Genomic DNA, 126437 nt, shown 5'->3' on the forward strand with positions numbered 1-126437 from the left:
GAGATGTTAGCCTCTGAGGACAGGGAAAAAAGATGAAATAGAGATGGGTTGTTAAGAAGTAAGGCACAAGGGGCACCTGGGTGACTCCGTGGGTTAAGCATCAGACTCTTGATTTCAGCTTAGGTCATGATCTCACGGTTCCCAGGTTTGAACCCTGTGTCGGGCTCTGTGCTGATGGCTCGGAGCCTGCCTGGGATTCTCTCTCTTTCTCTCTCCCTTTCTCTGCCCCTCCCTTTCTTTCTCTTTCTCTCAAAATAAATAACTTAAGAAAAAAGTGAAGCCTAAGCAGAGCTCCTGTAGGATGAACTTAGTCTTCTAAGTATGAGGCAAATCATTTTCAGAGAACGAAGAGATTCAGTTTCTGGGAAACAGAACAGCAAAAATTACTGAAATTTTTTGCAAAAAAAAAAAAAAAAAAATCTGGAATTCTCCTGGCACTGCAAAGAATGTGATACTGATTCAATTAGGGAATAATACTCACCAAATAATGGAAAGACCCGGTTAAGTTGAGCTGCAAGAAATTTCAGCGGAATGAAATGACCTTTTCCAGTGTGTTCATAAGTAGCACTAGGTGGTATGAAAGCAGAAACAAATTTGAGTTGGTGCTGTGGTTCTCTTTCCCCCAAAGGAGTAATCAGGGTAAAATAAGTAAATCAGGGTAACGAATCAGGGTAAAATATGTGCCTATTTTAGAATCAGCCAGCTTTTCACTAAAGCTGTTGGGGGTTATACCTATAGTGGAAACAGAGCAAAATCAAAATAAGAAGGAAACACATTTCTGGTTTATGCACACCTGAGCCGACGTGACAGATTCTAGAGGAGTAAAGCCACTAACATACACCAAGCAAAATGGAAAATGGAGTTACTCCTGAGAGGATCCACATTTTTAAAAAAGCACATTATTTGCTAGAGGGGAGGTGGGGAGGGGATGGGCGAAATAAGGTAAAGGGGATTAAGTGGTACAAACTTCGAGTCATAAAATAAGTAAGTCATGGAAATGAAAAGTGCAGATCGGGAATATAGCTGGAAATACTGCAATCATGTTGTATTGTGGCAGATGGTAACTATGCTTATCGGGGTGACTACTGAGACTACAGGCTTGTGAGCTCACTGTGTTGTATACCTGAAGCTAATATAACATTGTATATCAGTGATACTTTGATAATTAAGGAAGAGTAATGTTTTTTAAAAGCACATTTGAGGGAGAACATTTTTCTTCTATTACTCTATACTGAATTACGCCAATAAGTTACATTCATCAGAAAATGGCTAACTAGTTTTTAGCCATCTTCTTTATTAGCCATGTAATAGGGTCTAATGCCTGCAAAGTGACTTTAAAAGTATTTGAGGAATTCAAGATGTAAGAGAAAGGATAAAGCAGAAGCAAGGCTTTTCAAAATACCCAAAAGTTCCTTACTATATTTTATAGGTTCATTTACTTGAAGATTAATTAAATACAGGGGTATTTTTTTTAGTAAAAAAAAAAATGAGAAGTTCGTCTCTTCACTTTGAGAATAATGAATATTAATATTCCACATGGAAAGTATGAGCCAAAATCGAGTATTTAACCAAGCATATAAGCAAAATAAATGGCACGGGTCATTAATGAAGACATTCACGTCACATCGTCAGAAGGTTTCTTTTGGAAGGAAAAATGAGAAGAAAACAGGCAGATGCGGAGGCCAGAAGACAAGCACAAAATAACTTAAAGGGATGTGGGAGAAAATTAATACCATAAAAGGGCTAAGATGTTCTATATTATATTTTCCAAAGCTTGCTCCATGCGCTATATTTGTGGTTGAACTGCATTTGAACCTGCAGTTCACTCCATGTTCTTAGGTTTTCAACATTTTACTCCTAAGCCTGCTCTCAGCTGAAGAGAAAAATGTATCCCCCGGGGCGCGGACCGGAGATAAGAGAACCTCTTTTATTTTTCATTAATTTCACGATTGTCAGTCTGAAACTTGCAAAGAAGGCTGAACCATCTCTATCTTGCCTTCACAGCCACAGGGTTCGCTCTTCAACCTCTTTCTCTGGTGTTTTGAGATGGAGGTGGGTGTGGGGAAGGTGGAGAGGGAAACAGAGACGGGAGCCCCCTCCCCCATCCCCACCCCCGCAGAAAGGGCAGAAGGCCCTTCTTGGCTAATGAGCTAAGGTGATAGGGCACAGCAGAGAGAGGAGGCAGAGGCAGGCAGGTTTGCCCTGTGCGCAGGGCTGTCTACACCTGGGACCTTGCCAAGGCCACGGATTCCAGGAAACTGTAATCAAAGGAAGGCAAAGAGGAAGCCGATAAGTCTAAAGTTCCCGCAGAGCGAAGGGTTAGATCAACAGTTTTTCCTGTCAACATTTCAGATATTTCTGGGGTGAGGCGTTGCTTTTTTAACATCGAGGTAAAAGATTTTTTTTGAAGAAGTTCATCTCTGAATCTGTATAAGCACTTTCAGGTGTGAACTCTTTTATGGGGGGGGGGGGGCACCTAAATGCCCCCTCCCTGAAGGTTATTAGCGCTCATCACGATTTTGCTTTTGCTTCCTACTTTCCTGGGAAAGTCTCCCAAGGCTGGATGTGGACAGAGGTGCTTGAACACTTCAGGGAAGCTTTTAGATGTGTGTATTTCTTTTAACTTGAATCCACTAACTTTCATATGTTTCCAATCATTTTGCTGGCCACTATTGGCATTATCATTTTATTTTCCACGCATTTTTCCCCCTCCTTTTTTGTTAATGTCTTCTCTCTGTCGGGAACACTTCATGTTCAATCTTTCAGGCCGGGAGGGTGCAAGGCAAAGGAAAGTGGACATTTAACAACTTTTCTCCTAGTCAGTGTAAGTGACCGGTCATCCATCTACTCACTTTTACAATTTAAAATAAGTAGCTGTCACAACATGTGTTGGCAAGGATGTGGAGAAAGCAGAACCTTCTTGCACGGTTGGTGGGGATGCAAACTGGTGCAGCCACTGTGGAAAACAGTACGGAGGTGCCTCAAAAAAATTAAAAATAGAGCCACCGTATGATCCAGGAATCGCACTACTGGGTGCTTACCTCCAAAAAATAAAAACAGTCATTCAAAGAGATATATTCACCTCTTCGTTTATAGCAGCATTACAATAGCCAAATTTACAATAGCCAAATTATGGAAGTAGTCCAAGCATTCATCAATAGATAAATGGATAAAGATGTGGTATATTATATAATATATTATATTATGTTATATTATTCAGCCATAAAACAGAACAAGATCTTGTCATTTGCAACAACGTGGATAGAGGTAGAGAGTATAATGCTCAGTAAGTGAGTCAGAGAAAGACAAACACCATATGATTTCACTCATATGTGGAATTTAAGAAACAAAACAGAAGAGTAAGGGAAAAAGAGAGAGAGAGGCAAGCCAAGAAACAGACTCCTTTTAAAAAAAAATGTTTTTATTTGTTTTTGAGAGACAGAGTATGAGTCAGGGAGGGGCAGAGAGGGAGGGAGAAACAGAATCTGAAGCAGGCTCCAGGCTCTGAGCTGTCAGCACAGAGCCCGACCTGGGGCTCGAACTCACAAACCGCGAGATCATGACCTGAGCCGAACCCACTGAGCCACCCAGGCACCCCTCGGAGCCACCCAGGCGCCCCTGAAATAAACTCTTAACTATAGAGAACAAATTGATAGTTACCAGAGGGGAGGTGGGTGGGGGATGGGGGAAATAGGTGATAGGGACTAAGGAGGGCACTTGTGATAAGTACCGGGTGATGTAAGGAAGTGTTGAATCATTATATTGTATACTTGAAACTAATGTAACACTCTATGTTAAATATACTGGAATGAAATGAAATGAAATGAAATGAAATGAAATGAAATGAAATGAAATGAAAATAGCAGTAATACCACCTTTTAAATAATGGAAACAGAATAAGGACCACAAAGAGAGTGTTTTAGAATTAAGCAAGGTATTGATACAAGAAGAATAGAAATAGTTCCAGTGATCCTAGATTAGGATATCGATTTCAGTAGCTTCAGACAGCTCTCAGCGACCTCCCTGACAGCTCAGGCTAAGAGGAAACCCCAGTGACCCTCACTGGTAGGTGTATAAGCCATGGAGCTTATAGAAGGAGGTATAACACCTGGTGTAAGGGGAAAACTATCCCTAACATGGTGTTATCGCAAGAATCTTAATGAAAGAGATACTGAAAAGTAAAACCAAAGTTATTACTAGCAGTTTTACTAAAGATCAGAAACACTCTACATTTGGGCTTTTCTTATATTAATCCCATAATGAAAACTAAGTAGTAATAATGTGAGATTACAGTTGTGTGACATTATTTCTAGGAGATTTAGGGGAACACAAGCCAACGATGTAGCTTTTTGGAGATTTGTGATGAAATTGAAATTAGTAGCATTTGATGGGCAAGAGAAATTAGTAATATCTGATTTTTATGGTCCTCTTTCCAGACAATGCACAGGTATACAGAATTATGGATATGATTTTAAATGAATGCTGGACTCCCTAAAAGCTGCCCATTAACCCCGGGCAGTGAGCTGTTGGATCTTCAGTCAGAGCCAAACCTTTTTTTTTTTCCCCAAATAGATGCTCTTTTGTGTAAGGATCCATTTGGCACCATTTAAATGCCTCAAAAAAGTGCTGAGTTGAAGCAAGAACTTAGGAAATACACCCTTCTGGCTTTAGGGTGCTCTTAAGCTCTGCTCTACCTGAAATAGTCAGTATGATACCTCCTGTTTTGACTAAGTGTTAACAATAGGGCCTTCTTGTATTCTCTAAGGTGTCCCTGTTTAATTAACAAATTATAAAATCACTCTACTTCTGATACCTTCTGGAAAACATTATTTAATAAAATATAAGCAATCAAGGGGTGCCTGGGTGGCTCAGTGGGTTGAGTATCTGACTCGATTTTGGCTCAGGTCATGATCTCATGGTTCGTGACTTTGAGTCCCCTGTCAGGCTCTGTGCTGACAGCTTGGAGCCTGCTTGGGATTCTCTCTCCCTCCCTCTCTCTCTCTCTGCTCCTTCTCCACTCACACTCGTGTACTCTGTCTCTCAAAAATAAATAGACTTTAAAGAAGAGTAAAATAAAAGAACATATAAGCAAACAAGAGATGACACAACCAGAAAAGCTCCAAAATACTGACACCATGACTCTAAGACTGGCAATGGATCCAGGAAAGCATAGAATGAAAGCAAAATGACCCGAGAAATCGTGGGTTTGAGACAGTATAAAAAAAGCATATCTTGACATATGAAAATACTTTACCAAAACTTGTCACAGAAGGAAAGGGGCAAAGATGTCAGTGATGCTAAATTCTTTACTGTCATGGCAAACAGTCACGTAAAATAGTATAAAATTAAGACGTGGAGCTGACTTGTTTTCAAATCTTCTGATAACTTATCTTGGTTTTGTGACTGTAATGGATCCTTTAAAAATGAATATTCTTTAGTGAAGAAATCCTTTTCTAAAGTTCAACAATGCCATCACTTTCCCTTTGTTTTCTTTTGTCAAATTCAAGTAAAATCAACTACAGTATTTGTTTTTGTCTTTATAATATCTGTATGAATAACTTGGATGTGACGATCTTAGTCCTATGAAAACATCTGCATCCGTATTTATTTATATATGCTGTGCACAGAGAAGGGTGTCTGGAACGATAGTCACTTAGGTCAAACACAAAGGGGCTTGGGTTAATTTTTATGCCAATCTTTATACTTTCCTAATGGCTTGAGTTTTTATAATGCACTTGTGTCATTTTTATAAGAATAATAAAATAATAAAAAGAATGTCAACTCCAGGGTCAAAGCTTAAATTGGGATTAGGTAATAAAATCAGCCCTAAAAGGAAAAATCAAGCGGAGCTCAAATTACTTTCTGAAAATTCCTTAAGTAACCGATAAAAAATGGGAATCAAGGCTGTGTATAGAATACAGTCTCGTATTGTAACCAATTAGTAATTGGAACTAGAACTAATGTTACAAATGAATACAGTTTTGCAAAGTATAAAATGAAAGTATAACACAAAATGAAAATATTTACGGTATCTTTAGTTGCATTATTCCAAGAATACCATTTTATTTTGTCAACTGTTTGTAGCTGAACATATATCAGTTACATGCTTATATGATGCAACTTAACTGAAGCCCTTGACTTCTGCTCCATTATTTAAAAAAATAGTAAAAAAATAAAAATAAAAAAGGCCTGGAAAAAAATTCTGAAGCCAAGATTTAGCATGAATTTGTTTCCATTTTAAGGTAATCTAACTATATTTTCCAGATATTTTAATGTAATTCAGGCTCATGTCTCTGCCTTGGTTGCATTAGCCAAAATACGAATTCAGAAAGAACTAAATGGGACCATACGGTATTAGCCATCTTCTGCTGAGAAGCATCAGTGAAAGAGATAATTTGGGGGACAAATGGAGCGAACCATCCCCTGGGTCCTGTGTTGCCCATTTGTGACTGGACTAGGAAATCAACTTATAATTTTTGGCCTCCCACCTGCCCCCTCTGTTCTCTGCACTTGACTATGTATGTTTTGTGCAGACTTAGCCTGTCTGATGTGGTATCAGGAATTTCTGTGGTTCTCCATGGTACAGAATAAAGGCCAGACACTGAATGCTGACCTCATTCGTGCCAACTTTAGCCCCATGAAACAGGTCCCTAGCCCCACCAAACTCGGCCCCAGTCCCCAAGCCAGAGCCCACAATCCTCAACTTTGCTACCTCCATGACTTTGTTTAACTGCTTCTTCCAGCAATAACTCTTTAAACTGAGGACAGTATCTTCCCCATGCTGGAGGTCATTGGGCACGCCAAGCCTTAGCTTTCCTTAGTAATGAAGAACAACATAGCAAGTACTCGTTCAATTCAAAGGCAAAATTTGTAAGTGCTGTGATAGATGGAGACCCACAGCGGCCTGCTGTAGGGAGGCAAGGAAGAATTTTGACCAAAAGTCAGTCAAATGGGCTGTGGAACAGGTAGAAAGGAATATGACCTATTCAAGTGTTTAATATTACTGTAGTAAGTTGAGAGGAACGCGTTGAAGTCGATCACAAAGACTGGTTAGAGAAACTATGCAAGGAGCAGTCTGTTCAATACAGGTGGGCAGTCCTTGAGAACGCAATGGTTGGCTCTTCAAAGTGTGTTGACACCTTCCCACCTTGGCCCTGACCCCAGACTTCCTGTCATTAGAAGCTGGCCATGCCTCAGATGCTGGATAGTGATATGCCAGAAGGTACTGGCAGCCAGCACCTTCTCTGCCCGCAGAACTGTATCAGCCACCGCTAAGGCACTGGGTTGTGAGGGGCGTCAGGCAGAGAGAGGGCAATGAAAAAAGTAATGAGACATGTCTTGATCAGATTGAGACCTGAGTATGAGGTGAGGACCTTATCTTGGAGACGGAATCAGATCCAGGAATGAGCCAGATGGGACACTTCATAATTTTCCTATATTAAAACATCTTGATCTCTTTCTTCTGGAAGAAATACAAACTGGTTCTGCTTGCACTGAAGGAGACAGGACACTTCAGTGATAATAAAAACAGTAACACACATGGAAACACCCATGAATAGATAAAGCATAATGCTGCCATTCAACGGACTATTACTCAGCAAAAAAAAAAAAAAAAAAAAGTGGGGCATATGGGTGGCTCAGTCAGTTAGGCATCTGAGGGGGTGTAGTTCAGTGGTAGAGCATTTGACTGCAGTTAGGCATCTGACTTCGGCTCAGGTCATGATCTCATGGTTTGTGAGTTCGAGCCCCCTGTTAGGCTCTGTGCTCACAGCTCAGAGCCTGGAGCGTGCTTTGGATTCTGTGTCTCCCTCTCTCTCTGCCCCACCCCCAGTCATACTCTCTTTCTCTCTCTCTCTCTCTCAAAAATAAATAAACTCTAAAAAAAAAAAAAAAAGTACTACCATTGCTTGTGCCAACATGGATAACACACAGAATCATTATGCTGAATGAAGCCAAACACAAAAGAGTCCATTACTGCCTGCTTCCAGTGGTAGAAAATCCTCACTAGGCTGTAGGGCTTAAAAATCAAATCAGGGGTTGCCTGGAGGGGGAAGGAAGAATAAGGGGTATATGGAATCTGTGGGGGTTCTGTATCTGTTTTTAAGTTTATTTATTTATTTTTGAGAGAGAGAGAGAGAGAGAGAGAAAGCATGAGCTAGCAGAGGGACAGCGGCCAGAGGGAGAAGAAGAGAGAAGATCCCAAGCAGGCTCTACACCGTCAGCACAGAGCCCGATGTGGGGCTCAAACCCACAAACAGCAAGATCATGACCTGGGCTGAAATCAGGAGTCAGATGTTCAACTGACTGAGCCACCCAGGCACCCCAAAGATCTTCTTCCTTTATCTTGATTATGGTGGTCATGTAACAGGTATATAAAACTGTGAAAACTCACTGAATCTCACATATTTAATGAATGCAGTTTCTTGTTTGTCTATCATTCCTCAGCATAGCCGGTTAAAAACCTCTCACACAGACCTAGTTTAGGCGAGTATTTTGCATTGCCGAGCTCATGGCATGCAGTCGGCTCCAAGTCAGCAGTACACATTGTCAGAGGAAATTGCAGAATCAAATAATGGATTTTACAGTGACTTGTGCCAGGCACTAGAGACTATTGTTAAGTCATCTAGATTCTAAACCCTTTAATTTGTCTCCTGAGAAATTCCTGAAAAAAGAAAAAAATAAACACCATTGAAGAAAACGGGAAAAAGAAAAAGGGACTGGAGAGAATTACAAACTGTTTCACTGAGTTTTGTTTCTTTTTTTTTTTTTTCCAGGACATCAAATTTTTTTTTTTTTTTGCCAGAGACAATGCACCAGGTGGCAACCCCATTCACATACAATTTCATCCAGAGAAGTCCAATTCTAGATTGCCAGGCCCTAGCCCTGGGGCAGAGATGAATAGTTTGAAAGCCAAGGCTATCCCTCTGTGCCCATGTGCATGGCATCTGGTCTGTTTGAAACATTACTGACACCAGTTTCTCATCTTTCGGCAAGAGTAACTTCAAAGTCCTTTAGTATGTGAGTGAGTGTGTGTGTGTGTGTGTGTGTGTGTGTGTGTGTGTGTGTGAACCTGTGCACAAAAGACACAGGTCAGGTCAGTCACTTTCCTCAGTTGATGTCAGGGATATCCAAAGGTTCCCTTTGCCTCACACTATCTCATTCCTTTACATTTTCCTTGGCTTTGTCCTTGCCTCCCCTCCAACCTACCGTTATCTTCTTTAAGCTCATTCCCCTCAAGAGGAAAGAGAGAGAGAGTGTGCTGAGACCTTTGGTTCTAGAAGGGTCACAAGTACAATTAGTGATCTGCTACCAGGGAGCAGAAGCAGCCTCCCATATTTGCGCACTGGGAAGCAGCAGTTTGCTGGGTTTATCTGCTGTCATGGAAGCAGTTGGCCTATTCCTTTTGAGAAGGTCATTTCATTGGGGCTGTGTCAAAGCAACAATATCAAAATGCAAAAGATGTCTTTTTATTACCAAATATGTATGTAAATGAAATGCCTGCCTTTTTCCTCCAAGTGACATGCTTCACACACTACTTGGACATGAAACCAAAAATGCAGAAAGTGTAATTGTCCTTTTTTTTTAAGGGTGCATCATAACATCCCTACATCAAAACAGCCATATATCTTGGGCTCATTTGGGGACTTCCATTAACCCGAGTCGAGTCAGAAAGGAATCAAGGAAGCCAGGGGTGAGAACATCTTGAAAAAAGAAACCATCCCTGTTGGTCTAAACCATGACTTTGATGAGTACAGTAGAAAAAGGTGCCCCCCCCGCCCCGGGATGAGCACTGGGTGTTGTATGGAAACCAATTTGACAATAAATTTCATATTAAAAAAAAGAAAAGAAAAGAAAAAGGTGCCTGAGCTTAAGACGCTTTCAACCCATCTAGTTGCGATCATTAATCTCTAATGATTTTTGTAAAGATGCAAAATTAAAAAGTGATGCCATGAGAGGGATACACATGATAATCCTTCCCATCTCAGGACTTGGCCTTGGGCCTTTCTCAGGTCCCACATATAGATCAACAATATGTTGATGCATACTGTATGTCTCAGAGTGTGACTGGTAACGAGCACAGTATGGCCAGTCTGTAAGTATCTGCATTGAATCAGATTGTTTCCAACTTCACAAACCCAGTAAAGCAACAAGGTTCTAAATGTTGATACTGGCACCAGGGTGGCACAGTCGGTTAAGTGTCCGACTTCGGCTCAAGTCATGATCTCACGGCTTTTGAGTTTGAGCCCCACACTGGGCTCTGTGCTGACAGCTCAGGGCCTGGAGCCTGCTTCAGGTTCTGTGTCTCCCTCTCTCTCTGCCCCTCCCCTGCTTGCTCTCTCTCTCTCTCTCTCAAATATAAACATTAAAAAATTTAAAAAAATATATTGATACTGAAGTTGCGTTGTGAGCGGGAAGAACGTAGCCACACCTACTAAAAGCACAGCTTGGGCTTCTGGAAGGTTGAGACCTACCCTAAGTGGAAATGCATCTGGAGGAATGGGCTGTCTGTGATTCAGTGTAGCCCAGATGTTGTTGCTCAGGAAGAATCTTCCGGTTACAGGCCATGTGCCAGGCACCATGCTAGGTACAGAACTTGGGATGAGTTGGGATGATCATACTTAACTCCCCACCTTTACTTGGGAAATATTTTTTTCACTTTTTCCAAAGCTCTTTCTCTGGTAAAGTAGGTCAGGTGGACAGATCCCTATGTGGCACGCACAGAGCCCACACCGTGTGGGGTTAGTCAAGACGCAGGGACAGGGTGACGAAGGTACCCACTGAGTGGAGGAAGCATTTCTTAACCTCTCCACCCACTGATATATTTAAACTCAACCTGTAAGTTCTGAAAACTACACTCCAGATTGGGGAATCTCTCTAGGATCCTGTGCTTTTTGTGGCCCTGTAAAATTCTTGGATGGATTGGTTCCTGGATGTTTGACCCACACTAATGGCCACATTGTTCTGGGGATTCCCACAGGTGACCCAAATAGATGTTGGTGGCTGGGGTGAGTTACCCTGTGCTCAGGCATGGAGTGTGGGTGCCAGGGGTCCATGCACACAACTGTCACACAACTATGTGCGGCCCTTCATGGGTCTTTCACGACTCAGTCTGTCCCCATTATAGCAACTCACCCAGACTGCCCCCCCAGAACTACCTCCCTGCTGCCTCATACTCGGGATCTCAGACTGTAAACTGTTGGATCAATGACCACGCCACCCAATAGACAGGCATGTTCTACCTGACCAGCACAATGTTCTCAAAAGTTTTAAATGTGACATCTTTAGGTGGGACTTTGTGTACATAATGCCACAGACTCTACCGCTCCCCATTGCCCTAAAGGCAGCCTGACCATCCCTGAAAGCACCAGAGCTTATGGCTCTGAGGAGCTATTTCCTGCACACTCTCCCCAGTGAGAGGTATTTGCCTTATATCTCATTTCTAAGAAATCAGCTGCACTGGTGGCTAATTGACATTAATGTGCCAGGGGCTGAAGAGGGTTTGTGAACAATCTAGAAAACGTTTGCCTTTTAGCTGGGATGTACTGCAGAGTCAGCGCTTTGAGTCAAAGGAGTGAATCTCAGACTGTGGAATTAAAAACTTGTCAGGGGGCGCCTGGGTGGCCCAGTCGGTCGAGAATCTGACTCCTGGTTTCACCTCAGGTCATGATCTCACAGTTTGTGAGTACGAGCCCCGCATCAGCCCTTTCCCCACTTGCTCTCGCTCAAAAATAAATAAACATTAAAAGAAAAATAAAAACTCGCCAGGTATCATAGAGGTGTTTTAGAAAAAGGGGGTACAGTGACGATGAACAGATGGTCATACTCAAAATTCCCTGCTTTCTTTGAATATAAGCACTGAGTCAAGTACAATGGAACTTGGTGACGGGAGTCTTGAAGTACGCCGTTAGGTCTTAAGAAGCTCCTATTTGGGGCGCCTGGGTGGCTCGTCGGTTAAGCGTCCGACTTCGGCTCAGGTCATGATCTCACAGTCTGTGGGTTCGAGCCCCGCATCGGGCTCTGTGCTGACAGCTCAGAGCCTGGAGCCTGCTTCCAATTCTGTGTCTCCCTCTCTCTCTGGCCCTCCCCTGCTCATGTTCTGTCTCTCTCTGTCGCAAAAATAAATAAAAACATAAAAAAAAAAAAAAAAAAAAAAAGAAGCTCCTATTTTAAGAGGTGAGCCTGGTGTCCAAGGCTGCATGGTAACCATGGGTACAGTAACTGTGCTGGGGGCCCACTCCTGATGGCTGGCTGCCAAAACAAGGGTCTGAGGGACTGTGCAGCTCTTTGGATGGCTATCATTCCATTGACAGTGTTCCTCTCTCTGCATGACAAAATTCAACATAAAGAAGTTGGGGCTTTGCTGCTGTTTTAAATTTTCCACACTCCTGATTCCTTCCATTAGGGCCAAATAATTGAAATGTCTGTGGTAAGTGCACAAGGCATATCACAGAAGGCAGAAAGTTTGGATGGGAAAATAAGAGGGAAAGATTTTCTCCTCTGTACTTGAGGAGAAAAGAAGAAAATCTCTTTTAGAAATCCTTGTGAATATCCCAGGGGCACCTGGGTGGCTCAGTTGGTTGAGGGTCTGAATATGACTCAGGTCATGATCTCACAGTTAAGGAGTCCAAGCCCCACATTGGGCTCTCTGCTGACAGCTCAGAGCCTGGAGTCTACTTCAGATTCTGTGTCTCCCTCTCTCTCTCTCTGACCCTCCCCTACCCATGTTCTGTCTGTTTGTCTCTCTCTCAAAAATAAACAAACAGCAAAAAAGCAAACGAACAAACATTAAGCAAAAGAGAAATCTCTGTGAATATTCCAGTATCGGAAATATCTGACCAAGTAGCAGCTAATAATTACCCAGCACTTTTAAGCGCCAAGATTTGTACTAACCACTTAACATGCTTTAACGGGCAAGAATTCTCATTATAATCCTCTGGGAAAGACTCAGTGCCCTTATTTTGCAAAGCAGGAAACTGAGGCACAGAGCATTTAGGCAAGTAGTAAAGCTTGTGTTCACTGAGACAGTAGGTCTTCTGCCACGGCCACTATGTAGGGGCAGGAAGGAACTGACTGGGAATGATTTGTTAGACATCATCGCAGGTCCTTGGCAAAAGATCTTTCATTTTAACCCCTCACAGGGGAGGGACTAAGGCTGAGGAAGTTTAGTAATGTGCTCAAAGATTTGTGATTTTCTTGCCCACCTATTATCTGATTCCAGATATGATTCCAGCTGCTTCTAGAAACACGGTGGAGGTGAGGACACCAATGGTCAGAGGACACCAATGGTCAATGGACATGGAGAATGTCCACAGAGTCAGTCATTGGGTAAGATTTGAGAGAAACCAGCAAAATTCCTAGGTCTGTTCTCTTGACTACCTCAAATGTTCATTCCCTTGGGATGAACAGCGCCTTCCCAGCAAATCCTCTTTCAAAATGCAAACAGTCCCCTGGAGGAGATTTTCCTGGGAAGGATCTTATCAGAATCTCCCAACCCTCTTCCAACAATATCAAGAGGTGGGGGGTGGGGGGTGGGGGGGTGGGGGTGTTACTAGCTACTAGGCGGGAGGGTGCACAAGGTGCTAAAAAGGAAAACAAGATCAGAATATGAGACCAGGTCACCAGAGACTCGTTTCCCAAAGTCAGAATTTTGCCTGTGGTCATTTAAAGCATAATTTCAACAAGCTTGACTAGTCTGGATGTGTATAATTAAGTTTCCATTCCCCCCAGGCACGTCATACACATGCAGACGAAGTATAAATAGCATTTTCATACATAGGAGTAACTGCGTAGCTCAGTCTCAAACCTCAACAATCATAGTTTGATTGTCTAGAAACCACTGGTATTTCACATTTACTTCTGGTGTTTTCAAACAAGTCTACCCAAATGTCACATCTGGAAGGATCGTTGTTTGAAATTGAATTGTTTTTGGAAATTACTGGATGCCACGTTAAGGAATTTTCCAATCCAGCCTGTGTATTGGCCAACTATTAGAGTCTGTTACTCATGATTTGGAGTTTTGTTTTGCTCCTCGGAACGATAAGAAAGCCTTGGCCAATCATTTGGAAATGCTGTTAATATTCAAATATCTTCGTGTACCTGATTTTTAAATAACAACCCACTGTTGGGGTGCCTGGTGGCTCAGTCAATTAAGTGTCCCATTTCAGCTCAGGTTATGATCTCAACGTTCATGAGTTCAAGCCCCACATTGGGCTTTGTGCTGACAGCTCAGAGTCTGGAGCCTGCTTCTTATTCTGTGTTTCCCTCTCTCTCTGCCCCTCCCCCACTTGCACTCTCTTTTTCTCTCTCAAAAAACATTAAAAAATACAAAAAAACTACTGGTATTTTGAATATATGCTTGGAATTTTAGTTACAAATGTAAGTCAAAGAACAAATTCCACATTTCAGGAATCTCTGCTCCTGAAAGGAATACAGTTTCTTGGTAGAAGGTTTTGTTTTTTGTTTTTTTAAATTCTCACATTTGAGATAAAACTGCTTTTCTCCCTGATTCTTTAGAAGGTTAGAAGGTGAGGTGTATAATCAAGTATCTTGCCAAATTCTTGTTAAGAATGATTTTCCTGGAAGGGGTGCCTGGGTATCTCAGTAGGTTAAGTGTCCAACTCTTGATTTCAGCTCAGGTCACAATCTCATGGTTCGGGAGATTGAGTCCTATGTCAGGCTCTGCCCTGACAGCACAGAGCCTGCTTGGGATTCTCTCTCTCCCCCTCTCTCTCTGCCCATCCCCCACTCTCTCTCTCTCTCTCAAAATAAATAATAAATAAACATTAAAAAAAGAATGACTTTCCTTGAAGAAAATGGATGGAGGATGTCCCTGGTGTTTGGTTCTTGTGCTTCTCGTTTTGGCATGAGGCCTGACCCTTGTGGTCAGATGGCTTTCAGGTCATAGGGAAAATGAAGCTTGAAGGGAGCAATGGGGGCAAGACAGGAAAAACCCACAAACTAAGACAGCCATTCAGTTTTTCCAGCATTTACAGTTAGAGAGAAAAAGAAGCCAAGCATAGATACTATTTGACCTGGTATTCAGAAGTGGGGTTTTTTCCAATGCCTGATTGGTCTTCAGCTTATATGCTAAAGGGCCCCCAGCTCTAAGGGAGGGCCAAAGAAGAACATTAGAATATTGATGTATTGAAATATTGGAAACTTATTGAATTCCTGGGTGTATTAGGCCCTTCCTCAATTCATAGGACATTTCTTCACGTAAGACAACCTCATAGAGGTAAAAATTTGAAAGAGAAATGAACATAAGCAGGAGGTGAATTACAAAATATAAAGGGAAAGCAAGAGATAGAGTCCTATGGTGCACCTGGGTGGCTCAGTCAGTTAAGCGTCTGACTTTGGCTCAGGTCATGATCTCATAGTGCATGAATTCTAGCCCCACCGCGGGCTCTGTGCTGACATCTCAGAGCCTGAAGCCTGCTTCAGATTCTGCATCTCCCTCTCTCTCTGTCCCTCCCCCACTCACACGCTGTCTCTCTTTCTCCCCCTCAAAAAATAAATAAACATAAAAAAAGAGAGACAGACAGAGAGAGTCCTAAGTCAGACCCTCTTGAAACTCCACCTATTCAGAAGTCTCAACCGTAGGACGCTTAGCAGTAAGATTCTGTTCACAGGACAATCGCCTCTGTTTCAATAATGACTTCTTCCAGGTTGCATTGGACCGCCTGAGTGACGTTCTAAGAATCTTGGGAAAGATCCTAGCTGTTGAGCTTAGAATTTGGATTTCTAAGCACTACGTACATCCATCCTGTCATCACGCAGAGACTTACGAAGTATTTACGACTAGAAACTATGGGTGTCTGTTTGGAGCTGGAAGCAGATTGATGGTAGCAAGAGGTAGAAGTAAGCATATGAAGATGTGCAAAATTATTTAAGTTGGATTAATTCTTTTGGACTGTGGCATGTTGTAGCTTTGTTCATTTGTAGGCCTACGTAACATTAGAATTTCTCATGTGTGATACTCTCCTCTCACAGACTTTACAGTTAATATTTTTGTTTCTAGAGGAGCAGAAAGCCACATACTGGGACACCAAACACAGTGACTATCTAATTTTGTTTTGGTCTTTGGGCTGCAGGAGAGGTAGCTCTGTCGTGGTCTCTCCCATCACGTATATAATTGTAATTTGAAGCTTACCTTAAAAAATAGTCATGTTAGCCTGTAATTTGTACAGATGAGCATAGCTTTTCACATTTTTGTATTAGGAAGTGATACATCAATTTTACCGGTGATGCTGTGGCTTCAAAATTTGTCACTTTCCCCTCACCCCCCACTCAATACACACATAGTCCACCCATGCAGTATACACACACAAGGATTCATGAGGCCTGGTTTCTAGAACCAAGAGGGCAGAAGAAGACTGGTCTGGTTACCTTACAGTTGTGCTTTGTACACCTGAGAGCCATGGGATCCTAGAGCGGTTCTCTGATATGCAGGCATGGTTGGCACCAAGAAAAGATGAAGAAATGGCACATGGGGGGTTGGACATCAGTAGTCCAGCTGTGAACATCATCAGGGGGCAGTTTGTGAGGTCAACACTGGATTTCGTGACATCAGTACAGCTGAGGAGGTGAACTAGGGCTGCTGGAAAGGCTTATAAGGGTACTAATCCCCAGAAGGATCCCACTGAATGTTTTATCTACTGCCTGCCAAGACTTCCAAGTCATTCTTGTGTTTGGGAATCATAGAGGCAAATGGTGCCAGGAGCCTTAGTCTTTTTAAAAAACATTTTTTTTAAGTTGATTTGCTTTTGAGAGAGAGAGACAGAGACAGAGACAGAGCATGAACAGGGGAGGGGCAGGGAGAGGAGGAGACACAGAATACAAAGCAGTGGGCTCTGAGCTGTCAGCACAGAGCCCAACGTGGGGCTTGAACTCACAAACTTTGAGATCATGACCTGAGCCAAAGACAGATGCTCTACTGAATGAGCCATCCCGGTGTCCCTCCAGGAGCCTTAGTCTTGATTTTAGAAACTCAGTCTAGCTCAAGGCATGAAGAGACAAAGGACTAAGCAGACTCTTCAAATTAACCTTTTTCTCCCTATGCCTCGCTTTCCTATCTGATAGACTTGATTAGCTTGGCTGGTACTTTGTAAAAAAAAAAGTATGAGATATAAGTGAACAGACTGTAGTTACCTCAGTTTCCCACCAGCAGTCTACACACTTGCTTTATCCACACTCAACCTCCTTCGGACATTCACAGGTGCCTCCTCCTGAAACCCTGCCCTCCCAGTGGGCTCTGGGATCCCACCCACTGCTGTGGGTTTCTCCTCCAGGCTTTCCACTCGTCCCTGTCCCCTCTCCTGTTTCTTCAGCCTCCCTCGCTCCATGGGATCATAACTCTAAACATTCAAATATGGTCTGGACACTTTCATCTTTAAGGAAACCTCTCTTAGCCCAACATCTCTATTTCTACTCCACGCATTATTTCTCTCCTGGTCTTCAGAGCCAAACTTCTCAACACACATCCTGCTGTTACTGGTTCTAGGTGGTTTTGCCTTCAACACCTTTGGCAAGCATGTTTGCTACGTGGCTAACTGGCCACTAGGCAATCTCACCTTAAAAGATAAAATAACAAAAAATACAAGATGGACAGTAAAAAGGGCATGAGGAGACATAAAAACATAATTAAATTATTAATTTCTTCCTTCATTAAGAGAGGTAACAGTTTGGGGCCCCTGGTTGCCTCAGTCTGTTAAACATCTGACTCTTGATGTCAGCTTAGATCATGATCTCACAGTTGGTGAGTTCGAGCCCTACATCTTGGGATTCTGTCTCTCTCTTCCTCTCCCTCTGCTCCTCCCTCACTCGTGCTCTCTCTCTCAAAATAAATAAACTTAGAAAAAAGAGACGTATCAGTTTTCCAAATACTAGAATGCATATTTGAAAGTGAGCTTTGCACTGCATTGTGAAAGCCTTCTACTCTGTTCATTCTTGGCATATTGTCACGTCTGTCGATAGACATTCCAAAGTTCTATGGGAAATGTGTAAGAAATGCTAATGCTGTAATTCATTTGTTAGTGGGCTTTGTTACCAATGTCACTGTTATCATTTTCTCGTGTGGTATAGTATAGTATAGTATGCAATCCGCCTTCACACTCTCTTTTTTCCCCCTTCAAGTAAGTTTTATCAGCCTATTTTCTTTCAAGTCTACATATGGTGTTGTTGTTCACTATTTTAAGACAACATCTATTCGTCAGTGTGTAGAGCTTTATGGGGACTAGCTAAGATTTATATAATATAAAATTTGGAAATTTGTCAATGGAGAAATGAAACCAAACTGTCAGCCAGTTATTTTATCTTTTACAGCCAAATTGCCGTACAGCCAATTAGTTATGCGGTGAAAACGTTTGCGGCGAAATGCTTTGGGACAGCGATGTCTATGGTGGAGATGTTCACAGTAGGAACACCAGACATGATCTTCATCATCCACACACTCTGGAATCCTCACCACTACTCCGGATATGTTCTTGCCAAGGTTATAAGACTCAGTCCACACTGCCAAATCGAATAGTTATTTTTTGGCCCTCATCCTGCTCCACCTTTCAGCATCCCGCCCTGCTTTCCACACGCTTGTTCGTGACATTTTCTGTAGTGTCTCCAGCCTCTCATTCTCCAGTTCCTTTTCCTTTAGTGCCTCAATGATTTAATGCCTCAGGGCTCGGCCTGGCATCTCCTTTCCCAACTCTGTATTCATTCCTATGACCTTAAATATATATTAAAAATGCGCAAATATAGATCCAGTCCAACCTTCTCTTTTGAGATCCTGACTTCTATATTCAGCCTGACTTACCCACTTAGATATGTCACAAGCACTTTGAATTTGCCGTGTCCGGAAAGGAACCATTGGTCTTAACTTCTAAGAGCCTACCCTGTCTCAGGTCTTCCCATCTTAGAAAATGGCACCAGAGCACTTGCCCAAGCTAGAAATTTGGGAGCCGTGCTTGACCCCTCCTCAGACCTCCACATCCTAACTACCACCAAATTCTGTGCATATACCTTATCTCTGTCTTTGCTACCAAATGCCTTGGCCAAGTTTTCATCTGCTCTCAGCTGGATCCCTGCAAGAGCCCCACAACTGATGACACGTGTCTCCTGGATAGCTGCAGGGACTATGGTGTTTCTACAGCTCATCTTGTGTGCCTGTCACCCCCCTCATTGAGCTCTGGCCACACTACCTTCGGCCAGAATGTCTCCTCCTCTTATTACTCCCTTCTCCTCACATCTTTCCTCCTGGCCAATTCTTTCTTACAGGTCATGGTCTCAGCTGAAATGTCGCTTCCTCCCTGAGGTTTTCTCTAACCGAGATTCTGAATGTCCACTTCCTGTCATTATTCACTGGTATAGCACAATTTGCAGCTGTATATTTATTTATATTTATTTCCTATCACTTCCTCTGTAAGAATAAAAACTCCATGAGATCAAGAACTGTGTCTTTTTTATGACTAGATATTTAATACTTAGTCCCATGTCTAACAATATATATTTGCTGAATGAACACACTTCTGTCCACTTTGTCTTACTCAGCAGTCCTAGCCTGGCAGGGTAGCCACACCCAAGTTGTATCCCACACATTCCACGCCTCTTAGACTTGAAAAGATAGGGTCTTCACAATTAGGTCTGGCTCTGACACCCACTACCAAACCCACTGTGTAACTTTGGTCAGGTTGTTTAACTTCAGTCTCCCCAGATAGAAAGTCGAAAATAGTATCTGTCTTATGGTTATATTGTGGAATATTAAGCTCTGATCACGAATATATAGTACTGATCATCAAGGGTACTCAATAAAAAGTTGGTTTCCTTTCTTCCATGCCTTCTTACAAACTCCAAACCCAATAGATACAAATGTGCACACTCTTTTGAGAACGTGTGTCCTGCCCTTCTGAGTCTTTCTGATTGTGATATTCCCACTGAGAGTCTTCCCTTTAGAGAATGGGAAAGTTAGCCATGGAACAGCACTTATGATATTTAAATCACATATATAATTGTAGCTCTCAATAACTGGGGTTTGTATTCTAAGGGCACTTTCTCAAATGTATGTGGAGGTAACACAAAAAGAATAGCATTTTTCACAGCATAGACACTGTACTTTAAAAGAAAACACCAGATGGCAGCACCAGATGCTAGAGATGGGTCTGATGGGATTTTTAGCTCAAATCTAAGCATCTCTGATGCCAAAGGTAGCTTAACACTACAGAGAGAATGATTTATAGAAATAGATGATTTCCTAAAGAAAAACATGCCTATTTTGTTATATGGTATAGGATTTTCACATCCTATGAGCAAAATTCTAAGAAAATAACTCCAAGCATTATCTACCTAATAAAAGGTAATGAGACAAAGGCTTCATTTTGGTTTGTAGTTACATTTAATAAACTGCCGATCTGTGTTCCCATTAGCCAGAAAAGGCCTGCAGTTGAAGAACAAAATACTATCAGCTTCTAGAAAAGGGCAACATTTTTTCCAAATATTAAATGCAAGCATTAAAATTTATTCATTCATATGAAAGTAAGGATCAATAATGAGCTCTATTACTGTACCCCTCAGCATCGCTTAGGAAAGTGCTTGCTAGGAGAGACAATAGACTTACTAAATAGACTAAAATTCAATAGATTAAATGCCAATACTAACATTCAAACCGATAATCTATCTGTTTCCATCTTATGCATCCAAATTTCATCCAGGCTTCTCACCACTTTTAAAGTCCTGCTAAAGTAGACACTGCTCATGCAGGCTTTCCCCTGTTTTTGGAGGAAAGAAAGAAAGTGTGATCCTGCTCATGGTACCATGTAAACTGTGGATGCAGCAACCCCAGGTCAGTTCCACCTTTGAAATAAAAATCCCCATCAGGGTTTTATTTCTCTTACATCCTGCTTAGTCTCCTTCCCAGCTTGCCTGTGAGATCAGAAAGGGTAAATTCAGGCCTGTCTTCTGGAAGAGACAATGGACAATTCCAGCCCATACTGTGGTTTCGTGGGCGAGGCGGAGCTAAAGCAAACTGCCCATGGAAGTCTTGGAGAGGAACTCGTCTCAGCGGCCTTTATTTGCGTTTAGATTTGATTGAAGGGTAACAGGAACCCCTGTGTCATAAGAGAACTGAGCCAGTCTATGTTGAAGGAACATTCCGAGCACAGGGTAATTCACTCTGCCAGAGAAACGGTCACTGTTGCCCAACTGGAACGAATGGTTTTCCCAGCACTACGATCAAGGTTCTGAAAAGATTTTTCCTCACCTGAATTCACTACGAGATTGAGCCCCCTGAGAGCCTCAGGCAAGATCGCGGATTCTGATCTGAAGTCGGCTCAAGGATTCTAGAGGAAAACGGCTTTGATTGACAAGAGAAGAAGAGAAACACACATCTGAATTGTGAAAAGAACGGGCCTGTGTCGTGTCGTAGCCAAAAGTCGGCTGTCACAGGCAGATGAAATCCTGAAATCGAACAGTGCACAAAGCAGTGATCTTTATGGGAAATGGATTATGTCCCATAACATCTCAACTTTAAATGATACAAGGAAGCTGTACTATCTAAATTTTAAATGACACAGAGAAAGAAAAACAGCAATAGAACAGGATCAAATCATAACCCAAAGAGAAAACCACACTACCCGGGAGAGGTTTCCTGTTGAAAGCACTGTGGAATGGCAAATATCTCTTCTAGGGAAGAAGTAAAGTCCAATGCTCCAAGAGATCTTACGCCTCTCTGAAGCCTACCCATTTTCTCCATTTTAATTAATGCAAGCTTGCTTTAAGTCTGGCAGCTAAAGGGACCCTATGTTGGATGACCTCCCCATGCCCTCCACTAACGCCTGTGTGGTCCCCGAATGGGCCAGCACACATCTGACAGCAATGGGTGCCAGTTTTTCACTGACACGCGCCTTCTCAGGTCTGGGAGCCGGGTGGGTTACGCTGTGACAGAGCCACATCCTCCAGATGCCCTTGTTCTGACGGACTCCCCCTACTTTGATCTAAATGCACGAGTCACTGAGGGCCATCGCTGACCTCTCCTTCTGACATCTCCCCTCCAGATGACTGGGTGAGTCAGGAGGTGTCTTCCTGTGAAGCCGTGGGCCCAGGCCAGCCTCGTTTAGCAGTCGTGACTGACTGAGAACACGCTGTGCTCAGCCTGTTGGCACAGAGTATGTGTTACAACAAGCAGAGGATTCCTGACCACACTCTTCCCTATCTTGAGATCTGTACTGAGACCACGGGAAGCAAATGCATACAATCAGGAAACAGGGCTGCAAATCAGAGAGCTCATGGACTTTCTGAGTTGTGGCCCTGAAACACAGATTCTTGTGTTCTCTGAATCCAGACCCCACACGTTCTGGAAGGAAAGCAACAGCTAGAAGATGGGAAAAACAGATCATGTTTATGAGACCAGCCTGCAGCCCATGCCACACTTAAAGAGTTTGGGTTTTGATTTCGGCACAGAAACTAGCCTTTCTTTCTTCAATGTTCACTGGAAAACTTGCTCGGCATCTCTTAGTCTGACTCTTTGGCTTTAGAATCATTGTCTTGGAATCTTGTAAACCAGTAAGTTTCTAATAATTTCATTTTAAACATGAAAGTTATGGAAAAGTACTAGAAGTTTGCCAATATAATGCAATAAAAAAAAAAGTAAGCAAGAAAAGTTGCATTAAAAATAAAGGCTGCCTTCTCCACTCCCCTGCCCCCCAATCCTTCTGGTTGAATCCTTTACGATAGCTTGGGTAACCTCAGTTTCCCCAAACAGTCCATTTAAAGAGTCCCTGCAGGGGCACCTGGCTGGTTCGGTCAGTAAAGAATGTGACTTTTGATCTCAAGGTCATGAGTTCTAGTCCAAATCTGGGTGTGGAGTCTACTTGAAAAAAAAAAAAAAATCCTTGCAGAGGTGGGATGTTTTAATTTTTTTTTTTTAACGTTTATTTATTTTTGAGACAGAGAGAGACAGAGCATGAACAGGAGGGGCAGAGAGAGAGGGAGACACAGAACTGGAAGCAGGCTCCAGGCTCTGAGCCATCAGCCCAGAGCCCGATGCGGGGCTCGAACTCACGGACCGCGAGATCGTGACCTGAGCTGAAGTCGGCCGCTTAACCAACTGAACCACCCAGGCGCCCCAAGGTGGGGTGTTTTAGTACCAAGCCATGTAGAGAAAATTTTGACCACTTCCTACTTCTCATGATTTGAGATTCTGCAAGGTATGACACAGAACAGTATACCCACTCCTGGGCTTAAGGGCAGCACATGGACCATGCTGGGTGGGGGGCCACACACATTCTTCCCCAATTCCGGTTGACACTGACACTTCAGGTAAACAATACTTCACCATAGAGGTTGGGGGCCCATGGGCTCATGCTTATTCCCAGTTGCCCAAGTGGGGAGCAGAGCCTGGTATCCAACCCAAATGCAGGGTACAGAGCATCAATGGGAGCTAAACCCTTCCCAGAACCATGAACCCACACCTCGTTGCTTTGGAGACTCCCCTGGAGTTAATCTCCTAGATATTATAATCGTGTAAGTGTTCAAAGAAAAACATGCTGTATTTGAAGAGCACGTCTATTTCTGCAAGTGCTCCAGTGTTTAATTGTTGCTAAAGTCATTTGGGGCTTTTGACACAGATTCTATTTTAGCAAGATAAACTCAGCATAACCCCGCATTGCCAAAAATGAATTCCTAAGGTAGATGACTAAAATAAACCGGTCATAAATATGGGCCGTTGGAATGGGGATTATATCTCTGCAATGTAGACACAGCATTAATGACTCATTTTCAAATAACAGTCTCTCCCAAGGATTCTTGGGATGAGGAATCAGGGAAGAAAGACATCCATCTCTCTTTCTTTAGGCAGAGCGGAAAAGGACTATAACCCCACCAGGCGGGGATGTTCTCGCATCTACTTGGCCATCAGAGATACAGCCCGTGGGGTCGGACGGGCTGCACGGAGGCAGAAATAAGTCACGGAAAGAAAACATCCGGGGCGCCTGGGTGGCTCAGTCGGTTGAGCGTCCGACTTCGGCTCAGGTCATGATCTCACGGTCCGTGAGTTCGAGCCCCGCGTCGGGCTCTGTGCTGACCGCCCAGAGCCTGGAGCCTGTTTCGGATTCTGTGTCTCCCTCTCTCTCTGCCCCTCCCCTGTTCATGCTCTGTCTCTCTCTGTCTCAAAAATAAATAAATGTTAAAAAAAAATTAAAAAAAAAAAAAAGAAAACATCCTACGAGTGGGGCATCCTGGGGATCGTTTTCTCTCCTTCCCCTGGAGGCAGAATATACCCCCAGGTCCACTCAATGCATCTCATGTGGCATGAGTTACCTTATCAGTCACAGTGGGCACTGCCATGTTCCTTTGCTGCTTGGAATTTGTGGACTCTTTCAGGCCACCTTTCCTCCCTAAGGTCAAATTCTGAATTTTTGGTGCACTTGGTTGAACCCTACAGCTTCTCTGGTGTACCAGAAGGCGGTCTGGGGCAAAGGTCCGGCCGCAATTTGCACAGGGCACCAGCTGAGCTTGACTTGGCTCCTCTTGGTTGGACTGTCCAGTTGGAAGGGGCTGAGGCTTCCGTGGGAGTGGTCGGCGGAGCTCCCTGGGGAGCCGGTCGTTTTGTATTTGCCACTTTTCTAGGCATTTGGGCTCATGAATAGGAAGGGACAAAGTGCCAAATTCCCTGCCACAAATGTAGCAGATGAGAGTCTTTGGTCGGGCTGGGATGCCACCAGCAGCTTTCCTGGCACTAGTCAGATCATCAAAACGGTTGGGGTTTGGTGCTCTGGGCCCCTCATCCTTCGGCTTGCAGCTCCTCTGGTGAACAAGATGACGATCTGGCAAGAATGTGCGGCCACAGGATTCACAGGGCAGCAGCTGAGCCTGGGAACTTTGAAACGCTGCTTCGTTCACGGCCTGAAGATTGTAGGACCCACTGTCCCTGAGAGGCTGTGGTTTGGAGGGTTCTGGCCTCCGCAGGTGTTTGGGCAACTTGCTGTTTTCAATACGCCACTTCTCCAAGCACTGGGGTTCATGAATGGCAATTGATTGGGAGCCAAATTCTCGGCCACAGATATAGCACACCCGGAATCCAGGCCTGCGGGATGGTATCACAGGGGGGCTGTGCGGACTTTCTGACATAATTCTCCTACTGGACCGTTTTGAGAGTATCACTGTTCCAGGTCTTGTCAGAGGTCCTATCTTTATTTTTCCAGCAGGATTGACATGCTCTGTTTCTGGCAAAAGGCTGGAATGGGAGTCACTACATAGAACGGCTTGGCCGATAAGGAAGGTGGGTTCTTTAGAATGGTGGAAAGTCTGTTGCAATTTGTTGGAAACCCTTTTTTTCTTTCCTGTTTCCATTAACAAGCAAGTCTTTCTCTATGCTCTGATTTCATGCCAGACCCCTTTTGGGATCCTGGTTACAGCGAAGGTTAGTCAGGTTAGCTGTCCTGGGGTTCCACATTGTTGCCAATACCTTAGCCCCAAAGACGGTGACTCAGAGCTTCATTGCAGGGCAGCAGTCTGGAATGCTGGAAAGTCCTCATTAAACCTCAGATGCTTCCAAGATCTGGGGGGAAAACATAAATCAAGAAGTTATTACACACACACACACACACACACACACACACACACACACACATACACAAACACACATCCCCCTTAGATTGTAAGGTGACAAAGAACAGTAATTTTTTTTTTTTTTTTGGACCTAGTATCCTCTTTGGCTAGCAGAGTAACTGGCAGATAAGATTTGTTCAATAAATTTTGAAATAAATTTGAAGAAAATTTCCATTATGAATTTTACTGTATCAAGAAGTGTTCTGTCCAAAGAAAGATCAACAGTTACAGTGTATCACAGACACACAGGGCACACACCCACAGGGGCATGGTGGTGAGACCACGGAAGATAGAACCAGCAACCATGACAATGAGATTAATGAGGCTGTGGGTAATGTAAAAAGACTTTCTTCCACTCCCTTAGGGATTCACAGCTTTTTAGTGCCATGGATCCTTTTGATAGTTCTCTGAAGCCTATGAACCTCTTCTCAGAATAATCATTCTAAAAGCCAAAAATAAAATTCTTACTATTACCAGTGAAACTAATTTTGGTGAAATAATTTATCAAATATTTTTGGTCATGATATATGTTATGTTCGAGACATAGTAATATGCCAGGCTTAATGAGTGCTCATGAGCCTAAGGTCGAGAGCTCCCGCCAAAGTAGTTCAACAGTGAATATTATGAGGATTATCAGGAAAGCCCCCAGAGTGGGCAAACTTCTTATAACCTACCAGGTTTCCACTTTTCTTTATTGTGGGAATGGAATATGGATAAATTGTGGCCATGTAGGTCAAGCCAAGAATGCCACCCAGGCCTTTACCCTTCCTGGTAAAATCTCTGTAGATCTCCCCTGCGATGGACAGGTTGAAATTTTGCTTGATGTTCTTTTTATAGCTATTGAACCCATTTCCTTGTATTATCCCTATCTCTATCGTATCTATATCTATACAGATGGATAATATGGATAATAAAGATTAGATAATACAGATAATATACAATTAGATAAATATCTATTTATATATTATAGTTACATATAATATATTATTATATGTAATATATAATAACCATAATATGGAAGATAGATAATACAGATAATATCTATTATTATATATAAATATACTTTATATTTATACATTATACTATATATTACATTATATGTATAATTTATTTTTTTAAATTATTTTAAATTTAATTTAAATTATTTTCATTATCAATATTAATCATTAATTTATTGTTACAAATAACTGTATATGATTATATGATATATTATAATAGATGTTATCTATCTGTCTTCCAAATAATTTTTATAAAAACATGGCTCATGATTTTCCCAAACATCACGGGCAAAAGGCTAAAGAATTTTTACCTTGGGGAAAAGTATGAGTCAGTTTCACCCAGGGGGAAGATTACTGTCTAAACCCCAGGAAAGATTGCCGTCGGAAGTCTTAGGGCCTTCTGCATTTCTGGAAGGGTGACTCAGGTCTGGCTCTGTGGGTATTACCCACTCCCAACCATGAAGAAAGCAGCAGCTGATCTGAGGCTGGACCCTGTAGACATAGCAGAAGCCTGGGTCTGCACAGCACAAGGACAGCCTTCTGATCATGTCAAAACACTGGTTGGGCATTGCATTTGCTACGGGACAAAAAAAGCTGGGAGACCTATGCCTAGTTCCTGTATTTTGGTGCCAAGGAAGGTCTGAATCTTTGCACTTAAGACTATCGGATTGGTTCTGGCACAGAAAACGAAGCTATCTGTCATTTGGACAGATCCTCAGACAGTGATATTAACACGTGACAAAAGAATGTGTTGGCCCCAGAGTAGCCAGCACAGAAAATGAACCTCAGAGAAACAAAATATGTCACCTGATTGGCACCATCCAAAAAAGAAAGTGGATCTAAAAAAACACAAGGAATAGGGGCGTCTGGGTGGCTTAGTTGGTCGAGCGTCCAACTTTGGCTCAGGTCCTGATCTCTCAGGTCATGATTTCTCATTTCAAGAACTCGAGCCCCGAGTTGGGCTCTGTCCTGACAGCTCAGAGCCTGGAGTCTGCTTTGGATTCTGTGTCTCTTTCTCTCTCTGTCCCTTCCCCACTCATGTTCTCTCCCTCTCTCTCTCTCTTTCAAAAATAAATAAAAATTTTTTAAAAATTAAGAAAAACCCACAAGGCATCTAGTACAATTATTTCATTAGGTTTTTATCGGCTCATGGGGGAAATCACCCCAAACCATTGCTTCGGTTGGTTCCAGTATCTTGTTGGACCAGTATCCAGGTCCTTGACAACAAGGACCCCTTGTTTTCATTTTCCATTTTCCTTCATACCTGGAAGTTGGAGGCAACAAAAGGACTTAAGGAGGCAGGAAAAATCAATGCAATTAAATAACCTTACTCACCCTAAACTTGCTCACAATCTCTATCTTTTCTTTCTCTCTCTCTCCCTCCCCCCCACCCCCCACACAGCTCCCAGCCAATCAGAATACTGGGAAGGCCCCATAACTTGCCTCAACAATTCCCGTCTCTTTATGATCAGGTAAAAGAACTAATACTGAACACCAACTAGGCATCAGATAGTGCACTAATTTTTATACACATAATTTCAATCAATTCTCAAATGAGGCAGGTATTGTTTCAGTTTTATAAACTGAAGACCCTGTGACTCAGAAAAGGCAAGTAACTTGCCCAAGACAGTCAGTGTTGAAGTGACAGAACTGGGGACCAACGCCAGCTCCCTTTGGCTCCAGGAGTCGGCTCTTTCCATGATTCACTCTGCTGAACATTCCACCCACTGAGCTTCTTCCCTGTTTTAATGTACAATTCATATGTCTCATGGGAAGGTAACTAAGCTTTCACCAGGCTTTATGTTGCCCTTTAGGAGAAGGAAGAGAGAAAAGGGAGGAGGTGAAGCCTTGGAGATGGAAAAAGCAGGAGAGAGAGACTGGGGATACTGGGGACAGTACTTTTCCTGAACCAACAGGGGTCATTTTATTTTGCTGGAACTGGCTTTCTCGATGACATTTTCCCCCTGCATGATATGCAATACGGATCTTTTTCCTAATCTCACCAACATCCCTGAGAGAAATCCACATTACCACACAGGCGTGGGGATGGGGGAGGGGTAGTTGGGGGACAGTGAGTGCAGGGGGAAAGCAAAGGCTGCCCCAAGAGGCCAGAGGTGTTCTCTTTGCAGCCACTTCACCATTTTGATTAGGGATGGATCTTCCTGCAAGTGGACATGTTTGCACTGGAGATACTTTGGAGCAAACATGAGAGCATCATCAAACTCCTAATTGTATCTTTCTCTTTTTTTCTTTTCTTTTTTTTTTTTACCATCTCTTTCCTCCCTCAATGTCCTCCTGAAATTTCTGTCTTATTGCGATTAAAGGTATCAAAAAAGGAAAGAGGAGGTAGCTGGAAGCCAGTGAAATTTTGGGGACTGGTGGGGTCAAATGGAGAAACTTAGGAAGTTTCCGTCAGTGATTCTGACAAGGTGTAGCATGGCCATATGCTCTCCCCTATATGTTAGTTGTAAGGGCCAAATGAGTGGAAAATACTAAATGCATATTCTTGAATCATTTAAGAAATTGGCTTGCCATGCAGTCACATCATAAAGCAATGTTGCTAGTTTATAAAGAGAACTACTTTGCAAAGCCAGCCAGCTTTACCCCAAGCAGCCGTGGAGAAATGTTCACTCCAGTTGGTCTGAATTATTCATTTTGACCATATTTGCACATAGGATATTCAAGGAATGCCTTGGAAGGCATCACATTTTATCGATATGATGCCATTTTTCCATGCCCTTTGGGGTTCACAGGAAGGGAGGGACACACTGACAAAGATGAATATAATAACCATGGAAATCCAAACCTATCTTGGCATAAGAAGGTGTTTCCCTATAAAAGAGGGGAAAGAGCACAACCCAAGAATTAAATCTTTTTTTTAAAAGTGTAGTCTTTTGAAACAAAATAAATATAAGTGATGCATAACCCCTTCCCTGTTAGTATAGAATCCAAATTCTTTAAATGTACAAACGAATAAATAAGAAAGATGGAGTTGAGCTGATTCTGGCTCTGAGCAAAATTGTAAAATAGAGGAGGTTTGTCTTTAATATCTTCCATCCACCTCATTCAGCAGGCTCCATTCTTCCCTGCCTGGTGCCCTAAAATGCTTGCCAGTCTTCCTTCCTTTGGAAATCTAGCTTTAAAAAAGGGAGCCGATAGACTTATTCACACCAAGGCTTATGACTGATGCGATAATATCCCTCCCACAGTCTGGCAAAGATGACTATTTCCCCACCAGGAGTTATTCTGCCCAACTTCCTCAAATTAAGAGAGCCCCCATTCTTAGCTGAGCACATGATTTCCCAGGTAAGTCTGCAGGTCCCTTTCCAGTATTGTGTAAGACTTGTAAGAACACTTTCTGAAAGGAAGAGACACAACCTTCTCCTCTTCCCTTCCTTCATACTGATGCTTAAAACACAGAGGTGATGGCTGGAGCACTAGCAGCCATTTTGGACCAGACTACATCCACGTGACCCTTGACATGACAGAGCACGGACATGTATGGACTTGAGTTCCTGGTAAAGGTGGAGCCACCATAAAACTCTCGAGTGTCACCCTTGGTCTTTATTTACATAAGAGAAATAAATGTCTACTTTTATTGTAGCCACTTTTAAATAGTTTTCTACTTGCATGAAATCTATAATTAAAGCCTAATTCTAATGATACAGTTTTATTTTATTTTATTTTATTTTTTTTTTTTATTATGAAATTTATTGTCAAATTGGCTTCCATACAACACCCAGTGCTCATCCCAACAGGTGCCCTCAATACCCATCACCCACTCACCCCTCCCTCCCACCCCCCATAAACCCTCAGTTTGTTCTCAGTTTTTAGGAGTCTCTTATGTTTTGGCTCCCTCCCTCTCTAACCATTTTTTTTCCTTCCCCTCCCCCATGGTATTCTGTTAAATTTCTCGGGATCCACATAGGAGTGAAAACATGGAATCTGTCCTTCTCTTGTATGACTTATTTCACTTAGCATAACACTCTCCAGTTCCATCCATGTTGCTACAAAAGGCCATATTTCATTCTTTCTCATTGCCCCGCAGTATTCCATTGTGTATATAAACCACAATTTCTTTATCCATTCATCTCTGGATGGACATTTAGGCTCTTTCCATAATTTGGCTATTGTTGAGAATGCTGCTATAAACATTGGGGTACAAGTGCCCCTATGCATCAGTACTCCTGTATCCCTTGGGTAAATTCCTAGCAGTGCTACTGCTGGGTCATAGGGTAGGTCTATTTTTAATTTTTTGAGGAACCTCCACACTGTTTTCCAGAGAGGCTGCACCAGTTTGCATTCCCACCAACAGTGCAAGAGGGTTTTCGTTTCTCCACATCCTCTCCAGCATCTATAGTCTCCTGTTTTGTTCATTTTAGCCACTCTGACTGGCATGAGGTGATATCTGAGTGTGGTTTTGATTTGTATTTCCCTTTTTTTTAAATTATGAAATTTATTGATACAGTTGTATTTTAATAGCTGTCTTTGGCCTAGCACAAAATGAATTCTAACAGCAATATTTTAACTTTAGGATCTTCTTTTTTGATGAGAGAATTTTTTTTTTGAGAGAGAGCACATGTTTGGGGCCAAAACTGACTTATTAAATATATACTTTTTCCTGAAAATCAGAAATAAAAAAATTGAAAGTGTAAACATGAACCAATGGTTCTGAAGAAATTGGTTCACAATCCCCCTTTCCTAGAATTATTTTTTTGGGAACAAATTTGAATCACATATTTTGCTTCAGGAAAATAAAAACTTATTTTTTCCATGAGCTTTCAAAGGAACAAGAAGGCCATTGTTTTTTGTTGTTGTTGTTATTGTTTTTTTTTAAAGGTTTATTTTTGAGAGAGACAGAGCTCAAGCAGGGGAGGGGCAGAGAGAACTGGAGACACAGAATCCAAAGCAGGCTCTAGACTCTGAGCTGTCAGCACAGAGCCCAAGCCGGGGCTCGAACTCACGAACCATGAGATGACCTGAACCGAAGTTGGATGCCCAGCTGACTGAGACACCCAGGCGTCCCTCTGTATCTCCTCCTTGAAGATCCAATTTTCAGCTCCATAAGGCACTTCTTCAAAGTTTCTAGGTTTTGATAACCCAAACCTCTTCCTTTGATACTTCAGCCCTAGGAATAGTAGCTGTTGCCTCCTTCATTTAGTAGCATTCTCTTTTTACCCTGCTGGTTACTACCTATAACAACTTCATTCCTGGTTAACAATCTTTTTATGAAATTCTAGTTAAATAAGTGGTATGGTTTCTGTCTCCTGACTGATATAACAACCCTTAGAATATAAGTAATAAAAATCTGTGATATTCAGGCTGCACATTACCTCAGGATTGCAGCCAATATAAACTCAAATGAGTTCTTTCATAGCATCTCAGAAAATCATACGGTATGTATCTTAACATCCAATCCTCAACTCATTCAGACCACTGAAAACCTATTTTTGTAATGGTTCCACCATCATTGTGCTTCAAGAGCTAGAACATGTTTGCTTTTCCATTTGTGACAAACAGAATTAAACCAAAAGAAGAAATTCGCCATTTAGGCATTTTTCTTCATTTTATATGATAATCTTCAGCAGCTGACTGCCCGGCCATAAGGCCAGCACTGCCACATAGGGAGTCGCGTTACAGTGACCCCACTCATAGATGAAAGACGACCAGCTGACTCGGATTCTCTGCACTTCCTTCTGTGTAGCATCTGGGCCAGTAGCACATGCAGTCCCCAATAATTCTCATGTGAATGACAAAAGATTCTAAGGTGAGAGCCACTGGGAACTGGGGGTGGACTGTTTTGGGAATGACAGAAGCAGCACCAGAAAGGTGAAAAATGAAACCACTTTCAGAAAAGCTATTTAGCCTGAGGTTTATAGGGCTTTAAGGCAATCTGGCTGTCCACGTGGGCATTTCCAGTCTGATTTTGAATAGTTAATGAAAATTTACCCTTCCTTGTCTTTCCTTCACTGTGAAGCATTTTCAACCAAGAAGTAAGTTTCTTCACCTTCATTCAGTCTAATTATCAGGTGTAGACATAATAGTCTATGGTGTTGGGAAAGCTATGCAAACAGAAAATGGGAGAAATACACTCTTTACACTTCTAAGTAGAGCCTTTGGTAAGGACATTTTATGTTGTTAAGGCTCATAATATCACCCTATGAAGGCTATTGTTAGATTGAGCCTGTAATTTTCACTCTATATTGAGTTTCCAAATCACAGAGTACTCGAGTCACAAATGCCACACAGGTATGACCATGTAATTGTAGTATTGTCATTTGGAGTGGTAGAGAACTGGTTATGGAAACCATCAGTCTCATCACATTAGAATCCTATCATGTATAGAAATTCAAAGGGTAGGCAAAAAAAAAAGGGGGGGGAGGGGGAGTTAGGCTGTGGAATAATAAACAAATATACAAACCATCTTTTCTGAAATTTGGAGTATTTCTATTCTATTCCAAATAGCTCTTTATCAAGACTTTAAAAAAGGGTTGATAGGCCAAATCCAGTCCACAGATAAGTTCCTTTTGGCCTGCTTAGAGTTAAAAATGTTTGAATTGGGTGCAATTGTTTTAAAATTGGGAGATGTCACACAAATCAGGATTTTGGTTTCCTTTGAGAAAGTGGAAGATCTGGCCATACAGAGTCTACATTCCAATGTGGCAACAACCAATATAAACATATGGAATAAAGGCCATGCCTATAGGTCAGACAGCTAGTTTTCACTCTTCCAAAGTTTCTCATCAGCCCCTTGATTTATTTACTTGCAGTTCATTCTTGATTCTCAAAGGCATTTGACTTCCTGACCATTTGTGATCCTTGCTGTAAAATGTCCCTTTCCCCTGTTTTCCTCCTCAACTAAATGTTTGAAAATCCCTTCAAGGAGCACTTGTTCTCAGTCAACTGGGAATCCAGTTGAAGTCTCCTCTATAGGAGATATTTCCTAAAAACATGACATATTTATTGGTAAAAATTCAGAAACGAAGCTTTGTAATGACAGCAGAGAGAGGCGGAAAGATTTATTTCTAAGAGAGAAGAGAATATCCAAAGGGAAAAGAAAGAACCAGTGACCTGAGGAGGAATTTTCAAACATTATTGGAGGGTCATAGGAAATGATGCATCTACTTTCAGAGAGAAAAAAAAAAATCAAGCAGCCAGTGTTTAGATCAGCCACAGGAGAGATGATAGAAGAAGAAAAAGAAAGAAAGAAAGAAAGAAAGAAAGAAAGAAAGAAAGAAAGAAAGAGAAAGAAAGAAAGAAAGAAAGAAAGAAAGAAAGAAAGAAAAACACAAACAGGCAATAAATGTGTTTGGAGACCATCTGAACTTTTTGGAGGCATTCCCATAATTATTCAGTTACCATTGATATAATAAGAGCTACTCTTCTGCTTAAGCCAACGATTCTTGATTTACCGTTAAATGATTCCTCAGATGAAGAATGTTGGATGGCTTCAGTTATTAATCTAAAGAAAGAATCAGTCAAAAGAACATCAACAAGCCATTAACAATATATTGCTGGATTTCCAAGATTTGGGCTGGAAATATGTCCTAAGAGAATTATGCTTCCTTGTGCGGATTACAGAATCTGGCACACTTTTTCTTTCTGACAAACTGGCCTTTTTGTCAAGTACCACCTATAAATTAGTTTGAACTGAAAATGTTTAAGAATGGCATGGCAATTCCTTCTCAACCTAGAATGAGATATCAGATATCCATCAAGGGTCTCAAGTTGATGTATTATGATAAAACAGTGGGGGAAACGACAGATACCATTTTATTATTTAAAAATTGCAACTAGATGCTCATGTCATGTTGCCCCTGTCATGTGATATGTTTGCACAGAGTTCCCACTGTCTTCATGTACATGATTTATTGTCTCGGTGTGCTACCTCAGTGTGGTATTTTCGGCCCACACTTACAAGCCACAGAGTGGTAGTATCAGAAGGGTAGTCGCTGGATTCAGTGGGTCCAGGTGGAAATAAGCACAAAGAAGAACACAGCTGGCTTTGAAGGGAGGTACTTGGCCAGGGGAGATTGGCCGAGGAGAGATGGGCTTCACTATATCCTGGAGGAACCTTTTCTTAACCACATCACCCATTGACCAGACAACAGGCAACAGCCTTAGCACCACCCACCTCCGGGAGGTCGGCGCCTCCCAGAGCCTGGCTGACACTTAAATTGATCGTCATTACCATTCATTGAAGACATCAACACCCTTTGTCAATGCTCTCTCCACCCAAAGCTATTTCTGAGGAAAGTCCCTGGGAAGAATGTCAAAAACAGGGCCGAGCCCAGGAGGCAGGCTGGGTTTCTGCTGTGTGTGTCATGAATGTGCCTCTATTTTCTGATATGCTCAGCATGACTTCCCTGGTGATGCCTCTGGAGACCCAGGGATTTATGTACAAGCTCAAGGCTGTTTCTGAACGTGGGCTCTTTGTTGCTGTTCCCCCCGCATTTCCCATCCTCCTATGTAAATAAGTCATCAAAAAGCTATTGTTGGTCAATTTGACATCTCTGACTCACGAACAAAGCACTCTTTCACAGGCCAGATGGTTTGAGATCCCTGATGGTTCAGCCCTTCATACAACAACCTTTCATTGCTCAGGAATCTTACATGGGATATCCCCTGTTGAAGGAAACCACTAGAAGGCGTCTCCTGGTGTCTAAGAGGAACTTGTCCATCCTCTCTGTTCCCAGAGCCCAGGCCAATCATGAAATGTGGTGACAGCTCTTTATTTGCAAACCTTCTTAGCTTGTAGTTTACTTTTGTTGGTGGTTTAAAATTTACTGAAAGCCTCCTTCCACCCACACCCAGTAGTAACTATCAGACAGTAAGAAGGTCAGTGTATCAACTGCTTTATTTTGTTTTCCTTTAGTGAACAAAAAGAAGACCATTGAAGATCAGAAATATCAGCATATTTGATTAGAAGAGTTCAATTTAGGGGCACCTGTGATGAGGGAGCATAAGGCAAGCTGAGGGCAAAGCACAAGCTATCACCTTCCCCTGCCCCCACTCCCTGTGAGATATCTGTGATATTTCTCAAGCACTCCTGGCTGCCCAAGAACAAAGGAAAGGAAAGAAAACAAATGGTTAAACTGATAGAGATCACAGTTATGCAGGACACGAGTCTCCATGAGTTTACCAATGTCTTAATGAATTACAAGAAAAAGGCAACCTTATCAATAGCCTAATCTCCAGAAACCTGTAGATTCAGTTTCCTGGAGCCCTAATGTCATCCTCCCCTCTGTAGTGATGTGGGGAACAAAGGCAAGAAGGAAATGGCAGGTAAAATTAAATTTCTTTATAACATGCAGCCCACTGACAAATACTTGAGGCAAATACAAAGTAGAATATTTCTCCAAGAACCCCCTACTGTCATAATGTAAATGCCTTACTAGAGGGAAAACAACCTTAGCTTGACAATATCAAGCGCTCAGGTATCTTAGGAGTCATCTTTAGCATATCAAAGTCCCACTGGGGGCCTCCCTTTTGCCTTTATCTCCCCCAGCTCCATAGCATATCACCAGTCTATCTTCACCACCGCAGGGCAGCTCCTTCCGCTCACAGGTCCTGTCCCCGTGCTTTAATAAAATCACCTTTTTGCACCAAAGATGTCTCAAGAATTCTTTATCGGCCATCGGTTCTGGATTCCCACCATTCCAAAATCTCATTACCTGGGTGGCTCAGTCAGTTAAGCATCTGACTCTTGACTTCGGCTCAGGTAATGATCTCACAGGTTCATGAGATCAAGCCCTGCTTCGGGCTCTGCACTGACAGCATGCAGCCTGCTTGGGATTCTCTCTCTGTCTCTCTGTCTCTCTCTCTCTCTCAAAATAAAGAAACAAACATTTAAAGAAAAAAGTAAAAAGAAGAGTTCAATTTAAAGTCAACTCTGTGGATGTTGATTTTTCCTCTTTCTTGTGTTTTCAACAAGCTCTTTCCCCACCTTCTGTGCTTTCTTACTTTTCTTTCATTCCTTCCACTGTCTGTCTGTCTCCACGTTAAGTCTGGAAGAAAAATCCAACACAATAAAGAGAAGGTGCTGTTGGGTAGGGTGTCCCATGGTTGACGCCACTGCTAATTTGCTCTGGAGACATGACTCAATGCTTACCACTACAAGATTGTGGCTTATATTTTCATTCTATTATATTCTGGAGAAAGCAGGATTAGAAATGATAAGCCCGATATAATCAGACAAGTCCTCAAAAGTGGAAATCCTTTCCCTTAAAGAGTTTGGACAACCAAAGAAGAAAGCACCCCTTCTGGCCAAGGTTGACTTCAAGCCGGGAAAAAGAAGCTATGTGGCCAAAGAATGTGTGTGGTCTCTAGAAGCTGGGAGACCAAGGAGACACAAGGCCTCCAAAAAGGGCTCCCCAAAATGAACACAGCTTGGCAACACTTGTTGGACTTCTGACATATGGAACTATGAGATAGTGAATGTGGGTTGTTTTAGCCTGCTAATTTTATTGTATTTTGCTACAGCAGTAACAGAAAACTAAAGCACCACAACAGAAAGAGATCAGCATTGTGAATGCAGACTTCTGCAAAAATGTTGCTCCCCCTAATTTTGCCTGCACCATGACCCAGAACCTTAATAGTCAGTTCAGAGTCACCCAGCTCTAGTCTCCACTGGAAACAGCCCTGGGGGGATTCCATCCCAGGGGCCACGATAAGATGCCCCAGGTGGCCCTCTAGAATGAGAATTATAAAACAATTCACTCTATGGTAACAAAGGCATAAATATTCACATAACATTAGACAGCAGAGTCCAGTGTCTCTTTGTACCTCTGGTGAGGACCCTCAACCAGTGTGACTGGTTGTGAAATAATCTTACCAGATTTGGCATTCTCTACAGCTTTCCTGTCCACATGCCAAGCTTGTTCTCCCCTTTCCTCTTTGACTGTATTCTTTGTCTTGGCCTCCGCATGTTTTTATATCAGGTAGAGTCTTTACTGACTGTTTTCTTCAGCTCAAATGGAGCTGACTGGCTCCATTTCTTGTTAAGGGAGTGCTGTGTACATGATAAGGGTTCCCTTCTCTCTTTTTAATGGTGTTGTCAGGACCACAACCAGTCTTCTCAAATAATTGGACCTTTCCTAGGTGGAAAGGTCACTACCGGTTTGGATTCTGAGCCGAAAAGCCATTTCTGTTTTGCACAGTGATTTCCTATTGTGAATTGTAGGGTATCAGATTATGCCACATTGGCATATGGATTATTTTGAGGTGAAGGCAACTGGGAAGAAGCAGATATAAGGGAAGCAATCTGCCCTCCCTCTATTTGCCTTAAAGCAGGACATAAATTTGTAAAGATGTCTCTCTTTTCCAAACCAGGAAGGGCAGAACTCATCAAAGACAACTCTAGACTCTTGTCAGCTTAGAGGCCAGCGTCAAGAGTAAGATATGTAACGTCACTAAATAACCTGTATCTTCCATTAGTTTCCCCCATATATTTACCTTCCTATAGTTTGTTGCCTCTAAAAGCCTAAATCCCTTTTTCTTTGTCTTGTCACTTCACCACAAATTTATCATTCTTTTTTAAGTTTCTTTATAGATTTCAAACTCTGACCAGCCGGAGAGTTACTCATCACTGAGTCTTCTCGTGTGGATGTGGAATGTGCATGTTAATATACTTTGTTTTTATCTTGTTAACCTATCTTTTGTCAGTGTATTTTGCAGTCCCTGTCACCGAGCCAAAAAGGTAGAGAAACTTTTTCCTCCCCTACAGAGCCCTAGCTCAAAAAGGATTCCCCAACATGCTGCACCAATGACACTTTCTGTGTAACCCCATTAAATGGCATCAATAGTTCATGGCCATTATGGGTTAGCCATTTAAAACCCAGTGTATATGTACTACATAAACATGAGAAAAGCAAAAACAAAATTTGGAATATACTATACAAACAGCCCAAGAACATTGGAGATACTGCCTGTGAAAGGAACAGCTTTGAATCCAAATGACAGCCCTGCCTTAGTTTAAAGCTAGGTTCTCTTTTCTGCTTATTATGGATCTTTGATAAGAAATACAATTGCTGAGAAGTCTGTTTTGCTTGCTGTTTGCTACGAGCATTGTGAGGCCTTTCCTGAATGTAACCCGCTGTGTAGTAGAATGGGCTGTAAAACTTCCTAAATGTAGTCTGATATGTAATGGAATGAGTGATTGTATATAACTAACCGGCATTTCTCACTTCTGTAAACCTGCTTGCTTAGCACATTCCTCACCTACCCCCTTCCCCCTTTCTTCCTCCCGCCACAAGTAACGGACAAAGCCTTCCTGCCAAAGGACAAAGGACGCCCAATTAGAGAACAATAAATGTCCTTACTTTAAAATCAACTAATCAGGCCCCTCATAATTTGAAACCTCCCCTGTGCTATTTGTCTCTGTCTATAAAAACGCTATACCAACCCTAATCGTGGCCTCTTGCGTCACCGGCGACGAGTGCGCAGAGGACCAGGTTCGAACCTGCAATAAACGACCCTTGCCACTTGGCTTTGACTTACGACTCTAGTGGTCTTTTGTGGGAGGTTTTGAAACTTCAGGCATTACACCTGTAGTGCTCAGAAAAAAAGAGGTAGATTTGATTTTAATACAGAGGTGAGACTATTTTGTCAATAATTGAGTCACATTTGGAACTTCTCTACTGGTAGAAGAGGGTCACACCAGGAAAAGCACTGCAGTAACATGATGTAGTCACCCAAAATATGGGACATCCCCTCATGTTTTCTGGGCTGTGTGCTCCTTACAAAGAAGACCTACTCAGTAAATTAGCCTCAGAGGTGTTGCTTAACGCAGTGGTGAACAACCGTTGCTCTGCTTTATCCTTGTGTCCCCAGACCTTAGTTGTGGCCATATAATCTGCTGCTGAACCAGGTCTCCCTCAGTCTACATTGATGTGATTGACTATTTGAATCTAATTGTAGAAGTTTACATTTTCCTAGGTGCATTTCACCCCATTTGGTTTGATCACATTGTGATCCTTTAAAATGTATTTTGTTATCTCGATATTAAGAATTAATGTTAATGTTAGGTCTGAAGATGACATGATGATTATATATATTTTTTTTAATTTTTTATTTTTGTTAAAAAAATTTTTTTAATGTTTATTTATTCTTGAGACAGAGAGAGACAGAGCATGAACGGGGGAGGGTCAGAGAGAGGGAGACAAAGAATCTGAAGCAGGCTCCAGGCTCTGAGCTGTCAGCCAGAGCCCGACACGGGGCTCAAACTCACTAGGCAGCCCTGATGATTTTATTATTAACTGCTATTTCTATTAAGATAATTACAGATTCACAGGCAGTTTTAAGAAATAATACAGAGATCCCTCCTGCCCTTGTCCAGTTTCTCCCAATGGTAATACTGTACAAAATTATACTATAATATCTCAACCAGAATATTGATATCGATACAATCCACTTTTATCTGTGTTCATCAACTACATGTGTGTAGATTAAGCTCTATACAATTTTACCACCTATGAACATATGTACCTACAGCCAAGATACTGAACAGTTCCAACATTACATATGATCTCTCCTGTTACCAATTTATATCCACCTCTCTCTCTCCCACCATTCCCTCCAAGTCCCCATCTCTTACTCCTAGACATCACTAATCTGTCCTCCATTTCTATAATTTTTCATTTAAAAATGTTCTATAAACAGGATCAAGTCCAAGTGCCTGAGTGGCTCAGCCGGTTAAACATCCAACTTCAGCCAAGGTCATGATCTCAGGTTTGTGAGTTCAAGCCCCATGTTGGGCTCTGTGCTGACAGCTCAGAGCCTGGAACTTGCTTTAGATTCTGTGTTTCCCTCTCTCTCTGACCCTCCTCTGCTTGCACTCTGTCTCTCTCTCTCTCTCTCTCTCTCTCTCTCTCTCAAAAATAAACAAACATTAGAATTTCTTTTTTTTTTCTTTTTTTTTTTAGAATGGGATCATGCTGAATGGAACCTTTTGGGGTTGGCTTTTTTCTCTCAGGGCAATTCCCTGCAGATCTATCTAAGTTGCTGTAGGTATCAATAATTAGCTGCTTTTAATGACTGAGTATGATTCTATGGTATGTAGGTACCATAATTTGTTTTACCTGTTCAAGAACATTTGGGGTCATTATAGTTTGCCTATTACAAATAAAGTTACTATGAACATTTGTGCATAAAATAACAATGTCATTTGAGCTGGCTCTTGAAAGAAGGAGAGGATTTAGATAGGAAGGGAAGACAGAAAGACATTTCCAGCTGACAAAGACAGAGGCATATGCAAAGGTGTAGGAATCTAAAAGAGTACGATGTGCTTGAAGAATTGTGGGACTTTGGTTTGCGGCAGGAAGGACAGGCATATGTATGGCACGTGTGAAGATTTCTGGAGGAAGCGTTTGAGTGTGTGTATGCCTATAAGCAGACGGGTATGTAATTAGGTGTGAGGAGATGTGTGTGTGTATGGGTGAGTGGGTACATGAGTGTGAGTGTGTAGATGAATATTAGCTGGTGGGGGTGTGAAGATGGGTGTCAGCAGATGGGTGGGATTGTATGTGGGTGGGAACGTGGCATGTGAGTGCAGGAACGTGGAGAGCTGATAGTGAGTGTGTGTATATGAGTGTGTAGATAGATATGAGTGAATGAGTGTGGGTTTGTACATGGGTATGAGTGAACGGATGTGGGTGTATGGATAAAGGAATGGATAGGTATGATGTGAGTGTAGAGACATATGTGAGTGTGTGAACGGATATGAATTGCTAAGTGTGGTATGTATATGAGAGCACATGTGCATTTAGATGAGTATGAGTGGTTGGGAAGTGTGGATAGGTGTGAATGGATGGGTGTGTGTAAATGGTTGTGTATACATGAGTTGGTAAATTAGTGTGTGTGTGTGTGTGTGTGTGTGTGTGTGTGTGTGTGCAGATGGGTAGTAAGACGTGGGTGAAAAGGCAGAGGGGAAAAATAATCAATAACAGATTTAAGTAACAGGAAAGGTAATTTGAAAGCAAATTATGAAAAGCACTATAGCTAATTTCAGGAAATCTGATTGCCTTATAGGAAATGAGAACCCTTTATAGATTTTCTTATAACACATGCAACACATGATTGAAAAAAGATCTTGAATAACGAAATCTGGAGAATATCAACACTTCATATCTAAGGACTACCCAAAGGAAGTTCTTTAGTTTCCTAAAAGGATTCATCGCAGAATTTTCTCTAAAGGCAAACATGTAGTAGGAAAATAGATCGCTTTGATTTACAGAATGTGATGTGCACCTAACATTTGAGACTATGTGTAATACACAAAGCCAGTTTTGTAGGTTTCCTCCAATTCTCAAAAAATCTGTTTAATGTTGTTTCAAATAGTTTCCTCCATGTCCCACCTTATGTTACTATGTAGCTTACATATGTCTAAATATTTCTGTTAAAAATCCTGACAAATACTTCTGGACAAGAAAGCAAATTTTTGCTATAGAATTTTGCTGCATTTAGACAGAAATTAAAAAAATGAAGGAATCAGGACACCTGGGTGGCTCAGTTGGTTAAACATCTGACTCTTGGTTTCAGCTCAGGTCATGATCTCACAGTTTGTGAGTTCAGCTCTGTGTTGGGATTCTCTCTCTCTCCCTCTCTCTGCCCCTCCCCTGCTTGTGCTCTCTCTCTCTCAAAATAAATAAATAAACGTTAAAAAAATGAAAAAAAAACTATTTCAAAGAGCATCTTTCTTTGGGGTGTTATACCAGTTCACATTCACCCTTCTGTGTGGCCTGGGATCTGGTCATTTAGATCTTAATTTTGCCACTATCACATCTGTGGAAAAAACTTCAAGCTAACTGTGAAATCCACTGGTAAGGTCTTATTTGCTGAACAAAAGCAGAAAAAGTAGCTTATAGCAAAGACTCAAGTAATACTCTGTTAGTCTCCACTCCAAAGTACTTTCTATGTACCCCTCCTATAAATTCAGACCCAGTTGAAATCTAGCTCCAAAATGCTTATCAGTTGTGGAATCTTGGGATATGTAACTTCTCAGTGTCTCAGCTACATCTTATGTTTAGTGGGATAATAACACCTTCCATAGTTATCGTGAGGATTAAAAGTAAGATAAAATGCTTAGCATGAAGTGTGGTAGATGGTAAGTATGTTATCATAATTGTCACCATATGGCTTTAATGCCTGTCTTCTTCTCCATATTTTCATAAACTCAGCATGTGAGAAAATGTAATTAGGAGACTAACTATAGATTTTTGAAATCATTCTCCTTTCACTAAGATATTCTGAGGGATTCCAAAGTTTCTATTCTTCGGCCAACTCAAATCATATTGTGTTCACATTTTATTCAAAGACCTTCCAACCTACAATCCTGCAAAGGAAAGCAATACTGAAAAGTCAATATAGGAGCACATTCTCTCCCATTATCAGATCAAATCAGTATGAAATATGTGACTCGACTCCCCATCCCCAATCAGGGCAGATTGGAACAGAGCTGGGTGCTGGCCAAAAAGCTGCCAATCTGTAAGCACACTGACAAGTCTATGAAATGGTGTGGTATGAAAAGAAGAACGCATCCAATCACATTCCCCTCTTGGGGAAAATAACAGTAATGGTTGCTAAAGCAGAGAGGTCAGTGAGAGAGAGTGACATATCACAACAAATTAATGATACCTAAGAGGAAGGCAGAATAAAGGGGACAGGGGTGACTGTGGGTGGAAGAGAGTAGAGTTGGGAACAGGCTGATGACAGGACACTCGGAGCTGACAGTGCTACGTGGGCACAGAAGACACGTGACGTTCTTTAGTCTTTACATCTTACTCTACGTTTAGAGAATATCTGTGCTCCTGGAACGTCATGGTATTCCTATCAGATACAAGAAGAAGCTTGGGCCGCCATGTCCCAAATTAGAAGCGAAAACTACATTCAGACGTTATCCCTGTCAATCATGTCAGGTATGAAAGGAAGCAGTCACCTCACAGGTGGAAAAGCGATGACAAGGTCTGGTTTGCTGAGCCCGACTGTGGACAGGCCTCTCTCTCCACCTTTCTTAAAAAGAGAAGCAGGCTGTGGTCTCTAGTTCTCCTCAGACTTTTCAACAATTCAAGAAAGAGACCAGATGAACATCGAGCTGAACACCCAATGGGGAAATATCACTCTACTCAGCAGAAATCAAAAGAGCTTGGTTGAGAAGTTCCTTCGATTTTCCTCTAGAATTCTGAAACTTTATGAAAAATTGCCTACTAATTATTTTGGTGTCTGGGCCAGAAAACAGATTCTACTCAAGTCTCTGGCTAGTAAGTCCCCTGGAACAGGTAGGTCTTGTGCTTCCTGCGGCCTAGTTGTTAGATTCTTCTGTATTTCCAAGCACATGTGTCCTTCTAATAAATGCACCACTGTCTCAGGCACTTGGATGTGGTAAGAAGGCCTGCCTGGACCTGGATTTATTTAATAATTCATTCAGCACAGAATGCTGCCTCTGGCAGTAGACTCCAGAACAGATATTTTGTGACATAATTTTTGTGTTCCCATCACCACCACCACCAATAACACATTATTCATTAGAGATATTTCAAAATAGCCCTACCCTTCCAGCCATGAATTAGGCTAATTTTTACTGTATGTTTACTTTGATTATGTATGGTTAAGATTTTATGTCAGTGGTACCTGGGTGGCTCAGTTGGTTAAGTGTCTGACTCTAGATTTCAGCTCAGGTCACAATCTCAGTTTTGTGAGTTCGAGCCCCACGGCAGGCTCTGTGCGAACAGTGCTGAGTCTGCTCTGTTGGAATTCTCTTTCTCGCTCACTCTCTCTCTGCCCCTCCCTTGCTTGAGCTCTGTGTCTCTCAAAATAAGTAAATTAAAAAAAAAAAAGATTTAACATCGCTGAACATAAAGAAAATCCTACTCCCCTCAGTCACTTAAAGAAAAAGACGCATATCTTTTTATCAAAGTAAGAAGTCTGGAGGTCATCGGAGGCTCAACAAGACCGCTGATGGTCTTGGCTTTTCCCTCAAGGACAAAACTATTGCACTAGTCCTACAGTATTATTTAAATCATGTCATTCTCCTCTCTTCCTACAGAATGGATAGACCAAGCATAGGGTCCCTAGTCCTAGGGTCTAGGAGAGCTCTTTCCCTATATGGGTTTTCTGTGATGGCTGTGGTTACCCCAGCTCCCAGGAGAACTCCATCAGAGAACTCCATCAGCTTCCGTCCATGGGAGACCATTAAGAGACATCACGAAGATCCTCTTAGTCTCTCCTCTTTTCCCTTTCCTGACTTTGCATGCCCAGAAGTGCTCTCCAGAAAGGCTATTCCACTAAAAAGACAAATTAGGCAAATTTGTCATGTGCCTTCTAAGCTTTTTATCTAAAAAGCTTTTCCCTTTTTCTCTGTCTTGAGAACTATGTTGTTACCCTGGATCTCAGGATGGGCAAGTGCAGCTGGGATGTACTTAGCCAAATCCCCATTTGCTTTCAGTGAGCTTTGGCAATTTCTCAGTGCTTTACTTACCGCCCACCCCCCCCCCCCACCACTGTTCTTCCTAGAAGCTTCCATTTAAATGTTTTAAGTTGGTTTTCATTTATTTGTTCATTCCATAGTGTTCCTAGTTTTCTGACTTTTCAAATACTAAGATCTTATAGACCACATTTATACAAAAAGATAGAACAGGCTGACTTATCTCAAGATGCTATGGAGTCAATATTTGAAGATGCAGAGATTTAGAACCTGTCCTGTGTACATCATGCAGAATAATGACGATTTTAGGCTATAAATCTTGGTCCTTTTTGGTTAGTTATAAAATTCCAGTTATAAAATTAATATTGAAATAGATGCCATCACATTAAAGATAATTAAATTGTTGATGAATCACAAAAGACCTTATTTTATTTAGGAAAGCAATGGACAGTGTCCAGTTAAGTAATTTTAGCTGGAACAGTATTCCAATGCTACTTATCAATAAGCTTCTCCTGGGAGTCTCTGTTGAAAATTTATTTGGAAATTTCTTGTTCCCCAGAAATATGGTAATAGCTAAAATAATTAAACTCCACTTGACATAGTATTTGACATAGGAAACAGGCTATGAAGAGGAAAATATGGTTTTAATTTTTGTTGATCAAAATGTCATGTGTTTCATATATAGGATGGTTCGCTTGGAACTGAGTAGGTAAAGCAATCCAAGATTTATCTTACTCTAATGTTGCATAATCATTTGGTATTTTTGAGGGAAAATGCCATGAAATGATTCAAGTAATGTAAACATTAATTTCTTATTACACATTTATGATTTTCAAATGATCCATAATGTAAATAGTTTTTCACAAATTAAATATACATATTTCTGTCCTTCCAATGAATATATATACTTGCTTAGCAAGAGGTTGGAATTTTATTAGCTATATTTATTATCACGTCACTGAGCACTGTGCTTCCAAATGCTCACACACAAGAACATAGACACACACACACACACACACACACGCACACACATCTCTACACATATTCTTTCTAGGTCAGAGAATATATTGAGAGTCACTGTCAGAATCTTCACTTAGCAATGAATCCATGCCAGGATCCATCTAACACTTATTTGGTAATGATATGCTGGACTGTAATCAGGTCAGATGGTACTAATAAGGACAATTATTGGCTGGAAATTGAATTCTGACTCCATCTCCAATTGTTTATTTCTTCTCCCATCCTCATTACTTCTCAGTTTGTTCTTTGTTCATTTCACAGTAATTCTACTAAAATAACCTTTGATTGTATCTTTTGCATTGGAGGAAGTCCCAGTGGTGGGGAGTTCAGGCTGAAATGATCACAAGGGTGTTTTCCTTTGCCCCAGCTTTCCAACTAGGTTCTCGATCTTAGTGTGGACTTGTGTGGGCTATAAGGGGTCGGGGAGAAGAGAGCAAGAGGAAGGGTAAAAGGCACGACCTTAGTAGACACTAGAACAACATTTAGCATTTCTTTATTCCCCGTATGATCGTCTAATAATGATTTGGCAGAAAAATAAACATCGTTTCCCACTCTGCTCATCTTCTTACACTTCCTGCTCACTTTCTCGCCTCCTATTGTCTCTCTCTGCCTTTTGCATCTTCATGCACCTCCTTTCCTACATTCTTTTACACCAGTGTCACATCAAAGTTCTACCCCTTGGATACTGGATAACCCCTTGTGAGATTATATTAATTCACATGGAAACATTTCCACATCTCTCGTCGATATGGCTAGGTATTAAGTTCACTGCCAGACAGGTGAACAGATGTGCCTCAGTGGCAATGGGTCAGTAGTTGGTGAACAGCGGTAGTTGGTGAACAACCACCCTGTGCTTCTATTTTTCAGAACAGTCATATCCGACTCCTTAAATCACAAAACAGATCCTAAACCTCTCTAGATTGAATGTTCCATGGTTGTCCCACTACTCTCAAGACAAATTCCAAACTCTTGGCCACGAAGACGCTCTGTGACCTGGTTGTTCTTGAAGTCTCTGATTGGTCTCTCTTTACTCTCTCCTGCCAGTGCTGGCTTTATCCATGCTCACCTTTCAGGTGCTCAAAGGATCCAAACTCCTTCTCAATCCAGGGTAGGTTAGGGGAGGGATTGGAAAGGGGCATTGCACATCCTCGTGCAAATGTCTGGAATCTTCCCCCAGTTCTTTGTAAAGTTTTCTCACATTTTCTCTATTTACATATTGTCAATTCAAAGAGATCCTTCCTGAGGCACTTGGGTGGCTCAGTCAGGTAAGCATCAACTTCGGCTCAGGTCATTTGTTCAAGCCCCACATCGGGCTCTCTGCTGTCAGTGCAGAGCCTGCTTCAGATCCTCTGTTCCCCTCTCTCTGCCCCTGCCTTGCTCGCATGCTGTCTTTCTCTTTTAAAAATAAATAAACTTAAAAGAAAAACAGGGGCGCCTGGGTGGCTCAGTTGGTTAAGCGTCTAACTTTGGCTTAGGGCATGAACTTGTGATTCGGGAGTTCAAGCCCTGCATTGGGCTCTGGGCTGACAGCTCAGAGCCTGGAGCCTGCTTCAGATTCTGTGTCTCCCTCTCTCTCTGCCCCTCCCTCACTCATCCTCTGTCTCTCTCTCTCTCTCTCTCTCTCTCTCTCTCTCTCAAATATAAATAAACATTTTTTAAAATTTAAGTAAAAACAAAACAAAAAAACAAAGAGATCCTTCCTGACTACACCTTTTCCAATAATTTTTCTCTTTCTCAAACACACATACTGACACACACACGCACACCCCCCCTACATGCAGAGATACACATGAGCACATACATGCATATACATACACACAGAATACACACGCATGCACACATGTACCTCTGCCCCCATTTTCGACACAGATACCACCATAGTGACATTGTTCTTTATTTTCTTCACAGCACTTACTATATTTTTGTCTTATTTACTTGTATAGTATTTGTCTCCTTCACTTGAATGTAAACTCCAAGACATTAGGGACTTGTTTTCTCCCTACACAGTTATATTCCTAGCGCTAGGCATGTAGTAGGTGCCAACCAAATAAACTGAATGCTGAACGAGCTGAATGAAATTAGCTTGATTTTATATTAAAACTTTAAAATAAAATTTTAAACAGAAACAAACCTATTTAAATAGAGGGGTGAAAATACAATTAACAGGAACTTTGGAAAGGAAGGGCTAACAGCCAGCTTTGTGGTATTCTCTCAAGTCTTGGAGATACCTGGGCCTCTAAACCTTGTTCCTTGTAATCCTCAAGGAATTAGGAATTGGTATTCTAGCTTTAGAAGTATAACTCTACCGAATCCAAGGGAAATGAGAATCCAGCCAAGGACTATGTGCTGGACCAAGCCCTCATGGCAAAGACTATTTCTTAACTAATGAGCAACAACATCGATGGCTCGGATCTTCCCCCAAGAATGGAGATAGACAGATACATAGATAGATAGATAGATAGATAGATAGATAGATAGATAGAGCTGATATATGACTAGCAAGATCAGGCACTGGGTGCTGTATGATTAGGCAGAAAGCTGAAGAAAGATCTGACAATTTGGCTTTCCTGAGCTGAGCTCATTTATATGTGGTCTCTCTTGATCACATGCATTCTGAGTGCAGATGACTTTCAAACTTTAATTATTCTCCTTGGAAGTCATATTTCTTTAGAAGAGAACTACAGACTATGGGGCACTCAGAGGAAGAAAAGTTCCAAAGCCAACTGTTTAAAAGCCAGAGGCCTTTAAAGGCCAATGTATGAAATTGGAAGGTATTTCATCAGAAATGAAGATTAGACAAGGGTCAGAAAACTACAGCTCACTAGCCAAATTTGGCCAGCTGTCTACTTCTTTTTGTAAATAAGGGTTTACTGGACCAGAGTCATGCTTATTCATTTACGTGTTTAACTTTGGCTCTGTTTGCCCCACAACTGCAGAGCATATGGCCTAAAAGGCCTAAATTATTTACTATCTGGGCATTTAATAGGAAAAGTTTGAGCACTCCTGAATTAGAGCATACAAATGAGACTCCATTTTATTTTAACAGTGAAACATCCAACCATGAATCAGTGTGAATTCACAAAAGAGCACTCAGTGCAGCCAGAACTCTACCAAGTTCTGCTTGTGTAGGACTGCATCAGACTCCTTGTAGCATCTTCTCTCAAAAAAACCTCTCGCCCACACTGCACTCTGGACGTTCTATTTGCAGCTTGCCATTGCTTTCCACCTCTCAAGAGCTTGCTTCCCGTACATTCTCCCTCCCTGCTGCCCCAACATGGTGTGTGTTATGTGTAGTGCCATACTTGTACGCTATGATATGTAGGAAATGCTGCTGTGTTTTTAAGACTCCACAGGAGGGTCGCCTGGGTGGATCAGTTGGTTGGGTGACCGACTTCGGCTCAGGTCATGATCTCACAGCTTGTGAGTTCGAGCCCCACGTTGGGCTCTGTGCTGACAGCTCGGAACCTGGAGCCTGCTTTGGATTCTGTGTCTCCCTCTCTCTGTCCGTCCCCTGCTCACACACTGTCTCTCTCTGACTCTCATGAAAATAAACATTAAAAAAAAAAAAGACTCCACAGGAATCATCACCTGCTTCCTCAGGAAGGGTGTTCTGGAACTGTTTGCATTCTTCACTACTTACAGTTTTGTTTTGTTTTGCTTTGTTTTTTAGAATTGCATATATTCTTGAAAATCTTTCATTCACCAGAGAAGCTGGGGAAATTATTTAGATGATATTACATAGAGCTGTATTAAGGTCCAGTCTGCAAAGAAATCTCTCTTAGAAATCATATATGAAATTCTAATTCTAAAATAAGCTGAAAAATGCAAATGACGGAAATGAGAGCTTACAATCTGAGGCTCAGAGGAATGGATATATTTTGACAGTGACAGCACATCTGGAAAACCTGAGGAAATGATGTACCTTTGTAAACACTTGAGTGTTGATACTTTTCTGTCAATTCATAGGAATGTATGAAGACATTTAATCTGATGTTTATTTCACCAAAGATTTTTTTCTCTGTAATTATAATTATAAATATGCTGTTAAATAGGCAATAGAGTGGAGATTATAAATAATACTTCCTTGCAAAACTTATGAACTTATGAAATATTCTCCTTCCATCTTTTCTTGTCCAAAACAGTGCCTGGAATATAGTAGACACTCAACAAATTATTGAATGAATGAATGAAAATTAAGGTCATGTATCATTTGGTATAAATGCATTGGAAAAAAAATCTATATTTGTCTGGGATTATCATTCTTGAATACATTTCTGACTATATATTTTTTTTTCTTAAAGAATCACTTAAAATCAGATTATTTCCAAGGGAAACATTTCTACAGCATGCAAGAAAAAAATGTCTAACCTAATTCAAACTCCTGCGCATAGTTCCACTGGCAAGAAGTCATGGAAGGACACCACTTGTATATTTGTTTTTAGTATGTGCTGCACTGCTTATAAGCCAAGAGGAGCTGGCTTATTAAAAATTAACAATGCCAATAAAGACAGATAAATGGGCTCATGTAACAGAAGAGAGTCGATAAATATATGGTTGGTTCACATATGCAGTCAATTGATTTTTGACAAAGATGCTAAGGCAATTTATGGAGGGAGGAAAATCTTTTAAACAAAAGGTGGTGGAATATTTGGATACATGTCAGGGAAAAGCTAATATCAGCTCTTTACTTTCACCACACATGAAACTTAAATCAAAATGGCTCAGAGAACTAAATATAAAAATTATAATATATAAAACGTACAAGTATAAAAGCTATAAAGCTTCTAGAAGAAAGGAATTAGGAGAATATCTTCATGACCTCGATAGATACAAAGATTTCTTAGACAAAACATAGAAGAGCACTGAACTTAAAAGAAAAAGCATTCAAAATTTTCTTTCATATAAATTAGAAACTTCTGCTCTTTAAAAACCACCATTAAGAAAGTTAAAAGCCAAGCTACAGATTGGAAAGAAATGTTTATGAGACATATATTTGAAAAGGATTTATATCACATATATATGATATATATACACACATGTACATAATATATGTACATGTATCTATGAACAAATTTCAAACAACCCAATTTTTAAAAATGGGCGAAAGCTTTGAACAAACTCTGCACAACAGAAAAAGTATAAACAGTCCATACGCTCATGAAATAAAATTCAACATCATTAACTGTCAGTCATTAGCAAAATGCAAACTAAAACCAGAAATACTACACAATAGGATGGCTAAAATTAGAAAGGTTGCTAACACTAAGTGTTAGTGTTAGTGGTATACAGAAATACCAGAACTCCCTTACATGCTTGGGAGGGCTTGTGAAATACATAAAGACTCTGGAGAACAGTTTGGCAGAATCTCACAAAGTTGAGCCTACACCCACTTACTGACATGGACATTTGTCCCTAAATAATTACCCAAGAGAAGTGAAAACATATGTCCACAAAAGACATGTACAAATGTTTAAAGCAGCTTCTGCTCTTAATGGTGAAAAATTTAAGAAACCACACAAGTGTATGTCGACAGGTAAGCAAGTAAACAAATTATGGAATATTCACACAGCAGAGTATTACCCTGCAATATTACCCTATAATATTACCCTAAAATATTACATGAAACCCTAGAACGGGCAAAGCTGATCTGCAAGTGGCAGAAAATAGATTGGTGATTGCTCGCAGGTAGACAGATGGGTGGGTGGAGACTGCACTACAAACATTAATGGACGTGTTCTCATACTGATATAATTGGTGGGTGGATGGATGTAATCATTTGTCACAACTCCTCAAACTGTGTACTTAAAATGTGCACATATTACTGGATGTGAGTTACACATTGGTAAAGATGGTATAAACAAGAAAGGAAGTCTCTAAAAGGAACAAAGAATGTGAACTTAATAAAAGCAAAATACCAGTCTCCAATCAAGCTCACGTAAAAATGCTCAGCTTCATTAGTCGGGGAAACGCAAATGATAACCATAGCGACATATCATTTCCCCATTATAAAGTTAAACATACATCTACCTTCAATTTCTATCCTAGGTCTGAACCTAAGAAACAGGAGAATATGTCTACCAAAACACTTGTGCGAGAATGGATATAAGCAACTTTAGTTATAGGAAACCCAAGCTAGAAATAAGCCAAATATTAACGAATAGGAGAATAGGTAAACAAATGCGGAATAATCCTATAATGTATTAACACTCCCCTATAAAAAGAATTGAACCAGTAATACACATAGAAATATGGGATGATCTCGAAAACATTCCGCTGAGTCAAAGAAGTTAGATTCAAGAATACACTCTGTGTGAGTCTATTCATATGAAGTTCATGGATAGCCAATCATTCTCTAATGATAGATATCAGAACATGGGTGCTCACAGAAAGATGATTGACTGGAAAGGATATGAAGAAACTTTCTGAGGATAGAAATGTCCTATTTCTTGATTAAGGTGATGGTTTACATGGTTTTATATATATATATATATATATATATATATATATATATATATATATATATATATATTTGTTGAACCCACTGGCTTTGAAACTTGAATTTAAGAACTTAAGATTAGTTACATTTCTCCATGTACATTTCATCTCAATAAAAAAATCTGCCAAATCATTTGAGTAACTATAGCCTTTATCACCCCTTTTTCTTTCAAGGATAATTTGGTTAATACACATACAATCCTAGATTAACATAAAATGTATTTTTTCTACCTTTCTTTGAAGAAAATTATTTTTAAATAATTACAGGTTTAAATACTATTATTGCTTCCAATGGAATTTGGTTCTCTTTTAGCCACTAAAATCCGTAATCCATAGCCAGCATCATCCAATAAAGTAAAATGATATTTGTTATTTTGTGTAGCAGTACTTGTCTTTTTTATTCAATCATTAATTATTTTATTTTAGATTCCTTTTCTCTAGTGAGAAAGTATTTGCTTTTTCACTAGAGAATAACAGTGAGTATAACAGTGAGTATAACAGTGAGACAGAAGTGGAGATCAGGATTACCTAAAATAAGAATCTATTATTAGTTGAAAGGGGTGGTTGGAGACTGATTTGTTAGACAACAGAGAAAAAGCATGCCTTCCCAGAGAGAGCCTCACCTTGTAATATTCGTTTTCACCTTTCTACTGTGGCTTTTAGCACGGCCAGCTGAGCCCCTCAGGGAGGGGGCTGGTGGAAACGGGCAGAATTAGCTCCAGGATTCACATTCCCTCTTGCAAGAATTCTTACAGTGTGTGCGGCTGCTTGAAAGGGGAGCCCCAGCCTTTGTCGCCTAGAGGTATCCTGGCAACCTGTCAACAAAAGGGATACGACTGAGTTCTCTAGTAACGGATTGGAAAGATCCACAACAAGGGGTGAAGGAACTTGGAAAACCAACAGTAAAATAGGTATGGATTTCAGCTTTCTTTTAAGGTGACTCCAGGAACTTTACCAATGGACTAAGCATCCAACAAGGAGAGAGGTGCATGAATTGAAGTCACAAGGCTCTTCTTAGAGTGGGAATGGAGTGGAAACTTTTTTTTTCCAAGGAGGAAGAAACAAAATTTACTGATTATCTTACTGATCTTTTCTAAGGTCTTTAAAAAGCATCATGTATACTGAGGAAGCTTGGGCTCTTAAAGACAGAGATGGATATTCTCCAAATATGGCTTTCAAAGAGTACATGTAGAAGGACATATAAGATGTAGAAGTTATGGGTAGTTTATTTTCTAATGTGTCCTAAGTTATAGCGAACAACTTTATTTTTTTAATGTTTATTTATTTTTGAGAGAGAGAGAGAGAGAGAGAGAGAGAGAGAGAGAGAGAGAACGAGTGAGGGAGGGCAGAGAGAGAGAGGGAGAGAGAGAATCCCAAGCAGACTTCATGCTGTGAGTGCAGAGCCCAACACTGGGCTCGAACTCACAAACCGTGAGATCGTGACCTGAACTGAAATCAAGAGTTAGACACTTAACCAGCTGAGTTACCCAGATGCCACTATAGCAAACAACTTTAAAAACATTTTAGAATGTATCTGAAATAATTATTTGTTTAAGCCCCGTATTTAAAAATACTCTGAGACATTAAGCTAATTGTGGTACATTCCTATGATGAAATAGTCTGTACGCACTAAAGCTCAGGAGGTAAAACAGTTTATAAACACAGGAAAAGGCTGCTGTATATTTTTGAAAAGAGAAGCTGAAAAACAGAAGAAATACTACAATCTCATCAAACTCTGTGCATGTGTGTGCACAATCACATGCTTGACTCAAAGAACAGACACCCTAAATGTTAACTGTAGTAGTTACTGGATAATGATGTTGGAAATATTCTGCTAAACGTTCCTTAAGAGTAGGAGTTGGGGGGAAAACCCTAACCTCTAAGATTCTAAAACGCTCTCCCTTACCCCCAGATAACTGAAATAAAATATATAGGTAATTCACAGGACTGTGAATTCTGTTGAAGTGACTTCATACCACATCTAAAGACCCTGCTGGATAATGCAGTCCCACATTCTAACATCTATAATGCTCTAAAGATGAATATATATATATTCATATATATGTATCTACACACACACACACACACACACATATATATATATATATATATATATACACACACACACACACACACACACATACTCTACAGAGATTTAATGCTATTTCAATTATACTATCACATAAAATAATTCCAACTGGGATGTTTTTCTTCTGAAACCTTTCATAAAATGCCACAGATAAGTGATAAAGCATGCCTAAAAGGACTTAAGAGCTGCTCTAAGAGTGAGAGAAAGAAAACTTCGTTTTACTAATTTATTGAAAGTTTATTTACTTATTTTGAGACAGAGCATGGAGGAGGGACAGAGAGAGAGGGAGACAGAGGATCCCAAGCAGACTCCAGGCTGTCAGTGCAGAGCCCAACCCAGGGCTCCATCTCATGAACTGTAAGATCAAGACCTGAGCTGAAACCAAGAGTCAGTTGCTTACCTGACTGAGCCACCCAGATGCCCCAAGAAAACTTGGTTTTACATTGGCTGTTTCCTAATTTGTAGGTCCCTAGTTAACCTATTTTGTACTTTACTCAAACTCCATGTTTTCCCGGCCCTATTGTGAGCTCAATGAGATATTTCTAAAGAAATTGCCCAATAAATAAACACCGTCCCAAATGCACACACAGGATCCCATTCAGTGGCCAGGTGTTTGGGCCAGATGGCAGGAGAACAGATGGGAAACGCTGGCCTAGGGCAGGACAGCCCCGGGAAAACGTGGAGAGCAGATACTGCCATGCTTAAATAGGGCAAAGAGTTCTTGATCTGGACTGGAGACACTGCTCTCCCGAGGACCGGAGACAACAGCTTCCCCAGCAGTGGGCACATGTGTTAGCTGGGCAGCTAACAGCGTTCACAGCCCTCTCTTCCCCGGTGGGGTTGTGAGCTGCTAGCTGCTTTTCTGTATTTATCAGAGCTGCTCCTGAAACTGGCCTCGGAGGAGACTTTGTTTTCTTGCAAATTCTGGACCCATTTGAAATTCATGGGTTTATAGTTTCAGCTTAAACCGAACTTCCTGGTGTTCAAATCTATTTCATCTTGGCAAAACAGGCCTTCCCAGTCTCTCTGTCTCTCTCTTTCTCTGCCTTTTAAAGGGACCAACACTTTTAAGCAGCTTACACTTCAACAACAACAACAACAACAAAACCAAGCTCAAAGGGCATCTTGGACATCAAATAGCTCTTACAACACAACCTTTTGATGACTAGAGTGTAAATGAAGCAGAAACATATGGATTCCATTTGCCATAAATCACCCATGGTCCTTAAAAAAAAAAAAAATCAAGGGAGAATGTACTCAGCACGACGTAGTCTGTTTGCTCGAACCTAAAACATCTGAAGAATACTTGGAGGCTGATGAATCCAAAATATTTACTCATCCCTTTTTATAACATCAGGGAGGAAAGCCCTTGATTCGTGGCAACAGCTAAAGTGCTCACATGTGCAGAGTGGACAAAGAGCACCGAGCGTAAGCTTCAAGGTAACTGGGTTTATTTTCTTTTCCCTCTCCAGATACTCAACTCAACATCAGATCAAAGACATTGAAGCCCTTACTTACACAGGCTTAGTGTGGCTTGGTATTGTGTGAGTTCTTCTCACCTTAAACAGTTGAGAGTTATTTCAAACTATTTGCTGTCGAGTCATGTTGGTGTCACCGTAGGATGACGCCAGGCTCCACCCATAATCTAGATCTGACCCCTTGTGGCAACAGCCCCACCACAAGGAATTCTGGCTTATGTTCCCTTCATAAAATCACAGCTGTTGTGCCTGCACAAGCCCCTGGTGTTTTCATTAAAGGAATAAATCATGGGTGATTTTTATGGAGCAGAAATATCGCTCCTTGCCGGCATCTCTGATGGTCCTGATGTCCCTTTGTTGATACAAAGTCCCAGTCTTACTCTGAAAGCTACCTATAATGCTTGAATACTTCATTCTTGGAACTGGACAGGGGGGCTACATTATGCATGCAAGATTTTTTTTTTTTTTTTTAATGACAGCAGCAGGAGCTCAAACGGGACATTTGTGAAGTTTAGCAAAATAGGGCCACTGGGTATCTTGTTCTTTTCTATCCAGTCATTGTTGACTTTCTGCCTAACTCAAAAATAGCACATGCCCCTCATCTCAAACCCTTCAACAACCCCACAAGGTAAATCACTGGTTTCCTTGTTTTACAGGTGAGGAAAAGGGTTTAGAAGCTTTAAGTGACTTGCCCTTAGCTGCAGGCTAATCCAAAACAAACCTGAGAATGAAATTGTATGTCTTTCTGGTGCTCGATGATTCCTTTTCCACTGCCTCCTTCAAGACCTGGCGGCCAGAAAGCCATAGAGTATAGGCTGACCTCAAAAGGCAGAGTCGCTTTCCAAGATATGCCTACTGTCACCAGAAAAGACTCTGTGTAAGTTAAGTTTTACATACTGCATTGACTTTGAAAAGGTCTACATTTAAACATTTGCAGAAAGCATCCTGTGGTAGATTAGAAAGAAAGGGTGGGGGATGTGCTTTAAATATAGACTTTTAAAACTAAAAAAAAAAAAAAAAAAAAAAAAAAAAGTGTATTTGACGCACCAGAGTCTTGCCCAACACATCTTAAATTCCTGAGGACTCTTTGCCCCCGACGGTGTTGCTTACCCTTGTTTTCATTATTGTTCTCTCTCCAAGTCATTATATATATATTTTTTTTCGCTAATTACCCCCCAAGTAGGAAATTTTAATACCACAGATAAACTTTATGTCTGATTATGTATTATGGCCCCTTGGTAGACCATAAACCAATATATTATCTAAAATTATGTCACCCCCAAAGCCAATTTATACCGCCTCTGTGGAATGCATGCCTGAGGGACATACATCCAAGGAAATGACAGTGTTGGCCTCTGGTAATCTATGGTCAAGCTGATACACAGAAAAAGAGACCAAGAGGACACAGAAACCATGGAAACCTTCCCAAACTTCCAAAACAAAAAGCACAGCAAATCATCCTTCAACTGTGTTCAAGAGAAAAGTGGATTTGTTTGTGAAGGTCAACGAGGGTATGGTATTTTCTGTGCACTTGAGCGGTTTATCATAGAACCAGAACTCTTGGAGCTGAAGTGGGCTTTAAAATAGCCTTCAGTTCTGCCAACTGTCTTCAGGCAAAAATACATAATTGGTCTGACTTTTTTAAATGGATGAGGCAGAGGACATTAACTTATTTATTTATGTGTCACAGATTTCAAACTCAGACTCCGAGAATAAAAAAAAAAAGGTCCAAGGACTCTCTTGCTTTATCCTTGGCATAATAAAAAACATTTCCAGGGGTGGAGAGAAGGCTTTCTTTCTTTTGATCTCCCTTCCTATGGACGGGGGATTTTTTTTCAGTACTCTATCTAAGTGTCACTGATAGTAAAATATTTTGGGTATACTGTGTTGTAAATCCTCCTCTTGTAGACGCCTGAGATGCTAGGTTTTAAATATATGCTGTGAATCGGGACAACTCTTCACAAATTCTGGCTCTCCAAGCTATTCTGGCACATCTGTTCATCTTGCTTCTTTTCCTCTTTTTCAACACCCACTAAACTCAGCCAAACGCAGAACATGTACATAGCAGGTTCCCAGCAAATTTTTACCCACTAAGCTGGGCACCCACCTTTTGTGTTGCTGAAAATGACGATGTGGCTTGCTTAAAGATAATGCAAAGTTACAAGATGTTAAGACCAGGTTAATCCTTAAAGTTTTCTACTTACTGTACTATAAACATTTTGAAATAATTTTGCCTCTCTTTTCAGAGAGTGGGCAGAGGTCCAATGCCTTATGGCATGCAAGCAATAAATGTTTAATAAATACTTAATCACCAGTTTATTGCCCACAGATTTCCAAAGCTGGTTTAAATTAGAGTGTTCATGGCTGATAACAGTCTAATATTTTACCTTTCCATGGGCATTTTATGAAGGGCATTTTAGTCTCTTAATTGAAAACAGTAAGTTATAAAGGGGATTCCCTCTTATTCTTTCCATAGATGTCAGAGAGAGAGAGAAGTGTTTCTTCCCTGGTAGTTGGCTTCCCTGGTTTAGTCCTATCTCTCCAGCACCTTTGATTTCTTCCATTCTACTGTCTTCTTCCCCTCAGACTTCAGAGAGGTAATAAGCCATGCATGCACACTCTTCTTGATAAAGAGTGGTCCAAGTCAATACCTCCCTTCTCATAGCATCCTTCCGTTTTTATGCCTTCATGGCCAATCATTTGGTTTCTATCCCTTTCTCTCCCTGAAGCATCTTCTTAGCACATCATCAGTGGCATCCCAATGAACTCGTCTAAGGGTTTTTCCACTTTCCGTCACCCTCAATCACATTGACGTATTTAACATGGTCACCTTCCCACCCGTTAGAAATTCTCTCCTCTTAACCACCCTACTGATTACAAAAAAAAGTACACATTCCTCAGACTAACTTTAAGACGTGATGAATATAAATATAATCCAGTAAAGAGGTGAAGAACCCAAAGCCTCACTCAGAGCCCACAGTTCCTGGTGTGAGGTTGTGGGTCACCACCCTGGATGAGTCGAGAGAGACATGGTAGCCAGGCAGCTGGCATAAGGAACACTATATTCTGAGACCTAGAAAGAAAGAAGAGACGTACCTCTTGTTGTGTGCCACATCTTGTGCCTGGTAATAGTTGTCCCTCTGCTATGATAGGATGCAGTTTTCTGTCCCTCTTCACTCCTCGATTTCCTGCAGATCTGTGCTAAGACAGAAACTTGGGTAGAATGATAATTCATGAAAGCTTTATCAAGGAATAGGTCAATGTCAGGAAGACCAACTTTGTTTGCCCTGCAGAGGCTCATCACGGTACAGGCAGACCATCCCTTCAGACCAACCCCTTAGCTTTCAGAGTACAGCAGACCATGTCCCCCGTACCCTTGCAAGGTACATAATGAAGATAGATTGAGGGTACAATGTAAGGGGCACCAGGAAAAGACAACATTGTCCAGACACCAACCCTAGTCTGGCTATATAAACCAAAATAAAACTTGAGAGAAAACTCACTCTCTGAATCGGTACTTCTCAATGGGGGATGATTCCTCCTGGTACCTCAGGGACATTTGGCAATGTCCAGAGTGATTCTGGGTTGTCACATATGGGGTTGTGGGAGTGCTACTGGCATCTAGTGGGTAGAGACCAGGGATGCAGCTGAACATATCCTACAAAGCACAATGCAGCCCTCCACAGTAAGGAATCATCTGGTGTGAATGGTCAGTAGGGCCAAGGTTGAGCCTTGTGCACTAAACAATCTGCATGCTCAAATAAGAATGCTTTCTTTGCAGAAGGCCAGGTCCATGGGCTCTTTTCAGACTCGTGGTGCATAACTAAGGGATTACATTACAAAAGAAGCAGCAGGCACAGAAAGCCTCAGGAGCTTAGTAATATTTCTGCAACCAATAAATGAAGCCACCTTGGAAATGTGAACACAGCCCCTGCCCGTCTGACTTCTTTCCCACATCACCTACCCAAGCAGCGAGGCAGCAGACATTGTGTTGTATGTGACTGAGTATAAAATCACTTCTGCACTGTAAAATTTAGTCTGTTACAGGAAGTGCAAGGATAGGGAGCTGAGATGGGTCTTCTGCCATGAAAGGTGTAATGGAATTACAGTGGGCAGGAATACAGCTAGGAGCTGTCAAGTGTGCGCAAGTGTGTACTTTGAGATACAGGGCCAGAGCCTGGGGACAGGAAAATCTTAAGACAAGTTCAACTGGGCTGGTCAAGGGCAGCCATACCAAAGTTCACTCTTAGATGAAGTACAGACTGTCGGCTGAGGCTCTTGAAGGGTGATGATCCCAGGGAGGTGAACATGGTTGTAACCAAGTTTTACCTTTGAATGTGACCTGTTTGTTACATCCTGTAAGGCTTCAGCCACTATGCTTTTCCTGTCCCCACAGCCTGCACTCCAACTTCTCCCTCTCCTCCCTAATCCTCCTTCTCAGGGCAGCTACTCAAACACAACCATTGAATTAAAAAAAATTTTTTTTAATGTTTATTTATTTTAAGAGAGAGAGGGAGGGAGACAGGACATGGGTGGGGGAGGGGCAGAGAGAGAGGGAGACACAGAATCCAAAGCAGGTTCCAGGCTTTCAGCTGTCAGCACAGAGCCCGACACGCACCTCGAACTCACGAACTGTGAGATCATGACCTGAGCCAAAGTCAGACGCTTAACCAACTGAGCCACCCAGGTGCTCCCTCACAACCATTGAATTTTGAACTTTTTAGCTAGTGAGGTACTGCCTGGAGTTCGTACTGTTAACAATGTAGTATCTCTCCAATATCAGACTCAAAATGGATACGTTTATGTTCTATAGTTGTGGAGTCCCTGCTTTAACAGGCATTAGCCATGTCTATTGTCTAAATTTTATCCCTCTTCATTTTCAAAAAATCGTCTAAGATTAGAGGGAGAAAACGACCCATCGCGTTTAATGTAAAGCCAAGAAGAATATGGTCTTTCTTTGCTAACTCTGCCTTTTGCTACTACATTCATTTTTTCAATGAGCAATACATATGTATGTATGTAAACATGTACACACACACATAGGCAGTATGTATAGGTTCTCTTGAGTAGGAGATGCATATATATGAAAAATGAAAGAATATGCATGAAATAATAAATTTTTTTCCCACTTCTGACTCACCAGGTTCCCACTCCAAGACCTACCCCAGAAGCTACCTCTATTACTAGTTTCTTGTGCATCCTTCCAGAAAGCCTGTGCAAGGACAGACATATACATATGTGTGAATACTGCCTCATGCCCTACAGGCTGGTGCCCTTCCCATTCCTCTTTATGGCCATCTCAGCTTCTATTGCTCAAGATGAGCCGTGACAAAACAGATGACACATTTGTGCTGTGGAAGGAAAACTCCGTGACTCAGATAGACACAAATTGTTCCATACACCTTTCATCCTCATTACCAGGTAACTTTGCCAAGGTCAAGTGGTGACATTCTGATTTACCACTAAGCAGACTGGACACAACTCACATTTGACGAGAATCTGAAACTCAAATACCAAAAAGAAAAAAAAATATATTTTCTTAAGGCTTCCCAATTTCGTAACTGAACTTGCTTTCCTTTTGCTTTGTTGAAAATATTATTTTCCTTTCAGTTCAATGGGCACAGTCTATCTGAAAGAAAAAAAACAGGACTCCCCCCAAGTCCCCAGTTACTCACTAAATCCATTATATTTAAGACCCAGTTTCACCATATTCTTGAATTCTCCATTTAGCATCTCCAACAAAGAGGACCAAGAAACCCCATTGTTTTTGCTAGCCAGATCGGGCTGAGCCAAATCCAGGTTCCAGGTACCAAATGCAAATTTGGCTCTCTATGCCTTTACCATTTACAAGGATCTGTATTCAGATAAATCAGGGATACATTTCTCTTGGCTCTTATGGAGACCCTTTTAAATAGTGACTTCAGCCCTCCTAAGGTTTTTTTGTACGGGTTGCCTAAAAGTGGACAATTTTCACAAGTTTGCTTTGGCACTGATGGCACTAATTTTTATTGAAACTCACAGTTGTTTTAGTGGGCACATTAGTCTGCCAGCAGATCTCTGTAGGGGCCTCCCAGCCAATTCGATGAGAACTATGTGCACTTAAAACATGCCAAATGTTGTAAGAAGTGACACGTCCTCCAACTCTTTGATTGCCTGCATACGACCACTGGTTCATTTGTGCTTTTGTTTTAAGGACACTCTGTTGAGTGTGTCTGCAGCATTTGTGATATCAAACAGTTATTTCTATATTGAAGTTTACTCTGGTTTTTCCCTGCAGAAAAACCTGGTTCACCGTCTTTTGGTCTGGAGTTAGACTCCACGTACTCTGTTGTATCAAAAAGGTAAGGCCACAGAAAAAAGAAGTTCATTGGGAGCATACATTTTCCATTGAGTTAAACAAATAAAGATTTGGTTGGAAGGAGATCAGAAGGTAGCCTGAAACTATTCTCAAAATGCCCTTTAAGTCACCAGTGGGAAAGAGTGATGATGTAGGAGGCTTCAAATAAACATACAGAGGTATTTTGAGACAAAAAAGACATCTGTTATTTTTATGCTGATATAGGTAAATCATCACATAATCACCAGGAAGTCAAAGTGAAATTGGCTTAGATTGCCATCTACAAGGTACTTGCCCCAACACTGAGAAGTCTCCCCACATTTTTCCTTTATTTTCCGTTTTTTTCTATATTCCATTTTATCCTCGTGTTTTCTTACTTTGTGTCATTGGAAAGTTTTTTAGAATTTTACTTTATGAGGGGCACCTGGGTGGCTCAGTTGGTTAAGTGACTGACTTTGGCTCAGATCATGATCTTGTGGTTCATGAGTTCAAGCCCCACATACAGCTCTGTGCTGACAGCTTAGAGCCTGGAGCCTGCTTTGGATTCTCTTTCTCTCTCTGTCTCTCTCTGTCTCTCTCTGTCCTCCCCCACTTTTGCTCCCTCTCTCTCTTAAAAGTAAATAAATAAACATTTAAAAAATTAAAAAAAAAAAGAATTTTACTTTATGAAACAGTTAAGAAGGCTTAGCTTATTAATGGCTCGACCTTAAAATAGCAAAATTTTCATTTTTAAAATTAGACCCAAATCCTCAAAGGCAGTTACTTCATCTTTATAAATAATGTTCTTAGTAAATTTTCACTAAGGCCAGAAAACCAATGCAAAGTGGAAAAAAAGATGTCTGTGAAAATAGATTTTTGTTAGCTGCTCTGGTGAAAAAATATTTTATACCAACTGAAAAAAAAAACCAGGTACTTTTACAATTTTCACCTTCCCTGCAATTATACAAGCTCTAATGTTTTTCCTTTGAATTCTCCTGGGTTACTCAGCACTCTTAAACCTCAAGATCGTAAAAACAAGAAACCTTTCCAAAATCACATGGGTAAAGTCTCAACCTGCTGTTAAAAATACTGCTGATGGGCCAGTGCTTCATTCTGTGGAAAGGTTTCATAGTCTGTGTGATCACAGAGAGCCTCAGGGAGCAGCAAGGAACTGTGGGGAGCATGGCGTTCTGTACTACCCTGTCCTTGGAGAAATACCATGGCAGCTCTCGGAAGGTGTCCCAAGATTTCCTACCTCATTTGCTCTTTCCTATTTCTTTTTTAAATGTTTATCTATTTTAAGAGAGACAAAGGGCACACACATGTGAGTGGGGAGGGGGGAGGGTAGAGAAAGAAGGAGAGAGAACCCCAAGCAGCCTCACTGCTCAGCATGGAGCCCAACAGGAGATTGATCCAAACACTGAGGGATCATGACCCGAGCAGATATCAAGAGTTGGATTCTTAACCAGCTGAGCCACCCAGGCACCCCTGCTCTTTCCTATTTCTTAAAAAAAAAAAAAAAGAAAGAAAAGAAAAAAGAAAAAAAGAAAAAAATGATTACTATCCCATCCTCCCTTCCACGTGGGGAAAGTCATGTCATCAAGCTCTGGCTAAAAAGAAGTAAGAAAAAGTTCATTAGAGCAGGGCTTCTCAAGCTTGACTGTGTACACAAATCACCTGAGGATCCTAATATACAGAATCTGAATCAGTAATCAGGATTGGGCTCGGGGCATTGCATTTTAATTAGTTGCTGGCTGAAGGATGAAGCTATGACCTGAAGACCACAATTTGAGTAGTAAGGAATTAGAGGGCTTTTGGCAAAGATTTTCTTCCTTGATTTTGACAGAAGTGCTCAAGGATAAAGCTGCTTCCTGTGCTTCCTCCAGCTTCCTGGTTTTGAATAGGATTTTAGAAGGATGTGAGTGTGGGGCTGTGTCAGCTATCTTGTATTGACGAGGAATGGAAGCCAATGCCGAGAACAGCCAAGGAGAAGGACAGAAGGCATCCAGGAATTTGATGATGTCATTATGTCGCTGAAGTTAACTAATTTTGGAACTTCCTACCTCTAGACTTCTTATTTTACTGGTATAATAAATATCATGATGGTTTAAGTCATCGTTTGTCAGGCTGTCTGTTAATTGCAACCAAACAGTTCTTATTTATTATATGAATGAAGGTGATCCATTCAGGACTGGGTTTTGATCAATCAGCCTAGAGGCAGATCCCATCTTTTATAGTTCGTGGCCTGCAGAGAGTCACTGGGCCTGGGAAATGGGAATTCTATGGGTGCAAGTCTTCTAGGAGTAGAGAACACTCAGGTGCTTCCAGAAAGAAAATTTACCCTGCAGATTGTAGCAACTTGGTTTCTATCCCCTGGCACAGAAGTAGGGAATAGGGGAATGTACAGATAACAAAAGGTGCTGAAGTGTTTCTTCCACTGTCTTACTCTTCTAATGAAACTACTGTGAGGAATGAGAGCATCGGTTGTTTCCCATGGTTGGGCTCAGAAAGTGAAGTTAGCTGTTGAAGTTCATTGGCTCTCAAAGGCATCTTTTGATGTTACAATCTGAAGATATGGGTTGAAGGATTATGGTAAGCTAACTAATGTGTCTTCTTTTGGAAAAGCCTCACACTTGCTTCTCTAATACTGAATAAACTGTGTGTGTGTGTGTGTGTGTGTGTGTGTGTGTGTGCAACTTTGTCAACAATGCATTTTAATTTCTTTGGTTTACCTTAAGGATCTTTCACCCCAAAGAACTCTGATCTTTCCTGTTCCCCTCAAATCTGTGGTAGCTTGTTTTTCACTGACTGAAGTTTTTCATTGTAGTAGTCAGGTTACAAACTTATCTTCTGTGAAAACAAAAGAACAGTAGGTACACTTAGATAGAAAATTATTTGTCTCATTTAACAGTCTGCGTGAAAATAATCCAAAACAGAGAAGCAGTTTTAGTGTCAAAGACTCAAGCTTCTTGTATCCTGTTGCCCAGTCATGATGGGGTTTCTGCCTCATGGTCTGAAGTGGCTGCTCCAGTTCCCCTCATTATATCTCTGATCCAACCAGCTGCAAGGGGAAAATAAAAAATAGAAGACATGTTCCTCCCATTAAAAGCCATGTAAGCCTTTAAAGACCATTTGCCAGGTGAAACTCAAATTTTACTACTAAATAGAGAAATGAAGAATGCACTTGGGGACAGGCAGTCTCTGCCACACGCACTGGTCAACTGGCTCAGAGGGGTTGTGCCTGTCCTTCCACAAGAGAGATTTAAAAAAAAAAAACAGCCCCAGATATTGTCCTTTTAGATGCATTGGTTTATTTGGACTACCACCAGTGCCAGAATAGAGGTAAAGATGATTCACAGCATAGCCCCCTTTCTGTCTGTCACTCTGGTCTAGCTACCATGACCTCATATCTGTACTAAGAGACAGTACTATAATGAAAAAAAAAAATGAATAAAAACTAATACAAGTGAGATTTTTGGGATTCCATGGCATTTCTATATCGATGCTAAAAGCATCCATAACAATGAGAAGGGGAATTTGTATTAATTGCAACACTAAGAGGTTTGGTTTGGTGCCATTGTCCTTTACATGTGGCAGTGCATTTGGCTCAGCAATTGCAGTATGGTGCACTTCTAACGTGCACTTTTGAAAGAGCTGCTTCTTTGTTTATTGTCATTGCCACAGTGATCTGGAGCAAAAGAGATGATCAAAGATGGCACACTGAAGTCAAAAGATTTGGCTGCAAAACACAGTAAGAGTTTCCTGAGAACTTTCAGGACTACTTTGGAAGAATGTGATGGATGCTGGCTTTTCCACATAACAAGGGGAGTGTAGAAAGAAAAATCCTGATTTGTAATTGTCCATTTTCATTCTTGCTTTGACTATTACAAGAATGTATTCTTCATTCAAAAATCCTCACAATTCCACATCTCCCAATGATGGCTAAATCTGTATGGTTCAAGCCCATTTGATCCCATCTTCCACCGGTTAATGCTTCCATGATAGAGACATACATTACTCTCACTCCATTTTCATTGGCCAGAGTAAGTCATCATAAGTCACAAGAGGATAGGGAATGAAAGAACTACAACATATCCAGAAGGAAGAGAACCAGAATAGTCAAATGACTGCCATAGTACAGTGGATTGCAAGTATCGTATGATACGACTGGAAATATTAATCATGATCATGGCTGTAGCCAACTTGAAGCTAAATTACTCCACCTAATTTTGGTGCCAGCAATGAGGTGGGAAACAAAGGCAAAAGAAACATGTCCTTGCTACTTACAGCTCATTGATGAGTCTTTGAAACAGGAGAGTGACCTTCCTCTAGGAACTCAGCTGTTTTGATGTTAATACTTTGCTAAAGGCAAAAAGCAATCTTAGCTTAACATTACCCCAACCTCCAGGATCCTGTAACTCTCTTTTAATATACAGAAATTCCTTTGGGAACCTCCTTTATCTCTACCCACCAAGATATATGTTGGCAATCATCCTTCAAGTATATGGCCCACTGATAAACATCTGAAAGGTCTCATGGCTAAGGTTTTATTAGACAGTAATAAACGACATTTTCCAAACAATAGCTAGCTCCCTCAAGGTCCCGGAAACCCTGCTCCCAAAATTCCTTAGAGACTTACGTTATCTCTAATCTCCCAATCTAAAGTATATAATCAGTCACCTGTCATGACGTCAATGCAGCTCTTTATGACAATGGGTCCCGTCCCTGTGCTTTCATAATACCACCTTTTTGCACTGAAGACACCTCAAGAATTCTTTCTTGACCGTTAGCTCCAAACCCCAACATTCCACATCAGTAAGTCATTAATCACTACTCTGCCCAGCTAGTGCAGCTCTTCATGACTCCCTAAGATACAGCTGAGGCATGACCTAAGAGTATAAAGAAAACCATGATTCTATTGATCCACATTATATTGAGAAATTAGCCATGCAGCAAAAAAGGTCTCACATTGATGTTTTAAAAGAAGTTACATTTCCAAGGTATTTTCTACTTTCCTCTAGAATGGCTATGCCGGACAGGGCTGGGATTAGGAAAATTTGTGAGTAGGGTATGATTTGGAACTATTTCATCATCATTTTGGGGTTAAAATCTGTCCACTCTCCACCCCTGCTTCCCAAGTCTTCCAGAAGTCTAATACCCACACCTGAGCTTTCACATTCCAAAGGGAAACCCTTATTAGGGACTGTTTCTGTCTCAAAAGTCACAATCAAAATTTAACTCTACTGTGACCTATTCTTTAAGGACACAACTCTTTGAAAAAAGAATTTATTATAAAGTGTTCACAGCTGAAAGGAATAGAAATATGAAATCCTTTCCTCTAATAAATTTACAAATTAATAAAGGCTTTCAATATTTTAAGCCAAAGGAGAAAGAAACAAGAGGAATTTCAGTCTTCAGAAAAAGAATTATGGGAGTTCTCTTTGAACAGATCTTCCCTTGGGAGTTTCCCTCAAATCACTCCATAGACCTTGAAATGATCATTAAAAACATAAATAATATCTTTTAAAATTCTTCTGCTGTTACAATAACCTAACTGATACCATCTGATGCTGGCAAGGATGCAGTTTAACTGACTTCTAATTCATTGCCTTATATTAGAACAGGGATACTTTTGTGGGAAAGAAAGCTTGGATTATCAACTCAATAGATAAATCAAGGATTAAATCCAATTATTGATGACCGTTAAAACAAATGCAAAAGAAATGTTCAAATATTCCTACATGCAATCCCCTCTCCAGGCACACTATTTTCCTTTCCTTTTTTTATCTACCACATGTACTCCTTGCCTAATGTTCTTTCATGTGCCATTATCTCTGCCTGAAGTACATTTACCCTCTTTCCTTATACCACCTTAGGTTTTTGTTATTTCCTTATTTATGATTTATATAAATGTTATATCTTCTAAGAAGCCTTACAAGACTTTGGGATTAGGGGATGAGCCCTATCTATGTATTTCCATACGACATCTATTTCCCCATTCAAAGTACTGGCCAGTCTGTAGACTGGTCCGTAATCACCTATACTAAAGAAAGCTTCATCAAGATAGGAATGGTGCCTCCCATGGTCGTTGTCAGCCTTCTTGGTATGTCAGGAATACTACTTGACGGAGTGCTCAAAAGGACACATTGAGTAAAATTAATTAATATATTTCACATTTTAGAAAATTGTCTCTTCCCAATATTCTAACTGGCTGTACTGTATCCTTGCCTGATGTTAGGGTTCTAAAATTTAACTATCTCAATAAAGTACTAATAGATATGGATAGATTTACTCTACTAGACATGGATCTGGGCAGATAGATAGACTGTCTATAAACAGATAAATAATTCCACTGTTAGGTTAAACAAAATATGTAAAAAGGCTGTAAGCATAAAGACGTTCCTAGGAGTCTTCTTTATCAGACTAAAATATTAGATGTATTCCAAATGCTCATCATTAGGGGATTATTTAAATAAATTATAGTGTGAACAGCTGAATAGAATAATACGTAGCCAATTGAAATGATGGCTATGAAAAAAAGAGGGCTGAGAAGACTCACAACATGGAAAAGCCATCTAATAAAATGTTAACTAATTACAAAGTAAGATACTAAACTGTACCAACATCATTATTTTAACTGTGAAACATGCATGTAAAAAGAAATAAATTAAGGATTGCATTAGAATGGTTTGGCTGTGGGTTATTTTCTTCTTTAGCCCACATTTGAAATTCATGCGCTTATGTTACTTTTCTAATTAAAGCATGTACTAAAGGTATTTGTGATTTTAAACGCCAATTATTATGTATTGTGGGTGACGAAATAACGTAACGGTTATAGTTGAAAGTTTAAAAGTTAAGGTGCTAAGACTGCAAGCTACTATTGACTGGATAAAAGTAGACAATTTACTTAATGTGACAATTTTTTTTTTAATTTTTAAAATGTTTATTTCTTTTTGAGAGAGAGAGAGAAATAGAGTGTGAGCGAGGAAGGGGCAGAGAGAGAGGGAGACACGGAATCCAAAGCAGGCTCCAGGCTCTGCGCTAATAGGGCAGAGCCTGACGGGGTGGGGCTTGAACTCACAAACCATGAGATCATGACCTTATCCGAAGTCAGACACTTAACCCACTGAGCCACCCAGGCGCCCCTTAATGTGATACATTAATAGAAAATAAATTATTAGTCTAATAACAAAGGTTCCTTTTGCAGAACTCTTTTTCCGAGACAGAATGAAGACAATTGCATTACTTCCCCAGTGAGAACGAAAACATACCAGGAAGGTGGCAATTTGGAGTCACGAGAGGAAAATGCTTGGGCATGTGTCTTCAGAAACAGAAATGGCATGTTTTCATGTGAAACACCTGAACAATTGGGTGCCAAAAAAAGCAGAAGAGATGTAAAGGTAGAACAAGCAAATAACTAAACAAGGGAGTGTTTCAGAAAGGAAATACCATGCCAGGCCTTGGCTCAAAAGCACAAGTCTTTCTGTGCAGGGAAGGGTTCACAACATCTATTAAATGCACAGTCAATCACAAAAACAAAATCCATCTGTTTAAGATTAACATTTGTAGTAAACATTAAGGAAGGAATGTAGAAGGCAAATACATATTGTGAAACAAAATCTACACTCCTGGAACAAGTAATACTTCCTTTAAAACAATTGCAGTGCTCCAAAACTGATTCTTTATACAAAAAGAAATAACAATTAGATGCAGGACAGTACATTAGCAGGGCCATATTCAGTATTTCAGAGGAAAGAAGATTAAGCCCTAAATCAAGCACATGTTCCCATTGTATCAAATGCCAAACCTCCTTAAATGCAACTGACAAAAGAAAAACATATATACCTGGAGTGTATCTGAAAAATTAGAAATACAAATCGTATATTTTAAAACCATGGCTTAGACCTATTAAATTATTTGGCTACTCTAAGAAGTTATTTATCAAGGACTTCAACACAGAATCATGATTTACTAATTTATATTTGGACAATGGCATTGAATAAATGTAGAGGCATATATTTTAAAAGATGTATTTGAGAGAGCGAGGCTGGCGCAAACAGAATAATAAAGGCCTAATTGAGGGTTGTTTTTTTTCTCATTTTTAAAATATTTTTATGGCTAAGTTTCATGCACAGGGACACATACCATACCAGATATTTAGCAAGTGGAAAGAAAAAAAAATTCCTGTTTTTTTATATTCCTGTTTTTAAACTATTGCTGTTTTTAAATATCTTTGCTGAGAAACATATTTTAATAAGTCTGTCCAGTTCTGAAAAAGTGGCCTCTTCGTCAATAATGAATGGTCTGGAGCTGTGCTGTCCAATATACCATGTGTAGCTACTAAATGTAAATATAAATTAATTAAAATTAAATGTGACATTTTATTCATTTTAAGTACTCAATAGACACATGTGGCTACCATATTGCATAGCTCAGGTTATAGAAATTTTCCATCACAGAAAGTTCTACCGGATAGCACTGGTCTGGGGTGAGTTTGAGACAGGAACTACATGACAGGATCTTGGCTTTGGGGCCAGTAAAACTTTAAAGAAGGGGTAATGAGATCTAAAAGGAGAGGGGGTGAAAGCAGCACTGTGGAGGGGAGTTCAGGTCTTTATTTTAGAAACGAGGGCCTGTTGGTTATAGAAATGTCTAGGGTAGGTTTATAAACACAGATACCTACCATTCACTGTGAAGGGCTCCACGCTGCTGCACCCATATGTGTGTTCCAAATCTTTGGGAAATTCTCCTCTACACACAGCCTTGGGTCAGTGGTATTTAGGAAAGCAAAAGCCAGGGTCCATACACTGCAAGTCAGATGAGAAGAGATTAAAACTTCAGTAGAAGTAGGAATTTGAGATCAGAGGTAATCAGATCTCTGATCAGAGACAGAGATAAAGATCAGAGATCATCCCCCTCCTTATTCCAACCTGCCCCCAAGTAAGAATCTCCCAGAGAGGTTTACATCAATTATCATTTAAAGTTTATTTATGTTTTCGAGAGAGAGAGAGCACGTGCATAAGCAGGGGAGAGAGAGAGAGAGAGAGGGAGAGAGAGAATCCCAAGCAGGCTCTGAGCTGTCCGCACAGAGCCCAATGTGACGCTTGATCCCACAAACCATGAGATCATGACCTGAGCAGATATCAAGAGTCCGTTGCTCAACCGACTGAGTGACCCAGGTCCCCCTACATCAATTATCATTTAAACTAATCAAAGGATAGCTGATTCCAGAGTTATTTTGATTCATCAAGACTATGGTTATACATGCACGAAAAAAATTATAAATTACTATTCCTTTGTCTTTATTTTTCTGGAGACAATAAACACTTTATTAGCCATTAAGATGGGTAAAGAACCCAAATGTACTCTCTTCTGTTTATCCAGCTCAGAAAAGGCTTAAGTTAAAAAGAGCTAAAGATAATGTTTTTGAGGGGGAAATTCCTTGATTGCCAATGAGAGATTGATTTTTGGAAACTTCTTCTTAGCCTTGTTTTATCTCTGTCTGCTCTTTGCTACCAGTTTCAGAAATGTTCAGAATAGAAAGGGCCTTCCTGCAGAGCCTCCTTTTTGAGGGAGATGTTCTAATTCAGAAATAAGGCTTACGTCATGAGGTTTCTGGGCTGTCAATACCAGAAAGGGCTTTTGCTTTTTGGTTGGGTTCAAGTGTGACTATTCTTTTTTTTTTTTTTTTTCCCAAAAACCAATAGCATCCACCATATTAAACAGGAATTTCATGTTTATTTGTGGATTTTTTTTAAAGCCTTTTGGTCAGCCCTGCAAATAATACAGGCTTCCAAAATTAAAGGAATACCAAAATAACTATGGCATTTCCTCAGTTGAACATAGAATGGTTTCTTCAGAGCAGATTTGCTGCATAAACACTGAGCACTTTCCCTCCAGTAACATCTGTGAACAAGTTTACCACTTGGGACAATGAAGGACTAATAACCACGTCCAGACATGGGTAGGCACAGGTGCTCCAACATGTACCTCCATTCTAGTTCCAACAGGTGGGCGATTTCTGAAGAAGCCCTTTAGACTTGGGTCATACTGTGTGGTTGGCCAGGGAGAAGGGCCGTCCACTGGCAAGGTTGCCAGCAGCAGCATCTAAAGTGACTGACTTTTTACTGGCAGAGTGCACTCCCTGAACATATTGACTCTCGGAACAGAGAACATCAGCCCAACAATTTATTAAAAGCAATTGTGTGTTTCCTAGGCCCAGCCAAACATTTGGTGCATGTTATACAATCCTCCAAGACCAAATTTCGGGCCCACTTCTTTCAAGAAAAGCTGCCCCAAACAGCCCAGATGATGATGAACCTCAGATTTCTCATGGCAACCATGGTCTGGAATGTTCCTGGGACATTTAACCATGTAGTGCCTTAGGAGAAGTACCTCTTCCATCTGTAAAGAACAGTTATTCTAAATTTGTATTCTACTTAATTTCTCTCATTGAAAACTTTTGCTTCTTAGCTGTAGCTACATTTCCCACTCTTTGATGACAGAGATGGCATTTTACACTTATTTGTGAGTTTGTCTAATAATAGCCAGCAGGATAGATTATACTTAATTGGCCTTAATATATTTTTGTTGATTTGAAAACAGAGTTTTAAAATGGCAATTTAGAAAAAAGCATAAACTCTTAGCCCGTTATACACTTTGGGTAGCAAGATGACATTCGTCTAGCACTCTAGTAGGACAGAGGAAAAGAAATTAATTTCATTTTTTAAAATGATTGTTTATTTATTTTGAGAGAGACAGAGAACATGAGCAGTGGAGGGGCAGAGAGGGAGAAAGAGAATCCTTAGTAGGCTCTGTGCCATCAGCATGGTGCTCAACATAGGGCTCGATCCCACAAACCATGAGATCATGACCTGAGCTGAAATCAAGAGGTGGATGCTTAACAAATTGAGTTATTCAGGTGCCCCAAGAAATTAATTTAATTTTTATTAAAATTGAGAAGTTGCTGGGTATGTAAAGGAAGACAGAACAGTAATGCATGTATCAGAAGTTTCAGACTAATCATCTGAGGTACTAGCTGGAGGAAGCCTACTGAAGCAATCAGTACTTGAACACCTTCTACCTAGCTTTATCACTAATCACCATGCTAGGGGCACTTGGGTGGCTCAGTTTGTTAAGTGTCTGACTCTTGATTTTGGCTCAGGTCATGATCTCATGGTTCCATTCCTGAGATTGAGTCTCACCTTGGGGTTCTGTGCTGTCAGCTGACAAAGCTGGAGCCTGCTTGGGATTCTCTCTCTCTCTCTCTCTCTCTCTCTTTCTACCCCTCTCCTGCTCACTCTCTCTCACTTGAAAATAAATAAATAAACTTAAAAAAAAAAACCAGTTAATCACCAACTTATAAATGAGACCCTCTTCTCTTGCTTTCTAATATCCGGTATTAGAGGTTGATCATTTTGTAATAGCCTGTTAAAATATTTTTGCTATTTATAATTTTTGATTGTTTATCCATTATCAAATTTTGAGTGTTCCTTATATATTTTGGCTATAAGCCCTTTATCAGATAAATGATTTACAAGTATTTTCCCCAGTCTCTGACTTGTCTTAATTCTCTTAAAAGTGTCTTTTGAAAAAGCTTTAAATTTTTAAAATTCTAATATAAATTCCAGTCAGTTAACATACTATAATATTAGTTTCAGGTGTACAAATTCAGCGATCCAATCCTTACCTACAACACGGGATGCTCATCACTACAAGTGGTCTCCTTAATCCCCATCACCTATTTAACCCATCCCCCCCCCCCACCTCCCCTCTGGGTACCATCAGTTTGTTCTCTACAGTCGAGAGTCTGTTTCTTTCTCTCTCTCTCTCTCTCTCTCTCTCTCTCTCTCTCCTTCCCGATGATCCTTTGTTTTGTTTCTGAAATTGCACATATGAGTGAAATAATATGGTATTTGTCTTTGACTGACTTATTTTTCTTAGCATAATACTCTCTAGCTCCAACCACATTGTTGCAAATGGCAAGATTCCATTCTTTTTTTTTTTTTTTTTGGCTGAGTAATATTCCATTGTGTGTGTGTGTGTTTGTGTGTGTGTATGTTTACTACAACTTTATCCATTCATCAGTTGATGGACATTTGGGCTGTTTCCATAATTTGGCTACTGTAGATAAAGGTTTTTAATTTTGATAGAGTCAAATTTATCAATTTTTTTGTGTGTATGAATCCTGCTTTTGGTGTTGTATCTAAAATAACTTTGCCTAAATCAAGGTCAAAAAATGTTTCCCCTGTGTTTTCTTCTGGAAAATTTATAGTTCTAGAGTGTACATTTGAGTTCATTTTTGTATGTGGTGTGAAATATACATTGAAATTTATTTGTTTGCATATGGATAGCCATTTGTTCAAGTGCCATCTGTTGAGAAGATAATTTGAATTGTGTTTGTATCATTTTGAAAACCAACTGACCATAAGTGTGTGGGCTTGTTTCTGGACCATCTACTCTGTTCCACTGATTAGTTTATCTATATTTAAATCAATACCATATTGCCTTGTTTTCTGGAGCTTTATAAATGTTCGAATTGGGTAGTGTTGGTCTCCTGATTTGGTTCCTCTTTTTCAAAAGTGTTGTGGCTGACTCTTTCATTTCCATATGAATTTCCATATGAACAACTTCTCAGTTTCTACAAAACCACCTGCTGGGATATTTTTGTTGTTGTTTTGTTTTTTAGATTCAGTGCAACTATACATTAATTGGGGCGAATTAACATCTTTATAGTATCTTAACATCTCCTGAGCTGTGAACAAGCAGTATCTCTCTGTTAATTTAATTCTTCTTGAATTTCAACACCATTTTATAGTTTTCAGGACTTATAGTATCTACAGAAACAGGAAATGATACTGTTTTTAATTTTGATCATTGATGGATTATTGCTAGCATAAAGAAATACAATTGATTTCTGTATATCAATTCAATATTCTGCAGCTGTGTTAAACTTGTTTATTATTTCTATAAACTTTTTTTTGTAGATTCCAAGAGGTTTTTTGCAAAGATAATCATGTCATCTGTGAATACCATTTTATTTCTTCCTTTTCATATTGGATGCCTTTATTTGTCTTGGCCTGTTGAACTGGCTAGATCCTCTAGTATAATGGTGAATAGATGTGGGGACAGTAGACTTCCTCGTTTTGTCCCTTGTCCTTGGGGAAACATTCAATATTTCCCCATTAAGCGAGATGTAAGCTGTAGTTTGTTTGTTTGTTCTTCTGTAAATCTCCTTTCTTAGGTTGAAGAAGTTCCCTTGTATATCTGGTCCATTGAGAGTTTTGAGTATTTTTTATTTAGTTTTAATCAGGAATGGATATTGGATTTTTCAAATGACTTTTCTGCATCTATTCAGTTGCTCCTACATTATTTGTTTTGTAGTCACAAATTTTTGGTTGTTTTCAATATCTCTCTCCGTGCTTTAGAGTTAAGTATTTTTATGTTTCCAATTTTCACTCCTTTTTTTCTGCTTATTACTTATAACCTTTTGTTTTGTTATTTTACTGGTTTCTTTCAGATTTATAGTATACACCTTTTACTTATCACATTCCACTATCAAGTGTTCTTAGACAATTTTATGTATAGTTTAAAAACCTTAGAATAATACATTTCATTTCTCCCCCTGTGGTCGTTATACTATTGTTTTCATACATTTTTCTTACACATCTATTACTCTTTAAATAGTTATTCATTCATTCATTCATTCATTCATTCAGACAGAGTAATAACACATGAGCAGGGGAAGGGCACAGAGACAAAGAATCCCAAGCAGACTCTGTGCTATCAGCACAGAGCCTGAGGCAGGGCTCTATCTCATGAACTGTGAGATCATGACCTGACCCCAAATCAAGAGTTAGATACCTAACTGACTGAGGCACTTAGGTGCCAAAACAGTCATTATCTTTTAAAGATATTTAAATAATTTTTAAAAATATTACATACTTGCCTCTATATAATTGTACCTTTTCTGGTGTTCTTCTTTTATATATATCCATATTTCCAGCACTATTATTTTCTTTCTTAGGGTCTTGCTGTAAATTTTTATATTATACGGGTCTCTTGGTGATGAATTCTTTCAGCATTTGTACCTTTTAGACAGTTTTTATTTTACCTTCGTTTTTGAAAACTATCGTGACTGGGTATAGAATTCTAAACTAACACATTTTTTTTTTTTTCTTCCAAAACCTCAAAGATGTTCTATTGTCATCTCACTTGTATTGTTTCATTAAGAAATGTGTAATTCTGGTCTTTGTTCCTAGTTAGGTAATGTTTCTTTTCTTTCTCTGGCTCTCAAAACAATTTTTTATCACAAATTTTGTGCCACTTATGGGGCTCCTGGGCGGCTTAATCAGTTAAGCATCTGACTTCGGCTCAGGTCATGACCTCGCAGTCCATGAGTTCGAGCCCTGCATTGGGCTCTGTGCTGACAGCTCAGGGAATGCAGCCTGCTTCCGATTCTATGTCTCCACCTATCTCTGCCCCTGTCCCACTGTCTCTCTCTCAGAAGTAAATAAACATTAAAAAAAATTTTTTTTAAATGCTGTTGCTCAGAGTTGAGTCTAAAAGCAAATTCTTTTGAGTCTTTTGTGAAATAACAGCATTGAGATCCAGACCTTGTTGAAATAGAGTTTTTAAAAGTAAATCCTAGGGGCGCCTGGGTGGCGCAGTCGGTTAAGCGTCCGACTTCAGCCAGGTCACGATCTCGCGGTCCGTGAGTTCGAGCCCCGCATCAGGCTCTGGGCTGATGGCTCGGAGCCTGGAGCCTGTTTCTGATTCTGTGTCTCCCTCTCTCTCTGCCCCTCCCCAGTTCATGCTCTGTCTCTCTCTGTCCCAAAAATAAAATAAAAAACGTTGAAAAAAAAAAATTAAAAAAAAAAAGTAAATCCTAAACTTCCCTTTATATATAAAGAACAAAATGTGAAGGTCTGAGCATATTTATTGTAAACCATAGTAAAGCGAAGGATGAAGAATGGTGTGAGGGAAGGCTCAAACCAACAGAATAAAGGAGAGATTCTTCCAGTTTGTATGCATCAGAGCCAAGAAAGGTCGAATTGGGTAAGGGGTCATGGCCAAGTATTCCAGCTTACCTCTTAGGGTCAGTGTTCCTGGGCTGAAGTGGAAAGATATCAAACAGGTCATGGGATGATTCAAGAGCTGATAGTCTCTGTCCACAAAACCCGTCAGAGAGAATACATTCCTTAGCAAAGCCCCACATCGAGTTTGGTGAGAGAGTAACAGCGAAGGCTGAGGGAAGGACCTTGAGCTGACTCACAGAATCCTGCACCCTGCCATATTGGGTGCAGAAGGCAGGCAAACACTCTGGAGTTTCCCGGTGGGACACTCATGAACAAGACACACAGACCCAGGAGACTGTGGAACGGGGGTCACTGTAAATAAAGACAATGGCTACATCCATGATCACTGGCGTATGCATGCCAGCAGAACACCACAGCACTAGTACAGACAAGACCCACTCCAACTCAGCAGACACCACACACTTTCCCAGGAACAAGGCAAGATGAGGGCATCTGAGCAAAAGCTGGTGAGAAAGACTGCCCTCCTCCGGTGTTCAAAGGCTGCTTTAGCTTCCCCTTATATCCAGATGCCAGTGTGGGCAGAAAGAAAGGAAGCACAAAATCTTGAAAGCGAAAGTTAACCCTGATTAACATTTTTGAATTTTAAGAGAATAACGTGCCTTTAATTGGCAAGTGCCATTATTTTTCTGGCATCAGCAGGAATAGGGTTGCCAAGGCAAGAAGAGAATTTTAAAGAAAAAAGAAACCACATTTGGTGTAGATTTGAGTCTTGGTGTGTACTTTTTAACCCCTCCCCTCACTGTATTGTACATTCCTAAGTGTTAGCAATCACCTCTGGGGCAGAACTCTCTGGAGAAGTCTGGTCCCTTAGGGTGATGCAGATTCCTCCAATCTCCTGAAGTCAGAGCCTAGAGCCAGATCCTGGAGCACCAGGGCCACTCCCCTCTCTGAGCAACTCATACTGCTGCCCAGTGCACAACAAGAACCTCCTGAAACAGGTAAACACAGATCATAGCGCCTTGTTGGATCAGTTTCCCTTTTTCTTGCACTTTCTCCCACACAGGAGAGGATGAAACATTAGACTCTTGTTCGGACTCCTCTTCAAACACGAATAGTGTACACGGGAGACACAACGTTTATATGCGTCTCTAGTCCCTTCTGTTAGTCTTATAAACAGTTCTATATAGAACATTTATGACTATAACAAAACTCATACTTTTAACTTCTAGTTGGTTCTGTCACATACAGTAGAAATCCTGATGTAATCTGAATTGATAGTTGGTTATTAACTTAAAAATTCAGTTCAAGCACTTATTCACAAAAAATTGGGCTTATCTTTAACTTTATTTTTCAATTTAAAAATAGACATTTATTCACTATTATGCAAATGCATACACATTTATACACAATCTTTTGATGTGTAGCCATTAGGTCAAATGATTGAATACATGCTGTTTTTTTTAAATAAACCTCTTCATCATGCATTACCTATAGTTTCTAATTTTTATTTCTTTAACGTTGAGAGTTTGAAGATTGCTTGTAAAGCAATCTGACTGTACAATCTTTCTCCCCTATCCCAATTTTTTACACTAATTGTCCACATGTAATGCAAATGCAGTTTTTAGTGACTCCCCTCCATCAAGTGTTTTAAAAGCTTTCAACTTAATTTTCTTGGGAACAACTATCTTATTTTATTAACTTATATAGTAACTTATAAGTTAAAGTTGTAAATACATCTTCCATCAATTTTACTAATTTATGTAATAATTTATAAAAGTTGTAAATACAGCTGACAAAAACAGACTGGAGAAAGAATACAGCTGTTATATACAGGTAGGCATTTACCTCAACTGGTAAGAGCTTGATAGCCTGGAGAAGAGCCTGATGTCCATGAACATTCAGCAAAAGCTGTGAGCACCAGTAAGGATGCTTTCCAGAGAGGAAGGTAAAATATTGGTTAGCATGGCAAGTGGATGAAGTAGTCATAAGCTAATAAAGTTTCTTACAAAACCATTCTTGGCAAATTTATATTGCATTACATAAGCAATTTTTTTTTTCTTTTCTTTCCTTTGTTTTACAGTGCCTACCAGCAGCATCTTTTATCAACAAAGTCAACTGAGCTTGGGAACCTGGGTAGCTCAGTTTGCTAAACATCAAACTCTTGATTTCAGCTCAGGTCAAGATCTCACCATTGTGAGATTGAGCTCTGCATTGGGCTCTGTGTTGGGCCCCGTGCTGGGCATGGAGCCTATTTAAGATGTTCTCTCTCTACAAAAAAAAAAAAAAAGGAAAGGAAAGGAAAGGAAAGGAAAGGAAAGGAAAGGAAGGGAAAGGTAAGGAAAGGGAAGGAAAGGAAAGGAAAGGAAAGGAAAGGAAAGGAAAGGAAAGGGAAGGGAAGGGAAGGCAAGGGAAGGGAAGGGAAGGGAAGAGAAGGAAGGGAAGGGAAGGAAGGGAAGGGAAGGAGGCAGGGCAGGGCAGGGAGGAAGGAAGGAAGAGAGGGAGGGAAGAAAAGAAAAAAAAGAAAAGAAAAGAAAAGAGAAGAAAAGCTAGCACTCTTTATACAATCCTCCTGTGAATTTTTTTATTATTACCTCTATAATCTATTTCTGGTCTTCTCACATTGAAGTAAAAAGTTCCTTTTTTTTTTTTTTTGTAATGTACATAGGAAGCTCTTAGCCAGGCTTTCTAGTTATCTCCAACCTGCTTTTCTGGGACTTGCCTTCTTTTCCTGCCACAGTTTGTTCCACATTTCTATCTACTCCCTGGATCAGTTCTGTATCATCTTCTAAACTTGAGCAGGTTTTCAAAATATTTACAAGCAGTGAGGCAATCAGATCATGGAAGTGCCTAATGCTAGGAACAGGGTCATGCAGGTTCTCAATGGGGCTACATTCTAACCTTTTAGTTACTGGATCATGGGAGATCCAAGAGCCCGATGTAGCAGAACATAGGAGGTTTAGAAATGCAGCTAGTCTCCTGTAAGTATCTTAATATTTTACCAGGTATGGCCAAACTTATGTCTGCTGACTGAACATAAGCTAACAAACTATAGCATTATCTTACAATTCTAAGGCATTTTCACTGTGTGTTTACATAAGCACGCAAATACATACACACACCAACATCACTTCCCAAAATTGTTTCTTTTGACAAATTATAACAACAGGAGTTTTTTTAAAAACACGTCAGTGTGGCTGTTTTAGTAGACAAAAATAATTATGTTAGGATTTTCCTTCACAGAGGTCAAATATTAACAATTTTACCCTAAAAGTTGTGGTAACTGGAAAATATTCTTACTTCTGATGGAAAGCTTTATTAAAATTGAAGTGCTTTCATTTGGGTTTAATAATGTGGATCTAGTGAAATCATCAATATATCCTAAATTCAGTGATACAAATTAGAGGGGAAAAAAAGAGCAAGGAGAACTTTAAAATTTCTTGGGGTACCTGGGTGGCTCAGCCTATTAAGTGTCTGACTTCGGTTCAGGTCATGATCTCACAGTTCCTGAGTTTGAGCTCCGTTTTGGGCTCTCAACTGACAGCACAGTGCCTAGAGCCTGCTTTGGATTCTGTGTCTCCCTCTCTCTCTACCTCTCTCCTGCTCGCATTCTCTCTCTCTCAAAAATAAAATAAAAAACGTTAAAAAAAATTTCTCCCTGCTTGAGTAGAAGTAAGAGCTGGTCATACCAAAAATGTAATAGTACCTTTTAGGGTGAAATCCCATTCTTGCTCATGCTTTGCTTTGACTAGAAATATTAAGTTCATGACAATCATCTATCCTTTCTGGCATATTTTATATTTTTCATTAACAAGTACGTTTGTTCTGAAGAATGTGTAGATAAAGTGATATGCACTCACGAATTGCTTTCAAAATAATCCAGGGGCAGAGTGCGGGGTCTCCAGATGAAGTGAGATTGGTATGTTTGGTAAGTGCTGAAGCTGGATGGTGGGTGCCTGAGAGTTCATCCTATTATTCTCTCTACTTTTATTGATGTTTAAAATTTTCCATAATAGAAAGATTTTTTTCTCTTCCATTTTCTGGTTTTAACTTTAGGCATAATTATACTTACGCTTCTAATTCATTTTCTTAAAATGGAAAAGAAAAGACCATTGGAACAGTATGTGTTCAGTTAAAATAAAATCCATCTTAAAATAATGAGTCCTTTCCCATAACCATACCCATCATTATTTGTAATTTACTTATGGTAGTCATTTTTATGGTGACTGAAAAAATTATCTTGGGCTTATTATCACAGAACTAACAAAATTTAGACTATTTCTTTAAAAAATTTTTTTTAATGTTTGTTTATTTTGAGAGAGAGTGATAGCATGAGCAGGGGAGGGGCAGGGAGAGAGGGAGACACAGAATCTGAAGCAGGCTCCAGGCTCTGAGCTGTCAGCACAGAGCCCAATGCAGGTCTCAAACTCACAAACTGTGAGATCATGACCTGAGCCAAGGTTGGACACTCAACCAACTGAGCCACCCAGGCGCCCCTAGAGTATTTCTGTTCATAAATTCATTAAACAAACATTAATGGAGGACCTCCTTTGTACCAGTAACAGTGCGGTGGGCACTAGGGTTATCTGTGGTAAATGAACAGATACATTTTCAGAATCTTAGTGTGAGAAACAAACATTTATCCAATCTGTGCTGGATTTTATCTATTTTCCTGTTTGGAAGAACAAGGTGTACAGAATGCCTTCTTAAAATTTTCCCCAAATTTTGCTTTCTAATAGGAAATACACTTTTTATAACATTAACATATTTTTACATTACTTCAAAATTAATTTTCAAGAATAGCTTCTCATCACAGTGGGATAAACTGATAAGATAAATTAATCAGCTTCTGGAATTGGTCAGCAAAATACTAACTGTAGAATGGTACAGTATAAAAACATTAACAACTTGGGGAGGAAGCTATTGTCAGGTCAGGGATTTGATTTTACCCCACTTACAAACTAACAAATGAGCCTGTTATATTTCATGAGCGCTGGCTGAAGACTTGAGATCCTGAATCAGAAACACAGGACGCTATGACTCATTGCACAGCAAGCAGCATGAGGTTCAGCATATTTACACTGGCTCCCTTGTCCCCACGTCCCCCCAGTATGACCCAATATGCTCACTGGATTCAATGCATACAGTGGGTCTGCATCACAGCCAAAGAACAGTGAACTTGGAGAACCCACTACTTTGTTTTAACAAACAGGAAGCGAGCCTGTTCTTTGTCTGGGGGAATACACTTACCTCATCCTTTCAGAAGAGATTGGAAGTTCAATTCTATCCTAGACTAGAGTGTAGACTACAGACCCTGGTATGTATGCTAAACTCTGTGATCAAAAATTGTGTTTTCCTGTTGAGATACGAGATACCGTAATTCAATCATGGTTTTTAAACAGGCTTATGAAGATAGGGTTTTGCAGTTATAGATCTCACGTGATTTCATGCCAAAAACTAGGTAAAATGAGTAAAATTCAGCTGATTTCACAGATACTGAAGATTAACACACAAGGGCATTGGAATGCCCCCCTCACTGCACCCCCCCCCCCACCGGGGTTTGAAGCTCCTGAGGCTTATTATACAAAGGTGGTGGTATCAGCGACAGTGGGGAAGGTGTTCAGTGCCCAAGGCTGGCTTCCTGTTCCACCTGTCACTCTTGTCACGTACAAATAGGCCATATGCGGGATGCTCTCCGATTGATGGTGAAGTCATGAGAAAAAGAGAAGAGATTAGCAGGTAACAAACGAAAATATTACCCTACCACAAACAGCTAAGCAAACACCGCCTGATGATCAAAAGGGTGAGGACGTGGAACGGAATGAGGTCACCTACCTTCAGGTTTCTTTCCTCACATAGGAAGCCTGGCATGGAGTACCTGTGCGGAGGCACCTCATGCTGCCTAGCAAAGCAGAATCTAGAAATAAGCTCCTGAACATTACTCTCACTGACCAGGAGAGGGCACCTAGCACTAATGAATGAAAAAATCCTGTCCACAACAGATTCCTCGTGGACTCTACTACCTGTACTTTACAAATCAATTTATTTCATGTGTCCGTTGCAAACGCCTTTCGATCTCAGGATAATTGCAGTCACACCTTCTTCTTGATGACAGTCCTGTGCGATATAATGTACCAGGTGGCCGAGATAACTGATTTTCCTGTACAGGGCACAGAAAGAAGTCCTTATGAGTACAAAATAATTTCAGAGGGAAGAATTTATTTGTATTGACAATTTCCCCAAAAAATGAACACATTAGACAAATTAAAATGTATTTAAGCAATCTTTCAGAAGAGGGAGAACATACTTATTAAAACCTTCCTGTACCGAAGCACTTCTGATTCATTCTCCCTCCCATTTCTTACACACACATATGTGGCTTGGTTTAGACTGTGAGTTCAAAGAATTCACCTCTAAACACGTTAAAACAGGGGAATTCATATTCTACCATAAAACAAAATGTGACACTATATTTGTACCACCCTTTCCCATGCCAAAAAGAAAGAAAGAAAGAAAGAAAGAAAGAAAGAAAGAAAGAAAGAAAGAAAGAAACTTGAATTCTATGTATTTCCTTTTAGGTCTAGCACAGACATAAACAACAATAAATTGGCCAACCATATTCTTCAGGCATATAATTTTCTTTCTTCCCAAAGTGGACACTCCCTGGGAAAATACAAATAACTTCTAATTGCAAAGCCCTTCAACACAAAAAAAGTAGGCCACCTTGACCAGAGCACAAAATAATCTTTTCCAAGAGCACTTGAATGAGCGCCTCATTATCCAAGGAAAAAATACATACCAAGATTTTTTACTACTTTATTTTGTTTCGTTTTCAAATACTTTTTATAGCCATGGAAAAAAAAACATATTGATGAATCGATTTTTCCAAAACAAAACCATGATGTCTTTTAATTTTAGCCTGAAAGTAGCTCCCCATCTCCAGCATTTGAGAAATAATAACACTGTGGCAGAGTGTGGCTGAAAGACTTGCTCAGGGACACACAATGTATCCAACTCTGGGGGTAATATTTCCACACACCAAGCACTGATTTCATATTATAAAATTACCTAGAAATTCCCAACTATTTGTGTCCTACTGGATATAAAGAAATCTCTGTAATCCAAAGTCGTGATGGATTAATTTACATTATAGCAACTGGAACCAACTTCAGTTTAGGAACCTAATTATTTAACACTCAAAGAAAGTACATTTGGCTCTTGGTTGACAATTATCTTCCCTGTTATTAATGATAATAAACAATGCCCTAAAGGAGTGGCTGCTATGTGTCACTGTCCCCTCAATTATCTTCCAAAGTAGTTTTTATTGTGTCCATTTTATAGAAGACAAGACTGAAAGGCTCAGAGATGTTAAGTAACTGTCCCATAGTACACAGCAATTAGCAGCAGAGGCAGAAATGGCACCAGCTGTGTCTGACTTCTCGACATTGCTGTCTGTCTCCAGTACCCCTCACTTCTCCTTAACTGCATAAATTATTCTATGAAATTGAACCATAGATGCCATTTTCTATTAATCGCATCAGTACCTGCTTTCCTAATTCCTAATTTTTTCAGTTTAGGGCAGAAAGAGATTGCAAAGCAAATTACCTGTATAGGGCACCTCATAAAAATCCAGAAAGGACTATGAATTCTTATGATAAAAAGTATACTTGTATTACTAGTTTGAGTACAAAATACCACAATATCCATTTTCTGAGAGATCTTGTTATTACTATTAAGGCAGTTTTGCCTACTTATTTATTTATTTCACTTTTAAGCACAGGTAAAACTCTTGTTGTTAGTTACAGCCCTGATGATCTAATAATCAAGTTCTTGAAACAACAATGCACATTTACCTGTGATCAAATACAAATTTCAGGAGGTTTCAGCAGATCCTCTCAAAAATCTGTCCATGAGCTTATGCTTGGAGAACCATACAAGTGTTTAAATTGCTTTTCTATGCTTTCATCAAGTTCAAACTAGGTGACATTATCCGCTTTAGCAAACCCAGGGCCTATTTTTAAAGTATTAGGTACATAAAATCTCAGAAGTGCATACAATCCTTTCCAACAGTTGCCATCTTCCCAAGAGCCACGAGTGTCAAAACAACAGGCAAGGTTTTTCATGTGGTTACTGGCTGCCCGAGTCACTCCTTGGCAGGAGTGTTCAAGACCAGCTGAGCCTTGGGGAAAATACTCAGAAGATGAAAAGACAAAAGATAGAATTCTGGGGCTTCAAGCCATGTCAGACTAGCCCCCCCGCCCCCGGCCCCGGCTCCTTCCCTCTCCCACGGGTTATGGCAATCAGAGCCCAGCCCTTACCAGGTATCTGGAGGAAGTGTCTGTAAGCGGCCTCTCTGTGGTTAGAGAGCTGGTGTGTCCAAGCAGATGCAGGAGAGAGGCTTTTCCTGCATGTCTCCGGAGCTCTTTATGGACATGGAGGAAGTGGTGGGCTCCTAGCCAGGGCTGGCCTGAGGGCGGCTTAGCCGTGGGGAAGGATGGGATCTGGCATTCCCTCTCACCAGGCTGTCCACCTGTTTTCCTCACACAAGCTACTCCAAGAAAGGGAATTCACCACCTTCTGTTCTGCTGTGCTCACTCCAGCTCTGCCCTCTACCTTGGGTTTGCCCCTGGGATGGAAACAAGGGAGACAGCCAGCTGTGGGGTAGGCCCCCTAGGAGGACTGAGCCCAGGCCCCGGGTCACCAGAGTGGCAGATAAACCGGTAGCTTGAAAGGCCGGGGTGTAAGGGCAATTTGTTTCTCATCATATATTCCTTGAATATTGAATATATTGAATATTGAATATAGTGAATATTGAATATTCCTTGAATATTCTTTTGAATTTTTTAGCATGTGCGTGATTTACTTCTTTTCCTTTAAAGTGGCCAAACACCTCTCTATAAAGTCTCATGTCTACTAGTCTAGACAGACAACTTAACCTTGGATCTGTACAATGATGATAAAACCCTAAGTTAGAACGTGCTCACCATTTTTAAAAGGGGCAAAGCTTACATATATTAGTTATGAGTGGCTTGTGATAGGTTTTCAGGCACTAGGATGGTGTGTGGTATACATGGGGCAATAGCTTCCTGGATGACACAACAGTTGCTTTCCCTTCTTCTGGCAATCATATCCACATATTCCTTTGGAGAACTACCATCTTCCCAATTCTCAAGCCCTGTGTTTTGAGTGGACTTCATGTTCGCTACTGGAGGCTGACAATTAGACCTGGCCAATCAGAGCTTTGCATGCCCCAGTCATACTGAGACAGAAAGCAACAAATTTGGCAAGATGGTCCTCAACGTACCATGAATAGTACCCCCCCTTCCTGCCCAGACCACACATACATTGGGCACTGGTGGGAAGACATTTCCTCTTCTATGTAGACCCCAACTCACAAGAAGTTGAGCTCCATCTAGCACCAGAAGCACCGTCTTCAATAAGCCATTTCTTTCTTCTACCAGGCCAGATCCTTCTGTGCAATGAGGTTCCTGGTGAGTTCTCTAAATCTTGTGAGCATCAGCACATTTCTTTACATCTTTAGTAAAATTTTCAGGGTTTGGAAGTGCAAAGCATTTGTTTCTAAGGTGTGGCTTTGTCACTGGCACCCTCTGGTATCTGAGATTAGATTCTACTTATGGTGGTGTACATAGGATGGGTCACGAGGCAAATTAGCATCCCCAGGAAGGGTGACTACATCAGCAAAGGTCATGACAGGCTTTTAAAGCACTGAAAGACTAGTACACTAGGTAGAAGGAGCTGTACCTGCTGTCATGGGAAGGTCAGGGGCTTTAGTTTGGGATATTAGAAACTTACTCTTCCCAAACAATGTATTTTTTAAATTTTTTTTAATGTTTATTTATTTTTGGAAGAGAGACAGAGAGAGCACAAACAGGGGAGGGGCAGAGAGCAAGGAGACACAGAATCTGAAGCAGGCTCCAGGTTCTGGGCTGTCAGCACAGAGCCTGACATAGGGCTTGAACCCACGAACCGTGAGGTCATGACCTGAGCTGAAGTAGGATGCTTAACCAACTGAGCCAGCCAGCCACCTCTCAAACGATGGATTTTAACATAAGAAATCTGGCAAGTCTTTGAATTCAACCTATGGAGTAATTTGACAGGCTGTAGGGTCAGACTCTGTGATTGATTTCTGTACCAACAACCACAAAAAGAAAATTTGTTTAAGGCTAAAAAAATCCCTGGCTCTCTAGCCATACTGAGTGGAAAATTTAAAGCCCTCAATTTCTCATTTCTTTAATCTCGCCAGTGCACTTTTCAGTAGCCAGTTTAACCCCTATTCCTCATGTCATACTGTGCCATGGCCCTTATCACTCGGTTATGAAAGCTGTATTCTCTGTAGGTGCTTTATTCCAGGTGCTGTGGATTATTATTATTCCATCATTTCATGGTTAAGTCAGTCCTCATTTCCATGAACCCCAAATTGGCTAAATATCTAACCTATTGCCTCCACTGCTATTGTCAATCAGGATACAGTCAGAGATAACAGAAAACTCTCCATTTTAAGCAGGATGTAACTTAAAGCAGGGAGTTCGGTCTTTATAAAATCCTTGAAAGAGATGGAGAATTGGATGCTAGCCTGGCCTCCAGCAATAATTTCAGAATGATTCTGTAACACTGGCTCGCCAAAGGCGCCGTTACCTAGACCACATTTAGAAAAGCTGGGAATCTGGAAGCCGTCCCTGGAGCTTTTGCTCTGGGAACACGTACCTTAGCAGCAGTCCAGGGATCTGGAAAGTATTGTCGGCTCCAGAGCCATCTTGCCCCTCCTGGGCTCTCTACTAGCCCTAGACCCATAAAGCTACAGAATCGATCCCGTGACCACATCATCACTCTTGCCAGCAAACTCAGCAGAAACGGAAAAGGGAGAAACCCTGCCTTGCCCCAGTGTCGGGTTTTGTGCAGCCCATCTGACTGCAGAGGCAAATTCTCTAACCCCAGCTTCAGGGGGCTCTGATAGGTGTAGATGTTAGCTTTCCTACCTCAGCGGTTCAGGAAGGCTCACGAGGGGGAACCGCACCCCTGACAAAATCCCCAAGCAAAATTCTAACAAGCCTGAAACAGATGACCTCGTTTCTTCTTGGATTTGGAATAAATGTAGTTCTTGGATGCCTCGCAGTTACAAAATGTTAATAAGCTGCATTCTGAGCCTAGCATCGGCTTAAGCACCATGTTTTTTCTCAGCTAACTGCCATTGGGTTGAGCCTAAACTATTTCTTGAGCTTTCTTCCTGATGTGGTCAAGGGCTGAATTCTAAGCAAAGTAAATTAACTTCTAGGGATTTATGAACTGAAAGGTTCTACAAACATCCTTTTAAATAATGTTTACATTTATTTAAAGTAGTTTTGAGGGTAGGCTTCCTATGTCTCAATGGAGGAGGTAAGGAAATATTTCAGATACTACGGATGTAAGGGAGGACTCCTATTTCCTTGAGCATTTTTTGTTTTACCTGTTTCCTAGAAAATGTATTGATCTTTTTATTTACATTAACTGACAAAGAAGCCAGATAATATCCTGTTTACGTATAACAATTTTCCAAAATAATGGATATTAAAGTGGATTATGTGCAAGGGAAAAATAGAATGGATGAGAACCCAGAGGTGCCCCTATAAAGACCCAGAGGTGCCCCTATAAAGACCCAGGTCCCTGGGCAAGTGGTGCCACATATGTACAAATTCTCTGATGAGAGACCCACAACCACATTACATGGTTTAGCATTTTTTTAAGTATGGATTAGTCAGAGAAAGACTTTGTACTTCTTAGGTGCTTATGTTAATGGTTTGACTTTTAAAAGCAAAAATGAGGGGTGCCTGGGTGACTCCATCCACTGAACATCCAACTCTTGATTTGGGCTCAGGTCATGATCATACAGTTTGTGGGATCAAGCCCCACATCAGGCTCTGTGCTAACAGTGCGGAGCCTGCGTGGCATTCTTTGTCTCCCTCTATCTCTTCCCTTACCCTGATCATGTGGACACATGCATGTTCTCTTTCTCTCAAAATAAAGAAATAAACTTAAAAAAAATTAAAAATAAAAGCAAAAATGAATTGTTCACAAAGATGTTCAATAGATTGAAATACCCAGGGGGAGGAAACAAAAGGTACTCTAACCACATTCAGAACCTCAAGAAGGTACAATCGTGAAAAACTATTTAAAATTTAAAATTGTTCTTTAATTGTTCTCTACACTTGGGCACATGCCAACGAGTACTTTGGAGATAAAAGAGCCCATTCACAAGTGAACTTTTTGAAATGACCTTTGGAGCTCAGGGAATATACCATTTGCTGCTGAGGTGCTTACCTTTATAGTCTGCCTTTCCCCAGGTTTGGTCCACACGCTGCCAAATTGGAAAGGGCAACGAGGAAATTCAGAGAGAAAAAGGTCAAAGCTCAGACTTGGACACTGTGACTGAGAACTGTGTAGCCCGTATCACGTGGTTTAGCAGTGATGCCTATGGTCCTTGTCACTGCCTCCATTCCTCTGCATTTCTCGAGTTCCTCACAGCTCTGGGGTTAGTCCCGGTCCATGTATGTTGTTAAATAATTGACTTACCCTTCTTAACTTGACTAACTGTGGTCTTTGTACTTACACATCTAAAAGCGTATAAGTTAATAAACAGTGTATTGTTCTAGTATAAAGAAAAACAACCTAAAAGAGGAGTAGAGGAAAAAAAGGCAAAGACATGGTTAAGAGAAAAGGGGAACTAATAGCAATAGGTGAGTGAAATTCAATGTTCAATTTGCAGAAAACATATACTCCTTTTCTTGGATGTGCTGAGTGAATCCATAAATCTCTTCTTCCAGCATATGGGGTTGACCTACCCACCAACTTTCCAACAGACGAATGTCTCCACCCAGCTACTCGCTCCAGAGTTTTAGTTATTGAGTCAAATGCCTTGGCCATTCTAAGAAAATTCCACAAGTAACAATTACTGTACTTGGCAGGCAGCCTGGTAATACCCGGCTGGAACTTTATTTTTTTATTGATTTAAAAATACATTTCTAAAATATTTCTCAGATCTATTGCTACTTAGGAAAGTGTATTATTATCAAAACATAAAGTGAAGAAAGAGCTAGAAGAAGTAATTTTGGCAAATAAGTAGATAATAGTATTCTAAATCAGTATGTTATTTAATTATAATCTAAATGTAATTGAGTCCCTGTCCCCAAATGGCCTATTTTCAAATAGTAAATAAAAGCAGTTGGAATCTTCAGTAAGTCTCTTGGTGGGGGAAAATGCCTACAAACAGATAGTGTGTTGTTAATACAAGCCACATGACTTAACATTCTTTTTAATGGATAGTTTTCTTACTCCTCATCTCTTTATAAATTTCATCTCAGCCCCTCAGCATGGTCTTTCCACTGCTATCCTCTCTCTCATCTTCCTCCTCTGGAGGAGACGGACCCTGCGCCCAGTCTATAACCAACAGCTCGAGCTGCATAGACAGACCGTCCCTGCTGCATGACTTTCCCTCTGTCACGTTTACTCTTGTCCTGTGCTTTGACTATTTTTCTCATAAGAATCATCCCATCACTCCAACTCTGCATAGAAAATGAGATACAACCAGTAAGACTTTTTTCTCCTTGGAAGAGAACAAAGCGATGAGGGAGTCTCTGGATATTTGCCAAGTACACACTTCTATTTTCTCTGTTACCTTTGGCCCACTTAGATCTTTATTCCCACTCCCAAGAGGAGAATGCCATATGTGTTTGTACAACTCACCACCACCAGGCATCACACGCCAACCTGGTTTTCTTCTTTGCTTGGGTCAGACAGGTTACTACCATGTGCTGAGGAAAGTGTAGCACGCCTGTGTCCATTTAAGTTTCTCCTATAAAACTGGAAAGTAGATGCATCAGCAGTTGGATTTTAACGCCCACCCAGTGTCCTTATTTTCAGTAACACGAGGATAAAGGTGATTTCACAGAATTCTTTCTATTACATGGGCATGTGACCACTAGATAACCTGCACCAACAGAAGTGAGGCAGTATGGGGCCATGAAGAGCCATCAAAGTTTTGGGGAATCAGAGGTGGTCCAGAGCACTTTTTCTCCTATTCTAGGTACTATCAACTGTAGGGAATTGGGTAGCTGGAAAATTATACTGCTGTTAAATGAGGAGGACCCTTCCCAACCTGGCACTCCTCTAGTAAGATATGGTTAGAAACCTCACTTTAAATAAAACAACGCGCCTAACGAGGCTGAGTCAGCCTTGCCTCATCCCTTTCTCTTGAAGTCCTCCCTAGATCTGGGGTTTAGCCTCCTTCATGTGTAATGCTCTTGTAGGGCAGCTACACTCAGCTCATGGTCTACTTCACTAACCACAAACATTCAAGGAGATTCTGAGTGACTATAGTAAACATGAAGCCTGCTTAATGTATTCTCCAGTCTAAGGCTGTTTAACAATTCTTCCTAATCAGTCCTTCCCTCAGGAACTTGATCCTGGCAATTACGAGCCTATATCAGACTCTATTGCCCCCTAGAGGATGACTCATTTCAGTGGTTTTCTGTAGGAACGCAAGAGCAGTTTCTCCCCACTCACAGTTAGGAACTTGACATATGACCTCCAGCAACACTCCATCCTGCCATACACTCATTCCTGAGCAGTGAGGAAGTCCACTATGGAAAGGAAAGTATTGTGTGGCTTCAAGCCCACAAGACCTATAGAAAACATTTTTCTGTCTGCAAGGAGGTCTACTAAAGCAGTTTTAAGTCATTTGCTAGCCACACCTAAAATTCCACTTCTTGGGTTCCTGGTGAGACACCTCCCAAGAATTTCTCAAATTCCTAGTAGTAAGCAGCCTGCATCAGTAAATCCAGAAGCTGTTTGACTTCAAGTGTCCCAGTGGAAGCCATGTTCTGAGGACAGGAAATTTTCAGAAGGGGAGTAGAAACATTTAAATAATAGGGGCGCTTGGGTGGCTCAGTCGGTTAAGCGTCCGACTTCAGCCAGGTCACGATCTCGCGGTCCACGAGTTCGAGCCCCGCGTCGGGCTCTGGGCTGATGGCTCAGAGCCTGGAGCCTGCTTCCAATTCTGTGTCTCTCTCTCTCCCTGCCCCTCCCCCGTTCATGCTCTGTCTCTCTCTGTCTCAAAAATAAATAAACATTAAAAAAAATTAAATAAATAAATAAATAAATAAATAATAAAAGCATGTCTGCTATTGTCTTCTTTTCTTTTAGGAAAAATTGTTACAAAAAGTTGAGACAAATACCAAGCAACCGAGAGTCTGTTTAGAATGGATTAAAAACCAAGCTCAGAGATCCCCTCATTACAATTCTACATAAATCTAGTTCTACATGAGAGCATCTTGTCCCCAAAATTGACATTTTGCCCAGTACGTCTCCACATTTCACTGGCTTTCAGTATTACTCTAAAAACTACTGGCACTTTTTTGGGACCATTTTCTCATTTATAACCATTCTGTTAGTAGTATGGCAGGCATGGGGTAAGTATGTAGTTCTAGTAATTATTATATACTAGCCTCAAAATTCTAAAAAGGTGGTCCTTAACACGTGACTCAAATAGAACTTGGGCTCCATGCCAACTCAGCAGGATGTCAATTCAATAAACAAAAGTCAATCATCCTAATAGCAATTAAGCAATTAGAAACTTTAGTCAATCTCCAAGGAAAATGTCAAAATAGGGGGTACATTCTTAAGACATAGACAGTTTTCTTATAAAATCTCTTTAGACATCACACAGTCTCAATCTCTAGCCAATATGAAATAAACATTGAATATTTAATACAGATCTCTGTTCTCAGAAATTAATTTAGAGCACCAGCATGACAGAAAAATCTTTTTGTTAGAGGTGATTCAGAATAATGAAGCACATTGTAGCAGTATTTTATTTAGTGGTCCCTTAGTATCATCAGCAAAGTATATTATTTTCTTCCAGAAATAAATGACTTAATAATAATACCCATTTATCAATACAGAAATGAGCAAATTTTGTCAATTCATTCTCACTAATCACTTATTTAAACTGATTATTGTTTTTTTAAGGTTTATTTTTGAAAGAGAGAGAGAGAGAGAGATGCAGAAAGAGATGGAGACACAGAATCTGAAACAGGCTGCAGGCTCCGAGCTGTCAGCACAGAGCCTGGTGCAGGGCTCGAACCCACGAACCATGAGATCATGACTTGTGCTGAAATCAGACGATTAACTGACTGAGGCACTCAGGTGCCCTAAAACTGATTATTAGTACAAGGTTATAGCACAGTAAAAATGTATTGATAAAAAAAAGCAGTAATTTCTGTTTCTGTTTACTCTTTGTTCCTATAGCTACTTCTAGGCAATATTTTTCCATTTTGAAAGCAAGCCTTTAATGGAGACACTTAGAGAAAAGCCTATTTGATTGTGTACATAAGTGTCAACACAAATTCTGCTGTAGTAATTTGTGGATTTCCTCTGTGGTTTGCTTGAAAGATCACTAAATGATCATTTAGCACTTCACATATGAAAATATCACCATTTGGAATACAGCTGGAACTGCTCTTAGCAGGGCTTTGTTATTTCCCAGGACAAGTCACAGCATTTTTAGGAACCCTATCTCAATGCTCATGCATGTATTTTGCCACATAAGCTTTGCAGTTTACTGTTAGATCATCTTCAAGTTTCTTCTCATCTCATTTACAATTCATCACATAGTTATGTGATAGTTACGGCTGCCTAAACACCATTCTCAATAAAGGGCAGTGCACAAAATATCCAAAATGTCCTAAGAAGATGTGAATAACAGTTCAGTTGAATGAATTATTCAATTTATAAATGAAAATTTAAATAGGATAAGGCTAAAATTCTTTATTATAGAACTGCTTTGTTTACAGTTAAGTTACCCTTACCCTTTTTAAGTTAAGAAACATGTAGGTATTGGTACATGTAAATGTGAGAGCCTGACTAAAGTCAGCTTGGTGTGGTCAAGTATTGGGCAAGATTTCCCATTCACCTCCGCCAAGACCCTGTCATTTTAGTGAGATTAAGCTTCCAATTGCTTCAGCCCAAGACCTCTGGAGCAGATGCTCTACTAGTCTGGTTAAATTATGCCCATTTCTCTCCCAAGTGAGAAAACACAAGTTCCCATGCTGAGACAACTGAAGGGATTTTTCATTTGGTACACTGATTCTGGGAGTGTAATACATGTTTGTTGAAACCATACCAAGCTGAGACAAAGTATTCTTATGATTAATGCTTATTAACATGTATTGAGAACAGATATTGTACTTGGTCCATACACAATACATAAAGTCACCATTCCTACAGATGGAAATAAACAGCTTGGATGAATATATTGATGAAATTTATATCCTTATGGAAATGATAGTTCAGTTGGGAAGACAGACACTGAACATGTAATTACAGGCGAGGCCAGCTTTACAAAGAAGGGCAGTATACTATATATGTGCAAAAGATAAGGAACTGACATTGTCTAGAGGTTAAGGGAAAGTCTCCAGAAAGAAATTCTGAATTGAGACTTGAAGGAACTGATGAGGCTGGTTAGCAAAAAAGAAGAGGGAAGTGTGGTTTATGTAAAAAAGGTCCTGTTGGAAAAAGGGCAGTTTGGCCTGGAAATTGCAACAAATAGTAGCAGGTGTAAAGGACATAGCACTGTGAGGAGAAGGGGGTGGTGGTACCCCTGAACCCGAGAGGTAGGCAAGAGTAGGGTCCATGAGGCATGGGGTTTCCACTTTATCTTAAGGGGTGTGAGATTCTCCTAAACCATTGTAATGACAGGAATGATATGGTCAGAAGTGTGTTTGTAATAAAATCATCCTGGCTGCTGTATGGAATATGTGAATGGTGGGCATGGGTGAATATGGGAAAATTGGTTAGGAAGTTATTGCCTAAGAGAGAGACAATTGGTGATGTGGACAGGGGCATTTGAAATGAAGATGGGGAGAAGTAAATGCCTAAAAAATTAAAGCAGGTCCAATGAACAATTTGGTGGGTTGCATACTGAGGGTAAAGGACAGAGCAACTTGCAGGATGACTTCCTGGTATCTGGACTAGCCAGATGGGACTGTGGTTATTAAGATAAATGACAATAAAGGAAAAACTAAGGGGCAGAAAAATAATGTTTAGACATATTATATACTAAAAGTTTTGGAATAGATCCATATGTATTAATGTATTATTAACCATTCATTTAAAAATTATTTCCTTCTTATTCCAGGATTAAGCACAACTTTCATATATATAAATATTGCTCCTTCCTCCTCTTGTGAAACTCTTTAATTACTCTGTGTGGGGTTAAAATTATTTAAAAAGTAACTATAACACCTTATAATATTTTATCTTTTAATGAATTACCATAACTATTTGAAGTATTAATATTTTAGATGAAAGAACAAATGAATATTTTTGAAAACGTCTGGCCATTTTCAATATTCTGATTATGTGAAATGAATTATTCATGTTTTTTTCAATAGATTTTTTTATGGTCAAAATTATTTTCCCCAATAAAATGATTCATTCACAGACAGAATAAAGTATGTATCATATATATCTCTGAGAAAAAGATATAACTGAATATGAGTGACTTCATGTGAAAATAGCAGAAGAACCACTCAGCTAACTCAAAGATTGTGAAATAACAGTATGTGCATTCTTTTAAGCACAATGTTTTGGGTTGGTTTGTTATATAGCAAAAGTTAACTGATATGGAATTGTTTTTTTCATTACCTATTTCCTAAAATGGCCTATATAGAATCATTCTGGGTATTTCCTGATATTTTCTTTCTCTTATTTACATCCATCACACCTCTTCTGCAGTGTCTTGTTACTCTGCTCCCTAAATCTTAAAGAATAAAAGTTTTTAAGAAGTTAAAAAATCAATTTATAAAATCAGTAGTATTACCATAAACTAGCAACAAACAACAAGAAAATTAAATTTAAATATTTTCAGTTACAATAACCTCAACACACATAAAATACTTAGGAATAAATTTAAAACAAAAGACACGAATGTAATGTTCTATACTGAACATTACAAAACAGTGCTGAAATAAATTAAAGAAGACCTGAATAAGTGGAGTGATATATCATGTTCATGGATTGGAAATTTTATTTATTTATTTTGAGAGAGAGAGAGACACAGAGAGCATAACTGGGGGAGGGGCAGAGAGAGAGGAAGAGAGGGAGAATCCCAAACAGGCTCCACACACACTATCAGTGTGAAGAGCCTGATGCAAAAACTTGAACTCATGAAACTGTGAGATCATGACCTGAGCTGAAATCAAGAGTTGGACGCTCAACCAAACAAGCCACCCAGGCAGCCCTAGAAAACTCATGTTATTTAAATATAAATGGTCCCCAAACTGATCTATAGATTCAATGCAACCTCAGTCAAAATTTCAGCAGTATTTTAGGTAGAAATTGACAAGCTGTTTCTCAAGTGCAAGTAGAAATGCAAAAAACCTAAAACACTCAGAATATTTTTAGAAAAAAATGATAAAATTGGAGGACTTTCACTACTTAATTGCAAGACTTACTATCTATGATAATCAAGACAGTGTGGTACTAGCATAAGAATAAGTAAACACATCAGTGAAAAATAGTAAGAAGTCCAGAAAGAGATCTACACATTTAAGGCAAATTGATTTTTGAAATCGGTGTCAAGGGGCCTCTTAGAGAAAGAATAGTCTTTTCAAAAAATAACGCTGTATCAACTGGATATCCATGTGGAAACAAATAAACCTCAACTCCTATCTCATACTATATCCCCCAAATATTTCTAAATGGATCACAGACCTACAGATAAAGTTAACTCATAAAGCTTTTAGAAGAAAACATGGAAGAAAATCTTGTGAACTTGGGCTGGAAAAAGATTTCTTTGACAGGATATAAAAAGCACTAACCACAAAAGAAACAAACTGGTAAACCAGATTTTATCAAAATTACAAACTCCTGTTCTTCAAAAGACATAATTAAGAAAATGAATAGGTAAGCCACAGAGAAAATATTTGTAATACATACGTCTCACGTAAGTCTGTATCCAGAATATATAAAACACTCTTACTCCTCAGAAGGAACATAAAAAAATTAAAAATTGGGCAAAAGGTCAAAACATATATTTCACAAATGTGTAGCGCATGAAAAATAGCACACAAAAGAAATGCTCAAAATCATTAGTCATTAAAGAAATGCAAATTAAAACAACAATGAAATACCATTATACAGGCAATTGTTAAAATGGAAAAAGACTGAGCTATCAGGGGATGCCAAGGATGTGGAACAATGGGAACTTTTTATGTAGCTTCTATGAAGGTAAATAATACAATTACTTATAAAAATATTTAATAGTTCCTTATGAAATTAAACATGTACCTACTCTAAAGCTGCAGCAATTCTGCCCTTAAGTATTTATCACAAAGAAATGAAAAATACATCCACAGAATTATTTGTAGATGAATGCTCATATCAGCTTTATTCATCATACAGATCTGGAAAACAAATCATTGTATGTTCATAGCATGAAATACTACTCACTAAGAAAAACAAATGAACCTCTGATTGAGCAACATATGTATGAATTTAACAGACATGCTGAGCAAAGGAACAGACACAAAAGGGTACCCTCTGTATAATTCCCAACAATATGAACTTCCAGAGGAGATAAAACTAGTCTAAGTGGAAAAAATAATTCAGAACTGTGGTTTCCTGGGGCAAGGGTGGAGTGGGCTCACGGGGACTTTGTGAAATAATAAGGAAATAACCTGTGTATTGAGTGTGGTGCCAGTTTCAAAGGCATACCATTTGTGAAAATTCTTCAAAGTATACACTTAAAAATTATACGTTTTAATTTATTTAAATTATATCTCAATAAAATTTATTTTTTCAAGGAATGTTCATGCCCCGAAGTAACAAAATGGGCACTTTAGAAAGTAAAGACTGTTTCTGTTTCTATATATATAGAAAGCCTTTTAGCTTGATTGTCTATATACAAATAGTCTTTGTTGACTTTTCAAGTTGAATACCCAAGTACCAAGTAGTAACAATGGTCATTATGTACTTAGTGCCTGCTATAAGCTAGAATCTCTGCCATACACTTACATTTAATCCACACAACAATCCTGAAAGGTAGGACTTACTATCTTTATTTCTGGTGGAGTAACTTAAGTCTCAGAATAAAGTAATTCGTCCAAGAACTACTTACTAGTAAATAGTAGAGGTAAGAGTTTCTCCAGGGACTGTCGGTCTCCATCACCCAGCTTCCTTCTACTATGCGCCACCTTCCAGTTGACTTGTATGTCACACCTATTCCAAAGCCATTTAACTACAGGTACTAGGTAAGTAGTCACTACTCATCTACTCATTTAGTTGGCCTGCCCACAATCTCCTTATCGTGTAACCTTTAATAAGCCTAATTTCTCCAATAATTAACACACTGAAAATCCCCAAAAAATTGATACTTACCTCCTTTCTACCTCACGTGGCAAGAGTTTCATATAATGTGTATCATAGGATAGAGCTGGGTTCAAGGTCCAGCTCTGTCAGTTTTTAACGGAGCACGTTACTTAATCTCTCTAAGATTCAGCCCTTTATCCATTAAATCAAAGTATTAACAACTACTTTCACTGGGGTATTGTGAGGATAAAATGAGGTAATGCCCTTAAGCATTATGCATTGTGCCAAAAACGTAGTTAATGACAAGAAATAGAAATGTGTCTTATTAATGAGAAGACAGGTATTGTCCTTTTAGAGAGGGTGCTTATTTTTCTTATTATTGCATATTTCCTTATTATTTCCTTCCTCTGCTAGGGAACAATTTAGCAAGTGTGGAAAGGCTCTGGGTAGTCAACTCAATCATTCCAGCACTGGCGATTCCTTAGCTGTGGATCATTTTGATGTATGTATTCATTTAAGATTTTTCACTTGATATTTACTATCTACATTTAATATTTTTCAATATGCCACTGTTACAGGCCCCTGTACTAATTACTTGCAAAAACTTACATAGACCAGGGACAATAGAGTATAAAAGATGGGTCAGTGTAGAAAAACCTGTCTGGTTCCCATACACATGTCCCATAAACTGACAGTTTCTACCACTCCTCAAAGAGTGGTCTTTGAGTGGTCAAACTGTCCAGAGGAGTGGAAAAACTATCCAGGGCCATTAGATGACCTGTAGGAGACACTACTACCAAAGACTTTATGAATTTCAGTTTTTCTCTTTTTATCACCTACCTTCTGGAAGAAATTACTATGATCCATGAAACAGCAGAAAGGTACAAAAATAAAACAGGTAGAAGGCAAAAAAAAAAACCCCATGTTTACAACAATGTCCTAACTGTAACTAACTGGGTGTGCTTTAAGAGACTCCCACTGCTTTAAGAACCATTACATATAAAGCTTTGATTCTGTGCTGAAGGTGCTATATCATCAAGAGGAAGTAGATGGTTTAAATGAGTAGTGTTCTAATAATAACAAAAAGAGAAAGAACTATGATTCTCAAAACTGATGTCAAGTAAAATCAGGAAACAGGTTTTTTCCTTCATAGCCTCACCAAATCTTCCTTCCACTCTGCCTCTACTCCAAACACGCATAACACTCTCAAATGTTTTGAGATCTATTTCTTTGCAGGGGAGGAAAAAAAACCCCTCCATATAATTTGGATTAGGTTGTTAGTAATTTGTTGTCTTGTTCTTCCGGACCCTAGGGTTAAGTTAAGACAGAGAGATGACTCATGGTCGGCTGCAATCATTGCATGTGATGGGCAAAGAAAGAGATGCCCGAGTTAAGCATAAACGTCCTCCCAACTTCTAACCCACCCTCTCAGAGGATCACACCCAGGTTATATGAAATTCAGTAACTTCCAGGGTTCTAGGACGGTAGAATGCGGGAAGAGATGAGGGGCAGCTAATAGACCAGGACGTGGACTGAGGAGATCGGTGGGCTCTCCGTTAGAAACAGAAATGAGCCTAGTACATTGCACGGTGAGACGAAGAGTTGCTTCTTTGCCATTGGACAGTCCATCAGGCCCAGTCAAATCACTTGGACTTCACTCATGGGCAGTTTTGCCAACTGGCTGACCCCTCATTTTTGTGGTCAATATAACCAAACTACTGTGAACTCTGGTTCAGTGAATTTCAAAGAGCCATTCTCCTATCATAAGTTCATCTCTTCTCGTTTTTCCATTTTGTTATAAAGACTACCATTATTTACTTAATCACATATGAATATGCAGACAGACACTAGAATGAAATCCTTTTCCATTCCCTAGGGTTAAGTTCCACATTTCCATTCCCTAGGTGGCCCAAGGGGATGGGTAACCAAACAAGATATATTTAAAATTCATAATTTCTGGAATTCTTCTACTCAGTCTGTTTACAGATTTTTTTTTTTTCAGTTCCGCCTTGACACACAGACAAGTGTGTACCAACTGTCTACTTTTTATATTTGGGTGAGTACCTGGAGGTGGTAATGTGGCATAAGACAAGAATGAGGAGAGAAAACAAGCACACTGTGAACTTTAAGGCGAACTCACTCTCTTCCATTTTACTCCAAGTCAAATGATTTCTAGCTCTTGATTTCACTCTGGTTACCCTTTCTGAACTACTTGTTAAAAATGTGCCTCTTATTCACCTCTCAAGACCCACCTTGTGTTGACGGCATACTTCCCTCTTTCCTCGTTTTCCCCTACGCACCTCCAAATTCCCACCTTCTTTATTTGATTCCCTGTGGTGCTTCCCAGGGACGTGGCCCCAAAGCACATAAGCACATTCGTCTTTACCAAAGAACAAGTTTGATATGAGCTTCCTGAGCCCCAAACAAAAGAATTAATGCTCAGCCTGAGTTCTTTGACTATAGCATTAGTGTTCTGGCCTTGGTCATTCAACAGCACTGTTATATGGTTTGGGCTTCTTGCATAATTCTACTTTCCATTTATATGAATTATCCCAGAACTATAAATACAGTTAACAAACATGGTGTACATAGCTTTAGGGCAAATTCCACTTCTTGGTCAATGGGCCAAACAATATTTCTGTTTAAATGCTTGATATTGATCGGGTACCTGGCTGGCTCATTCAGTAGAGCAAGCGACTTTTGATTGCAGAGCAAGCGATTCTTGATTGAAGGGTTGTAAGTTTGAGCCCCATGTTGTTTGTAGAGATTACTTAAAAATGAAATCTTAAAAAAAATAAATTCTTGACTTTGATAGCCTAGAATAGAAAAAGAGAATTAGTATCATTTCAACATTCTTCTGCATATGGTATATGCCATATGCAGAACTGTCTACGAAAAGAAAGTACCAAGGTCAAAGTGGAATCAGATATGGCTCTTAGCAAAACTAAAATGCTAAAGGTATTTTGATGTAGCTACCATTGTTGTTGTTGTTGTTGTTGTGATTGTCATTATTGTTATTATTTCAGTGTATAGAAGGAAGTGTGGTTTCTCCAATTTTGTGAATAATAGTTTTGTCATTGAACAGAGAGCACAATGTGTGGTTAGACTGTCTCCTATAGGGCTTGCACACACTTTACATTGTCCCCCATGTGGTAGCCATATGTTTGTTTTCACCTGGCTGAGTCTTAAGTCACAGAGAGTTTAGAGAAAGTGGAAGAGAGAGAAAACTAAGTAAACATCTCATTAGGATGGGTGACAAAGGGTAATGTGTCTTCTCCCCTAAAGTACTATGTGTGTGTTTTAAAGAAAATAAAAATAAATATTGAATACCAAAAATAAAGATTGCATACCACTACTGTTCTAGTTATTTATACTCTAGTTATTTATACTTGTACTGATAAGAATTTTTAAGTCTGTTAGAGCAAATTTGAAACAAATGATAACCCTCATTCAGCTATAAATTCTCCAAATGAGTGCATCAGTTGACATTCATTGAGTATTCATGAGTGTAAATCAGCATTATGATATATTACACTTCAGAGCATAAGTGTATTCAAGAAATATTTGTAAAACAAAAATGTAGACTGAATTTCAGTGAAGGGAAATCTATAAAAAGGGAAGATAGTCTGCAGACTCTAACTCACATAAAATACATCCAATGTTTTAAAGTCCAACTAAAGGAGTAATTTAATGAAATATTAATAATCATAATGCAACATTATAGTGAATGAATTGAAAGTTGCTGGAATTACTCAGACACACAAAAATCAGCAGTTTTAAAGCTAGGAAAAAACACTTCAGAGAGAATTTGGGTTAACCCTTGAGTCCTACAGATAACTAACAGCCAGGGAAAGTAAATCAGCTGTCCGAAGATACACAGCTTTTCTTATTTGAGCACCAGGATGGGAAACAAGAGTATTTTACTCAACATCCAGCATAAACTGTCTACCCTCCCATTAAGGGCTGCTCTGGTCTGCCAATCCGACGGTCACATCTCACAGAAAAGATCTTGCCTCAGCGATGTGTGGTCAACCACTGGCAGTTATGAGACTCTTTCCTGAGGAATAAGCTGTTCATGGGCAGATGAGAGATAATTACAAATTATACTCTCTCCCTTCCTGCTTCCCCCATCATTCGGCCTGTCCATCCAAATTATATACACCTGTTTCTTCTTTTTAATCCATCTTCTCTTAGGGGGGTTGGAGAAATTGAATAGTTTAAGCACTGCAGAAAGTCTATAAAATGTCTCTGACTTTCAGAAAGAGATGCGGCACTGTCCACCTGCCATCAGTGGGATTTCCACTTGCATTTTTGCCTTTATCATATAAGCAATAGACTTGCCAATCCACTGAGAAGCGTTCATCTGAAACTCTTTTGTAACCAAGGATGCTGTGCAGTCATGGGCAGAGCAAATCTAGCCTGACTGAAAAAGAACTATACCCATCATGTTTGGTGCAGAGTCATGAGATCTGATTATCTGAGAGAACCAATCACAACCCCCTTCAGTGTCAGCCATGGTTCTTAAGTGGCAGATAACAGCAATTGACTCTGACCATGTCATAACAGCCACACACACACACACACACACACACACACACACACTGGAAAAATTGTGTGTGTGATTCTTCAGGAAAAGCTGAAGAATCAGTTCTTGGAAGGTACTGGCCTGAAACAGCTCAAGGGCAGTCTGTGTAGCAAGAAGTCATAGAAACTTTCTCCAGTAGTGGGAAGGGTGAATTCCAACATTTTTGACCCTTGTGTCCCCCTGCTCATAATCCAATTGTAGGGAGATGGTTTGATGAGCCAAGCTCGGATCTCACTGCCATTGCTCGAAGTGGCAAAACTCTCATGAATTCTCAGTAAGTCCCACCATGCAGTTGAATAGGAGAGTTTTACCAAAGGAAAATACAGTTGCTCTTACCAGAAAATAAATAAATAAATAAACACATAAATAAACAAATAAATAAAGGAAGGAAGGAAGGAAGGATGGTAGGCATTCGAGTCAGCAGCTGTCCACCACATCATCAAAATGTGGTGATTAGGGGCACCTGGGTGGCTCAGTCGGGTGAGTGTTTGACTTCAGCTCAGGTCATGATCTCGTGGCTTGTGAGTTCGAGCCCTGCAACCGGCTCTGTGCTGACAGCTCAGAGCCTGGAGCCTGCTTCAGATTCTCATTCTCTCTCTCTCTCTCTCTCTCTCTCTCTCTCTCTCTCTCTGCTCCCCGCCCCCACCCCCCGACTCATGCTCTGTCTCTCTCTCTCAAAAATAAATAAACATTAAAATTTTTTTTTTAAATGTGGTGGTTAAATACAGAGAGACAGAGACCAACAGTGACAGACAAATAATGAAGTATATGTAGACAACATCTCAATGATGAGACCAATAAAAAGGTTATTAAAGCCTGGTTTTGAGTCACAGCTTTAAATCAGGCTGGTTAAAGATTCTTTTTTTTTTTTTTTTTCATTGAATGCTTCCAACACTACCTAAACCCTTCCTCCTATGTGAATAACTGCTCCATGAAACATCTCTTTCCAGTGGGCATTACTTACCTCCAACCCATCTTCCACCCATTCTTGCCTGGCCACTCCTACTCCCTTGTCCTTACCAGAATCTGAACCCCAAGGCTGTTTCTTCAGCACCCGCTTTGTTTACACTGGAAGATCAAACAAACACCATAGGGTGTTTTATGGGACTTTTCAGCATTTAACAAACAGTGATTTAATTATAAATTCCAAAGTCTATCCTCCTAAATAGTCGTACAAGGAGAAAAGTCAGATAAAATGCTTCTTTGAAGCTGCCTTCTGAGTGCTATAGCTCGCCTTGCTGAAATATCCTGGGAGACACTGTCCAGAAGAAGGATGGTTCTTCACTCCCACTCACAGTACAAATCAGGCCGGCATTTTGAAAAAGAGACAGGTTTATTCATCCCTTCAGCGTTAGATGGCTTGGTTCCCTGCAAAATTTCACTTTTGGTTATTAAAATATTCACTGTAGGAAACAAATTTGTAACCCATTTCTCATATTACCTACACACAGAAAAACAAAATCTGATATCTCAGGGTTTATTTGCCGAGGGCGCTTCCCATAAAAGCGAGTGAGTATGCATTGGGAAATTTGTCTGGTTAACTCCTTATGGATAAACGTTAGTCACAATCGTCCCTCCCCGCCCCCTCTTCCCCGACTCTCTCGCCCCCAGCACCCTCCCCACCTCCCGACTTCCCGCCTCTCCAGGGCTGGTGACCTAATAGCATTTTTCTTCGTGCATATTTTGGCGTCGCCCCACGGCCTGGCTGCCTTCGTCTGTCTGAGTCTTTTGAAATTCCTGCATGTTCGCCCCAGATTAAGCCGAGTGTGTCTCAGGATGTGTGTTCCGTTTTGTTCTTTCCCCTTAACGCTGCCTGTGCAACGTGTCTGGGGGGAGGAGGACAGGACGGGGAGGGAGGGGCAGAGGCGAGGAGCTGTCCGCCTCGCACGTTTCCAATCGCATTACGTGAACAAATAGCGGAGGGGCTGCCGGGCCAGAACTGCTTGTGTAACTTTGCAAACGTGCCAGAAAGTTTAAAATCTCTCCTCCTTCCTTCACTCCAGACGCTGCCCGCTCGCCGGGGCCGCCGCGCCGCTCCCCGTCGCTTTCCAGAAAGAAGGACTGGGAAAAAGGAGCCGGGCGGGTGCCACGTCCCGGCAGCCGCCTGTACCGGACGAGGGTCTGCAGCCCACCGTTGGCGTCGCTCGCTGGGGACTGAGTTACCCGCGCTGCGCCCGCCTCCCCGGTTGGAGAGTTGTCCCTCTCTCTCACGTTTGGGCCCCGTTTTTCTGGTCTCCGAGCTACGTCCTCCCGGAGTGGGGACAACCGAGCAAAGGGAGCGATGCGCTTCGCCTGGACCGCGCTCGTGCTCGGGCCGCTGCAGCTCTGCGCGCTCCTGCGCTGCGCCCAGCCGGCCGCCGGCCAGCAACAGCCCCCTCGCCAGCCGCCGGCGGCCCCGGCCGCCTGGCGCCAGCGGATCCAATGGGAGAACAACGGGCAGGTGTTCAGCCTGCTGAGCCTGGGCTCGCAGTACCAGCCGCAGCGCCGAAGGGACCCGGGCGCCACCGCCCCGGGCGCTGCCAACGCCGCCGTCCCGCAGCCGCGCACGCCCATCCTGCTGCTTCGCAACCGCACGGCGGCAGCACGGGAGCGGACCCCGGGCTCGTCGGGGGCCGCCGGCCGACCCCGACCCGCCGCTCGCCACTGGTTCCAAGCCGGCTACTCGCCGTCCGGGGCCCGCGACGCTGGGGACTCGCGCGACGGCAATGGGACGGAGCCAGGAGAGGGCCCGGCGCTCAGTAACCTGAGGCCGCCTAGCCGCGTAGACGGCATGGTGGGCGACGACCCCTACAACCCCTACAAGTACACCGACGACAACCCTTATTACAACTACTACGACACGTACGAAAGGCCCCGGCCTGGGAGCAGGTACCGGCCCGGATACGGTACCGGCTACTTCCAGTACGGTAAGGACCCCCAAGTCGCCCGAAGCAGCCGGGCACCCCTTCCCCAATTCTGGCTCCCCGACGTGGCTGCCTGGGCGCGGCAGGCCTGAGTCCCGCAGATCCGATCCCTCCCCCTGCGCCTGCAGAGGCAGCCCTGGAATCTGGTGCAAACCGCACTCCCAGCCCCTCCTGCTTTCTTTCCACTTTGCTTTGCAGCCCAGGGCGTCCCGTTCTCCTGCTACCCGCAGCCCGGTTGGGAGAAGGGTGAAGGGTAAGGGGCATGGAGGGACCCAAAGCCGGGGAGTGGGGGTGGGGGGCTGGGTTGTCTCACTGCTACCTCTCCCCCTGCCCCCCCCCCCGCCCCCCATCGCCTGGTGACGTTTAGGTCTCCCGGACCTGGTGCCAGACCCATACTACATCCAGGCTTCCACGTACGTGCAGAAGATGTCCATGTACAACCTGAGATGCGCAGCGGAGGAAAACTGCTTGGCCAGGTACCGACAAGGATCTCCTTGGCCTGGCTACATGCACCCGTCTTGGTTCAGGCGCTGCTCAAGTGCCTGGTTCCCACAGCTCTTGTTACATGCAGACAAGAGTTGGGCAAATGGGGCAAGTGGAATGCGGAATGTGGTCTGCTGGGCATGCTGACCTGGATGGAGAGTGTTTAACATTTTGAAGATGTCTGTGGGTTCTTCTGTCTTTCAAACTCTGCCACAAATCAGGGAGGTGGAGCAAACCCTTACGGTGGAGAGTTGGGATCTCATGTTCTTTTTCCAAGATCCTCATACTTTGGAGCTAAAGAACTGTACAATAACGTGGAAAAAAAATATTGTAATGGAAGAGCTTGTTAATATCCCCTTAAAAAACGGAGGGCTAACTTGCTAGTGTGGCAGCCCTCAGAGCAAAGCTTCGGTTTTCTTCTTTTGTTTAAGGCCACAGTTTAGCTTCATTGTTTTGGTATTACTTCAGCCAGAATAAGCCCGAGCAAGAGCTTTGTTTTTGAATCCGTCCTAAAATAAAATCATAGCAATTTGGGGAATGGAATCCTCTGACTTTGCCGCTGGGAAACCAGCAGAGGGAGCAAATGATGTTTTGATAGGTCTCATAAAAAAACTGTTCAAGTGCAAAGTGAAAATATTCAGTAGTATTTGAATATATATCCACACAACATATATTAGAAGGAGCAAAGTAATGTTGATCTGTTCAGCTGGATCTTTCTCCCACTTTGACCCTCTGTAACTGTCAGGCGGAAGGAAGAGAAGAAAGCCAAAGTTACCATTTTCATTCCTGAGTCTCGCATCACTTACTCCGCTGCTCTCCCTATGATATTATTACAGTCATGCCATTGTTTTGCAGATAGCAAAGTTACAAAATTATTTATCTAATCTGGGTGTATGCTTTTAGAATTATTTCCTCACTTTAAGAAGAAACAATGTTAAATTCAAAGTTCTTAAAAAAAATTTTTTTTTAAGTTTATTTATTTATTTTGAGAAAGAGAACAAGCAGGGGAGGGGTAGAGAGAGAGGGAGAGAGAAAATCCCAAGCAGGCTCGGTGGGGTCAGCATAGAGACCGATGTGGGGCTTGAACTTAAGAACCATGAGATCACGAGCTGAGCAGAAACCAAAAGTCGGGACGCTTAACCTACTTAGCCACCCAGGTACCCCAAAATTCAAAGTTCTTAATAAGGGCATACTTTTTTCTTTTTTTTTCTTTCTTTTTTTTTTTAATTTGCAATCATTTCTACTGATTCATGTGGTTCAACAAGAACTGATTACAAATACAGAATTTACTGATGGCGCATACACATTTAATGCTGATTTTGTTACTTTTTTTTTTCACTTTTTAACTGCAGATGTCCCTAGTTGTCATGCATTTACTCATTCCACAAACATTCACAACTGAGATCGGGCCACTTGCCAGGCACCATTCTGGGACCCGGGGATTCAGCAGTAAACAAAATAAGCAAAATGCGCTGGGCTTTTGCAACTGATAGTCTAGTGGGGGGTGGGAGGCAGTCGCCATTATAAACTGGAAAGGTTTTGCTTGTACTTTGTCTTGAGTTAATATCCTGTGGAAATTAAAGTGCTTCCTTTTTCAAAATCACAGCTCAGCATACCGGGCAGATGTCAGAGATTACGATCACAGGGTGTTGCTGCGATTCCCCCAAAGAGTGAAAAACCAAGGGACGTCAGATTTCTTACCAAGCCGACCAAGATACTCCTGGGAGTGGCACAGCTGTCACCAGTAAGTGGATGGGCCTCCTGTCACCAGTAAGTGGGCGGGCCTCCTGTCACCAGTAAGTGGACGGGCCTCCTGGGTACTTGTGAGTTGTTTTTTCCTTTTTCAGGTGGTCCTGGAGGTGAAAAATGCCAAGGTTTAGTTTTTATAGAAGAGGGAGAACACTGCTGTTGGGTATTTCACATTTAGAATTTTCTCTGTGTAATGTGACATCATCAAGGGAATCTGTATTTAAGAAAATACATTAGCTACAAGATCCTTTTATCTTTTAAAATGGAAACTCTAAGTCCAGCTGATTAAAACTGCTATAGGATACAACAGTGGGCTTCATGAGAATTTTATTCCAACATACTACAGGTAAGATTTCTAAAAACAACAATAACAACAACAAAAAACTTGTTAACAACAGCCAAGATCATCTACAGTAAGATAACATTTCAGAAAGACCGCAAGTTGTTAGTAGAAGGATTTATATGCCAATTGCAAAGAAAGAGATGATATACTCCATGAGGTGACAAGGACTGACCTCTGTTTTACAAGGCCTGTATCAAACCCAGGGTAAATGCCTGTTCTGTCCTGAATTTAAAGATCCTTACATTAGGCAATTCTATAATTCGCCTTGGTAACTTGCCCAGGTATTTAATGACAGGAAATTCTGAAGGATGCCCCTTAAACCTTCTGCAATTTGAACGTTTTTTTTTTTCTCGTTCTTTCCTTCTGTGAGAAGATAAACAGCTCAGCACCTTTCCTTTAACAAGATGAGAAAAACAGATATGAACACCCAATTTTCTGATCAAGTAGAATTATTTTATTTATAAATAAAAGTTTACACTAGTTAAATAACAGTGGTGGGGAAAACACACCATTATTTCTCCTTTGTATTTGAGTAAAGGTTTTAAATACGTGAGAACTCACTTTTTTAAAAACTCACAGAAACCTCCCAAGAGTGCTCTTCTTTTATTTGGAATGAAACATGAGTACTGGCAGCCAAAAGAAATACGCTAGAGAGCATATGGCAAGGTCTACTTAAACACAGATAGTTTAATGTCTATTTCTATTAAATATTCAAAGATGAAACAGGGTATAATAGGAAAGCAAAATGCTCAAAATAAGTCTGTTTTTCCTAAAAGCAAAGTTAGATTGCTGTCCCTGGGGTGGGGAGGGAAAGCTAGCATGAATCTGGCTTTAAGATAAACTCGATCTTGGGGTGCCTGGGTGGCTTAGTCAGTTAAGTGTTGGACTTCAGCTCAGGTCATGATCTCATGGTTCATGGGTTCAAGCCCCACGTCAGGCTCTGTGCTGACAGCTCAGAGCCTGGAGCCTGCTCCAGATTCTGTCTCTGTCTCTCTCTGCCCCCCCCACCCACTTGCACTCTGTCTCTCTCTCTCGAAAATAAACATTAAAAAAAGGTAAACTTTATTTCAATTTCTGTAAGTTTCTTTTTTTAAGTTTATTTACAGAGAGAGAGAGAGAGAGAGAGAGAGAGAGAATCCCAAGCAGGCTCTGCACTGTCAGTGCAGATCCCGACATGGGCTCACAAAATGTGAGATCAGAGTCGGATGCTCAACCCACTAAGCCACCCAGGCACCTCAAACTTGATCTCAATTTTAATGCGAAAACAAGTGTGGGATGCAGTGGGGAATTCATCTAAAATCCTCATGGCTTTCTCTGTATGTTCTCTGTGTTGTGTGGGACATCAGACATTACCACAGCATGGATGAATTCAGCCACTATGACCTACTCGATGCCAGTACCCAGAGGAGGGTGGCTGAAGGCCACAAAGCGAGTTTCTGTCTTGAGGACACCTCCTGTGACTATGGCTACCACAGGCGATTTGCATGTACTGCCCACACACAGGTAGGTTGGCTGCCTGAAATCGGGAACCCACAGGGGGTCATCTGGTCAGGATGGAAAATAATTGGGAAAAGGAAACTGGTGGCTTGGTGATCTGAATTATTCTTAAAGCATTTCCTCATCACAGAAGGTCAATGTGCATGATCGCTATGCTCCACGATGAAAAGTAGTGGTTTAGCCTCTGAAAAAATCCGAATGGTTTCCAGTATCTGCACTCATTCTGTATTCTGTAACTGGCTTGGTAAGTAACTGTGGAAAAGACACCTCTGTGTTCTCCCCTTCAAAACCATTCCTCCCTCCACCTATTAAGTTAGCGACAGAATGGTGATTGGGGCTCGCCAACAAAGAGAAACCTGTTTCTTGAAAAGCTCCTCAAAATCAGTCTCTTTTAAGCATGAAAATAAGAATAGAAGGACACAGTTTCTTTCTCCACGCATATATATTTAAACTACAGTATAATTGATGTCAGATGTCCCTTGGATGGATTTTTAAAAATAGTGCTGACCTCAGCAGTGTGTATGCCTTATAACGGGAAAATGTGTGTCAGTTAAAAGCCAGGCCAGTATTTCCATAAGAAGCCCTCATTTGTAAAAGGACATTATAATTTTACTCTAGCCGGAATCTTGGCAAGGAGTAGTGAATGTACATCAGGCAGGGCACAAAGGGATGAGCAGCTGGTATCTTGGGGAGTAAATTCTAGGGCTGTGGCAGGAAGCTTTTTGGTGACCTAAATGTCACCACTGCTTCTTTCTCTGAGCTTAAAACACCATAGCAATTGGAGGAGGCAAAAGGTTCAATTCTACATGCCCTGGAGGCAGCACTTATTGTTCAAATAGAAGATGTAACCTACCCACACATTACACATATGTGGGCAGAGAGGTTCCCTTTTCATTCGGCAATCTCTGGCCCCACAGTAGCCACCTGCCTGTGCACGGCACCTGGAGTTTATTCCCTCCATGTAGGAAAAGAGGCGCTCTGGAAAGCTCTCTGTCGAAATATTTGAATTTAGGTCTGTAGGTATTTATAAGACTTCTAGTCTTCCAACTCCTTGGGGTGACCCCATTTCATTATTTATGGTAGCTTTCTCATCAGTTACTTTCCACGTTGTATGTCCTGTTTAAACACTGTTCACCAGGTCTTGTATTACAAGTGATTTTTGTATTCGTGTTTTTCACTAGACCGATGTTTCTTCAACACAGACTTTATTTAAAGGGAAAAAAAAATTCTGACAAAGCCCCAATGATAACTTAGACTAGTTGTATTTTAATGTAGTTTAAATGTACCCAAACATAAAAATAGATATAACTTCCTTTTATCTATACTTTCATCTAACTTGTAAGTTCTTAGATAATAAATTTACATGTTCAACACACATGAAACTAGAAACAGTTAAATTAACTTCATTAATTTAATGTAACCAATGGTTCTCTTTTGCTAAAACCAAACAGCGAATTTAGACAATGTTGGCTAAGGTTCTACATTTCATTTGTGTTTACAGTTTGACTTTGAATATGTGAAATGCCTGTTTGTTTGTTTTTTTAATGGCCTTAAAAATTCCTGTTCTTGGTGTGGTAGTTCAAATAATCAAAGTTAATCACTTAAATTCTGCCAGCTGATGTACCAGTTTCAGAGCTCTTAAAGCTCTTTTGGTAACAAGGTAATCTTAAGCACCAAAGAAATTTTGGGTGCTGAAATTCAGTGGCAACAAGGAGTTAAAATGATTCCAACATATGCTTTAAAATTTAGTATTCGGATGAAAATATAACAGTTAAATTTCCTCAAGAAGGGGCTAATCGCATCAAGAATATACCTATGGACTCCAATTTGAACAGATTTCCCTAGACTGTAACATTCTGGAGATCAAGGACTGTACCTTATTGGAATTCTCCTCCTCCAGGCCGGTAGAAGGCACTCATTTCCTCATTGAAGTGATTATCTTAGCAATTCGAGTGATGTGGTATTCATTCATTGAGGCATACATTCATCCCTTTAATTTAATAAAATATTTCAGTGACAATGTGAGAGAGAGGGAGGGAGAGAGAGAGACAGAGAGAGAGAGAGAATGAATAATGTGCTGGTTAAGAATAGGGATCCTGGACTCCTGAATGCCTAAACTCAAAACCATCTCAGACACTTACCAGCTATATATCCTTGAGTGACTTAATTGACCTTACAGTGCCTCATGTTCCTCATCTGTAAAATGGGGATAATAACAGCTCCTGTACTCCTGTAGTTGTGAACATTGAATTTATAGATGTAACATGTTTAAGATTGGTCCTGGCACATGATACATACTTCATAAATGTTAGCTACTCAAAAATGCAACATAGACACCACCCTAAAGGAGCTTCTAATCTCTAGTGAGATAAATTGTTATACAGTACAATTATAATGTAGAGCATGAGAGCACAAACACTATAAAATCCAGGCACTCAGAGTGAAGGAGGGTAATTCCAAGAGAGACTGGAAAGGCTAGTTGAGCTGAGGTTGTGTGAGTTAAGGGGATTATTACATGGCCTTTATCCCTGAACTGGTGATATTCTAGAATTTTGGTGGAGGCCTGTCCTGTCACTTAGAGTGTATTTATCACTGGTAACTGATGACACGTGCAAGAAGCTAGATGTACTACTACTTATATTAGTCCTGTGTTTTTTTAGCTGGAGGTTCTATAAGGCTGGGTAATATATACTTCTCAAAGGAAATGTGATAGAAGTGTAGCTTTATGTCAAACTCTTAAGTAAGTACGCACTTAAAATTTAATTTGCAATACTAAGCACATTCTTTAACATGTTCTAACCTTATACCATCTTTTTAAATAATCTTTAAATTTTCTTTCTTCTAGGGGTTGAGTCCTGGCTGCTATGATACCTATAATGCAGACATAGACTGCCAATGGATTGATATTACAGATGTAAAGCCTGGAAACTACATTCTAAAGGTAGAGAGACCTTTGAAAATAGAAACCTGCAATTTATTTTGATTGCAACTCAATGGACCTCCCCTTCTGAATCCAATGTTAAATAATCACAACCCTGCAAGCAATTATATATCTCATAGGACTATTTCTTTAAAAAGTGTTTTTGTTTTTTTTTTTTTTTTTTTTTAAGTTTATTTGAGAGAGAGACAGATATTCTGGTAGGGGCAGAGAGAGACAGAGGGAGACAGAGGGAGAGAGGAGGAGGGAGGGAGGGGGAGAGGGAGAGAGGGAGAGAGAGAGAGAGAGTGAGAGTGAGAGGGTCCCAAGCAGGCTCCACACTATCAGCACAGAGCCTGATGTGGGACTCAAACTCACAAACTGTGAGACCATGACCTAAGTGGAAATCAAGAGTTGGACGATTAATCAACTGAGCCACCCAGGCACCCCAAAATATTTTTTTTAAATGTTTATTTTTGAGAGAGAGCAAGAGAGAGAGAGGGAGCGAAAGCGAGTGAGCAGGGGAGTGGGAGACAGAATCCAAAGCAGCCTCCAGCCTCTGAGCTGTCAGCACAGAACCCAACATGGGGCTGGAACCCTGAGCCCCAAAGTCTGACCCTTAACCAACTGAGCCACCTAGGCATACAGAAATATTTCTAAACCAACATACGTATATGAAAAAGTTATTTTAAGAACTTCAGTGAAAAATATATGGCCGCCTTCTGTAACTTCTCCAGAGTTTGACCACTTGCCTCACTTTTTAACCCCCCGCCCTGCTTGATGAAGTTGACGCATTTCCTTGTTGTAGCCTTGTGGAAATAGGAAGCTATTAACCAGCAAACACTGCTGATGAAATCTGAAACACGGATGATATTTACATTGCCTAGGTCAGCGTGAACCCCAGCTACCTGGTGCCGGAATCAGACTATTCTAACAATGTCGTGCGCTGTGAAATCCGCTACACGGGACACCATGCGTATGCCTCGGGCTGCACAATTTCACCGTGAGTCCTAACTGCCTAGCTTAGTTGATTCTGTTCTCAAAGCGTTTTAGCGCACTGACAGGCGTTATACATGTGTCTCTTTCTACTACTACTGCAGCTTGCCTGGAAAGCAGTCTGTGCTATCCCGTGATTAGAGCTGATCTTCCTTTAATGATGGTGGAGAAGGGGGAGGGCAGATGTCCTCTGGTTTTTATCATCCTAAAGCTGAGTTTGCAGGACAGGATATACACACAGAACAGACTGTTTACCCGCAAAGCCCCTGGGGCGGATGAATATGTAAAACAGGCCATATGCAGTGTGGGTGACCTTGGGGGATCCCAAACAGTTGGATTTCCTCAATCTTCACCAGAGTCCATGAAGCAGCCCTGAAGAAATTCCTAGAGTTCTTTAAAGTACATTTTGGAAATCACTGCCTTAAAGTACTCCACCGAAGAGGTCAGACCGCCTGTTCTGTACAAAACCAAGATTTTACAAATTTGAGTTCTAAAACCACAATTACTAGAGAAATATCCTAGGAAGGGAGGCGTGTGTGGAAGTTCCTGCACACTTTTCCTAGCCCCAAAACTCTTCTTTGAATGCAAGCTCAGAGGGACTCCCAGCACATAAATATTAACAGGGGTGGTGCTGTGATGAAAGTAACTGAAGGAAGGTTAGGGAGTTTGGCCTGCTGGTCTCTGCCCTGCTCGATCCCTTAAGCCCTGCCTGCTCTGGCGGTACTGGCTTAAGGACCCGAACCATCACCTGTGCGACCTGGGAGTGCTACATTCCCAATCATACAAACACCGTTGGAATGATACTGAAAGTGTCCAGGTGGGACAGGCACCAGTGCCACTGGGCTACGGTAGAAACGTGTCACAGAGCTGCACTGCAAACTCACACTTAATACCCCTTTCTCCTTGATACACAGCCCAGGACAGTGGTTGGTTGGCCCCACGTAAGTCTGTGGTTTGCGGGATTTCCCAGACCTACCCAAACCCAGTTGTGCAGGCTTTCCCCCACACCTGGGCTCATGGCCAGAGGAGGTGCGGGGTTCAGAGCAGCCCACGTTCCATGCTCTGGGCCGTGCGCTGTGGCTCAGGCTGTATTCACCTGAGAGGGAGCCCTTTCCTTATTCTGTAAGGGAGTCGAGCCTGTGCTTTACAAACGGCACCACGGCTTTACAGATACATGCAGCCTAGGACGGCACAAGGACGGCACCGAGAAAAGATAATCAAATGTATTCTTGGGAACATGCCCACAGTGCAGAAAACCTGGCTGGGTGTATGGCCCATATTGTATGGAGTTCATCAAAGGATAACTGAAAATCCTTAGCACACCAGTGTAATTAAAAGGAAAAAAAATATGCTTATTTTTGAGAGAGAGACAGAGCACTGGGGTAGGGGCAGAGAGAGAGGGAGACACAGAATCTGAAGCAGGCTCCAGGTCTGAGATGTCAGCAGAGCCCAATGCAGTGCTTGAACTCACTCATGAACCGTGTGATCATGACCTGAGCCAAAGTCAGACTCTTAACCAACTGAGCCACCCAGGTGCCCCCACATCAGTGTAATTTAAGCTAAACTAAAATAGCATAAAATGCATAGATTAATTAATTTCTCTCAATTTTTATGATTCCTTATTTACTCATTCTCTATTTGTTGGCATTCTTGCTTTTGCACTGTGGATTCACTGAGGTCCCAAACTAGCTATTAAAGACTAATGCAAAGATAAATACGGTTTCTAACCCTTTACTGTGTGCCCTTGGAACTGTATGACAGGAATTCTCAATTACTTTACATGTGAATCTGCTGTGTAATGTCTGTCTCCTATCTGTCCCATCAGGGCTGGGACGCAGTCTCTTGTCCATCACTGTATATACCCAGGTACAAACCTGCCACCAAGTAGCCTCTCATTCAATGCTTGGATAGGAGAGAAATGACCCTCTCTTTCAGGGAATTTAGGATGTGGAATTGAGAGGCTCAGAGAAAGACACATAGAACTGTAGGAGAGCTACACTCTGAAAATTCCACAAGGGGTAAAATAAAATGCAGGGAAACAGAAGGATCTCTGCTACAAGCCAGGTGACTTTGCAGGTACAAAGGCTGACCTTGTGCTAAGAATGGGTCTGGAGATGTGACTGTTGTAGCACAGAGTGTGTCTTGATTTTCATCAGTAGAATCTATTGAATTGGTTATCGCCAGGTGTTTGAAACAAATAAAAAAACCTTTATATTGCTCCAGCACAGAGTTGTTTTATTTTTCCTTCTTTCTTTCTTTCTTTCTTTTTTTAAACCAGTTGTCATTGACTGTAACTAAAGTGCAAGACTGGTTGAGGTAAAATTTTAATAAGTAGTATTGATCAGATAGATGGAAATATGAGAAGGTGAAATGATCTACAGTGATATGTAATCAGATAACAAGATGGTACTTCTCGAGGGGTGGATAATATAATGGGAGATGTGCAGAGACCTTGACTCGAGAGAGGAAGCCTTGCCTTCAGATGAATGATGCCTGCCTCCTTTGTTAGGACTTTTGCTTCTGGTCTCCCTTGCTAGGGATAAGCATTCAGAGGAAGGAGCCATCTTCTCTAGCTGAGATTCAGGACTGGCTTTAGGAAAGAATTTGAACTAGGCCTTGAAGGTTGAAGAGGACTGAGCTGCAGGGGGCAGTTGGGGAAGGGCATGCCAAGAGGAGTTAATATCACTGGTCCCCCCCATGGCAGGAAGAAACTGTAGGGACAGATTTGGAAAACCAAGTCTTCTTGTGTGGCTAAGGCATGTGTTTCATGGGGTTAAGAACTGGGCTAAAAGGATGCTAAATTGGGACCAGATCAAAGGGATCACTGAAGAGGAAGCCAGAAAGTTTGAACTTCATTCTGAAGGCCATGGGGAGTCTTTGAAGTTCCTTGATCAAGGAGTGTAACTTGCCTAAAGCCATGGGGTCAGTCTGGTGGCTTGTAAGTGGCACTGCACCTGATTCCCTTGGTAATGTTATAGTACTTTTTTAACTTTTAAAAAAATAATTTTTAAAAAATGTTTATTTTGAGAGAGAGAGAGAGTGAGTGAGACTGGGAGAGAGAGTTCATGCATGCATGCACATTCACAAGCAGGGAGGGGCAGAGAGAATCCCAAGCACAGAGTCTGATGTGGGCTAAATCTCATGAACCATGAGATCATGACCTGAATGAAAATCAAGAGTCAGACACTTAACTGACTGAGCCACCACCCAGGAATACCTACCGTTTTTAACTCTTTAAAGACATATCATCTCTCGGTTCACAGATTGTTTTTCATGCTAATCAAACACTGGAGAGTATTCCATTGGTGTGTAAAAACTACCCAGTAAGACAGGGTATGCCTTTGATATAGCCTCTCTCCCTCATTGTCCTCACTGTAAACAAAATGTATGGACCCAGTGACTGTGGCCCAGTTCAGTTTTATGATACTGTGATTAAGTTCTCCACTCACAAAACTTAGTATCTGGAAATTGACGGTCTGTGACTTAAGACTGCTTATTTTCTTTATGTGGGGATCTGTGATCATAGTATAAATACTGTATTTCATTGATTGGCTTTGACCCTGTATCTGCCTATGAATGCATCATTCTACATCCAAAACTGTGCTGAGAGAGGAGTAACGTGGGACAGTGCAGAGGCCAAGACCCTGCGTCTAGGTGGACACACTGTACTTGCTCCCTGGAGTGAACTCATCTGGGCAGGGCTTCTGGTCCCATAAGGCCTGCTTTACTCTCCGTTCTTTTACAGGCTGTTTCTTTTACCTCTACACATCAAGTCTGTAGATACCAGACATACACTTTCTATTAACAAAGCTACTAACAAAGTCACCTCCTTCAAATCAGTATTAAAAGAGTGTATTCATGGGTAACTTCATACGGTGACTGTTGCTTAGGTGGAGAGAAACTGCTACAGATTTTTTTTTTTTTTTAAGGGTCAACTTTAAACGTGTCTACTGTACTCATTCATAATATTATCAAGTTAATAACTTGTCTTATTTTGTTTTCTTAATCTAGGTATTAGAAAGCAAGCCAAAACTCCCAATGGATAAATCAGTGCCTGGTGTTCTCAAGTGGGAAAAAATAGATTAACTTCAGTAGGACTTATATATTTTCAAAAACAGAACAGAAAACAACAAAAGAATTTTTTTTTTTGGACTCTTTTACACCCAAGCACATAACTGGATTTTGGACATTTAAATTGGCATTATTTGGGACATTTTTAATATTATTATTTGTATTACCTTGCGAATGAACACAGTGTTTCCATTCTGTAGATGTACACGTGGCCCTTTCAAGGAAATCCAAATTTCTTAGGCTCCTTCAGAAATTACAGTGTAAAAGTGAAAATAACATTTCAGTGAATGAGCCAAAATTACTATGAACTGAGAATTTTCTTAAGTGCTGAAACTTCAGTAAACCATAGCAATAACTGGCTTGTATATGTCTTAGCATAGATCCGTTTAGAAAGGAGGTTCCTACTGTGCGAATAGATACGGACACATCTGGTGCTGAGGAAGGACCAAACATATTACCATTGGTGTCAAGAAATATTATTATATAGCAGAGAAATGGCAACATATGTATTCAGATAGTTACATCCCTATATAAAATTTATGTTTACATTTTAAAATTAGTAAACTCCTGTCTTTCTGTTTAAGTATACCATTTCATTCTGACTTAAGTCAGCTTTGTTTTGGAACAAATTAAGTAACTGAGCTGCCCAACTCCTGTCTGACATTCACTGTTGCTGCCTCAATTCTTTAATTTTCCTATGGGCAGAGACCTTTTAAGTGGCATTCTTAGAATCACCATTCTGGGGACTGGTATACGGAGGACGACTGTGTGAATGGGAAGTCATTCTGATGATAGATGTGATACATTCAGAGATACTATGTATGCATTTAAGTATATGGACCTATTAGCTAAAAATATTTTCCTTGTTGACATAAAAATCATACAAACAAGTCCCCAAAACCACAACTGTCTCTCAAATACTTTAAAAAAAAATTGATGAAAAACATCTTAGGATTTTCAACTTTTCTACATTTTTTTAATGTAGAAAATGAAGAATGCTTTAAAATGAAGAATGCTAAAAAAAATTTTTTTTAATTACCCAGAATAGAAAACATCATATCTGGATATAGGAACATTATCAGGTCATCCAGGAATCAATCATACATTTTTTTTTTCTTGTGTGTCTGAAGTGTAAACCAAATTAGCAAAGCATGTAACACTACATACTTGAGGGGTTGGTGAATAAGGGAAAGAGAATACTTTCTATACAACGAAGGGCTGTGCTGCACCATGAGACAGCTGTGATTTTATTTTCAAACTGTGAAACCATGTGCCACAACAAAATTTGGAAGATTCCTTTTTTTCCCCCCTAGATCCAAAAGGTGCAGAGAGAAATCAAATGACACTTTTAAGTTAGTGGTGCTCAGGCAGAAGTCTTCCTACGTGAACCAGTATTAAAATCTCAAGCAAGGGATTTCCAGTGCCAGGACATGTTTGGTAGAATTTAAAAGTGAGGTGGCATCCCTCACTGTTATGTCACGTATATCATACGTCATAGACTCGTAAAGTCAACACCAACTACTAAGAATCGTTCCCTACTCACTAGTGCCTAGCGTGGCAAGAGGGGCTAGAGATGGACCATCGTCCAGGCGCCGATGTGATCCTCCTCTACCAGGGCACACGCTTACCAACAGAGAATGCGGCTTGATAGAGACCCAGAACTTTTACTGAGCTAGTATCTGAGCTACGGAATAGCTTCTTTGATGTACCTCTTTGCCTTATGTTGCGTTTTTTAGTTTTAAGACTGTAGAGTGATCCTTTCAAATTATTATCTTTTCTAATAGAGATATTTTAATATACTTGCTTAAAAAAAAAAAACACAACAAAACTACTGTCAGTATTAATACTGAGCCAGACTGGCATCTACAGATTAAGGCCATTGAGATTCTTATCCTTGTAAAAATTATAGCATGGCCTTTGAACACATATGAGAAGACATTTACTATCATTCATGGAGCTTTCCATCTGTCTGTCCATCCATCATCATTCAAGGGCCTAATTACATGCCAGGTGCTTACATGCTAGGCCTTGGGATATTAAAAAACAACAACTGTCCCCTAACCTCAAGAAGTATTAAAAATGTCATTATCTCCCTTTAGGTCCACTTTATTTCATTTTTAACAACTATAAGTACATGTCTGAAATTTTTCTTTTTTTAGCACTATTATTTTTCATGACCATATTTTATTTTTAAAAAATAAGTTAAAATAAATAGCTATATGCATGTATGTGTTACTAATAATTAAAACTATGTTTTCAATCCTTGAAATGTCTGCCTCTTAAATATAAAGCCTACTATTTGGTTGATTTTGAGAAAAAAAAAGTTTCAATTAGGAGGCTAAACTTTCTTGCTTATTCCTTATGTAAATATTCCTTCCTCCCATTACCCTTAAACACTCCCGAATAACTCATAAGTATTGATTTAACACTCAATATTTTTGAACCTCAAGGGATCTTGTCTCTGAATAACCACAAAAATTCACATATAGTGATTAGCTGGTCAAAGTTATTCATTAATAAAATTTAAACAAAAAACATAATCCAGCCTTACCAAACTCCAAATAAAATATTTTTTAAAAAGGAGATAGAAATAATCCCAAGAATGTGGAGTGCTGGAAAGAGATTGGCTTTTAAACTAATAAAGACTCTGAAAAAAAGGACTAAATAAGAAAATAACTTATTGACTCCTTCCATATGCCATGTTAGTAGCCTCATAATTATTTAGACTGCAGTCTGCATTAAAAGATGTCTTGACCTTTGAGGCTAGGATTCAGTCTCCCAACAGTACTATAACATACGAATCCACAAGTATCCACAAGAATCCATTGCCTGTTTCCAGGAAATCTTTATATTTTTACATAGTAATTTTATCCACAATTTCTATCATCTAATTATTCACTATATTTTGTTTGTAATAATGAACAATTTTTTTCTCTGTGAAATCTCATAGGATAATCACACTTACAAACATTCGTAACATTCAGATTCTGAAGGAAATGCAGTCCACTAAAATGATCATGGCACTGAGAATTCATCTTTAGCAAACTGTGTGAAAATATAATTTAAAAATACCTTGTTTTGGTATTAACTATATAGTAACTGATAAGTAAAAATTGCCCCTTTTCTGGATTTTTTATGTTCAGAATTCATATTCACAATCAGCATATTCAATCAACAGCTCTATCTCATTCCCAACTACCCAAAGGCCTGGGCCACTTTTGAACACTTAAAGCATTTCATTTATCCTTCAAACCAGAATGGTGCTGAAATATTTCAACTTGAATGTAAAATGTATTAAGTCTTAGCTCACAAGATAGAAACATTTAATTAATATATAACTGCTTGCTATGAACTAAATGACATGTGATTTGGTATTGTAATGTTTTTGATGAAGTTTTAGTTTCTTCCAAATTTTTCAGGAATCCTATTTGTAAAACATCTGTAACTTTTTTAAAGAGCTTTTATTTTAAATGCCCAGACACTGGCTTTATATTCTTCTTTACATTCTCACATTCTTTTATTATATGCCTATACTATGATTGCAAGATTATGTAAAAATGCCTTGAATAAATGATTTCAAGTGTCTATAGTGGTCATTTGTTGTTAAATACAAATAAATGATATGATTTTCATTTTAGGTTAAAATCTTAAAACCATGACTATGGCTGATGGTTTTGCTTAGTTGCCTTTTGTATTAACAAATTGTTTAACGAGCTCACATGGCTTGAAACTTGTTTCTGATGGATAAAAATGTAGCTGATGTTTTAAAAAGAAACTTGCACATGAATTGATCCTAACCTCTCTAAGGATGCACAGCAGGCATTATGAGAACAACCACACTCTGATTTATAAGAAATATACATGAGCATATATATACTGCTAGGGGACTTATCCAACTCAAGCTACAAATTATTTATATAAAGAGAATCATTGCTATCACAGATGTCTTATCTAAAGGTGTACCAGATTAGCCTGGGAGCTGATAACCTGGAAGGACAAACAGGCACCAAAGTGTGAACAAGTGCTTTGGAGGGACAATTTGCAAAATCAACTCACAATTCACCTTTAATGAGCTCTTGCAGGTAAAATGGATGTAGGCTTGTGGCCAGCAGGTTGCAGACCTGAGTAGTCTGTTCTCAGTGACACCACAAATTTCATGCTTCCCTTGCTTGCTCAAGGCAAAGTATCTGAACACACTTTCATTATTAATAAAAATATGATTTCTCTTATCTCATCAGTGGTCAGTGTTTTGAGTACTCTTCATTCAACCAAAAGCTCATGAAACAAAGACAGGGGAGAGTGGACCTTTCCTTGTGTTAGAAAAGGTGCCTGTCTTATGATACTCATTTAATATTTCTAATCCTTGCCACAGGTATTAGTAGAGGATTAACAGAGAGGTTGAATAACCACTTAAAGCATGTATAGAAGAATTCTAATTTTGCAAGATACTGTTACTCAGAAAGAATCACATAGAAAAATAGATATGGGAGATGTTATCTCTATGGTGGAGATTCCCAATACATATTAGCATATTAAAGAGTCTCAGAGATCCTGCAGTAAAGAAATCAATTTGTCTGTGTTATCCAGTATTTCTCACATTTGTTTTGCCACAAAAGTTTTGTTTTTTGTTTTTTTTTAAATAGCACTTGTTATTCTGTTAAGCCATTTATCTTGGACAACTCTGGCATATGACATACTAAGTAATTACCAGTTCATAAAAATGAGATAATTTATTAATTAATTAAAACAAATTGAAGAGGGCATCTTTTGGGATGAGCACTGGGTGTTGTATGGAAACGAATTTGACAATAAATTTCATATAATAATAAAAAACAAAAACAAAAACAAAAAACAAATATATGATAGTGATAGTATTTGGACTGTGGGACACAGAAACACTTAAAACCCACAAATTCATTGCTTGCCTTGCTTTCTAAAAACCTAATGGTTAAATAGGATCCTTTCAGTGGAGATCATCATTTCAGTCTCTAAACCATGTTCTGTTTTAGAAGGAAACATACATCTTTCCTATCTGTCCAATAATTTGAATGCTTTAGATACTCCTCATTAAAATCTCTCCTCTCCCAGATATTAGTTGTTTATAGCATTCAGGGCGAATTAATCATTTTCTTCATGGTTCATTCATTTTGTATAGTTGAAATAATTTCATATGTGATAGCATCATTTAAGTAAATTTCAAGTAAATCTTAATATTTCTCAACAAGGACAGGGAAAAACAGGATTGGGAATGAATGACTTGGAAGGATATATGCATATATTTATAATTTGCTGCCAATAATTCGCTGCTTAACTATGGGTAACAGGCACCAAATCTGGAGAGAGAGAGAGAGAGAAAAGTCACAAACCAAAAAGCGAATGAACCATCAATACAATGACCAAGAATATGGACTGTTAGAACACTGCTAGTTTTCAGTACCTTTACAGACCAAGTCAACTCAGCAGTCATGACAACTGTATGTACCAAGGACTAAGGACAAATATAATGGTAGAGACGGGTCAGAAACAACTCCTTTTTGCAAACGGTTCAAATAATATTGGATCTTCATTGCACTTATCTTTATTGAACGAATGCAGATATCTGGAGCCAATGTTACCAACGAGTTATTTGCAAACTAGTGAATTATACCACAGCAAACATCCAAGTCAACCATTTTTAGTTATTACAATGACATTATCTTTTTAGAGGGATGGTATTAGGGAAAAAAAAAACCTTTTATGATAATCTATAGTTAGGGTGCTGCTGGAGGTAACATTCATGGATAAATAAACAATCTGGTAGTTGTGATCACTTCATTTTTGTTTTAGTGCCCTTTGGTTTCTGGTAACAGAAACAGATCTCCAACTTGCTTAGTCCAAAAAGGAATTCATAGGCTCATGTAACCAAAAAGAGGAAAAGCAAAGTTAGGGTTTGCTGAAGGAGCAGCTGTTATCAGGAAATCAAACACCATCAAGGCCACATTCTTACTGCCTGTTCTCTGTTTATTTATATGTCAACTTCAGGCTCTCGGTTTTAGTTTCTTCATGAGGATGGAAACCTTCTTGCCTACAGATACAAATCTGGGTGCACAACTACCTGGCTCGCTGATCAGAAAGAAAATATCAATAACCTGTAGCTCAAGTTTGAAAATCTAGGGAAGGTATTTCCTAAGCTCAGACTCAGTCATGTGAATATTATGACAGGTCTAGGTTGAGTCAAGTGCTCTTTCTTATTCAATCACCAAAGTCAAGGATGAATCGTCAGGCAAGAGACCGGCTGCTCCCATCCAAGCACATGACTGCATTTTGGCTTTATGCGTGGGTGTGAAAGGAAAGTGAGGGAAAAGAAAATGATTGCTCCAGAGGCAGGGGTGAATTATTATGGGTACTGTCAATGAGAAGTTTACTGGGAGCCAGCAAGCCACCCTATTTATGTCTAACAAAAAGATTAACAAAATCAACATCTATATGGTCCAAATCATGACCTTTCTTCCAGCTAGTCATTCAACTGATTTCTGCGAAGACAATCCCATATTATCAGTATCTAAGGGCTGATTTTTCCTCCAGAAGGAAACAGTACTGTCCTGCTCTCCCTTTCAACACTGCCCTTCCTCCCCTACTGGCAGGTCTAAACAACCTATTCACTTTCACCCCACCTTCTGTGTTTCATGAAGTCTTAGTAGGACATTTCAGGAGGGAGGCTTATCCTTACAAGTGAGAAGACTTTAGTTCCTTCCTATCCAAACACAGTGGGGTTGCAAAAAGGAGGGTGGAGTCCAAGATAAAACAGGAAAAGAACAAGAGGAAAAGCCATTCTTTTAAGGTTTTGCTCCCCCAGGTGCTACCCATTTCCAATGACCCCTCTCCCATCCTTCTATTTTCTTGTTAATCATTGAGCATCAGTGAGAGGCTGTCTCTGGAAGCAGTACCTTGGGGAGAGGGCATTGCACTCTTTATTTCTATTAGTTACATTGTGCTTTTAACACATTTACAGTCCCTGTAGCATGGGTACAGTTCAGTGGTGGAAAAAAGTCAGAGGGAAAACTCAGAAAAAAGCGCGGCAACATACCAGTGTTCTGGAATAACTGCAGTGGTATTGAGAGCCTTGGGTGACAGTAACTAGCAGTGAACTATGCTCATCTATCTCTCAATATTCACCCCATTCATTCTTTTTAATCCAGTATATAGAAAAACTGACGTGTGGTTGATGCTGGAGAGGCGGGGGTGGTGCAAAGGTGTGACAGCTCATCCCAGAGGTTTCTGAACCTGATTCCAAGAGCATCGGTGGTTCAGCTACATTTGCTTTGCAGATCAGAGATCTAAGGAGATGAGGTCAGAGGGATGGGAACAAAAACACACACATGGTGTGGCTTCTTCCCTAATTTAGGCAACCTGCTCTCTGGAAAATTCCCTACCAAGCCAAGATTGTGTCCAAGGTCCAGGCTGACCAGGGATGCTTTTTAGTCCACAGGGAGTTATCCTGTTATTGTTTCAGAGTTTGAGAAGGCTTATCAGGCGTGAGGCACACATAGCTTTATTCCCTACCCCCACCTCCCCAATTTTCTCAGGAGAATATTCTGTGGAAAAAAATGACATACTCTCCTTTTCTCTCTTCTCATGCACAGGATTTCACAATTTAGCTACAGGGGGTCCTCAGGGATTCTTTCTCAGTGATCAACAAGAGGCCAGTGTGAGTACTTTAACCTCAGACACTGGTCTCATTTGAAAATGCAAGGAAGAAAAAAAATCCAAGACTTGGGACTTTACCCTATCAGAATATTTTGGACCTTTACTCAAAATCAATATGTCCATCCTGTTTTAATGGAAATCATTTAAGTTCGTTGCCATTAATAAAAAATACCCATTTCTCACAGTTCTCTAATATCATGAAAAAATCGAGTTAGTATTCAAACTTCAAACACTGTCTCATGACTTGTTTCTTTCTTTTCTTTTTTTTTTTTTTGAGTTGGTTTATTTAAATCAGGATCAAAGAAGGACCACACATTGAATTTGATTATAATCTGTTTTTAGTCTTTCTTTTTAAACATTTTTTTATCATTTTTCCTTTGTCTTCCTATTAATATGTATGAAAAAATA

At 40.4% G+C, this 126437-nt stretch overlaps 2 protein-coding genes and 2 long non-coding RNA genes across 6 annotated transcripts; 3 read left to right on the top strand and 1 right to left on the bottom strand.

Moving 5' to 3' along the window:
* Positions 1–481: 481 nt before the first annotated feature.
* ZNF474 (zinc finger protein 474) lies at positions 482–53327 on the bottom strand. 2 transcript variants are annotated; one of them, XM_060636287.2, is made up of 4 exons: positions 53145–53327; positions 24301–25540; positions 10473–10581; positions 482–567 (listed from the first exon to the last, which is right to left on the bottom strand). In XM_060636287.2, exons 2-3 carry the CDS (start codon positions 25330–25332, stop codon positions 10474–10476), a joined length of 1140 nt encoding a protein of 379 aa, XP_060492270.1. In that variant the 5' UTR covers positions 25333–25540; positions 53145–53327; the 3' UTR covers positions 482–567; position 10473. The 2 variants fall into 2 exon arrangements, with proteins under 2 accessions (XP_060492270.1, XP_078307698.1); XM_078451572.1 differs by lacking the exon at positions 10473–10581 and having other exon boundaries at positions 53145–53326.
* On the top strand, positions 15741–19426 carry LOC132681630 (uncharacterized). Its single transcript, XR_009611156.2, has 3 exons — positions 15741–15858; positions 18322–18490; positions 19267–19426. It is a non-coding gene; the product is annotated as an uncharacterized LOC132681630 (long non-coding RNA).
* On the top strand, positions 53326–64519 carry LOC132681629 (uncharacterized). The gene is made up of 4 exons (XR_009611155.1): positions 53326–53432; positions 55968–56050; positions 62366–62429; positions 64251–64519. It is a non-coding gene; the product is annotated as an uncharacterized LOC132681629 (long non-coding RNA).
* Positions 64520–105551: 41032 nt separating this feature from the next.
* LOX (lysyl oxidase) lies at positions 105552–121928 on the top strand. Of its 2 annotated transcripts, XM_060636294.2 has the most exons (7): positions 105552–106290; positions 106655–106763; positions 108377–108514; positions 110209–110365; positions 113205–113300; positions 114164–114279; positions 118284–121928. In XM_060636294.2, the coding sequence occupies exons 1-7, from the start codon at positions 105666–105668 to the stop codon at positions 118288–118290; spliced, it is 1248 nt and encodes a 415-aa protein (XP_060492277.1). In that variant the 5' UTR covers positions 105552–105665; the 3' UTR covers positions 118291–121928. The 2 variants fall into 2 exon arrangements, with proteins under 2 accessions (XP_060492277.1, XP_060492278.1); XM_060636295.2 differs by lacking the exon at positions 118284–121928 and having other exon boundaries at positions 114164–114283.
* The last annotated feature ends 4509 nt before the right edge of the window (positions 121929–126437 follow it).

This window comes from Panthera onca, chromosome A1 (genome assembly GCF_046562875.1).
Source record: "Panthera onca isolate mPanOnc1 chromosome A1, mPanOnc1 haplotype 2, whole genome shotgun sequence".
Lineage (NCBI taxonomy): Eukaryota > Metazoa > Chordata > Mammalia > Carnivora > Felidae > Panthera > Panthera onca.

What these genes read in the sequence shown, in the direction of transcription:
- LOX (XM_060636294.2), top strand. Translation starts at nt 105,666, where the DNA reads ATGCGCTTCGCCTGGACCGCGCTCGTGCTCGGGCCGCTGCAGCTCTGC. An exon ending in GAGGAAAACTGCTTGGCCAG is followed by an intron (nt 106,764 to 108,376) that starts GTACCGACAAGG and finishes TCAAAATCACAG; the next exon opens with CTCAGCATACCGGGCAGATG. An exon ending in CTGGAAACTACATTCTAAAG is followed by an intron (nt 113,301 to 114,163) that starts GTAGAGAGACCT and finishes TACATTGCCTAG; the next exon opens with GTCAGCGTGAACCCCAGCTA.
- ZNF474 (XM_060636287.2), bottom strand. Translation starts at nt 25,332, where the DNA reads ATGGAAACAGGAAAGAAAAAAAGGGTTTCCAACAAATTGCAACAGACT. An exon ending in TGCCCACTGTGACTGATAAG is followed by an intron (nt 10,582 to 24,300) that starts GTAACTCATGCC and finishes TTCTGTACCTAG; the next exon opens with CATGGTGCCTGGCACATGGC.